Source organism: Argentina silus, assembly GCF_951799395.1.
Source record: "Argentina silus genome assembly, chromosome: 3".
NCBI lineage: Eukaryota > Metazoa > Chordata > Actinopteri > Argentiniformes > Argentinidae > Argentina > Argentina silus.
This window is the reverse complement of record NC_139657.1, coordinates 22,603,914-22,731,371: the sequence shown is the minus strand read 5'-3', so window position 1 is coordinate 22,731,371 and position 127,458 is coordinate 22,603,914. Positions and strand designations below refer to the sequence as shown.

At 41.5% G+C, this 127,458-nt stretch overlaps 6 protein-coding genes and 1 long non-coding RNA gene across 14 annotated transcripts in view; 5 read left to right on the top strand and 2 right to left on the bottom strand.

The window, feature by feature from the left end:
• The first annotated feature begins 1,167 nt into the window (after positions 1–1,167).
• On the top strand, positions 1,168–3,079 carry LOC310802007 (troponin I, fast skeletal muscle-like). Its single transcript, XM_083666233.1, has 6 exons — positions 1,168–1,202; positions 1,515–1,551; positions 1,703–1,831; positions 2,189–2,278; positions 2,360–2,536; positions 2,695–3,079. Exons 1-6 carry the CDS (start codon positions 1,195–1,197, stop codon positions 2,782–2,784), a joined length of 531 nt encoding a protein of 176 aa, XP_083522359.1. The 5' UTR covers positions 1,168–1,194; the 3' UTR covers positions 2,785–3,079.
• Positions 3,080–22,945: 19,866 nt separating this feature from the next.
• Positions 22,946–49,143, top strand: lsp1a (lymphocyte specific protein 1 a). 7 transcript variants are annotated; one of them, XM_083667190.1, is made up of 15 exons: positions 22,946–23,249; positions 30,974–31,120; positions 34,621–35,029; positions 36,096–36,238; positions 36,429–36,681; positions 36,898–37,035; positions 38,204–38,245; positions 38,760–38,803; positions 40,028–40,109; positions 40,685–40,822; positions 41,815–41,913; positions 42,177–42,266; positions 42,445–42,550; positions 43,401–43,474; positions 48,197–49,143. In XM_083667190.1, exons 1-14 carry the CDS (start codon positions 23,191–23,193, stop codon positions 43,472–43,474), a joined length of 1,824 nt encoding a protein of 607 aa, XP_083523316.1. In that variant the 5' UTR covers positions 22,946–23,190; the 3' UTR covers positions 48,197–49,143. The 7 variants fall into 7 exon arrangements, 5 of the variants coding, with proteins under 5 accessions (XP_083523316.1, XP_083523315.1, XP_083523319.1 ...); XM_083667189.1 differs by having other exon boundaries at positions 36,426–36,681; XR_014554157.1 differs by lacking the exon at positions 43,401–43,474 and having other exon boundaries at positions 36,426–36,681; positions 42,177–42,261.
• Positions 49,144–51,886: 2,743 nt separating this feature from the next.
• On the top strand, positions 51,887–54,027 carry LOC310801840. The gene is made up of 3 exons (XR_014554122.1): positions 51,887–51,935; positions 53,841–53,880; positions 54,016–54,027. It is a non-coding gene; the product is annotated as an uncharacterized lncRNA (long non-coding RNA).
• Positions 54,028–55,328: 1,301 nt separating this feature from the next.
• On the top strand, positions 55,329–61,947 carry tnnt3a (troponin T type 3a (skeletal, fast)). Of its 2 annotated transcripts, none has more exons than XM_083665829.1 (10): positions 55,329–55,689; positions 57,647–57,665; positions 57,820–57,865; positions 57,980–58,096; positions 58,207–58,284; positions 58,379–58,492; positions 58,618–58,730; positions 58,865–58,955; positions 59,419–59,459; positions 61,645–61,947. In XM_083665829.1, the coding sequence occupies exons 1-10, from the start codon at positions 55,413–55,415 to the stop codon at positions 61,679–61,681; spliced, it is 933 nt and encodes a 310-aa protein (XP_083521955.1). In that variant the 5' UTR covers positions 55,329–55,412; the 3' UTR covers positions 61,682–61,947. The 2 variants fall into 2 exon arrangements, with proteins under 2 accessions (XP_083521955.1, XP_083521954.1); XM_083665828.1 differs by lacking the exon at positions 59,419–59,459 and adding an exon at positions 60,257–60,297 and having other exon boundaries at positions 55,338–55,689.
• A 3,174-nt stretch (positions 61,948–65,121) lies between these two features.
• Positions 65,122–67,902, bottom strand: myod1 (myogenic differentiation 1). Its single transcript, XM_083667127.1, has 3 exons — positions 66,294–67,902; positions 65,988–66,066; positions 65,122–65,860 (listed from the first exon to the last, which is right to left on the bottom strand). The coding sequence occupies exons 1-3, from the start codon at positions 66,801–66,803 to the stop codon at positions 65,610–65,612; spliced, it is 840 nt and encodes a 279-aa protein (XP_083523253.1). The 5' UTR covers positions 66,804–67,902; the 3' UTR covers positions 65,122–65,609.
• A 167-nt stretch (positions 67,903–68,069) lies between these two features.
• LOC310802647 (ferritin, heavy subunit) lies at positions 68,070–71,667 on the bottom strand. The gene is made up of 3 exons (XM_083667128.1): positions 71,301–71,667; positions 70,748–70,894; positions 68,070–69,524 (listed from the first exon to the last, which is right to left on the bottom strand). Exons 1-3 carry the CDS (start codon positions 71,466–71,468, stop codon positions 69,231–69,233), a joined length of 609 nt encoding a protein of 202 aa, XP_083523254.1. The 5' UTR covers positions 71,469–71,667; the 3' UTR covers positions 68,070–69,230.
• Positions 71,668–117,599: 45,932 nt separating this feature from the next.
• The window catches only part of LOC310802234 (voltage-dependent calcium channel subunit alpha-2/delta-4-like), a gene marked incomplete at both ends in the record, with an annotated part of 42,015 nt that continues 32,156 nt past the window's right edge, over positions 117,600–127,458 (top strand). Inside the window, 6 exons of the mRNA XM_083666526.1 lie at positions 117,600–117,700; positions 124,070–124,151; positions 125,319–125,435; positions 125,667–125,726; positions 125,971–126,133; positions 126,853–126,984. Of these exons, the coding sequence (XP_083522652.1) occupies positions 117,600–117,700; positions 124,070–124,151; positions 125,319–125,435; positions 125,667–125,726; positions 125,971–126,133; positions 126,853–126,984 (655 nt within the window). The remainder of the gene's footprint in view (positions 117,701–124,069; positions 124,152–125,318; positions 125,436–125,666; positions 125,727–125,970; positions 126,134–126,852; positions 126,985–127,458) is intronic.

Below are 127,458 nucleotides of genomic sequence, written 5' to 3'. Positions count from 1 at the left end.
GGACAGTGACTTACATCCAGACTACAGAGTAACTGGATTTCAGATAGAGATCTCTCAGGCTCAGAATGTACACAAGTGTGATATTATGAAGTGTACTTGTATTATGATGTTGTGGTGTATATGTGTTCAATATACAACAGGAGTGACTGTTACTATTGTACAGCATGTGCTTGTTGACAGAGATGTATAACTGTGAGAGTTTCTAGTTTTCTGTTCTAGAATAGTGATAGCTGGTGTCTCTTATTCAAGGTGTCAAGGAGTAATTAACTTTGTGCAATGGAATAATCTGTGTTTGTTGCATTTACATTTAAGGCATTTAGCAGATGCCTTTATCCAAAGCGACTTACAACAAATACATTTGTTTAAGTAAGTGAATCATCTATCCATCAGTCATCATAAGATAAAGTCATCAATGCTCAGACCAGGGGCCATAGGCAGTCACAAAGCTAGAAGAAGGAATTATTTTTTTTAATTAACAGGAGAGAAACTTGTACAGGGGGGTAGTGGGGGTGAAGAGGTCTTTAGGACGGACCATTAAGATGTTGCCATGTTTTGCAATACATTTTTGCCAGCTGATTCTTTGCAAGCCAAGTCTAAAGTTTAAATGACTTGTAACAGATTGAATGGTAATATATGTACAATACAGTATTAGCTGAATGTACTTGGGTTTCTGAATGTGTTGCAATGTGTTGGAAAGAAATAGAAATAGTAAAACCGTATAATTCCATGATAGAGTGGGAATATGTTGATTAAACAACTGCATGCATTAGGGTGCTGAATATATTGTTTAGACAGCATAAGACAAGACTTTGCCATAATGCGATGGATAATTTCAATACTGTTCTTTGGGAAGGCAGTGCCATTGAGGTTAACAACCATCAAAAATGAACTCCCCATAAACACCAAAGATGACACCCTACACTTGGCATCCAAATTTAGCTTTATCAGATTCTTTCCATGCTGTAGCTCTGAAAATGGATCATATTTCTTGTAGAATCCCATGCTCTATTGACCAAGTATATTCACCGATCAATCTCCTGCTAAATATCAGGACATGTTGATCTTTAGACTGAACATGTCTCACTATTCCACCACTCACACTCAATGCTCTTTTAAATGGTTAAGCATTAATAACAAGTATTTCCCTCTCTTTGTATGTCTTTATACAGGGTGTAAAACGTGCAAACAGCCAAGATGTCAGAGTAAGTACTAAGATACCATCCTATTTTGCTCAGAATGTAATGAAGTTGACATTCCAGATGTTGTGTCTGATAAAGCATGTCACTAATTTACCCCTCAGTAAAGCAATTCTCCCAGTAATGCACATGCCTGTCATATTCAAAACAACAAGTCAATTCCACCTTTCATTAATAATAAATAAATCTACACACTGGTTCTGCTCCCAAAAAATGAACAATACACAATAAATTGTATTGTATTGTTATTTCAAATCCAGCACCCCGGCAAGCTGCCCATACAGTACCACTTTGCTAAAACTCCACATTTCATTACAGTAAAAAGATGTCATCCAGCCGTAGGCATCATCTGAAGGTATAGTACAGTAAACCAACCCATTTAATTGTGATCCATTGTCAGTAATGATAATTTCAGGTACACCGACGCTAAACGCCTGACTTCATTTTGTTGGGGTTGTACTGGACTAGAAAAGGTTTGATAATGTTTCAACCCCTTTGTCCTGCAGAGCTTGATGCTCCAGATTGCCGCCAGTATGATAGTACAGGAAACCAAGGACACAAAGGAAGCGAAGGCAGCGTACCTGGCTGAGAATTGTCCTGACCTGAGTCTCGGTGGATCTATGCAAGAGTTGGTGGTATGATCCTGACATGAACATTGCCTTAAGCCAAATATTTTAGCTCTACTTTATTAAGTTTGCCTTGTGCATTGGAACCAATAGAAAAGTCACAATGGTTCAATCCCCGCCCATCTGGCACTCGAGGCAGGCCAAAGTATTCAACATATTTGAAAAATACTATGATTCCAAGTCCAACTACCTTGTCTCATTCCTTGACACCTTTCCTGCAACCTAGCACAGCAGATGATGGTAGACTAGTCACCTGCTGCGCTCCATTCAATAAATACAAAGTCCGAGCATTGGTGAAGTCTCTGCGTCAAAGTGTGTTGATTGTGAAATCAATGTTATTTGAGTTCTGTGTTCATGTGTCAACAGGAACTGTGCAAAAAGCTTAACCACACCATTGAAAAGGTTGATGAGGAGAGATATGATGCAGAGGCTAAAGTGACAAAGGCTGAAAAAGAGGTAGATTACATTCCAACGTGTCTTCATTTTGTAACATGTATTAGGAGATCTGGTTTTGAATTTGACCCTGTCTCTTCACAGGTTGATGACCTGAAGATTAAAGTGCAAGACCTGGTGGGCAAGTTCAAGAAGCCAGCTCTGAAGAAAGTGCGGTTGTCTGCTGATGCTATGCTCCAGGCTCTGCTGGGCTCCAAGCACAAGGTGACCATGGATCTGAGATCCAATCTGAAACAAGTGAAGAAGGAGGTCAAAGAGGAGGTAGGTTTCTGTGTTGGAACTTTACAGGAGGGGTTGGCAGCAATTGCCTGAGCTGCAACTGATACACATTCTTCATTTAATTTAAATAAATGATTTTCATTAACCCTTTGCTTTCAAGGTTACTATGTTCTAATATCACAATTGTTCTTGTCATGCAGACAGGGGCAGAGGCAGCTGGGGACTGGCGTAAGAACATTGATGAAAAGGCTGGCATGGATGGCAGGAAGAAGATGTTCGAGTCCACCTAAACAGTTCAGCACAACCCCTCATCTTTTCTGTCTCCCTGTGTCTGAAAAATAAATCTCATCAGTTGTCAGCCATGGTCGTCTTTTGTGTTGGAATAATTAGGTTGTGTTGTTGTTAAGTATGAGATGGATAAGTCTGACTTTGTTGGTGGTCTCACTGAATGAAGAGGATATTTGTCTGGTTATGATATTGATGATATTCAACACCATGGTTTCCAAAGTGTCTCACTCTCTTTTTCTCTATATTTTCTCAGTGTTTTTTGCACATGTTGTTTGGCTATGGTATAGTGAGGAAGAAAGGGGCAAGTATCTATGGCCTCCAAGGCATCGCAGCTTCACTAACTGTAAACATTGGACAGCTTCAGAACAAAAATGAATAAAATGTGGAAAGAATACTTGTGAATGAGTCATGGTTTCCTGCAAGATTAATGCCTATGTTTTTACTTGAATCCAGTGATGACACTGAAGGGATGCCTGCTTCTCCAGAATAGTCTTTAGACCACAATATCAATATGTTGATTTATTTTCATAATAGACCCACCAGCTTTTAGGATGTTACGGATAGCTATTCTGAGATTTCATGCATCTATGATTGGAAATTAGACAACCTCTTTTTTTAACCTGACTTAAACTTAAAGGGACAGTTCACCCAAATTACAAAATCACATATTTGTTTCCTTGCTCTGAAAGCAGTCTATGGACAAGGACAGACTTCAATCCACTCTTTGGTTCACCTATTATCTAGCCACTGTTACCATTCGCTAATTCAGTCCGCAAGGAAATGTCTCAGCTTGTTACTTGCCGTTTTAGGAGACAGTCAGAGATTTGGAACCTAATGCAAAAAACTACACGTATGTATTTCCACAAAAATGATTATTTCTAGACTAAAATCATCATAGAACATCATGAGTAAACACAAGGATTAGTTTTGCAGCTCGAAAAGTTATCACTGGACTGGGCCTTTAACAGTAGCCAGCCTAAGACCCACCTTAGACTTGCTGTTTCAAGTGTCGATATCATATTTTCATCTCTATTTACTTCTCTCGCTGGCCTAGAGACACCTTACAATTCCTTCTATGGTCATTATGGCCTGTATTTAATGGCCTTCCTCGCCCCTTCGTACAGCAGTAGCATCTGGGCCTCTTGGGTTACCCTCAAGGAGCTCAAATATAGGCCAGAGACCAAAAGACTTGCTAAGTATATCCACTGACCCATGTGCAGAATGCAAGAGGATGCCACAGTGCTATATTTTAGTCAACTCACTTCACTAAGACGCATCGTCTATACACAATATTTAGGAGACTCCTTGATGGAGATTTACCGTCATTCATTTGTCTCCTGGACTTCTATTTTGTGAAGTGACAAAGTCTGGTTGGCATTAATATGGTTCTGGTTTAACTCTGGTTTGACCTTTTCTTACCATTTCATTAAAATACTTGCACTGACAATAATTTGTCAACCAAGCCTCCCCGTCATTCTCTAATTCTCTAAAAGATTTGGTTATTATTTGAGAAGGGCAGTGGGACATAGCGAAGCTGTGGAATTTAGACACTGCAGTTATGACCCTCTCAATGTTAATATTTTATTGTATATCAGATACTATCCAGAGACAAATTAATATCTGTAATAGATGAATAAATACATTTGTTAATCCTATCGCTCGTGCTAGGCTGCAGCCAAGAACATGTTGATGTTTTGTCAATGATGTCATGATTTATGGCAGTTTCTGGCTTATTTCAAGCACTGAAACAGCTGGCTGACAGTCTGGAGTATAAAACAGAGCCAGTATTCACAAGGTAGCATTTATGAGGTGCAATGACAGCCATTAGAAATAAACCCTGTTTCAACAAAACATTAAAATGCATGAGGGCCCCAATAGGCTTAAAATAGACCAACAATGCTTTCGTAAATACAGATGTTGACCAGTAACACACTGGATCTACATGTGGGAACAATGTAACGCAAGTCACAATTCCTCTATGTTTTCCTCATCAGCATTGTAGCTTTTTTGTAGCAATTGTATTGCTTTACTGACCTGAACACGTTTCTGAATGAGGTCCAATCAAAAACAGACGCAAAAACAGACACTGAAAAACAGAATTGGATGCTTGTTGAGTGATCATGCAACAGTACCATCGGCAGAGTTTCAGGGTTAACTACAGTATCTCTCCAGTCCCAGCTGCTATATGTAAGGAGAACTGAGATGGCCTTACTTATATAATTACATGGTTGAACAGAGCCAACAAGGCCTATTCTCTCATCCATGACTGTCCAGTGATAACCACTGACCTTTTCTGTCTGAAGCTGGTCAAAACATACAGTACGTAGACGGCCAATGGCTGTACCCCATCTCCAGTCATTATCACTGACCCTTAAAGGTCAGACATTATCTTGGACAACAATGACGTATGACTAAAATACTGTATCAGAGTTTTCAGGATGTGTGGAAATGGTCTCTACCCCCATCAAGGCTGTTCCTATTTGATCTGTTTCAATGTGCAGCCCTTCCTGGTCGGTGGAATGATTCGGGTCCTGAGAAGGTCAGGCTGGGACTTCGTGAGAGAGGATAGCTTTCAGAACCACAGGTCTCCTGGGCCAAAGGAGGCTGTTCTCATAGAAAAGCCTACTATGGCAGGAACAGCAGACTGAATGTGACACATACTGACTGTGATTTTATCATTGGATGACATGGCCCATATGTTTAATGTGAATATGTAGTTGATCAACATACATTTATGTTATTGGATGAAAAGTTGACATAGCAGTATAGCTTTACTGACATGCTATGTTCATTTCAGTTCAGAACAGGAGTTGTGATTGCAGATTAATTTGCTGTATCTAAAGTAATCCTTACTTTCAATCGCCTCTATTTTTCCTACTTAAAGGCCCATACTAGCCAGTTTTGCTTCCTGGCTTTTCTTTAAAAAAATACTAAAAGAACGGAAGCAACGAGTGGTAACGTTCGTCATTCAAGGACCTATTTGGGAAAGTAATGCCAGATGTTTGACTCAGTCACAAAAAAGCTGATGAAGGCGGAAGGAGAGCTATATTTGACTCTGGGCTCTAACTTTACAAACAGGCTAGCCACGTCACACTTCAAAGCTGTTTGAAATGTCATACGTCACATCGCGTGTGAAATCGTTTTAGGAGCTAAATAGAATATATCGCCCAAAATACACATACTTTGACCTAAATGGCAATTTTCGGACTTCAATCATTGTGCAATAATATTGTGCAGCACCAGAATATCATATATCATTATTCTTATCCTAAAAACATTGTTAGGATGGGATGCTAATTTCACCAATTATATGAGTGGACATGATATAAAATAGCCTACCATTGAAAGGAAGGGGGAGGTCAACAAGCTGTCCCTCTTTACCAAGTAGCCTAGGCTGCTCTCGCCATTGTATTGCCCCCTGGGGTAGACTTCAATATGGAGGACTTTTTGCACAAGAGACTATGAACACGAGAATGCACGCTGTTTCTTAGCATAGCTCCACCCATTTCACACAGTTTGAGGTACAGACAGAGACCAACATTATAGTCCAACTGGACCCGAAAAACCTACCGCTGTTGCTTAAGGCGAATGCAAGCATGTAGAGACTGGAGATTGTTGTCATTGTAATTGGACAACCCTTCTCGTTCTAACCAATAACCTATGTAAATAGAATGGACACATTAAAGAAAACCTGATTAATTTCAATAAGTAGTAGCTTGTGTCGCTAATCCACCAACTAAATGCGTACAATGCCATTTTGGTCTGTCCACTCACTGTACGTGCTCAGTATTTGCTCTCGTCTAGAACAACGCAAGAAGAACGGGTGATCAAAAGGCGACCCCTGGGCAGCCACGTGCTGGCCTCTGCTGATCAAGCATGCACACTGGGTTATCAAGACAGAATCACAAGGGAACTTGTAGGCCTCTGCTGATCGAGCATGCGCACTGGGTTACAAATACGAGAAGTACACATGAACACGTAGGCTCTGCCAGCCGTAACTGGGTTACCAATACGAGAAGCTCCCGAGAATGCGCCTCAGTCCACAACCATCAAGCAATGCTGGCAACAGGGTAATACAGATACAGCACATCATTCAGCTGATAAAACAATACATATAAGTTGCTTTTTAAGTTATGCCCTATTAGGATCAATGTCTGTAAAATAAGGATACCCGTAGTGTAATTTATTCTGATTCTGTGTAAATCCTTTTTTGTATTATACTTAATTACGTTTTCTCACTACTACTCCTCCTACAGCTTGTATGCAGAACATACAATTTCAACATTATAGTGTAGAGAGGAGCATTCTCATCTGAATTCTCATCTTCTCATTTGGTGCAAAACTAGCAAATCATCTAGATAACACAACTCAGGTAGTCTGGTCTCCTAAAATGCTAGTCATCATATGCATGACACTTCCGGGACTACTGCAGAGGCCCTGCGGTAGGCGGCTGTACTCGCAAAAGCCCATAGGTGTGTGAATGTGGAGTACTTTCTGTCATCTTCGTGCAGTGGCACGTTATAGAACCTGGATGTTAAATCCATCGTACTGAATAGAGAGTTGCCACCAAGCGCAGCCAAGCAGTCAGCCTGCTGTGTGTGTATTCTGATAGAATATATCTTCAGAGTTATCACGTCTTTGTGAGCCATGTACACTGCCTCAGGTTTGCTTTCACTCTGGGAGTTTTCATCTTGACTCATACTGCCTCCCTCTGAATACAGGTCTACTAGTCTCCCCCTATTTTGAGGTTTAGAGGTTGACCTGGTGAGGCAGTCCATCTTTGTGTGGCCTGGTACTAGGCAGGCAAAGCACAGCTTCGCTGACATGCAATATGTGATGGTGGTATGTTTGGTGTTCTTACAGACTCGACAGGCTCTCTCACTTTGACCATGCTGGAATCTCCCACCACGAGGAGCACTATTCCACTGCTGCACTTTTCCAATCATCTGCTCTAGCATGCCCATCATACCTGTGAGGATTCTGTCCTTAGACTCAGACTGCTGTGCGTTGTGAGCCACAACAGGCACAGAGGGGCAATGTGTGAGACACATTTGACTGTGAGCTGGAACGGGAGTAGGCACTGTATGTGATACACTTGACTGTGAAAACTTTTTCATTTGATTCATACACACCGGTGTAACCTCTTGGCAGCAAATGTTTTCCACCTCTGGACATTATCTGGCACTCTCCACATGTGCAACTGTGCATGGGATATAGAGAAATATAGCTGTGAATACTGTCCTAAGTATTGTGTTCAATAACTCACCATAGGGTGCCAGGTGTCCAGTTTGCTATTGGTGGTCATTGAATTGATATGATGATATACTGACAGGTGCATAACTATAAGCAGCTTAACCAAGTCATTGAATTAGCTCAGTATTTACACATTACAACAGTAGCTAAATAGTTGGTAATTAAAGGACAGAACTATAAGCACATCTAACAGATAAATGTCATGTATGATAACGTAGCAAGCTAGGTACATTCAAAACATTTTAGAATCAAACATCATACTACTGCACTAGCTAACATTATTTAGCTAATCATAGCATTGCATACAACCCCCTCTGCTACTAGGTTATGGTGGATCTTGTAAACAGGCTAAACTCACTATTCGGTAACAATTTGCGCAGAACGCAAGTTTCGTTGTGGTGGGTGAACCAAAACGTTCATGCATATATGGCTGAATGAGGACGATTCTCCCTGCTAGCGCCGTCTGTAGCTAGCCATGTGCGTTTGTTTGTTTGTGCCGCGTAGAGTTGCAGGCGTTGAAAGGGAGCCGTCAATCAAGCGTGCAAAGTCTGAACTGTCTGACCAGAACGTTGAGTTATACACTCACCGAGCACTTTATTAAGAACACATGTACACCATCTCATGGTGGAGGTGGTGTAATGGTGTGGGGAATGTTTTCTTGGCACAATTTGGGCCCTTTAATACCAATGAATCATCGCTTACCACAGCCTATTTGAGTACAAAGCAAAAGTCGTCTCAAACTGGTTTCATGAACATGACAATGAGTTCAGTCTTCTTCAGTGGCCTTCCCAGTCACCGGATCTGAATGCAATAGAACACCTTTGGGATGGGATGTGGTATTTGCTGAAAGCTACATATTTCTATCTTCTTCGGTGGTTCTCCAACTTCCTGTTCTATTGCCGCACGTTAACTTGCCGCAAAAGATCTCAAGAAATCCAAAGCATGTCGCAACGCAGAGACAGTCCGGTAGTGTTGACATAGAGGTGCAGATCACCCCATTGGAATGAATGACTTCCGCTGTAAAGCAGTCCGTTTTGCCGCTATGGTGTGCACATAGCGCAAGATATTTTGATTGGCTGTGACGCTATTTCCCCTCTCCTGCTCGAACGCTTTGAGACCAAGCTTTCAACGGGATGTGAAAGAGGACGGTCTCGTGCACATGCTGAGACCCTCCAAAATTGACCTATTTGGCCAATTTGTTTTGATTGGCCAAACAGAGAGGGAGGGAGGGACCTCCAAAGTCAGGGTCAAGTGGGCATATCTGAAGAACCTTTTCAGTGAGAGACAAACAGCTTGTTTCACCGTGTTTATAAGGACAGTACGATTCTGGCAATATGCAAATCATGTATGTGTGACATTCAGTCTGAAATACAACGAGTGGCCATAATTAGTAATGGGACAGTGAAGCGTTTTTTCTTCTTTTGGCTCTAAAGCTTTTACTATGAGGTTAAAGTACAGATTCTGAGGTTTTTTTGTACATAATGGTTTTTGTGTACATATTATCATCCTTACCCTAGTTAATCTAATTTCACGATTTCATACAATATGGCTCCCCGTTGGTCTCATAAATGTACTGTAACACAAGGAGACTGTAATAAGTGACCCAGGTTGTAAAGAAATTAGGGTCATTATGTGTCAGCCCTGCCAAGGTCTTCATAAAAGTTCAAGGAGTGCTGTTAGATTTACAGTAGTGCCTGCTCAAAATGTCATTAAGTTGTTCTCTATATTTGTGCCAAAACCCATATGTTTTCACTTTATGAGGATTGGAACCTACAGATTTGAATGCAAAATGTATTTTCTTTCTGCTTCCTCCTTGGCAGGATAATTGCTGAATATTATCGTAACTCTACAACTCTGGTAATAACTGGATTGATGATGAATTATTTATTTTTAAATGTAGTCTTCCATCTGACATATTGTAATCTGTGCTTCCATGGCTGGAAATGTAAGTTGGTTAATTTGGAAGGTTGCAGGATCTTGAATGTAGCCCAACTAGCATCACATCTGGTTACTGTATGTTTTCTATGTAACTCAGAGAGTAGCAATTTGAGTTATCTCTACTTCGTATTGTCCTTTTTGAGCAAGCAAAGGTAGGATTCTGAATGTCAAGTGTCAAAAAGTGCCAGGTGTCACAAAACAAATTTTGAAATCTATATATATGTTGCTAGGTTTATTCAGGGGGCACAAAAGGCAAATACATGTTGTAGGGAGTTTCTGAGGGTGGAGGGGCATCGAAGTGGAATGTGTTCCCTTGTCTCCAGGGGGGTTATGGAGCTGTGGGAGTTCAAGCAAAGATTAAGCATGTGTATGTTAGCCAGACTACTCCTGTTTTAGAGGAATAAGGATATATCTGTTGGGACAATAAGATCATGTTTACGGTATATTTTTAAAATGCACCCTGCTGATGCTGTCCCCACCACATACATGTTGCTTTTTTCAGAGAAGTCAGAAGACAGGGTCATAAATGTGAATAGGAGAGAGAAGGAACTACCTTGGGAACACTTTGGGAATATCAAGGGAATTCATCCATGAGGATGTGACCCTCGGGAAGGCTACTTTGTGAAAGACAATAGACAGGCACTGCGTGAGTGCCACCTAGTGGAAGGGCATGGGGATTCCATGATAATTGCTGAATGTTGTCCTATGAATAGTCCTGTTATCCCTGTGGTTGTGATGTGTTTCCATCTGGTGCAGGTCTGGGTGGATGAGAGCTGAGCAGTGACAGCGTCCGGATGAGGAATCTCTGTTCTCAGACTCCTAACACTTTCCACATGTGCAGTGTGCTGGCCTGGTTCAGTCTGTCTGCCACTTCAGCTGGTGGTATCATATCAGGACTTACAGTCTATGGGAAAGAAACATACATATATCCATCTATGCTATACCATAGGACTGCCATACAGTTACTCTCATTGCACCATTACTCTCATTTTTTCACATTTTCAATCTTCCCGATCAGGTCCGTTTCACAGGTGACTTTTGGGTGGATGGTTATTTTTGGTCTTTCATTATCAAGTGCAGTCTATGAATATGGAGTTATGCTAAACCCCATGTTACAGGTTATTAGTCATTAGGCTCAAAGAAGATCCTTTCATCCTAGTCTCTCCATCTGTTTTACGATGGTTTCAACATGATTTACTGTACAGGATTACAGTGTCTATATCAGTAGAGCTGAGATGAGTGATATGGTCTAAATATTGATTCCAGTACTTTCATCAGTGCTGTCTTCATACTCAGATTCTGGGTGTTTATAATACACAGGCTCCTCTAACAATAGAGATATTCATTGTATTTTTATTTCTGTTCTTCTGTCCATGTCTCAAATTTAATTTACACATTAGTGATCCCCTTCAAGCCAGATCCTTGGCGGGGGAGAGGGTCATGGAGTGGAAGGGAGAGAGACATTCAGAGTTGTCACTCCCAGAAAATCCTACTTACTATCTCTCCTTGACAGACAACTTTATTCTCTCTCAATCAGGCAGATTTTTTCCAATTCTCCACCAGCTTGTCAACCAACATGACGTAGTACTAGCATCAATGCATAAACAAAGCAAACCCTTATTATAAACTTCCTCCTGTGAAACAACATCTCTGTGCTTTACATCCTACATATCACCCAACCAATGTGGAGGCTTGAGATCACATGACAGGTAATTATCCTATCAACAATCAATGTCACCTCTCCCCTGTTATCTCACCCTATTGGAATGCACTTTTTTTTTCAAGTTTCTGATCCGAATTGCGGTGGGGTTAACGACCCTCCATGCAATGTGCATTCCTGCAACTGAGGTGGAATTACTGGAGCATTACCTTGTCAGTACACACCGCGTTGCCTACATGCTATAAACCTCTAGGTGGGGGCAGTAAAACCCTACACTGCCATAAAAACCCTCCCCACCAACTCATAAAAGCAGAGGGGGCTTAAGCTTTAAGCGCATGTGGGTAGAATTGAGTGAGGTACTCTTAGGTCTGCATACTGTTTATGTGTTTTTACAGTGCTTACAGTACTTTCTCCAGGTGATTTTCTACTGCCTATGGTACTGGACAGTAACATGGCTACTAATTTAGGGTTATGATGTGTACACGTGACTTTGAGATATGTCATTGTAGATGAGACTTATCTCAAAACACAGTTCCCCAATGAAGGAAACTGATGAACTACTAGGCCCTTATGAATGAGACTGGAGGGCTTTGGGGTTCTAGGTGTGCTGTATCACTTGGCTTGAACATTAAGGGCTGGTTTCCTAGACACAGAGTAAGCCTAGTCCTGGACTAAATACAATTTTCAATGGAAAATCCTAATTGAAGATGCATTTTAGTCTAGGACTAGGCTTAATCTATGTCCGGGAAACCGCCCCTTAGAGGTCAATGGAAAACAAATGGTTTTGAGTAAGCAGGCATAACGGGCAACTACGGTACCCTCTGTCAACTAACCTCACTGTCAAATATCCTTACGGTTAACTACCCTCACTGTCAACTACCCTCACTGTCAACCACCCTCACTGTCAACCACCTTCTGTCAACTGCCCTCACTGTCAACTACCCTCACTGTCATCTACCCTCACTGTTAACTACCCTCACTGTCAACTACCCTCACTGTCAACCACCTTCTGTCAACTGCCCTCACTGTCAACTACCCTCACTGTTAACCACCCTCACTGTTAACCACCCTCTGTCAACTACCCTCACTGTCATCTACCCTCACTGTCAACTACCCTCACTGTCAACTACCCTCACTGTTAACTACCCTCACTGTCAACTACCCTCACTGTCAACTACCCTCACTGTCAACTGCCCACACTGTTAACTACCCTCACTGTCTACTACCCTCTCTGTCAACTACCCTCACTGTCAACCACCTTCTGTCAACTGCCCTCACTGTTAACTGCCCACACTGTTAACTACCCTCACTGTCTACTACCCTCTCTGTCAACCACCCTCTGTCAACTACCCTCCCTGTCAACCACCCTCTGTTAACTACCCTCACTGTCAACTACCCTCTCTGTGAACTACCCTCTCTTTCAACCACCCTCAGTCAACTAGCCTCAATGTCTACTACCCTTCGTGTCAACTACCTTCACTGTCAACTGCAGGCACAGGATGCACAACAATACTGACATTCCCATGTGTTGATTGAGTTGACCCACCAATCCCTCATTAAGTGGAAAGTTGCCCATCACTAGTTTGCCTGCCAGTCCTGAGTCATGTTTGAATTCCACACACTGTGTGGGGTCCAGGCTGCCTGCTGTAATAAAATGATTGCTTCTCCTCAGGCAAAGAAGTACTTACTTTACTAACTGATTAGATAAGTGTATTTGTGGTTTGAACAGACCTTTGGCTATATTTTAACAGTGTAAAAAACAGTCTTGGCACAAATGAGGGTGCTAGGGTTGCGCTGGTGGTGCTGCTAGGGAGTGTGTCTGAAATATTAGTGCTATTTTCAAGGCCAGAATTGTTCAGTGCACCTGATCACACTTGACCTGCACATTGTCATGAACACGCCTCTATTCCCACTACACTACCCACCGGTGTGCAGGGGAGACAGCTCTTCAGTGCTGTGGTAATTTCACCAGTTAACTGCAGACACAAATTGCCAATACGCCTGCGTTTGCGAAAATAGAGCTCCATGGGTTTATTGATCTCAATGTAAAATAGCCTATTTTTGCCACCTACGATTTTCGCTGTGATTGCTTTTTTTGTGGTGGCAAGGACAAGCGTCTTTTAATGATTTTGCAGTTGTTGGACAACTGCAAAACAATGACCGATAAATATTTTATTAACAATGCCACAGACATACTAGACATTTTATTGATCACACAGAGTACGTATCTTACATTGAGATCAATGAGGGGACCGCTCTCTTGTCCCCTCAAGGGGGCGTGTCCGCTTTCTGAAATGTCATCTCGTGGATATCTATTATAAGTAACTGCCCAGCTGCAGAGCTAACTGACCAGTTTGAATGGTGACCGCTATCGGAAATGGACAGGTTTTTAAATCGTGCGGCAGCTGCACTTCCAAAAATGTGGACAGTGCATTACAAGTTCTGAAAAAGTAAATAGGCAAGGTAAGTGCTAGTAACAAATCTTAATAGTGAATTAATACAAATTGTATTTGCACACATTTTGAGTGATAGGCCTAATAGGCTACTGTTATAACTACCAGGTTAATTGATTAACATTTACACTGCTCAAATGATATTATAACTATTTCCAGATCTGTTATGAGATTGGGAATGTGTTCTTGTCCTCTTAAATTGATGACGTACATGTACTGCTCTAGATTGTAGGAAAAAGCAGTTTGAAACTGCTTTAACCCGGACTGTATTCAAATACATAAAGGATGTATACTAATTTCAGTTGACATAGTTAATTGAGGAAACTGAAACCATGCCTTCCCTGGTTTGTCTGGAGAACCCAGAGAAAATAAGGGGCTGTTTAAATGTTTGTGTTCAAGGTTGAAGACATGGCTGATTCTCTGTCCCTCTCCAGAGAGTCTGCCAAGGTGCCAGAAGTGTTCTGTGAAGAAATGGGCTTCAGTGGAAAGTATGTGTGGGCATGCCAGCTTGCAAACACGTGTGTGTGTGTGTGTGTGTGTGTGTGTGTGTGTGTGTGTGTGTGTGTGTGTGTGCATGCGTGTGTGTGGAATGTGGCAAAGAAGACGTCTGTACCTGGCCACACACACTGCACACAAAAAACATTATCATTTAGTGCAGATATTAGGTATGATAACACACAGTTGCCTATTGTATTTTTTGTGCTCACCAATGTGTTAGGTGTTAGGTTACCATACCAGGCATATCACAGCCAACCCCTTGTTAAGCATTGTACTCTACACACTAATGGAGCTTACTTGCAAAACTCTATTTCAAATTAATACTGTAATTACCTGAGGGCACCACTAAGAATTTTGAGCAGAGATTCTTAAATTAAACTCTGGATTTGTTCTTTTACAGAATAATTACTTCAACAGTCAGTCTCATATCCCTCCCCCATCAGTTCAACTCCTGGTGAGAGAGGCAGAGTCTGATATTTTTGGTGACGAATAGGACACTACTGAGAGGCTGTGTTGGTAAAAAATTACAACCATTATTGGCATGTCTTCCACCACAGAGGCGTGTCTTTTTTTCAGTATAGCCGACTGGAATGGACATTTTACGATAGCGGACATGTACAGTATTCCCCTTTCGCTCATTCCATATTGCCGCAAATACAAACAGACTTTTGGACTTGCAATGACTACTGAATACCTGAGGCTCTCAAAACGCAAATGAATACAAATGCGATTTACACAAATCATCAATTTATGCTACTGGGACTACAAACACAAGCTAACCAACCTTCTTGCGAACCTTCCTAAGTGTGTCTCAAACCAGATCCATGCTGACATGGCAGTGTGTCATTGTAGCTTGTTGTTTACCAAAACAGTTGAGGTAGAAATAGTGTCATTAAATTCAGACATGACTGCCGCAAGGATAGCAACATGAAACACAAAAAAATCTATGCACTCCAATAACTTAACTTGAAAAGTTGTTTACAATACACACTGCTCTGAGTCTACCCCAACCGTTAGTACGTTTGTTATCTTCTGTTTCATATCACATATCATCTTACCTCTTTCTAACCTGGATTGAGTTTATTGTCACCTGCTTCAGATCATTTGAACAGGAAATATTCTCATGCCCTCAGGCATCTATTTACGGCGGTATCTCCACAAACCTGTCAGAAGGTACACAAGATGAAGCTTTTAAAAGAACTAAAAACTACATGTTTAGTGCACATATATGCAAGAAAGAAATGCCAAAAATACATATTAAGTTTTAAAATAACTGGCCTTAAATCCATTATATATGGGTAGAGCAGAGAGGGGTTGTATGAGTGGGTGGGAGGTGATGAGTACAGCTTGGGTATCTGGGGGAGGAGAGATACACACATTCCAGGTCATAGGTCAGCACTCAGCTCCTAGAGACATCATGGTGACTTATCAACACAACTTCTGCTTTCTTTGAAACAACAGGAGTGGAAGTGTGAGAAAGGATAGAAAAGGACAGGCTGGAGAGGCTTGAATTCTGATGTTAACATTGTCCTACCACAAATATACACTCTTTGTTGCATTATATCATGTATTGTCATGTATAATGTAAATGTAGATATTAGACAGTCTGTATCGTATTGTCCTATATTGGAAAACATTTATTTTTTACTACATTAAACTTACATTAAACTTACACTAAAACCAACATTTATGTTAAAACCAAGGTAAATACAGTACCTATTTTGTCAATGAAACCATGACTACTCTCCACATAGTGTCCTATTGGGATATCAGTGGAAGCTTTTAATTTGTGCAGTCATAAGAGAGCTATCAATGTCTACTACTGATTCTAGGCTTTGGTTTGTCGTTGGAATCTGCTATTGTTGTCTGTTAACATGAGTACCAAAGAGATGTCAATGAATGTCAGGGAAGGCTGAAATATTATGAGGCTGAAATATCAGGAAAAAAAATATCTTGAAAGATCAAAATCTTAAACCTACCAAAATCAACAGTTTGGAACATCCTTAAAAGGAAAGAAAGCACTGGTGAGCTCAGAAATCACAAACAGCCTACTAAGCCAAGGAAGACTTCTACAGTGGATGACTGAAGAATTCTCACCATAATTAAGAAAAACCCCAAAACAACTGTCCCACAGATCAGGAACACTCTCATCTACAGACTACCATCCACAGGTGACTTCACCAGCAGAACTACAGAGGCTACACTGCAAGGTTCAAACCACTAGTTAGCCACAAAAACAGGATGGCCAGGTGATGGTTTGCTAAAAAAAATACATAAAAGAGCCTGCAGAGTTCTGGAAAAAGGTCTTGTGGACAGATGAGACCAAAGGTGAACATGTACCAGAGCGATGGCAAGAGTAAAGTGTGGAGAAAAAAAAGGAACTGCCCAATATCCACAGCATACCACCTCATCTGTGAAATATGGTGGAGGGGGTGTTATGGCTTGGGCATGTATGGCTTCCACTGGAACTGGCTCACTTGTCTTCATTGATGATGTAACTGCTGCCGGCAGCAGCAGGATAAATTCTGAAGTGTACAGAAAGATCTTGTCAGCCCAAGTACAAGCAAATTCCTCCAAACTCATTGGGAGTCGTTTCATCATATAGCAGGACAATGACCCAAAGCATACTGCCATAGCAACTAGGGAGTTTTTCAGGGCCAAAAAGTTGAAAATTGTGTCTGGTGGGGTGAATGTGTTTAGGCAGTTATTGCAGTTATTTGGTTGATCGTCGACCATGAGTGCTTAATTTCTGTCCCAATTTCTGTCCCATCACTTTTGGTGGTCAAAAATAGGGGCACCATGTCTAAAAAGTGTTATACTTTCTGAATGGTGAAACTAATGTGTACACAAATACCATCAAATAGCTGAGAATCTCAACTTTAACCTCATAGTAATATCTGACAATATAGAGAAGGTGATGAGGGGGTGCCCTACTCCTAGCCCTGTTAAGGTAACCCCAGTCTATTTCCCTCATGGACTGACAATAAAACCCATTTCAGTACAGGCTAGCAAATTGGAGTTACTACCCTAGAAACATCAGACGATTTTAAAATGAGAAATGAGCTAGGACTACTACATTTAAATGCCAACTACCAACACAGCCTAATTTGAAAAATCCAGATAAATCCACCCTGCTAGACATCATGCTAACAAATAGGCCTGTTATTAGAGATGAAAGGATAATCTGCTCCATGCTTCCTTACAAAAATATATTTTAAACATTTTAGCAAGCAATGTTTTTTACATGATGTGTATTGGTTGAATCTTTCCCTTATCAGCTGCATACCTGACCCCGATTTGGCACTAGAACATTTCTCATCATATCTCTGGCAGACAAACATGCCTTCTTTAAACGCCTTAGAATTAAGAACTAATCCTTGGTATTCCGCAGAACTGTTGAGAAACCAGGCCTGGGCCAAAGCTAGAAAAACAGACTCAGCAGGTTTTCAGACCACTGAGAAACAGATGTACCTCATCGATTAAGAAAGCTAAATCAAGCTACTTCCTAAATGCTATCTTGGATTTTGCTGGTGATCCTACAACATTTTAGAAAACAACACCCTGAAGCGTGGAAATTCCTCTTCCTACCCAATGATGTTTTGTCAGACCCTGGCCTCAGTACAGAGAAAATGTTGTAATGCCTTTAATTAGCACTTTATCTTGGCAGGCTTTTTATTTGAGAGAAATGGCTTGGTTGACCCTGGTCAGATGGTCGACTGCGCTTCCATTAATGCTGTAAAAATATATGTTATTTACCAAATCACAGAAAAATGTATCTGATTTATGCGTATGTATTTTGGGTAGTGCCCCTATTGAGCATGTCCCTGCTTATAAATACCTGGGCATCAGTTGGTTGTTGTAGTGCTGCTTGGGCAGCAGCACTACTGTTGATTGAGGACCTCTTTGTGAAGGATGTAATTGTTTCTCCTGATATATTGTGGTTTTATATGATGTATTGATTTCTGTATTTAACTGTCTTGTATTTTTTTTTGTGTTGTTTTGTGATTGTATAGATATTGTGGACAGGGTGCACCTGCAAAAGAGGCTTTGGTCTCAGTGTGTTTTCCTGTGTATAAATAAAGGTTAAATAAAATAAAATAAACCGTACACAGGGTGCTGTAACTGTGTTTTGCAGGAAAATGCCGAAGTTATGTATGGGTAGACATTTCCATTTCCATTTATGGCATTTAGCAGACGCCTTTTTCCAAAGCGACTTACAACAATACATTTGTTTAAGTAAGTGAATCATCTATCCAACAGTCATCATAAGACAAAGTGATCAATGCTCACACCAGGGGCCATCCGCAGTCGTAATGCCAGTAGGCTAATTTTTTTTAATTTAAATTTGTTTTAATTGTATTAGCAGGAGAGACCTTGTACAGGGGGGTAGCAGGGGAGAAGAGGTCTCAGGGTTGGGGTTAGGGTTAGTATAGGGGTGGTAGTGAGGGTGAAGCAGTCTTTAGGAGGGACTGTTAAGATGTAGCTTGAAGAGATGGGTTTTCAATCTACGGCGGAAGATCGGAAGTGACTCTGAGTCCTGACAGTAGTGGGAAGTGGTAGGCTACCTATAGTGGAATAAAGCTTAATATAAAACATGACTGCTGTCATGACCAAGAGGAAGAGCCTGCTTAGCTTACAATTATGCTGCTGCTGCCATATGACAAATATGTTCACTTTTCACTGACAAGCAAAACAGATTTCAAGGGGATAGTAGCACCATCAAACCCACATGCACGCACACTTGCACACACACACACACACTTTTTACTAAAACCTTAACCTTGTATTACTTGCTGTGTTATTGTAATCGAAACCCATTGGTTTCCTCTCTAGCTCTTTTGCCACAGCACAATTTCATGCCTCTAATACTGTCTCAGACTAACTAAGGTCAGTCTGGCTTATAGCAGCTGCTGACTGAGGCACACTACTCAGATTGCACTATGAAATTGATCATTTTTAATGGATGGGTTTTGGCTCTGATGCCTACTGTCCACCTACAATATTACACACTAAATAGAGTAGTATAATATAATAGAGATATAAGAGATATATAATGACTATTTGAGTGCATGCATGGGGAAGTTACAGATCACTCCGGCCACAAATTAGACTCTGTCATTTTCAATAAAGGGTTCTGTATATCGTTCACTTTGTGTCATTTCATTTTTCTCCTCACACAGTGTGGCTATCCACGATCTGCAGAGTTACAGCCAAAGAGTGTGGTCATGGGTATGATGAACTGGCTGTCCCATAGGCAGTTATGTGCCACACACACACACACACACACACACACACACACACACACACACACACACACACACACACACACACACAAAGTCGTCTCTGATGATCCACTAGCACCTCCTCCTCCTTCATTTCTTGATAATGGGCTGGGATGGCTGCCATGGCCTGGATTCAATGTCAGAGGAATGTACAATGACAGTGTTCTGTGTATCAGACCCTGCAGCTGTGGAGAAACCACCACCGGCATCACAGAGCTGACACAACATTCTCTCATACACTATCTACAGTACTATACTCTGGGTCAAGTGCTCTTTTCAACATACAAAGACTTGTGATTCTATCTTCTGCCATAATGATACATATTTGAAAATAAAAATATAGTAAATGGCCCAGTTTCAGGCAGTGCAGTGGGATTGTTTGTTCTGGGATTGGAATTGTTTGTTCTGTGTGTCTGGGATACGCCAGTGCTCAGGTCAGCGAGTGTTTGTGTGTGTGCCGCAAAGCTGGGCATTTTTTATTTGGCTTAGATTGTTCCTGCATGTACACCACTGCTCCCCGCTGTGTGAGCAGCTTCTCTTGAAGATGGGGGTGGGACCGCCACTCCACGCTGCACATTGAGAGCTGAGGGCTTCTCTTTGTCCGACATGTCATCAGCAGCACTCAAGGAGTGAATGGTGTGTCGCTTCGCTATGGCAACAGTGGTAACTATGTTGTTGGCCCAGTGGATGTGTGTGTGTCCGTGTGCGGTGGTGGTGAGGGTGGCTTAGCATGAGGGGCTGAACAAAAAGGAGAGTGTGTTTATCTGTGTTGAGTGGACGGTGATCCTTCTTTGGGGCTTTACAAAGTGCAAGTTCTAAGGAAACACTCCAAAAAGTGCATCAGAAAAACAATAATAAATCATGTATGTATGTCTGATTAATGTATGAACAGCACATTGTTGCCTTCACCATTTGTCAGGTCAAAAGCATGTTGTTCAACACATCAGCTGCACAGGGGTCCCCCAATGACCTCTCTCTTTCTGTAGGTTGAGCTGTGATGTGACATATGGGAGTAGCAGAGGGACACACTTTGTAGGTTGAGCTGTGATGTGACATGGGAGTAGCAGAGGGACAAGGTAATCACTCACTCTCCTGCCTCCATATGGCATGTGATAAACAAAATGGGTTCAGCTAGAGTGCTTTTGGTTAACATTAATGGGTTTTCTTAGTGGTAAAAAATTACACTTTGGCTTATTCAGTTGTTTGAGATCATGTAAAACCTACACAAGAAATGTATAACATACAGTGTCCTGTGTAAGTAATGGGACAGTGAAATATTTTCTTTCTTCTTTTGGCTCTATACTCCAAAAGTTTGGATTTGAAATCCAACAATTACTATGAGGTTACGGTATAGATTCTCAGCTTTTATTTGCTGGTATTTGTGTACATATTGGTTTCACCATTTAGAAATGACAACTTTTTATACACTACATATACTATTTCAGGGTACCAAAAATAATGGGACAGATTCATATAATGTCCAAATTAGGCACTAATGTTTAGCATTTGGTCAATCCCTTGCATGCAATAACTGCCTGAAGTCTGTGACCCATTGATCTCACCAGAGGCTGGGTATCTTCTCGGGTGATGCTTTTCCAGGGTACTGCAGCCATCTTCAGGTGTTGTTTGTTTTTTTGCCCAAAAATGTATCATCAGGAAATGAAATGCATGTTCAATTGGATTTAAATGTAAAGATTGACTTGAGCAGTCAAGAACTTTCCACTTTTCAACCCTGAAAAACTCCTTAGTTGCTATTGCAGTATGTTTGAGGTCATTGTCTTACTGCATGATGAAGCACCTTCCAATGAATTTGGAGGCATTTGCTTGTGCTTGAGCAGACAAGATGTACACTTCAGAATAAATTCTGCTGCTGCCGTCAGCAGTTACATAATCAATTAAGACGAGTTAGCCAGTTCTAGTGGTATACATGCCCAAACCATAATACCCCCTCCACCATGTTTCACAGACAAGGTCATACTGTATGCTGTAAATCGTAGGTAGATCCTTTTTCTCCAAACGTTCCTGTTGCAATCACTCTGGTGCATGATAATATTTGTCTTATCTGTCCACAAAATCTTTTTCCAGACCTCTGCGGACTTTTTAGCGAACTGTAACCTGACCATACTTTTTTAGGATAACCATTTGCGATTACTGAGCTCACCAGTGCTTTCTTTCTTTTAAATTATGTTCCAAACTGTGGTTTTTGGTAAGTATGTTTTTTCCCCTGATATTTCAGCCTCATAATGGATTCCTTGACTTTTGTTTTCTTTGGTCCTTGACTTTTCATTCTCTTCGGTCCTCATGTTGACAAACACCAATAGCAGACTCCAAAGGCAAATGCAAAGCCTAGAATCAATACTAGACATTTACAGCTGTCTTATGACTGCAGAAATGATATGACATAGGGGGAGTATATATCAAAAAGTATTGTCAATTTTAAATGATAAAACCAATATGTACACAAATACCATCAAATACTGTAAAAGCTGAGAATCTATACTTTAACCGAATAGTAATTGTTTGATTTCAAATCCAAAAGAAGAAAAAATGCTTCACTGTCTCATTACTTGTGCAGGGCACTGTATTTGGCACTTCTACAACCATACTGTATATGAATCTGACAATGTTCTGTGAATAATGCTCGACCTACTCCCCATGATTATTAGATATTTCAGAAAATGTAACCAAAATGTCTTTTTGATATCCATATAGGTCAGTTTGTCTAACCAAACAGACACAGTTTGTAGTTGTTTTTACTAATCCAATGCATTTGCTACAGTATCTGAGTGAGATTGAGATGTGGGGAGGGGACAGGGGGGGACAGGGAGATTGTAGGGGGATAGATTAGTGGACGTGGGGTAGGGGGGGTCGACTTACTCTCCCCCAGGGAAAGCCACATGACCCTGCAGAATGGGAAAAGGGAGGGAAAAGATGTTGGGCCACGGCTTGAGCACTCAATGAGAACCACATGTAGGGTTAGGGTGAGGAGGAGGAGGAGGAAGAGGGGAGGGGGGCAGTGACTAAACCCTGTCTCTGGGAGAGGAGAGAGAGAGTGCCGCTCTGAGCTCTCCTGACATTTTCAATAGGCAGCGTGGGGGACAGGATCTAAGAGGAAGCCCTCTGTGTGAGTGTGTCAGTGTGTGTGTGTGTGTGTGTGTGCACGCTCGTCACAGAGAGAAAAGAGGAGTAAAACAATCTGTCCTGGAAACCTCACACTGCCCTTTGGGCTTGGGACTGCGAGAAACAGAGGCTCTGTTTTTCTGTGGAGAAAGAGGAGCAACACTGTGATATTATTTTAATATTCATAGAGGAAAAGAAGAAGACATGTCAAGCGCTATTTTGAGGAGAAACTCCAGCAAGCAAGGTTTGCAGAACCTACTAAGGTGAGGAAAGTGTGAATACAGTAGAAATGATTTGAATAATGTTAGGTATGGTCTTTTTCAGGTACAGTATGCTAGTGAAGGTAAAGTTGGCTGCAACTCTAGCCTCTTTGTTCTGTGGACATAAGCCAGTGCTCAAGTCAATGGTAAATGTGTAAGGTACCAGCCACAGGTAGTGGAGACAGCACGGACACATCAAGCAGACATACAGAGAACATTTTGGACAAAATATGCACCTACAGTATGATTTGTCAGTTCAGAGATCCACATGTTGATGTGTAAAGAAGCATGTCCTCCTTTAACAACATTTCTAGATGAATAATTTTTGGTTCAGGTGGATAATCATGTCTCAGAAAAAAAACTGACAGCTCAAAGATCAGAGTATTTACATGGATCTGCTTTAAATAGTATGAATATCCCTATGCCAAACAAATGTGTCTGTGTGTCCCAACAGCTGACCTCCCATTTGTCAACATGTATGCCTGATTAGGGACCAGGGGGATTACAGTATGTATTCAGGCCCGAGGTCACAGACCATACAGCATGCTGGGGGTTTCTGGGGCTTTCTCTCCTTGCTCTGATTACAGACAGGGGGATTCAATGACCAATGCTCTGTGTTGATCACTGTTGACAAAACCTGGACAGGAAATGGAATGCTATGTCACTGGAGACAACCCCTTTTTTACCAGCCCTGGGTTGTTTGTTGTTTCTCTGTGGAGAGAAAGAGAGAGAGAGATAGGGTTGCTCCAGGCTCCCTTATTAAAGAAGAGGGAAATTGGGTCAGTGACCTGTGTCAGAGGTCACAGGGGTGACATGGGTAGTTCTTTTGTGAGGGGACTGCTTGTGGGTAGCAGCATGTAAGGGTTGTTTTCTTTTTGATCTCCAGCATTTCTCTGTGGGAGAAAACTGATAATATACAATGTAGATCAATGTACAGTAAGTAAACTGATACTCTCTATTTAAAGTAAGTCCAGAAATCAGTTAACACAAAGTGGGGGGAAATGACACAAGAAACACACAGGAGACATGAACATAACACTGATCTCAACAACCAATACCCATTACAGTCTAAAAACAGCTGATAAGTCGAACCCCTGCTTTTTCACATTTTATGAAATTACAGTCCGTGAAAGGGACCTGAGACACTTTTACCCTTTCGAAACAAAAGAATAACTGAAATAATTTTCTGCATTCACTCTTGGTTAAAAATGAGGTCCTGTTGTTTTGGCTGTGTATTCATAGTGTTTCATTATTCTCTGTTTGAGAAGCTTGAGGATTTCAGGTGGAGCCGGTTGTGGTTTTTCAGACAACATGCTGTAGCTGGGCTGTTCAGAGGGCATGTAAAACTGGATTCTTTCCTATCATTGCCAAATCTCCCCTTTATCACACTCAACAAGGTTCCTTTTCATTGCAATGAAACATGTTTTCTACTGTGCCAATGATAATAAACACTTTGAATCTTGAATCTTGAATCTTGAATACCATACATTGAGCTCTTTGAGAGGCTCTGCCAGTTGCATGGCACATACAGTGCTGTCGGTCTGTTATGTTTTGGCACACTGTTTTGAAGTGATAAACGTCCAAAGATAAAATGTTTCAGACTTGTCTTTTTGCTTCATCTGATGGCCTTGATTATGACGACAATGGTCGTATTAGTCATTCCAGTTGGATTTCAGTGTCAAAGTTTTGGTGTAGCCCTGTCAAAGTTACAGTATAACGTTTTTACAGATAATTCTTAACATTTTATCAGAGGATATGGCAAATTCTAAATCCCTGAGTGAGTGTTGGTGTATGTTGAGGAAGTATGTTTAGGAACTCTCATAAATACTATGAGGACGCATCGATTCGCTGCCAAGAAGCACTTATGGTAATCCTCTGAGCAGATGGTACCACTCTGGGAGAGTGGATAGAGGTGGATGACATCACCTTACAGACACTCCTACATCCCTTCTCACCATCACAAAGTCTCTCATCACCCTAAATCCGATGTCACATTGTTCCAGATGTATCATCAAGTGAGTCAGAGGTGCATTTGTTAGGGGACAAACAACATTTTTGTGGTGAAAATAACTTTTGAATAGAGAAAGGCTAGACTGGTTGCGATGAAGTCAAGCCAACTGTCGATACCAACAAAAACAAAAATAACAAAAAATAGTAACAAACTCTGAAATCTCTATGACATAATTGCAGCTAGCTGGAGCCCAAGACACACTTTATCTGATGTTCTGCCATTCATTTCAATGGGTCAAGGAAGGCATGCAGGGCTGATCTGTTTTAAATCACACAAGTGTGAGAGAGATGGCTTTCCTGTCGACGTCATCACTGATGCTGCATCACCCTGAGAGGTTGGTGGCGATGTCATTCTAACCACCTCAACCAATGACCTCCATGTAGTTAAGCAATGATGCAGACATTTTGTGTAATGAGCTTTGACTAGACCCCATAGCCAAATAAACCACCAGGGCCCTGAGGTTTTCCCAACCAGCGGGGCTGAAGGAAATGATCTGTGCTCCATTTGGGCGCTGCATGGGGAGGCCAGACACCCAGCCATAACATGGTGATTAGTGTCTGCTGACACACACAGGGAGACCCCAACCTCACCCACCAGGCTGTATGGAAATCACTTAAATGTCCACTCTCTATGGACATGTTGAAATGCACTTTAAAGTGTCCAGTACATTTGGAAATCATTGGGAAAGTCAATATTATGGTATTCATAGCACATTTTCATTATTTTCATACACAGTAGTAAGAACAGGTAAAGATAAATAAATAAATTCAGAAATCTGCACAGGCTGGTTTTAGACTGCAGTTCCTGTAAGGTCATGGCACTCTGAATTGTCAAAGGCTCTACTGAGCTTATTCAGTGAATTGTTCAACAGTTCATTGGAATGTCATCTCTTCACAGTAGTATTGTCAACATGGTCTGACTGACTCAATGGCCTCCATAACTGTTACAACTTGTTTCAACAATGACATCATCCCGGAAAAAGTTTCCCACCATCCCCTTCTCAGTGCCTCTGTCACAGATGTTGGCTGACTTTCAGCAGAGAAAGCAAACCATGTTATTATTTCATCATTCAACAGCTAAATGACAGCGCCTATTCTTTCAACCAGGGTTCCAAGTGAATAATACTTTACTTAACATTAAGCTGAAAATGTGGTTTCCTGTGAATTCAGATGTTTACTGGGCAACAAGTGGGTTCAGGACAAGCACAGACATAGGAGAAATACAATTAAACTTTGTTAACTAACAAATCTCAAGAGCTACTGTGGGCTGTATTTTCAGCAAGCACAAAACGGACGCAAGTCCTAACACAGGCATATTGGCAATTTGTGTCTACAGGTGAAAATACCCCTGTGCTGTAGTACTGTCTCAATTGCGCTCATGCAGGTTAAGTGCCATCATGTGCGCTGAAAAATCTGGCCTTGAAAATAGCACAAATATTTCAGACACACCCCCTAAGTGCCACAGCCAGCACCCATCAGCGTTTGCGCTAAGATTGATTTTTACATCGCTAACATGTTTGTGTGTGAGTGTGTGTGTGTGTGTGTGTGTGTGTGTGTGTGTGTGTGTGTGTGTGTGTGTGTGTGTGTGTGTGTGTGTGTGTGTGTGTGTGCGTGCGCACGTGCGTGTGGGTTTGGTGCTAAATGGTTGGCCATCAAACAGAAAGTATGACCCAACCTACTTTTTACAAAAAATGTTCCCTATGGCAGGAAACTGTTAGGTACTCTTCCTATGATGTATCAGAGGGAAAAGGTTTTGTCTTTCTGTGATGATCCCCTGGTGTTGAGTCTCTCTCCCTAGCAGCCAGGTGCCAAACTTTACATGGGAGTCATAGTTGAGGAACTTTACATGGGGTCCGTCAGAGCAGCTGTGAAGGGCAGACCTTTTGTTTTTTGTATTCTGTGCCTTGCGTAAGTAATGAGACAGTGAACCATTTATTCTTCTTTTGACTGTACACACAGGCTTGGATTTTAAATCAAACAATTACTATGATGTTAAGATTTTCAGCTTTTATTTGATGATATTTGTGTACATATTGGTTTCACCATTTAGAAATTAAGACCCTTTTTAGGCATAGTCCCCCGATTTCAGGGTACCCAAAAGTGATGGGACAATTGGCTTGACAAGTGTTTCTGGTTTGTCAGGTGCGTTCCGTCACATCATTTGTGCAGTCATAAGAGAGCTCTCAATGTCTAGTATTGATTCTAGGCTTTTCGTTTGCATTTGGAGTCTGCTATTGTTGTCTGTCAACATGCGGATCAAAGAGACGTCAATGGAAGTCAGGGAAGCCATTATGACGTTGAAATATCAGAAAGAAATCAATCAGAAACATATGCAAAACCATAATCCTACCAAAACCAACAGTTTGGAACATCATTAAAAGGAAAGAAAGCACTGGTGAGCTCAGAAATCAAATCAAAGCAAATTTGGTAGGCCAAGGAAGACTTCTACAGAGGATGAATGAAGAATGCTCACCATGATTAAGAAAACCCCCAAAACAACTGTCCCACAAATCTGGAACACTCTCCAGGAGGTAGACATGAATGTGTGAGACTACAATCCGCAGAAGACTTCACCAGCAGAACTACAGAGGCGACACTGCAAGGTGCAAACCACTAGTTATCCACAAAAACAAGATGCCCAGGTTGGGGTTTGCTAAAACATAAGCCTGCAGAGTTCTGGAAAAAGGTCTTGTGGACAGATTAAACAAATATGAACATGTATCAGAGTGATGGCAATAGTAAAGTGAAAAAAGCAACTGCCCAACATCCACAGCATACCATCTCATCTGTGAAATATGGTGGAAGGGGTGTTATGGTTTGGGCATGTATGGCCTCCGCTGGACCTGGCTCACTTGTCTTCACTAATGATGTAACTGCTGACAGCAGCACTAGGATGAATTTGGAAGTGTTATTGCATACAACGAATTGTCGACGAAATACTAAACATGAGTGCTTAATTTGGACATTTGATGAATCTGTCCCATCACTATTGGGTACCCTGATATATATAATACGGGGGCTATACATAAAACTGTTGTAATTTCTGAATGGTGAAGCACCAATGTGTACACAGATACCATCAAGAATAATGATGAGAATCTCTACTTTAACCTCATAGTAATTGTTTGACATAAAACCAAACTTTTGGAGTGTAGATCCAAAATAAATAAAATGCTTCACTGTCCCATTACATACACAGGGCACTGTATGTCATGTCAAAGTAATTGTATGTCAAAGTTTTGTTTTGTTTCTCTGTAAGGACAACTGAATCTCAGAATCAAATGTCTAACTGACATATTTTTTCCCATATGTCAGTATTTTTACATTCAAATTTGTATCCAAAGTAATTACATTTATCCACAGACATCTTATGCCTAGGCTTTAGCTTGGGGGGCTAAGGCTCTTGTCTTCGGGTCTGGAGATCCAGGCCAGAACCTCAGTTGGATGCATCTACTAGTTTAATTTCTCACCATCAAACATAAAAAAAAGACAAGCTTTTATTTGTAGTACATACATACTATATATGTAGTACATACATACTATATAGCAGAGGTGGTTTAGTGACCATGATTGTGGGTTGAGTAACCTTGTCTGAGACAGGTAGACATGGGTTAGCTCCCCAAATGAATGCCTAGGCTTTAGCTTGGTTGGCCAATGTTCTCCATGGGGGAGACCCGTGTTTGAACCCCAGTCGGTCACATTGGTGGTGTGACTCTGATGTGTCTTCCCGTGAGAGGGAGATCTAAGGGGGGTAAAGTATAGTGGAGGTGGTTCGGTGACCATGTTTTGATCACCGAACCTGATCTTAAGTCTAGGCTTTAGCTTAGCAGGCTAATGTCTTCCGATTGCAAGGGTCCGAACCCCATTCACAAAATGTCACATTTTGACGTATTCGAACATCTATATGTGAGACATTTGAACTTGATTTTGCCCCCCTTAGACATTTGAATGTGAGATTGGTTTGGTATGGCAAAGCCTATGGCATTTTCCATTCCTGCTAATCACACTCATCTGTGACACACAATACTGACACATCTGAGCCAGAAGTCTGTTTGTCTTCAGGTCCGTGTTGAGGTGGCAGCATGCTCAGGCTTGCTCTGGTGTGAATTTACAAAGGGCAAAAAAAACAGAAACAAAAACATTCCCTCAACTTTAAAACTGATTCTGGCTCTTCAGTCGACGTGACTGTTGCTTTTGAATGTTACTCAGAGGAAGACGACCATGCACATTATTGCAGTTGTCAGAAAAGGCAACATAAGCCCAATGTAAACCAGATTCTTTGGTGTATCTTTTGTCACTACTGTGAGGGTCAATGAAAAAAAAGGAATTGCCCCCCTACTGTGACAGAAGATGAGAAGTGAAGGATGGAAAATGGGTAGCTGAGATTTGGTTAAATGGGGAGAAATCTTAATGATTGATCGAGGAAGAGAAAGGAAGGCCATTTGTAATCCTGATGATTTTAAAGCAACCAGTGAAAGATTAATTACATTACAACTTCTCTAGCACAAATCCATCTGGGTCAGACATTTGCCTGGTGCCAAGGATGAGATAATACTATAAAGCTGATGAAAGGAAAAATAATAAGAGGGCAGGAAAGTTGAGGCGGACGGCCTTGGTGCCTAATGTGCATGATGTGCCTGCCTCCTTGCTAGGTTCTTTTTGTTGTGAAACTATGGAATACCTTCCTGGGTCATCACTCAAAGAGGTTCAGCACCTTAGTTTAAGGTTTATATCTTACACTCCTGGCTCACACAAACTCTTATAGCAGAAGCTAGATGAGAACACAGGAAGGAAAGTGACTGTAGGCGGTGTGGAGAGAGAGAGTGGGTCTGAGTGGGTGGGGGAGAGATGATTTTACAGCTAGTAACTGAAAATAACTATAGTAATGGGCCTGAAAATGTGCCAGGCTAAAAGACAACAGTGTCTGTGATGTTAGGGAGATAATTTACTGACCATCCAGATTCCCACCTACAAAGACCCTTTTTAGAGCCTGTTGTAAAAGGGAGTGTCACTGAAACAGATGGGGTCTCAGGTGGGACCCATTAGGGATCTATTAGTGACCCGAGCTGCCTTAATTGGTCCAGAAGCCAAATGGAAGTGAGTGTTGTAATCTGACACTCTGACACCCAGATGGAACCTATTGACCAGTTAGTCCTCCGAGGTTTAGCCTCTGGGTAATAGGCTGGCTGTCCCTCAAAAAACAACAGAAAGCTACACAGCTAAAGCAAAAAAAGGGTGTATTTGATAATAGATACTGAAATCAACACAACATTTTCAGGAAACATCTAAATCAGTGAAGATAGACATTGAACCCGTACTGTCTCACGGGGTTAGTTTGGTCTACAAAGTAGTTGTTTACAATAGTACTTTACAATGTTGTAATAAATGTGTTGTTACACAAATGCAAACACAGGACGAGGCACTTGCATGTGTATATTTAAGGGTGAGATACAGTACACAGGAGATGCTGTTGTGTTTCCGATGTTCCGTTGGGATATCATCACTCATCTGTGGTGAGCGCCGCAAAGTTCCTGAAGCATATGCTCTCAGCATCTTCAGGAATAAACAGCCCTCATTGTTTAGAAACATCTTCCAGGACGAGGAAGGACGATGAGTCAGGCAATCGATGTCAGCCAGAAAAGATGGAGTCTGTAAGGCTGTTTCTCATTTGGGTTAATATAACAATGGCCGTTCTTCCTCTGCTCTTGTCTCTGCAGAGTGACGGCCCAGCGGAGCATCGAGGATGCTGAGGAGGTGGAGAGGGAGTGCCGGCGGAGGGTGCGGGAGTCCTTCCGCAGCACGGGCAGCACTTCAGGTGCAGAAGGCCTCTCGCAGGACAACGGCTCCTTGGCTGATGATGGACTGTAAGTACAAAAACTCATCAAAGATGATAGAGTTATTGTTCCTAGTTCTGGCATTACTCATTCATATTTCACATATCCCAAATCCAGACTATAGTTTCTCAATTACATTTTGGCATCTGTTAATGCAGGGGATATAGAGAAAGGACTGTTTGTGTAGATTCAGTATTTCTTGTCATACCGTTGCGATATGGATAGTTTTACCTTGCTTGCCATACATGGTTTATAGGACTGCTCCATGAGCACAAGGTTGCATGGTTACAAAAAATAAATATTACCATCAGAGGACTAATCCTTCCATGGCTCCTCTCCCCCCCCCCCCTCCTCTCTCTCTCTCTCTCTAACATGATGTGAAGGAGACACAGCTGCCTTCTCATTACACAATCTCTGAAGAATGTTTACTACAGAGCCTTTTGGGAAACTACTACTATGTTATAGCCCTTAGCATAGCTGCCACTTTTAATCTCAGAGAGTTAATTATGGACTGTCTGTCCAACACCTTCTCCAAGTGGTGAGGGAAAAGGGAAAGTCAGCACTATATCATATCAATGGCTTCACCATTCTAAGCTGTAGTAACATGACATGAGGTAGTCTCAGTAGTCTGTAATTGTGGCTTGATCATAAAACAAGCTTGGGATAATTCCAAACTGCTCAAAATACTCACTGTTTCCACTCTGTGTCCCTGGGGGTTAAATATTATGGCTGAAGAATAGAAGACCAACAGTCAGTCAACTGTCATCACAGAGTCCAGGTTGCTGTTGTGTAATCTCAGTGTCGCTGACATCCATGCTCTCTCAACAACATGCCAGACAACAAGTTAGACCTCGCTCCTCTTTGTTCCGAAAGTCATTACTGCAACATGACATGTCACAACCATTACAGAAACATTCGATTCAAACAGAATGGATACTTTTTTAGTGGCAGAACAAGCATTCATAACATGTAAACAACATCTAGTTAACAAAACACCTGAACAATCCATTCTCTGAATCATTGCTCATTACTGCTAATTGGCAATTGTAGATTTTATGTAAACTGCCATCTGGAAACATCCGTTTACTTTAGTAGCCAACCTGCTTAATCATCTTTGGAATGCCTGTTGCATTCCTTTCAAGCAGCTCCTGGGAAGATGAAACAGACTTAAATTAAAGGGTTTTTTTAATGAATAGGGTCAGAGGTGCACTGTTAATCATATCAAATCGCATGCTTCACTCTGACAACTAATAGAACCCTCAAAAAAACATGGATTGGAGGTGCAGTGCAGGTGCAGATGTTTTCAGTAACCTGGGGAGACCGCTGTGATGTTTACACAGTGCACTATAGCATATGTTGTGCAGTTGCGTCGTAAGAAGAGAAAAACGTGTGGATAGTGTTAGAGGCAGATGTTATGGTGAGGACAGAAAGGTTCTGTAGCAATAAATGGTCAGTCAGCATGTCCTCTGTGTGGACCACAGCCGTGTCAATATTGACCAACCTGAGGGAATAGAATGGTGCTCTCTGGGGCACTTTCAATGAGGTGGTATCAAGACAAAGGATAAAAGGATTTTAGCTTTTTCACCATAAGAGATTTAAAGCCACAATCCGTAATTTGTGAAGTTGTTTTTTCATATATACATTTATGATATATACCCATTGATTCTTGAAGAATATTCTTGAAAAATATTATGTCTCATGAGCTTGATACAACTGTCATCATAATCCAAGATATAAGGTTGTTTTACTGCAATGTTTACAATCAACAAGAATGTAAACAAACTGTTTCATTTCAAAGTGGAGCTATTGCTCTGACAGCATAGTCATGCCGTCTAAACCCAACAGAGACAGGAATACTGTGTTCTTAGGTCTGTGGTTTAGAGCACACGTGAGTTAAATCTTGATCTCAATTGCAATGCACTGCAAAGGTCACCACACTTTCCACTAGGGGTCAGTGAAATTGAGTATCAGCTTAAATCGAATAAATCAATGGTTTAGGAAGAGATTATAAAATATAAGCCATTTTGATACACACATTTTTGTATTTTGATACACACAACACTATGATATCTGCAAACATTAATTGTATGGTAATTAATCAGCATTATGTACAACTGGCATGATTATTATGTAATTACACTGTTTCACCATATAAGGCAAAGCTTTTGTGTCTACATAGCCTATTTGAGGTCCATAATAATAATAATACCATTGACAGAATAGAATGGTCATTTGTAACTCCATCATAGTTAGTAATTGGAATCAGGTGTAATGTTGGACTATAATAATCTATATAATAAACCAGTGGAACAGAATTTTTCATGCATGCAAATCATTTTGAATTGCAATTAATAATGACGAGGCACTAATCATGTCTCCAGACAGATTTCCTTCTAATCAGTTAAACGACAGATGGATTTGACATAGCAATCATGGTTAACTACCTCAAAGTAGCATAGACTAGGCAAATCTCTGTTTTTGGGGAACATGCTCAAAAACCCAAAAATTCTAGGTGACAAGGCAATAACCTGAATGTTTAAAACTCCCATGTTCGTCCTTGCATCCAGAGTTCTGTATATTTATTTGAGAGTGGTAACATTTCTTAAACGCCATCCCTCAGCTTTATGTGGTGGGGCTTTAATAAATAGCATATAACAAAGTCCTGTTACATAGTCTTTTCTCGAATAATTTCCTACATGTAGTTATAATCCTTGCCCTGTAAAGTTCTTAACTAAAGAGTCCTCTGGTATGAGAGCATGATTTATGTAAAAGTTGAGTTGATGTCAGGTGGTAAATTGAAAAATAGACTGCATTGAAAAGTAAAGAAATTGTATTAACTGCTGTGAATAAGAAATTACTGGCCACAATCCCAGCATTGAATCAGACATTGTTTCCATAGGATTGTTTCCATACCATGCTTATCACACACATCCTGTATGTTTGCCTATTTGTCAACTTGCCCACATCGCTAATACTGTAGCATTCCTACTAGAAATAATAATGACAGAGGAGAGCTATTAGCCAGTTGTTTATTCAGCATAGGTTTTCCACTCTGTAATGTGAAGTGTTTGGGTCTCACAACATTCCTCTACACATCTCAGCTGTTGAATTGGAACAAGGAGAGGAGATGATGGTAAACTTCACTGCCTTATCCACATTTACCACACATCCATTGCCTGTCGTGGCCACACTGGGCTCCTCCCTGCAGTTAGCCCTAAGCCGTTGTTTACACTGGCGCTAAAACTCTTGTTACAGAAATCAGTTTATGCTGGTTGACAGAGACGGCCCTCCCAGGTGCCAGTTTCTCTGTCCAGCTGCGTTTTCTCTCCTCCATAGGGTCTGTTGTCCTCGTAAGCCCCCAGTCTTCCCCCTGGTCGCAAATAAAAGAACCCTCAGTGAGCTAACACAGTTAAATCAGTCAGCAGACAATCTTGATTTAATTGGTACTGAACCACAGTGTACTCTTTTGGGTCAGAGAAACCTGAGTAGTTTGTAACCTGTCCCATCTCTGGTTTGGTACTTTACTCCAGGTATGACAGTGACCTGAAGCCGGAGAGCTCTCTTTCTCTGGAGGAGGACGAGGGCTTTAGTGACTGGACCCAGCGCCTGGAGAGACGCAGGCAGCAGCGTATGGAGGAGCTCAGCCAGGGCACAGAGGAGGAGGAGAGGGCTGTGAATGGAGCCTCCATGCTCTCAGAAAAGCCAAGCACTGCCAAGGCCACCTCCTCCACTCGCCTGCAGAGACAGCCTAAGGCGGAAGAAGAGGATGAGGAGGAGAAGAACTGGACCCAAAAGGAGTGTGAGAGAAGGAGAGAGTGTGAGGAGGAGGTGCTTAGAGAAGAGAGGGTACAAAGGGAGAAAAAAGAGGCTGTGAAACAGAGGGAGGAGCAGATGAGGTTGCTCAAGAAGAGAGAGGAGGACCAAATTCCAGACGCTGGGGTAAGGGTTCTCTTGTGCATCACTGTCTGTGATATTCCTTTTAGTTATAGGCTAAATATGTGAGGAACTTACTTTTTCCTGCAATTTAGAACAGTAAATACTGTACATCATTATCAATTTATGATGACAATAACACATTCCCAATCTCATAACAGACATGGAAGTAATTATAATTTGCTGCAAAATCTCACGAGTTTCAGTAGTGTAATGTAAGATACTGTATCATTTGAGCAATGTAAATGTTGATCAATTATCCTTGTAGTTATAGCAGTAGCGTATTAGGCCTATCACTCAAGATCAGTGCAAATACAATTTGCATTAATTCACTATTAACAACACATGAGTTACACATAATTCTGGGTCACTTTTTAGTGACTGGTAATGCACTGTCCCACGCAGCTGCCGCACAATTTAAAAACCTGTCCATTTCAGCTAGCTGTCACAATTTGAAGCTGGTCTGCAGCTGGTCAGTTACTTATTATAGATATCAGCGTGGTGACATTTCAGACAGCAGACACGCCCTTTTGAGGGGACAAGATAGCGGTCACCTCATTGATCTCGATGTAAAATAGTTTATTTTTTACCTACCTCTGTGATTGCTTTTTTGTGTTTCAATGAAATTTCATTTTGAGCATTTTGAGGTTGCAGGCCAAGTGTCTTTGAATGATTTAGCAGTTGTTGGGCAACAATGACCAATAAATAATTTATTAACGACAAAGGGCGTGGTCGTTTCTAGACGTATCATCTCCATGGATATCTATTACAGTTCATGTGTTGTGCCATGTGTGACAGATTCAATTAAATCAATTTTTATTTGCTAGTCAAGTAGGCTATCTGTGAGGAGCTACAGTAGCAATAATCAATAGTTCACGGAAAATTAGGTGGCACATTTTAGGCGTTTAATTAATTTAACAAAGATTAATTAATTTAACATAGACAGAACGAATCTGGGGGGGCACATGGTTTTGTGTTCCTAATGGGTATGACACCACTGCTTTAAATCAGTGCTCAGTTGAAGCAGAATAACTCTTGAGATTTGTCATTTAGTCCTTCTTTTCACTTCCAGGTGAAAGAGAAGAAAAAAGAGGTAAAGGTCTCGTACACATCCAAAGTTTTCCTGCATCAGGAGGCAAAGCATAGCAACACCAATGGAGATGCAGTGAAGGAGGAAGTGACATCATACATAGTCAAAACAAAAAGGACTCCCAGGTAAGCCATGGTTTATAATGGAGATGGAAAGCAGTTCATTTACCTTGAATTGCGCATTTTTGTTTGATTCTCAGTCCTGTTTCATTAAATAATGTTTGGTAGTGAGGATGGGATATGTCTTTCATCAAAGAATCTGTCTCTCTTCCTCGTCCAGTCAACCCTCCATCTCTCTTTCCCTCCCTCCAAGCAGGGCAGTGATTCAGGTGGCAGAGGCTGAAGAAGAGGCGGAAGCTATCTTGGAGACGGAGCAGAGGTTGGAGAAGATCAGACGCAGCCACCAGGAGAAGGAGAGCCAGGAGCTGGAGCAGCTTAGGCAGAGGCAGGTGGAGGCCGAGCAGGAGCTAGAGGAACTCAACAGGAGGAAGGAGGAGAGGCGCAGGGTCAGGGAGGAAGAGGAGCACAGGAGGGAGGAGGAGGTGCAGCAACGTCTGGCCAAAGAGGAGGTGACCCGCCTAAACTCAGCATCTGACACATGACCATGCAAACATACGGACCACATAATCATGGAAAAGCAGCTATATGTTTTAAAGACAGCACTCATTAAAGAAGTCCTCCATTAATGCCTCTTAAGCTTTCTTAAGGGGTATATCGGTCGTAGTAGATGTTGGTACATGTGATAGACAGTTCTGTCAGAATCTCTGGGTGGCCATGATTCACAGGAGGGGAAGAGACGCATGAAGGAGGACATGGAGAGGAGAAGGCTGGAGGCGGCAGAGAGGATGAAGACACTTAGTACCTCCATTGTGGATGGGGATGCGATGTTCAGCCCACTCAGTCCAAAAGGACCCACCTACAAGGTAACACTCCTGCTTCCTCTATTCCCCTGGTTTGTCGTTGCCTATGCTCAGATTTCATATTTTACAATCTCCTAGTGAAGATGATACCATTGATTACAGTATTTCTCACTCTCTTCTGTATTTTTTAATGTTGTAAAAAAGGTAATGCAATATGATCCTATATCATCTTTACAGACCATGCATACAGTTTAAGTCCGTAAGTTGCATGTGTGTGTTTTAAATGTCAGCATTTACCACAGTGCATGAGTTGTTTACAGGTCACATCCATGTATGGGTTTGCATTGGTGTGTGTTTGAAGTGTGCAACATGTCAGAGGCCAGTGTTCACTTTCTTGTGCTAATACCACCCCACCTGTATAGTGTTAATTTGTATCAACAGCATGTCCATGTACCAATACAGTACCTCCATGAGAAGACATATTTCAGTTCAGGGGCAAATAAACAGTCCCCACCACGTTTGTTATGTTCGGAATATGCTTCTCCCCACTTGTACTGTGCAAAATGTGGATTTAGCAATGCAGTCATTCTCCACAATGAATCGTGGGTTGATTTGTCATGGATTGGCTTGTGCTCTGTGTTGCATGTTATGGATTATACTGTATGTGCCAGGCTGTTTTCTGTACAATGGAGCACAAACAGTAACTTGATGTGTCACTTGTCAGATACATTCAGAAGGATTCTAAATCCATTCAAATCTCATTTGCATAATTAATAATACAGTATTTATCGCAGTTGTGCTATCAGTCTGAAACTGTCAAGAGATTCTTCAATGATAATGACCCTAGATGCCCTTTTAGAGCTGCATGCCATTTCTAACACCATAATCCAACAAGCCTCCGTTACTTGCTTGGCTCAGCTCTGCAACCCGAAGATTATATGATAATTTAATGGATTCTAACTCAGCAAGTTATTGAAAATCTTAAGATGCATATCTATTATAATTTCTCTAAAGTGCACTGGATCTGCTTGTATTACTGTAATCTGTTACCTGACCCTTCACTTCACAAAAGGGTAACAAATTCAGCTACTGCATAACCTTTCTATCTCCTCCTTATCTTATTCTAAACTGCTGTCCTCTTCGGGTATGTGGTTGCTGCTGTGGTGGTGTTTTTGGGGCTGTGTCCTTGGTGCTGTCATGAGCATCCCTCTGCTTGTGTGTGTAATTTCAGAGAGAGAATGAAGAGGGTTTGACAGAAGAAAATACGTGCTTGGTGAGTGGGGGGCGAAAGGCTATGCTCTTTGATTCAGGTCCAGGGTTTTGAACAGTAACATAAGGGATCCTTTTGTGTGGGTGGGACCAAAGCCTGTGAGCATGCATGGTGGTGGCCCCAAGTACGACCCCTTTGGCAAGGGTAGAGAACATTTTGACCCTGCCCCAAATAACTCTTGTACACTGACTCATTAGTATTTTGATGACTGAGATTGCAGACGGAATGCAGCTGACTTGAGATTTCCTCACCCCTTGATTTCATTCTCATTATGCCTTCAGTTGGATTGAACAGAGGGTATGTTGAACCTCTCGTTATGATAAGAACTGAGATACAAACAGATGGTGAAGCTTGATATAGACCATTGCTCTGTTTGACTTGGGTGAAATATCTGCCGTCTCAGGCCAAATGCAGAACTGTAATTAACATCATCCTGATCATAAGCTTCCCCAGTCTGAACTCAATCAGTGACACGGACAACTTCCATTCTTCCTCAAGACATCACTATCTTTTTCAGATCACGGAGCGAACAGAGTCCTTAAATCGATCATTAAAGAAAAGGTGAGTATGCAAAGCAATTTACAATAATGCAAACAAACAAATTCCACAATCCTTTTTGAATTGTAGTGTATACCCCGCCCCCAATGTTGTGTGCTACTGGAGGTCCACTGACTGGGTCCCTTTTCAGACAGAGAGCTTTCTGAGGCAGAAAGGCAGTTGTGCTAAATGGCTGGTGTCGGAAAGTAAACATAGACAAGAGGGCCAGCGGTGACCTCTTCACGTTCTCAGTGCATCACCTTTGTCAGCCATGATTTATGGCTTGGTTAACTCTGACCAGATGTGAAGGCTGTGTTTTCTCTGGTGGCTGGTGAGCTATTGCTCTGGACTCTAGTGTGGCTCCGTGCAGTCTGCAGTAGTAAGTTATCAGCGTTAAAGTTTCATATGGAGGCCATGAGAATAAGAATAACAATTCATTGTCCAGGTGTGAGATCTGGGATAGTTTAGCGTGAGATCATTTTTAGGCCTTTTTTCAGGACCAAGGGAGGCTTCAGTCATGACATCACAAGGTGTGAAAAATCTTTGATGTGGGCATTGCAATTCAGTTGCGTGTACAGAAGTGTTAGACCGAATTACAAGTGATGGATGGAAGTTTCACCCCTTCACTTTTACTGTCTCCTCTCATGCATAAGGCATGATGTCATTCAACAAATCCAACATCTCGGTCTTTGTAGAACAGGATCCCCAAATAATTATTTGTGGGCCACGTTTATCATGTTTAATCAAGCCTGTAATGCCTGAAGAAGCTATTTAATCTCCACGCCGTATCACAATGACTCACACATGCCTTTCATGAGAGCTCTCTCCTACAAATATAAACAGATCGAGGTCCTGTTTGTTTTTGTGCCTATTGTACATGTCTGAGATTAGGCCTCTGTGTAGCACGTTTGGACAGCTGGTGGTCAGGGAGTCCTTGGCTCAGGGTCTCAGTGTGATCAGCGAACCTCATTTGGACCTGAAAGATGGCGTTGACAGAGGTCGCTGCAGCCATGCTAAGAATCCTGTCCACTCTCTCAATGGCAGCGCAAATTCAATTAATTTTACCAAGGGGGGATGTATCAATGGACACTGCATTTTTAAATAGAGTGGGAAAGGGATATTTCACTTGGGGGAAGGACGAACCTCAGTCACTTACAGGCCTGTGGCCAGAGGAGATCTTTTGAAGGTGTTTTTTTCTTCCCGAAACCAATTTTTGTATTTCACATGCAGCTTTGTTTTTGGATACAGTAACAGCTTCAAGAAGACACAGCCCCCTGTTTTCCTCTCCAAGATCGATGACAAGCTGGAGCAATACACCCATGCCATTGAGGTGAGCTCCCACCTGGTTTTCTCTCCCCCCTCTCTCCCTCCTGACAGAGGCCCCATTGTTGAGGGTGATGAATGCTTTCATCGTATGACTATTCTGCCAGACTTGTCCCCTTCTCTGCTTCTTAGGTGACGCACTGTGTTGGTCTCGTACATAGTTATACCTCAGTTTCAGTGTGGGTGTCAATGCTCTCACATTAAAGTCAGTCACCTGCTCTTAGTCAGGCCCTCTCTGTCAAACCATCTGTCTACTCTGTCATTTAGGAGATAATTGGTAGGCACCTCAGGGAAAAGATTAGCTTACTTTCTCATCGCTGTGGTGCCTGAGTCATACTTATCATACTCTGTGTACATGCGAGCAAGTGTGTGTGTGTGTGTGTGTGTGTGTGTGTGTGTGTGTGTGTGTGTGTGTGTGTGTGTGTGTGCGTGTGCGCGCATGTGGCGCCCAACTCTTCACCATTCCTATAAACATATTTTGAGAACGTCAAGCCGCTTGTAGAACTATTTCATAGAACAAGTTGATGAATGTTACTTTTTGATCCTGAGTTATGTTAGTAACACATGTTCTATGCTCTTTAGAACTCTCAGGAGGCCAAGGCAGCCAAGCAAAGTCTGATGGACATCTCCAGCCCTCCCGAGGCTGTGGCCTCTAAGAAGAACCTGTTTGAGGCTGGAGAGGTCTGGAACCAGAGCCCTACTAAGGGAACACCATCCAAGGCATGGAAAGACCAACATACATTCCTCAAAAAGGCCATCCACTGACTATCATACACTTATCATCATCATAGATAGACCATTATGGATACAAAGGCCGGGAACCAATCAATTGCAGATTTATGCAAGTGCAGAATTAAGTGCAGATTTATGCAGATTTAGTGCACAGTACCAAAATGTGTCCATTTCCATAGGGGTTATTGAGATATATATTTCTCTTACATGTTGTACATCTATGTGTGCAAATCACATTATATCTGCCATGATACTCCTCTCTATGCAGTGATCTCAAACCTCTGTTTATAGTCTTCCATTCCTGGCACAGCCTCCTGACTCTCTCCCCAATGTGTTTAATTACTTAATCAGTTTCATTGTGTGCAGGATTCTTTGAGGTAAACAGAAAGGTATGAGAGCCTGACTATGGCGAAAGTCATAATAATCAGCCCGTGAGCAACAACTGAGAGATCTGAGGTCCATTCTGTGCTGTGTTTATTTTTACACTCTCCCACAACCGTGTGGTTTTCTCCTCCTAGACTCAGATGTATCTCATAGCATGTTACGCTATGGTGTAGTGCTGCCCTGAGAAAGCTATAATATGCTTCAGTCTCCCCTCACTACCCAGTACCACAATGTTAATAGTGGTGCAGCCATTGTTATATAATATCCAAGGATGTAGCACAAAGAAGAACAAAGACAGATAGACCAAGTTAGCTTCATAGGAGATCAGTGAGAGAATACAAGGTCATAGTTTGACTGGGAGTCTAAAAATAATTGGATGAAGCTGTTATATGACCTGGTCTAAGCAAAGAGGTGCTCTCTAGGGAAGTGGGGAATGTTGTTGTTTTGAATGTAGCTATGTAGTTATGTACAGAGCTGATGTAAATGCATGTCGCTGAAATGTTTGAGTATGTCTGGTTTACACACTGTGCTTCTATCTGAGTACACTGTATCGTTACACCGTTGACTGAGTTGACATCTTGCTGTCTGTGTGACAGGATGCTGAGGGTCTGAAGGTGGCCGTGGCAGATCTGATCACACAGTGGGTGAAAGGGAACCCTGACGGCAGCAGCAGAAACTCCCCCTCCAGACCAGCTGTAAGTCCTTTAAACCACAGTCACTTCTTGTGTCAAACCAACACGTAACCACTGTCTGTTATGCTCTATGTTTTTGAGTACTTTCTCAAATAGAAATTGGCTGAAAACTCTTCTATTGAAAGTATTTGTTAAAAGTACAAAGGTGAAACCCTTTTGAGTATACTTTTCTTTTCTTGAGTATACTTTTCTATGTGTATCTATTTATTTTCCCTCCTTCCTCAGTCCTCTTATTTCAACTACCTTCATGCCTTCCCATTTTCCAGGACGTTAAACCTGGTGACGTGATGCAGAAAAAAAACATGTGGGAGATTATTGGAGACACATCCACTGGAAGATTAGGGCCAGGGGGTAAGGTAAGCACATACGCACACACGTAGGCACACACACACACACACACACACACACACACACACACACACACACACACACACACACACACACACACACACACACACACACACACACACACACACACACACACACACACACACAAACATACTGTATCTCTAAATTGGTCCCTATGTTTTTCAGGGCACACCCTCTGGTAAAAGGTACAAATTCATTGTGGCCGGGCATGGCAAATATGAGAAGATTCCTGTTGATGATGAGAATGACGATGAATACAACGAAAAGTCAGGTGAGTTGACTGGGAGTGTGCATTTGTTTGTCGACATATCGATATCAACATATTTTGATATCATATGCAAACAGCTATATTAGATAATTCTTATAATAAGTATTTTGATCTCACAGTTCACTTCACATCAGGCAAGAGTAATATGGTTCTACAATAAGTCTTACTTGACAATATTTTTGCAATTTATGTTGACCAGCTTTTATTGGGCAAACTTGAGGGTATGTCTGTAACTGTAAGTGGTCTGTCCATGCCACTATGAACTTAATAATTCTACTGTAAACACCACAGTAGTCCAATGACTTATCACTCATGTTATCTTGGGCTAATGCCAACTTTTTATTCTGCTGGTCCTGTGGATAAAAATGTGAACATTTATATCTGCCTTAAAAACAAAATGCCAGCCAAAATTCAAAATTATTAAGCGGAACCTAGGGTGTTAGTTTTGCTAACCTAGTGTCCATCAGCTTAACTATGCATTTTCACTTTTTTCTCTTGTTAATTTTTTTATTTTTTTTTAGCTCAATCATAAATGACAATAACCATTCTTCTATTCAAGCTACTTTATAAAAAATATATAGAAAATAACACTTTCTGTAAAAGTTATGCAGTGCACCTCAGATTGCAGTTGATTTTGAACATCGCTCTAGAATATCAAACAATTTTCATAGACATGCAAGAGAAAGGTAAAGGATCAATGAGAGGCAGATCAACCTAAATAACTTTTCTCAACTTATTTTCTGTTGTTTCCATGTTCCTTTGAATATTTCACTGTCAGCTCTTGACCCATTTGAGTCCCTCATTTGAAAGCTGCCTTTTTATAAACTTTCAATTTCATGTCATTGTGCTAAAGCTACAGGACTTCCATGTGCAACTCAGCTGTCTGTTCAGACATCACCTAATCGTTTTACCTCCTTCACATATTAGGTTAGTAAAACTGCTCTGCATTAATTGCTTAGCATACTTTACCTACATGTTTCTTTATGTCTATCATCACTGGTCTTCACATATCACAGCCTCTCCCCTGTTCCTGTCTTCTTACTTATGCCAACCATTCAACACTTACATTCTGTACATACAGTAGAGCTGCCTCCTCCCTCACAGTGGAATCAGTCCTGTTTTTCAAACATGCTCTAAACTAAAAGAGCAGAAATAAATAAGGCAAGTCTGGCATAAACATCTGCAGTCTACATAAACAACAGAAACTTTAAGAAAAGATAGCACCTGAATATCCCTTTTCTATATTAAAGTATCAGGTAAATAGCACCATTTTGCATATGTTTGGGAAATGTAGAGTTAAATGATTTACAAGTGATAGGACTAGAATTTTCAGTAATATGAGTATACTTTTCAGCTCATCTTTTGGTAACATTATTGCAAATTCCCATTATTGGCAATTTATTACTGGATACCCAAACACATTAAATGAATAGCAATAACTGTACTGTATATAACCCTCTCACATTTCAAGACACAGGATTGTATGTGTGAAGTTATGTGAGAGGACAGTACAATAAGGTTAATTTAATTTCTCAGGGCCTCTTCATAAACATTTAAAAATAAATATGATAAAGTAAAAACTTAACTTAAGAGTCCACAAGCATTGAGTCATTGACAAGAGGTCTGAAAAAGGCTCTGAAATTACTTAAAACATTGTACACTTTAATCTCAAGAGATTAATTCTGAATTCCTTTAAGACAAATATATTTCTCTTAGCCCTTTGTCAAGGTTATGGTTTTAAATATCAGAGAAAGGGACATTCAGACACATATACGTAATGTGGTCAGACAATCTATCATACAATCTGTTCTCCAAATGCAACATTTGTCAAGTATAAAGGTCAGACCACATTCTCTATGAGATTGCAGAAAATACTTAATCCTCTTTCAAGCAGAGACTATTACACGGGACCTGTACATAATTGCTAACGTTTCTACACCTGTACACAAAACACATTTAAAAACTGAATTTGAAACATTTTCATCTCAATCTACTAATCTAATCAGACGTAGTTTAAGAAGCAGCAAACCCCCTGGCTGTTCTATTATAGTCTTTTTGTTCCTCATCTTTACCTTTACGCCCTATAAGACCCATTTCAAACACTGTTGACATTTTTGTAAGTGGCCTTGATGCTGCCTCTCTAAGCTTTTTGGCATCAAACCTTGGGCTGAAAAGAAGTACAGGTAGCCGATGGGCGAATGCCGGGACTTCTTGTGGTGTGTCCATTTTCTCTTCCTCCTTCTTTTCCTCCTCGCTTTTGTTGGCTTCAATCTGCTGCATAATGCTCTCTTTAGTGGCAAACATTTGGAAGAGGACACAATCCCACATCTTCAATGCTTTGGGGGGGGCTGTGTCCGTTTTCTCATCCTGACCCTCAGACTTCTCACTGGCCTTCAATGTTGTCTTGTCATCCTTTTCCGCTTCACTTTGCTCCTGCCCAGTTCCCATGGGGGCTTCTGTCTTAGAGTCTGACACTGGAAACGTTGGTTCTTCAGGCTCCACCACCATGTGCTTCTTGAGCCGTGACCAACCACTGAGTTTAGACTTCATTCCCTTTGGCTTTTGAATCACTTTAAGAAGAGGTTCAGCTGCTGGGAAAGAATCATCCTTCTGCTCCTTCTTCTCTGAGGCAGATGGTGTAGACAGAGCTGGTATCACTGTTACCTTGTCTTCTTCATCCTTTGGCTTAGCTGGAGTCTGAACTTCAGCAACAGGCTTCTTGGGAACTGAGTCCTTTGCAATTGGAGTTGGAGTGGTTGGCTTTGTTCCTGCTGCTTTAGCTTCAGATGCTAAATTAGTGGGTGTTTTAGGCTGTTTTTGTTGTATAGCACTGGCTTTAGTCCCTGTTTCTTTTACTTGTTCTGCAGCTTTCATTGGAGGTATTGTGTTGCTGTAATCTTTTTTTGCAGGAGCAGACACAGGATGTTGAGCTTCAGGAGTGGTTGTTTTGGGTTTCAGGACTTCATAAATTGGCGTTTTAACCCCCTCTTTCTCTGGGGTTTTAATCTCTGGTTGAGATTTTGAAGTTTTAACCTTTGATTTTTCTTGCGAAACAGCTTCAATCTTTGGTGTTTCTGCAATGTGAGTTGGTTTTATGCTGGTCTCATCTGAAGATACTATTGGTTCTGAGATATCTGAAGCTTGAGAAACAACAATGGTTGGAATCGTGGAGACTATTGCCTCACTCAGTGGTGTTTTTTTCACCTCTGTCTGGGATGCTTCAGGCTTAGACACCTCAGGCAAAGACTGTGTTTTCACAGGTAGTTCTTGGGATGGTGTTTTAGATCCTGCCAACTCTTGTACTGAGGTTGTGGATTCCTGTTGAGTTGGTGACTTGGGCCTCGAAATGCCAAATGAGGGCGAGAAGCTTTGGATTCCACCATGAGCAACATATGCAGCAGGAGTCAATCCATAATATGTTGACTTTGGTTTTGGGGCAACATGGGTTGGGGTCTTGGGCCTTCGAAATGCTAAGTGTGATACCCCAGATGGAGATGTTCCATATGTGGGAGTCTTTGGTCTTTGATACCCAGGTGAGGGGGCTAGAGACTTAGCAGGCTCAATGGACGTTTTTGGCCTATGATTCCCAATTGTCGGAGTCATAGCTTTTGGCCCTTCATATGAGGGAGTCTTGGGCCTTTGATACCCAGAGCCAGGTGTGGTAGGTTTTGGTGGTTCATATGTTGGAGTTCTGGGCCTCTGATACCCAACTGAGGGTATTATAGGTGTTGGTGTGCCATATGTGGGAGTCTTCGGTCTTTGATAGCCTAATGGAGCTGTAGGGGTCTTTGGTCTTGTGGACTCAACTACTGGTGCTTCTTGTCGAGGAGCCTCTGGTTTTGAAATGTTTTCATGAGGTGATTTAGCAACTGAAGTATCTGTTGATGCTACTTCCAAAGTAACCTCCCCATTTGGAGTTTTTGCACCTTGACTATTTGATAGTGCTTTTGAGGGCCCTGACTCAGGGGCTGACTGGTTTTGAGAACCAGAACTGGCTGCAGTAGAAACAGGTGTAGGTGATTTTGATCTCTGTGCCTCTGTAGTAATTGGTGAGACAGCAAATAAAAGAGGGTTGGGTTTTGATATTTCAAAAACAGGTGTTTTGGCACGGTTCACATGATATGAGGGTGTCTTCGGTCTACCTGATGAGGTTCTTGATGTTGAAAACTCATATGTTGGTGTTGGTGTCAAAGATCTTTTCACTTCAAATGCGGGTGTAGCATTCCTTTTGATTTCTGATGTGGGGGTTAAACCTCTTTTCACCTCAGATGTTGGTGTAGCACCTCTTTTGATTTCAGATGTTGGTGTCAAAGCTCTTTTCACCTCAGATGTTGGTGTAGCACCTCTTTTGATTTCAGATGTTGGTGTCAAAGCTCTTTTGATTTCAGATGTTGGTGTCAAAGCTCTTTTGATTTCAGATGTTGGTGTCAAAGCTCTTTTTACTTCAGATGTGGGTGTAGCACTCCTTTTGATTTCTGATGTGGGGGTTAAACCCCTTTTCACCTCAGATGTTGGTGTAGCACTTCTTTTGATTTCATATGTTGGTGTCAAACCTCTTTTCACCTCAAATGTTGGTGTCACACCTCTTTTGATTTCTGATATTGGCGTTTTTCTCCCCGGTATTGTGCCTCCAATAGATGATAATCCAGTGGAATCATACAGAGGGGGCATAGATATATCATAAAATGAAGTATTTGCAGTATATAGCTTAATCTGAGGAACATCAAACATGGGTTTGGGTGATTTCATGGCAGTATCAACAGCTTTAAAGTGTGGACGTGGACTTTTACATTTTATCACCTGAGTTATAGGTTTTATGATAACAGGAGTGACCATTTGAGCAAATGGAGCTGTAACTTGGATTGTCACGTCAGCAACTGGGGTTGTCACTTCAGGCATAGAGGAAGTTGGTACAGGCGTTTTGGGTGCCACTGCATGCACGGCTGTCTCTGTAATTGGTGAGACTCCAGCAGGTCGGGGTGGTGGTGTATATGAGTAGAGTGGGGCCACATGTTGGGGGAAAGTATGGGCTGGAGCAATATACGGCTGTGGGGAGAACCTTGCTGCTCTGCCATATGTGGCAGCACGTTGTGGGTAAGGGGATGGCACATGCTGATAAAGTGGCCTGACAGTGAATCTTGGGTGCTGTGAGACTCCGTAGATGGGTGTCTCGGGAGTTCTAGGAGGGGTTGAGTGATCACTGTGCTCTAGGTCAGGGCTTGCTTCATTTACAGGGGAGAGGCTTGAGCGGAACGGGACAGGTGTCTGTATGGTCTGTGGGGCAGCTTTTTTCTTTGCGTTTTTCTTGAGTAGTTTCTGAAGCCGGGCATTGTCCTTGCCAGGCTTCGGCAGCAAAGGTGGAGGATACTGCTGGGCAAGCAGGCCTGGTTGGGTGGCATTACTTAAACTGACAGCCATGAGCAGTTCAACCCCCTGAAACAAATGATAGATATTGTGATTTTTGGAACTAAGATTCACCACAATGATATCACTCAATTCTATGCTTGATGAATTCTCCCTAAAGCTGTCCACCCTCATCTTTGCCCATTGTATAGATCAGTGGTTGACCATCAAGTGGTCGACCATCAATACAAATCAACATTATCTGCACATATCATTTGTAAACAATACACATTTTGTTTTTTTCAGACCTATGCCCTGGTGACTATTGATATACAAATGGTTACAAATGATGGTGCCAAGGAGTCATCTTTCTACTCAAGATGGTATAGACCACAACAACTGGTCAGTTTGTCAGCCAACCCTCTGATGACATCTAGCAGTAGCATTTGTTATGAAAACAATATTATACACAAGCATTCAATAAAAAAAAGAAAACTTTTTCTACCCTTTTTCATCAAGAAACCTTTGAGAACTTTTTCAGTTGGTTAGTTGGTTATTTGCTGTGCTCTGCATTTGTGTTAACTCACTTCAAACATGTCAAAGCAATGAGAATTTCCAATAAAAAGTGTAATTTCATTGATAATGTCCAATTGAATCTTCCAACTTTTATATTTGCTTACATATTGAAAGGATCTGTCGCAATTGGTTATGTATATATACGAACATGATATTTTCTTTATTACTCACTGTGTTTATTATTTCTTTCATCATCTACTGATAAAAAAGATAAATGAATTTACGGTGTGAATGTTTGGTAAATTATATTGGGAGAAATGTAAAAACTCAACTCAACTCAAACAAAACTCAAACATAGAATTGGAAGGTTATCACACTGAGCCATTTATTTGTAATATTCATGGGTTGTTTCAGTAGTTACATTGGAAGCTTCTATGAGATGCATTGCAGATTATAGTGATACTGACTTGAAACGCTAATTGTTTTAAAATAACTAAATAACTGATAAAATAATGGATAAAGAGCATAATATCTGGTTTATCACCATAATCATACATTCTAACATGTACACTTTGTTCTGACATTTAACCATTATTCTGTTTTCAGTGCTGCACACTGGAGTATTTATAATACCAATGTACCGGTAAATTTTCACCTTAAATGCCTCATTATTGTATTTTCTTTTTTTTATGACTTCTCTTTTATCTTACATGAAATAAAAGCATTTTCTACAATGAATTCCATCAAAGTAGTGTGATGTCTTCTGTAAGCAGTGTATTATTTGTTTATGTCTGACAACCGCCATTTTTGTGGACAGGGTGCTTCTGCAAAAGAGGCCTTGGCCTCAGTGAGTTTCCCCTGTATAAATAAAGGTTAAATGAACATTAGCAGCAGACATAGTGACAAACTGAGAGGCGACATGGAAAACGAGGCGGGCAGTCAAGTTTAACACTCCCTGCAATTAAGGCCTCACAGCTGATACTGGAAGGTTCCTTGGCCTAATTTTAGGCTGAAAGCAGAGAGGACGGAAGCCAATCCCCTGCTCCCTTCTATAGGGCCCAGTCCTGTACAGGGTGCATCACTTTTCACTTTTTTTTTTACATGTTCACAATAATGATATAATTTAGGATAACTCTTACAGAATGAGTTGAAGATGGATACTACAGTTACATTATACAGTAACACTGAGGTCTGACTGGCCTCCAACCAGCAGGTCTGTGCAAGCCTTGATTAAGACTGAAAGTGAATGTACTGTACAGCATTTGACCCCATGACGTCACTGGTCATGGTCATTTGAGCAGGCCTAGTATTAATAGGTAAACACATTGTGTAATGGAAACTATTGAGTCATATCTACAGTATGTAAGCCTCAAGTCTATTCATGTTGAAAACCACCTCCATTTTCCTCACAGTGTGCTGTTTTCAACAACACAATGTCAGATTTTTTGATAATGCAAAAGGAACTATGGTATGTTAAAATTCCTTTACACTTGATTGTTTTTTGTAGGTCTTATATCAATACTATTACCAAAATTCTAATGTAGGCCACCCCTGACCATGTTTAAAGGGACCACACTCCTACAGTAACAGAGACTGAAACTGCTGCCTGATACATGAGAGGAGCTCATCCTTTTAAGGCTCTGGTAGGTTAGGCATTTGGAGCACCTCCAAGATGCAAGTTCAAAAGAGGAAAGGGTAATAATAGCCTAGCAATATAACCATGCATCGCACAATGGCCTCTTGGTGTCTACCTTAAGTGAAACTATTCCTCACCCAAACATATACACACACAGTTAGTTTATGAGTTTACAGTCATACACAGGATCAGTAAAGCTGAATTCACTTTCAACATCACTGAACTTACCAGGTAATGATTATTACCGGTGACCAACACACTCTGGACAGAGTCCCCTTAAAATAACAAAAGGGGAAAAAAAACATTAGAAATTGTGAGCAAGCATGTATTTTAGCAATAGCTAAAAAAAGGTAATATATATTGCAGGAGTATCAGGGCAATAAGCATAATAATATGTGTCTAAAATTATTCCATTCCAGTTATGACACCTGGAATGCAGCACCCTAAATGCGTTCAAATCACACATAACACACACTTGTACATGCCTTACACTAAGCCTACTTCCGATTTTGATGAGGGTTTTATGTTGCATTGAAAATCCCTTTGCTCTCCAAAGACATGTCAAATAGCTAGTCACAATGGGGCTACAGCCTGTTTCGGGGGCTGGCTCCAAACACCTGTTTCTGGGCTGCACTTGCCAATGGCATAAACACGTTACTATGAGCTGGCTAAAGCATAAAATCTTAATTGTGGTTTGTTTACCTGTGTGACTGCTGCTTGGGGGGCAGCCGGCTGCTGCCTGCTTGTCCCAGCCCGGAGTGTCAGAGCGGGAGGTTCATGTTGAGCTCAACTATACCCCCTTCCTACAAATGGAAGGGACAGTCTCCATGGCAGTCCAAAAATAAAATCTGAGCCCTTTGCTCAGAATGTACTCCGTCGTGACAGCGCGCTGCGACCATCAGCGAGGCAGGGGGTGGCCACAGCACCTTAGATATCACCACCCTGTGGTGACCAGATCCTCCACTCAAGACTCTTTCAGTGTGGTGCCCCCTGCAGGGAAGTATGAGCCTGCTAAAGATTCTTGAGACAGCCAATTCTGAGCGAATTGTTAGCCAATCACAGCTCTTGGGTATAGTATGAAAAGCAACCCCTGACCTGGAGCACAGTGGATGCCTAAATAAATCAGTCCATGCGTGTCAGGTGTCCATGAGACAGTAAATGAAGGGGTACAAAAATCAATTAAAAAAATATTTAAAAAATGATATTGCAAGTATTACTACGAGAAGCTAAAAATTAAAAAGGAAATAATCTCAGCACTGATAAACTACTCAGCAAAGTAGGTCTTTGGGCCCTGGTGAGAGTCTAATTCTCACTGGTACAGAATGGCTGACTACGACACACTCATCATCACATCAGTGCGTGTTTATGAACTTTGATGAGATGATCCTGGTCAAAGACTATTTTGAGACCGCTTTAGACCTGGTTGATTCAGCAAATAACGTACACAATTGAGATATACAGACTTTTCAGGTTCCTGTCCTCCATTGACCGGGATTATACACTATGTTTATGTATCTGAGCTCCCTCACCTATTGGAAAGACCCTGCCCTATGATTGCCTCATTGACATTCCTGTCTTGTCTTGCTCTCAGACCCTTGGTTAATTCTGCTTGCCTCATGTGATAACAAATATAGCAACAGGGCGTCTTGGCTGCCCCTCTCCAAACTTGAGCCTCCCTCATTACCACACAATCCATCCATCTCCTTATTGAGTGCCGGGGGGCTAAGACGTCGACATCACCTCTGCGGCCTCGCCTCCGACGCTGCCTTGGCCAATAGGAAGCCTCCGAGGATCAAGTGTCACTATAACAGAAGGACATAATCAGCGTGGTAAGTTTGCAGAACCTTACAGCCAGTCTCGGCCACCAGGGAGCTCACTTCTTTCAGCTTTGAGGTAAGAGAGAGAGAGAGAGAGAGAAAGAGAGTGGTTGAAAGACGGTGAGTGAGACAGAGAAGGATCAAGTGTAATGTTAAGAACCCAGGGCCCCCTTGCCCCCTTCCAAGAACAGCTGAATCCACACGTGCAAAACCACTGTCACTGTGTTGGAACACTCAAGCTTTAAAACAGAGGCTGCTCCATAGTGTTGTTGAAGTCACGGGTGAGATGGACCCATCAGGGTAATAGACAGAAATGATGGGAGGCTATTATGCTAGTATACAGGGAACACACAGACAAGCTCCAAAAGCTTCCCACTTAATCAATAGATGGTGTCTCTTTTGACTTTGTTTATGTTTTATTTTTTCTAGAATATGAGTATTGATATGCTTGTGTGGGCTTGTTTAGTGTCTGAAAAAGTATGTGGTTGTTGTTGCTTTTTTTTGTTAGAAGTTGATGGATTATGCGTTGAAAATTGCTTGGTCTTGGCACTGTAAGGTCAGTGAGTGTGGCCTGGCCTGGCCCCTGCTGTGTTACTGTCAGTCCCAGAGCACTCAGCAGTGTTTCATCAGCCTGGGATTTACAAATTGCTCTCTAAAGCTTGTAGCTATGTTGTGGAACTGACCCAATGGTTTCAATTGCAATGAAGACAACGATGATGGAATATGTATATGCTTGGAACTACCCTACAGTCGAGAACAATATAATAATAATTAGCACTGTATCTGTCTATAGTGATCTTGCGATCAGATAATGGATTCAATATGTTGCATTGGTTGGGTCTCATAGGGAGGAAGGTTTGACATTGGATAATTTCTGTTAAGTTAAGCAGACCTCTAACTACGAGAACATGGTAGCACTTCAAGCCTGCCATACCTATAGAATAGACAAATAAACACTAACTTAATACAAGAGCTACTGTACACCTACAGGAACCACAACTGTCGGCTGGATTCATATGAATCCCGATTGAATATTCTACAAATGAAAAGTGTTTATGATAAACACTCCAGTGATTTGTGAAATGCAGAAATCATACCATGATTTTGTATTGTTTTAGTTTTTCCACTTTTTCTTTATTATAACAAGTAATACATCAAAATGATATCAGGGAGAAGTGGCTGAAATGCCTCTGTGAGAAAGATGCCCAGATAAGGAAAGGAAATGGGAATTATGGATCCTATTCCAAGAGAAAGAATCTGATCTGTGTCTTGGAAACTGGATACTGGACCATTTCTGAAAGATATTTGCAGCTGTCTGTTTTGGAATAGTTATGATGTGCGAGGCCTCCTTGGTGGGCTACTAGTTATAGGGGTTATGGTTTACAAATGCTAAAGCTAATGACTACATTTGGCCTATATGTGAGAGAATGCATTTAAAATTTTTGTTAAAGATCTAGGGCACTATGTTTCTAAAAATAAATGTTTTTAGCACCTATGTTGGCAAGTGGAATTTTACTTTAAGCAATGGGTTAGGCTGTGGGCCATATAACTTGACTTTTACATTGACCTCAGGTCTCTGACACCGACATGAATCTCTCAGGCAGCGGGGAGAAAAAGGAGCATTGACATGGATCTATGTTTGGCTTGTCTTCTCACTTATCGTCTGAGATGCCGAATTAGGAGTGGTTCAAATTTCAAATTTCAAGTTTATTTTCTAATGCTAATTATAAAAACAATCCACTGTTTTGATCCTCACTATATTAAACACATCTCTATGCAATCATCCCTACCACAATTTGTTAAGACTGTTCAATATTGTCTACTCTTGAGTTTTTGTGAAGCATGTTGGCAGGGTGGGGGTTTGGTAATGGGAGGTGAAATTCTAGAAGTTAGCAACAGAATCTCATGCTATAAATACTACCAGCCAGTGTGGGATCTTTGCTGTCTTACTGAAAGTGTCTCTTTCCTCTCCTGTGATCAGGTGCAAAGTCCACTGTCACCATGTCTGACACAGAGGAAGTGTAAGTATTGGCAACATTATTTTTCATCCTCATTATTACCTCATTTAGACGCTTAACCACCCACCCCTCTCCTCATCATGTGGGTAAGCTGTTTTTACTTTGACCGAATATGCCATTTCTTTTTCTTCTTTTCAGCGAGGTTGGGGGTAAGTAATATCATGATTCCTATATCATATTTCTTTATTAGCATGTTTCTTATTATAATTCTGTCTCAAGCACAAACAAATTAAGTAAGTCATATGCTGAACCGAGTCATCAAGTATCTTGTGGGCCATGACCAAACTAATTTTCCATTCCTCAATGTATAATAGTTACATGTAATGGACAAATTACTTTACAGGTTTGGCTTGACTCCTTGGGGTTGCCCAATATTGCCCTCTACAGCACATCAGCATACATTGACTTCATATATTATACTTGTATCTGTCGAATGTGGAAAAGCCCTGATTTACTAATGCATGGTTGCAGGCATCAATGTTGACAACAGGACATAGGCCATATGTGTACAAGAGATCAAAACCAAAGATACAGATCTAAATTATACTCAAGACATAAATTGAATCAAATCCATACCATTCAATGATTTCTAAAATGTCCAATCATATACTGTACATTTATGTACTTGTCTGTTAGCAACAGATCCTGCAACTCTGTAGGAAAAACTTTGAAGTTATATTGTCCTCCTAAGCTGTGCATATTGTGTCTGGATGGAAAGACAGAAACACCTTTTTTGGAGGGGGATGAATTGAGCATATCATATCCATCCTTATAATGTTTTAGTAAAATGCCATGTCATCTGCTCAAAAGCCCACTTAACACAATGGTGACATTGGTGTCATTCGATCAGCTATGGAGGACTGTATTGTGTATGCATGGTTCCTAGCTGTACCTATATTTACAGCAAGCTGACAAATTGGGTACAGCTAGGATCTTTTGGTAATACTATTGTTTTACTCCTTTCTTTTCGGAAAAAAAATGAAGATGTCGATGGGGAAGGTAAAAAATTAAATAACTCTAGATGAAAACTTTCACGTCATCTATACTAATTTGTCATTCACTTTTCTCTTCATGATCTTCATTGTGTTTGTGAATGTGTTCAGAATCTTCATGTATACTGTACCTCACAGCCTGCTGGATAACTCTAACACTATCTCTTCATTTAAACCCTGCACTTCACTAATTTCTTGTATGTATAGTCCTAATGGAAAATATCTCTTATCTGCAAACAGAATAAGAAATGACAGGCTGTTTGTAGCATATCGTAATATGGTCAGCTGACATAAGAGTGTTTCCATCTCCAACAGACATATTACATTTATTTTTTACCATACCAAGCATTGGTCATTTTCAGGTGCCCGTGCATCGGAAGCCATTACACATTGTCCAGTACTGCTTCTGAATATCTACGCTGACCAGTGGTCTTTTCTTCCCATAACTGCTTGCTGTTTTCTCTGCTTCAGCACCACCATGTGGTCATTACCCTGAACTCATCTCATCTTTTAACCAAACATCTCTATCTCTCTCTTGTTCAAATGACTCACCCTCTTCTCATGCTTCCATTAACCTCTCATCACCCTTCCTCTCCCTGGTTACTCACTGCATGTTGTGTAGCCGTAGAAGAGGAGGTAGTAGAAGAAGTAGAAGTAGAAGTGGCCCCAGAGGCGGCCCCAGAGCCAGAGCCAGAGCCAGAACCAGAGGCAGAACCAGAGCCAGAGCCTGAGCCTGAGCCAGAGCCAGAGCCAGAACCAGTGGTAGAACCAGAACCTGAGCCAGAACCTGAGCCAGAACCAGTGGAAGTGCATGAGGAAGGTATGTGGCATGGGGTATTCTATCATCCTTTCAGATGCAGCAGTGCGCTCCACCTCTTACAGCCAGACAGACCCGACTAATATAGTTCACTCTCCTGTTCTAGATGTGCTAATGTAGTACCTTCCCTTCATATCTGGCCAAACTTATGAAGATGGGTGTATGTACATACGTTCCCATTAGATTGTAAATGTGCCCACTTTGTACTTTACCCTTCTCTCTGCTTTTAGCCCAAACTGCATCCATATTGCTTTTGCAATGACTTGAGCTCATATATTTCTAATTGCATTAGACTGCTAATGCCCCAGCTCTGATCCCTATTGAAACAAAAGCACTGATCATGTTCATAACTAAAGGCAAGCCAAAACGTTATGCATTTCTGTTAGGCATTCAACAAGGCAGCTCCACACCATTACTGATAATGAAATGGATGGCAATTGGTTGGATGAGCGTAATGTCACTGTTACTTTTGATTCCTGATGTAATTCTTAACATCAGTGTATCAAAACAACCATCTCGCACCTTAATGCCTGTTACTCTAAGATGGGAACAAAATATCACGATGCTCCCACTCTAAGCCTGATCTTAATATATTTGTTATCTTTTTACCCTGAAGGACATCATTGTCCCTTCTTAACTGAATGATACTTTGATGTGCTACTGTGAGATGGACAGTCTCCCAAGTAGACAAATCCTCCACTTTTCTTCCACAGACTTTGCCTCAAAAGTGATTTATAGTGCTTAGCTCAACAAGTATCATTCATGTTACAAATGTGAAAAGTAAAATAACGCAAAATGCTCAAGCTACAGTAAGACATGCTTAGTGCAAGCTAGTGAATATGCAGCTCTCATTGCCGATGCTAATGCTGTTTATTTTGCTTTTGTTTTCATTGCTTGCTGCATGCAGAGGCCATTGAAGAGGAAGGTATGTTGATTAAAGATGAATTCTACGTATGTGTCATTTTGGTTGGAGGGACTGCGTTGTCCATGTCCCAGGTCTGAGGGCTCGCTGTATTAGAGGAATGTCTGTGTGCTGGTTACACAATGTCACTCCCAGTCCTACTTGTCTGTCAAATCAAGGAGCACTGCGAAATTGGCTGACTCCAAAAAAAAAGAGAAGAAAATGTAAAACTCTCACGATTAAAAGAAATCCACGGTAAATTATCAAATAAATTCATAGATGGTACTGTAGTCCAAAGAAAAGTGGAGAAAAAGGGTGAAAGAATATGAAATGCTAACATTCTCTTAACTGCGCAGTGACCCAACTGTTCAACTCTGCTGTGACACTCATAATTTGCATGGCATGCAACCAAACTCATTACATTAGGAGGAACCAGACTTATAGCTTGTTCTTATAATAAAGAAACCCTCAAAAGACACTGCTTGTGAAAATGGTGTGGGGGTCAAAATACATTACACATTTTACTTTTTTCTTTTAAGTAAAGTAAAAAGAACTTTACCTGTCTTTCAGGAGTCGTATTTCCAATTCAAATATGTATTTGAAAATTGTAAAATGTCTCAGTTCATAGTGAAATCCCAAAAGTTGTCTCATAAACTTCTCTTATTCTAGGATTAGAAAATACTTTAGAATTCAATTCAATAGACTTATAACGTATTCATATGAATAAAACATAATAATTTAATTTGCAAATATGTTTATGTGTCTGAATATGTGAGGTTTTGATTTATGTTTGTTTGTTGTTTATCTGCTGGTTTTCAAAGCACTAACAAACATTCACAACTTCAAATTGGAAGCAAGGCTACAATTTGGTTTATTTAGTTGCTGACTCATTTTTTTATTACAAGTAAATAAAACATACATAGAAAACAATTAAATATTAATTCAAGTAAAGCCTGAAATTATTTTGCCTGAAAAATAATAATTGGCTTTAAATGCTCTTGTGTGCATTTCTAACCCAATAACATGTACTTGTCCCCCTCTTCATTTCTTAACATACAGACGAGAAGCCAAAGTTCAAGTAAGTCATCACCTTTTCATGTAACCCCTAATTTGAACAGATTTCTTTGTAAACATTTTTTTTTTATCGGAACCATCTAACATTTTCATTCATTGAAAACCAATATGCTTTTAGCTGTGGTGGTCAATATGTTTCGATGTTTGATTTTCCGTAGGCCTAGTGCACCAAAGATTCCTGATGGCGAGAAAGTGGACTTTGATGTGAGTAGACTGCATATAACCACTAACTGATTCCACAATGTCATGACTGGATACCAGGGCTAATGTTGGAGTTGGCGTAAAGTTGACATGTCATTCTACTCTCTAAACTAACAGGACATCCAGAAGAAACGTCAGAACAAGGATCTTGTCGAGCTGCAGGGCCTGATTGATCAGCACTTTGAATCCAGAAAGAAGGAGGAGGAGGAGATCATCGCCCTCAAGGAGAGAATTGTGAGTGATTAAGATTTCACTCTGTGAAGTGAGAAATGATGAGACGCTATTGGCGACTTAAAGTGGTCAAAGATATAACAACCATGTGCGTTTGTATGTGCTCTTTGCAGGAGAAGCGTAGGGCCGAGAGGGCAGAGCAGCAGAGGATTCGTTCTGAGAAGGAGAAAGAGCGCCAGGCGAAACGTGAGGTTTGTGTCTACAAGTACTGCTGTCCCGAACTATCTGTGCTCCGTCAACATCTCCGTGGCTCACAAAGAAATTGTGCTATGATCTCTCATACAGGAGGAGAGGCTGAAGAGGGAGGAGAATGATATGAAGAAGAAGGCTGACGAGGAGGCAAAGAAAAAATCTGCCCTGTCCAACATGGGCTCCAACTACAGCAGCTATCTGCAGAAGGTGACCACACATTCCCAAAAGGAATAAATATCACTTACTAGCTTCATGAATAATGTATATCAGACAAAACAATCGGTATATATCCGATTTGTGCATCTTTTTAAACACTTATTTTCATTTAACAGGCTGACTCGAAGAGAGGTGGAAAGAAGGAGACTGAGAGAGAGAAGAAGAAGAAGATCTTGGCATCCAGACGCAAGGCCCTGAACATTGACCATCTGAATGAGGACAAACTGAAGTATGAGAGTTGTCCTTTCTCAGTTCTTGTAACTTGGGTTGACAGGACATACAGTCCTGTACAGGATACAGTCACTACAGTAGAATGTCATCAGAGTATCTGATCTCACCTACGTCTGTGTTTCTCTGCTTTAGGGAGAAGGCAAAGGAGCTGCAAGAATGGATGCAGACTCTTGAGTCTGAGAAGTTTGATCACATGGAGAGGCTCAAGAGGCAGAAGTATGAGGTGAGTGTACTCCCAGCCCTGTATAAATGGAATAGACAATTAGGATTGATATACAGTATATTACAGTAATGCTACATACAGTATTGCAGGAATAAATTAATGTTTTATTTTATTTCATGGGACACCATTCTGTGTGCATTACACACATTGAAATACATGATATAACCTTTTACTTCCTCTACCCAAGACTTGAGCTGATGACATGACTGGAGATGTTCTTAGAGTATAACATTCTCCAGTTTAACATCTGGACATGACTGTGGCCTGTGGCAGTGTGGATGGTAGTGGTATTTGCCATGACCTAATACAGGGGTTAAGTTCAATCAACACATTACTGGTAAAACTGTAAAAAGTGTTCCTAGGAAATGAAAGGCTTCCCTTAGTCAGATCAGAGTCCCTCCATCCGTTTGGTGGCCTCACGCCCTCTCAGATATGAACGCAGCTCTGCTTTGATCTCCTCCAGGTCACAACCCTGCGTAAGAGAGTGGAGGAGCTGAGTAAATTGTAAGTAAAGCTGAGCAGATGTCACAGCGCAGGGGCTCCCTCTGCGGTGCATGGTCTGCTTCTGTTAGCATGGGAAACTTCACAAGAACAACGGAAACAGGGCAAAGGTTCACAGGTCGAGGAGACACACCATGAAAGACACAAATTATAGGATTAACTATCCATTTTGTAGAATTGGCAAAAAACTGTTTAGGCTGCAGCACATTTTGAAAAGAGAAGTATGGAATTCCAGAGACGGTGCTGTCCTGTCTATATCATACTGAACTGAGACTAAATCATAGAGCCTATTAAGCTGCGATCTTAAAAAACGAAGCATTATGATCAGGTCTAAAGAAATGGTGTGTTACACAGGTAAGTGATTCTGTCTGTATTTCGGTCCTACTGTAAACAGAACCTAACTGTGTCCCAAATGTCTCTAACTTGTCCTCGTCCCCATAGCTATCTATCATTGGCAAGTTGGGAAATCAATACCCACACAGACAACATACAAAAACCTACTCACAAATAGTTTCCTTTACTGCTTATCATTCCCTTTATTTGATAAAAACGAAATAATAAATTGACTAATAAACTACAAAAGGCCAACAGAAGATCAATGATCAAGAACAGCACAGGTCTGATTCTAGGAATCTTGCCCACCTCAGCAAGTGTCTGTTAGGTGTGTGTCCAGTCTTGGTTTCCCATCAGGCCCCACAGGCAACCTCTGGCCACAGAGCAGTCCACAGAGAGGAGAGATTCTGGCTCCTCCCAGGTAAAGCCTCAGTTCCCTGTTAAACGTACTGATGTGTCATTTCCAGGTCATCTCTCTCAGGAACCGCATTGATGAGTTGCAGAAGCAGTAAGTACTGTAGTTTGAGCAGTATAATTCCACTCCTCTACCTACTCAGACGTCAGCATGGTAATCTGGTGCATTCCTAGAAATGCGTTCATCCAATTATCATGCAGTTAAAGTTAAATAGAAACAAAACCTTTAACCTTTAACCATAGAATGGCCACATAATACTTTCATCAGCATGACATAACTGTCATAACTGTTCAGGACAGTTCATGTCAGTTTATGGCTGAAAATAATTAAGTTAAATTGAGATGAAATACTGTTGAGTTGTCCTCATTTAAAAGGTACTGAGAAGATATCCAATAGCCAGTTTGCTTAATGAGACTTAAATGTGGGCAAACTTAGTCATCCTCCTCTGAATTTGTCCTGACATGCTGAGCAGATGGGTAAAAACAACCTTGGACAAAAGGCCACAAACACTAGTGCTTCATCTTTGACCACACACTTACAACCTGAACTATAGAAGATTTAGGCCTACACCCATGCTCAAGATGACTGAGACTTATTGAGTGTCAACAAAGAGGTACTCAACTACTCTTTATCTTGTGCATCACGTTCCTGACCTGTGATGTAACAGAGATAGATCTCTCTAGTCCATGTGTTTTATGTTTGTGGGGATTTGTCACAATGTCATCCGTTTCGAGGGCAAAGAAAAGACATAAAAGCATCAAAACCTATGGTAACTGTAAGTTATTTCTAACAGCCACCTACTGGTTAACTAAATACCATTCCAATTTGGAATTACTATGTTTTCATGTTTCTTTGCTCTCCATGTTGCTCTCTAATGTCTCCATGCCTTCATGTGTGTCACCAAGGACAGATGTCTTTCCTTCATAATGACAACATATATTACATGAATCCTCATGACCATAAGGATAATGAATCCTGGGTCAGTGAGTGATTAATGTAATATTTTGTTTCTTAAATTCATTTCATCATAATCATCACTCCATGTTCATGTAGGTAAGTGCTGCATGTTGTGACATCAGGAAAAGCATGTTAATTCCATGATCTGCTTGAATGGTGTGTGATTTGATTGTATCACTATTGACAATTGGCAGTTAGGTCAATGTTTATTTGTTTTTCTTCAGCTACTATAGACCAATGCTAGAAAATACCTAAATTACTTACATTTGGCAATACTTTTGATCTAAATGCATTGATTGTTGACAAATGTACCACTAGGATAAATAGTTTTATCCAAGTACTCAATGGAATAGGCCCAAAGAGTCCTATGTCATTAACTTTTAAGATAGTTTGTGGGATAAACAACATTCTTCCAGGGCAACAAAACAGCAGTCTCTGTGTATGATTTATCTCACTCAAAATTCTCTTTTTAACCCATTACAGCTCCAAGAAGGGAGCCGCCGCCCGTCGCAGAAAGTAAAGGGGCCCATCCTGCTGCTTGGAGCCCAGACTGCCACCATACCGGACCCACACTTAATGCAGCAACAACACACACTAATGCTCAAGTCATGGCTCAGACATGGTTAAAGTCATGGCTAACATTAAGTCTTACTGTTTGTTTCACAAAAGCCGTGCTACATCCAGCAAGGTGCCATTAGCTGCTATTGTAGGAACATCTGCGATCACGCTTTCTCGCCCTGGTCTGTTTGGTTCTCAGTATTTTTGTAAATAAAGTGTGACTCTTCAGCCTTGTCTGTAGATCTGTTATTATTCAACCCTCAATAAAAATTCAATATTTTTAGTCATGTAATTTTAAGGTCATTTGTTCATAATACTTCCATCTACTCTTTGAGCTGATTTTGGTATGATTGAAAAAGTGGACCTAAATTAGATGGTGAGAGTGATACATGGTATGTTTGCAGATATATTGCCTATATGTTACATGCATCACAGCTACCTAAATTGCTAGATCAGCATAAAACCTTGCCTGATTTGTTGACTACTAACATTGTTAGTAACAATAATCTAACAAGTTAAAGCCCCCTGAATTGGGACAATATTCCTAGGCCTATATGACAGCAGATATAACATATGTTTTCAAACATAGGCCACTGCTATTATTCTGCTAAGTGTCAATGTAGGCCTACAGTAGGCTGCTGTAACTTCCAATACAGAGTGACAATATAAAGTGACAAAGGAGAGGAGGTACAAATGCTTCCACAGACCTGCCATACAGGTGTGACACTGGTCTCTTTTCTTTTCCAATCCATCGCATGGCAAAAGTTGTGAACATGTGACATCCATCTTGCATTGTCATGTGGAGGAACACGTGTAGGCCTACTAGGTACAGTAGGCTGCTGGAAGGAAACAAACATAATATAAGAAGGGAGAAGAGGCTGTAAAGAAAACGTAAGTAGGCCTATGCATGGAAAGGGATAGGCCTACGTGGGGAAATTATGTCAAATTGGAAGTCTAGCTTTAGCCTGAAGTTAGGTTGAACTAGGTTTAGCAAAAACATAAACATATCTAGCACGGATCTATAGATGGGCACATGTTGTATTATAACTATATATGGTTCATACTACACTAGCTCAATAATATTCGTCCAAATTGTAGGCTAAATCATAATAATGAAGTATTTAGGCTCACCTCAGTATTAAACTCACCTCAGGAGGCAGTAAAAGGCCCTACTACGTGCTTTGCTAGCACCTCTGTAGCGCCTGCATTGTAGTAAAGTCCTTGCACCACACCCAATGCCTTGCACCCATGTGGAATCAGCATTGTATCCGTGACAGCATTTTCCACAGTACAGACAGAACAACCCCCCAGGAATTTTCCAAAGACTTTATTCAGATAAACCTGGTCAAAAAAAGCCAAGGCTGCAACCATATTTTTGCAAAACTTAGAATTGTCTCTTGTCTTCACTGCAGTACACATTTCTCAAGATTCAAGATTAAAGATTCTTTATTTGTCACGTGCATACAAGTATACAGTGAAATGCATTTCTAATAGTGGGGCGGCTAGAGGCCACATTTTGAATTATGCCTATGCCACATTGTGCCTTATGTGATAAAAGCACCAAATTTGACACAGAGCCAGGAAGGTCTTAAGGAACATTTTTAGCTATCATAGATTTTTAGCCATCACAGATTTGGTTTTATACCCATGTTCAAAATGGCCACTAACCATCACTTGTGGTCTAGACGACACTCATTTTGAATGGCCATACCTGAATAAACTATTGGTACGGTAAGACCAATGATGGTTTATAATGTTTGTATGAGTGTAGAGAACACAAACATATGACAAAGGTGTGTGTGTCCTTTCAATTTTTGGCAGAAAAGTGATAGAAAAGTCTCCTCTAAATAGTCAAAACCACAATTATTTGCTGTTATTTTATCCATAGTTTCAATATTTTAAATGTAAACAAGTAGAAAATGCTATATTTAAGTTTGAATTTGAAATCAGTGACCAAAAACATACTGCCATAGCAACTAGGGAGTTATTCAGGGCCAAAAAGTGGAAAGTTGTTTACTGGCCAAGACAATCTCTAGATTTAAATCCTATTGAACATGCATTGCATTTGCTAAAAATAAGACTTAAGGCAAACGTCCTCAAAACAAACAACAATTTAAGATGACAGGAACAGGCTTGGCAGAGCATCACCAGAGAAGATACCCAGGTTGGTGGTTTCAATGGGAACCTTAAATACTCTTCAGAAATCAGAAAATGATAAATGATAAAATGATTTTTAAAAATGTCAATAGTATTCATCTTTCTTTCAACATATTTAATTTTTAACAATCACATGTGTAAGTATACTGTGTTTGTAGTTAGTTAACGCTCATTATGAATTGCAAACCAAATCTCATTGGTTGAAGAGTTATTCCCATTTCAAAATCAGTGTTATAACACCAACGGGGAGCTACGACCAAACTAAAATACCACAAGATGATACCAGAGTTGTGACGTATCCACAGTAACCTTACAGTACATTCTCTTCAGAAAACAGATTTCGACAGTAAATGGTAAAAATGTCTACAGTATTCATCTTTCTGTACAATTTCAACATATTTAATTGTGAACAATCACACGTGTATGTAGAATGTATGTTTGTAGTTTGTTAACGTTCATTATGAATTGCAAACGAAATCTCATTGGTTGAAGAGTTGTACCATTACTTCTGACAGGCTGCAGGGAGCAGCAAACGCCTTCATTGTGGCAGGCACTTTTCGTGAACAATCATTAATGTTTTCTTGACACGTGTACTTGAATAAGGAAAAACCCTATATGCGCGATATGTATAATTTAGTTAGGGTTAGTTATCAATAAATATATTGATTGCACATACATGTTCAGTTGATGGCTGTGTTGTGTGGTAATTATTCATAGGACGTTTTATTGTGGATACATGTTTTCAAGCCTTGCAGTCAGATTTGCACTTCATTGTTAAACTTGAGACTGCACAGATACACTGCCCCAGCCTGTCCTCGCATCGCCTGAATTCTAGTCGAATTCAATTTTGAAGTCAAACAAGCCCAACATGTCTCACTCGTTCCTCCTATAAATTGAGATATGCGGTTAGTTATTCATGGTTAGGATACGAACAACTCACGCGTGCGTAAAATTGTCTTACTTTGAATTAGGATTGAATTAAGCCGGCGGCCCAGATAGGATTCCGGTTTAAGAGTCCAAACCTACCTAATTAACAGTAACACAATATGACCAGTATTAAATTCCACTAGGCCTATGCCCTATTTGTTTCTAATTTCAATATTTAGGCCTTGACCTTGAACATATAAGCAAATTGATATCGAATTATTTTCACAAATTTCATGGCAAAACAGAGTCGAAGCATGTTTCTTTTTTTTCTTTTTTTTTATAAATAGACAATATTCATTTATTTAATTATAACGTCGACTTTCACTCATTTTTAAATGTATAAATATAAAGTTAAACATTTCTCACAACAAACAAACCCAAGTGCCTCTACAGACAGGCAACATTAAATAGGCCTACATTAAAAACGTCGTTTCTTTGTTTCTGTTAGAAATCAGCTCTTATTTACACATATAGAAAAATGGTCCTCTATTGTAATGAACATTAAAAATAGAAAGGAAAAAATACAAGATAACGACGACACACAAATTTAAGGAAGGAAGTGGTCAAATATTTCATTGGTTACACTTGCATAAATAATGGGTAATATAGGCCTATCTCATAAAACGTGACCTCTGGGGAGCCAGTGGTTGAACTTCAAGGAATTGAACATCATTATCAGAGGAAAATAATGACAACATTGTCATCCTCCTTTTCTTCATTAACCCATAACCGTAGTCCGTTCTTTGTTGACTTCATTGACAGGAATTGTTTCGTCCCCATGAATCCACTGTGGCATAATAGTATTTTCATAACACTTGATAGATGGGGTTTGGATCATGGGACACTGGGGGCAGTTGGGGGCAGTTGGTCGGTGACGGCACGGGTGGCCCCGTCTCGCTCAGGATAGACCCCTCCTGGGGAGAGCAGGGACTACCCTCGGAACCCTCCTGAACTGACAACACAGTGCAGGCAGTGGTATCGGTCGAAATTCTCTCCACGATGCTGGATAGACAATCCAAACTGGAAATGACTGCATTCTTGTTACTTCTGGCATTAGCTGTAATCAAGTTTAAAGACAGTCAGAAACATTGTACAATTGTCCAGGCGAAATATAGGCGAATATTAAGGAGATAATAGGCCTACGCTTTTCACTGTGGAGAATTTAGCCAATTGGCCCAACTTACCATTTGGCGTCTCGGCAAAATAAGAGTCATCATAGCTGCTTCGTTTCTCAGACGTACATGTCGGGCTATTGTAGTCCATCTGGAGAAAAATACGCAGATGTACAATATAATAATTCTATCAATACATGAGATTAGTATTGCAATGGCATGCAATAGATTCAGTAGGCCCAAAATATAAAGCCCAATTAAAACCTAATATCCAATACATGAATGTAATATTAATGTCTCAAGAAAAATTATAAAATAAATACAATTAGTATTTTCAAACGAATATGTATTTTGTATCCAAAACAGATTTAAACTCACCATTCCGTCAGAGCAGTTGGATCGTGGGCTGGACGCGTCAGAGTCCCCGCTGTAGTGCTCCAGCACTGGGTAGTAGTTCTCGTCTTGACCCCTTAGTAGGGATTGTAGGGATTCGATGTAACTGATGGCATTTCTCAGAATCTCTACCTTGGGAAGTCTTTGATTGGGGTTCGTAGACGTGCATCTCTTCAGGTTCTCAAAAGCGTCGTTGACCCTTCCGAGCCTTCTCCTCTCCCGCATGGTCGCAGCCTTCCTGCGGTCAGCGCCGGTGGTTTTCCGCTTGCAGGCTTTGCATGCCCATAGGAGGCACCTGCCAGCTTGGTGGTGCCCACTAGGAGCCCGAATGTGTTCGTCCTCGTTGTGATGGTGATCATCTGGCTTTAGGAGTCCCACGTGGACCAACCGGGGGTCCAAGTCTTCGAAGAAATGCATGTCACTGGTGTTGAAGCAGGGGTCGTCATAAAAGTCATCAGCAGAGGTAACAGGGAAAGAAATATCCGACAACTCCATTTTTCACTTTAAAAATGTTACACCAACTTTGTAAAAATGTAAATGTCTCCCCTATGTTTGCCAAATGTGTCAGAAGTTACCAGACACTTTGGACAAAACGTTAAGATCCTTTGAAGAATCCTTGAAGCAACTAAAACTAAAAAAAAAATAAAACCTCACGATGATGACCAATTTTCAGTGGGGGAATGTAGTTGTCTTTCACAACTTTTGTCCTAGTGCACCACTCAGGTACTTGTTGCTGATGCTGGGAATAGAGCATGCTTTTATGCTTGGTGTGAGAGTAAGGGGTGTGTCCTGCGTTTCTGACAGCTCTGTGGATTGGCCAATGGTCGCGCGGAGTGGGTGTGTAGGGAGGGGTTTACAACTTCACGCTAATTAAGCCTAGTGTACAATTTCTCCTAACTGTCAGTAGGAAAACACATAACTACTTGATATACAGTAGGCTCATACATATAATGAAATAACAATACGATAATGGTAAGAATATAAATAAGAATGTGAATATGTATGTGAATAGTAATTGTTAAAGATAATTACTATTATTTTAAGGACAGGCTCAGTGTGAAAGAATGTAGGCCTACAAGCTTTTTATTAACTCGATTGTCCCATGCCATTCCAAAAAAAAAAAAAAAAGATGACTTCAGGGGCCTGTTTTTTCAGTGTTGTCTTAATGTTTCCCTTCATTAGATTCTGTTCATTCTTCACTTTAAAAATAAACTGAATGACAATAATGCAACCAAATGTCAAGGGATCATATAAGCATGATGGTTGAAGCATATGTGGTAGTCTAGAAAAATGAATTCGATTTGTCTTAAATGGGGGGGAAAAAAATACTAGACGATGAAAAATAATTATGGGCTGACCTACTTCATTGTATTCGAAAGAATGAATTAGGCCTACACATTACAATTATTATGTATCTATTGTCTCCTAGAAATTATCCTCCAAATGTTCAGGGATGTACTGTATTTTTAAGCTAAATGAATCTGACTCAAAGTATCTGAATTCTTGCATGGCTGTCTATAAGACTATAAACAGGTAGCAGCGGGCCTCTTGAGTAAAGAACCTGACGATCTGAAGCAGTTATGTATGGATAAAGAGCACTAGATGGCGGTAGAGAGTTGATTAACCAAGTGTAGGCATCCCGTTTAACGTTGAGATGGATCAATATGTAAACACATAAAATTATCATGAGAAACATCATGACAAGTAACCTGGCAAAGTATATGGCCAGAATAAAGATAACCAAATGTGGCTTCTTTAAAAATGTGAAAATTTATCAATCAAATGAAGTCACTACATGTTAGGATTTATCAAAACAAACAACTGGTGCCATATTTTTTCAAATAAAAATAAATGGCTTTGATTTTCTTAAAAACGTATTCATTTTTTACTTATTCATTCAATTTATAACATTTTGCTGTAAAGGACAGACAATATCTCCATAACAAAAACTGCTGTGAGCTTTGTGGAAACAAAAACTAAACAAAACACTTCACTTTATGTACATGAATCAGCCCAACCTTCAACCAACTCATATGAATATTCCTTTCATCCATCCAATCCTGGTTTCGCTCACTCATAATAAAGTTCAGGTTAGAAGACACAATAGCAATATCCTGTCTTGTTACATGTCTCTCAAGCAGGGTGAAACTTCCATGAGCCTCCAATACGGCTCTGTAACATGTCTGTACAAAGGAATAACTCTGTGAACACTCTGAGCTGTAATAATTCAGGAGTCATATCTTCATATCATATCCTATTCAAAAGACTGGCATATATGCTCTTCCTATTTGCCTTCAACTTTGACTGTCAAAATACCATCTCTTAATTGATCAAATACACTTCAACTTTATGATTGAGGGTGAGGAAAAGCAGACATCATAGGAGACATAAGGCTGTGCCCTTTTTATGGACTCTAGCCCTAGTGCATACTATTTTGGTACTCTAGAAGTTACAATAATGGATTGAAGACCCCTCCAACAGCTAGAAACCCAACACCCCAAGTCCTTTTGTCCCATCAAACCCCTCAAAAACTGGATTTAATGCCACGTCCAAGAGCTACAAAAACCCCAATAACCCCAACTCCTTTCATACCATATTACATCTAAGAAAACAGTGCTGAAAACTTCAGAATTCTCTCACTCAGTAATACAAGTTATAGCTTTGTTCCATTTACATACTAGAATAAAGCAAACTGTAACTTGGCCATTTCCCCTTTTGTTCCTTGTTCATTTAGTTAATTTAGAGATGACTTTGAGGAGGATGATATAAAGGCAAGGAGTGCCCTCTACATACATAACATTTGTCTTGCTGCTAGCAAGACCACAATATAGGTGCCCAGGAAACATAGACAGGAGAGGCTTGTCTAACTTATAAGTAGTTATGTTTATATATGAGCACATGAGTGATTCATTCTTTGGAGACTCAAACGTTGGTCAGCTCCTCTTGCAGCTGGTTGATGAGGTACTCCCCAAAGCCCCCCAAGCGGTCGTTGGTGCAGCCCACCCTACGGGCATTGGTCAGAAGGTCACCAAGCAGTTTGATGCGGGACACCAGCGGGCCCAGGAAGCGGCTCTTGACCACGCTGGCTGAGTGCGGATCGGCATGCTCACGGGCCAGCTGGCTCAGCTCCACCATGATAGCCATCTCCTCCTTCCACTGGCCTAGCATGAGCTCCAGGGCTGGGACCACAGCACACACTACCTCACAGCCAGGCCTCTGTCTCACACACAGGACACACAACAGGCGCAACAGCTTAGTCAGTTTTCACTGCAGCTTTAATATAGAATATATGTCATTTAGCAAACACTTTTATCCAAAGCCACTTACAGTACAGTAAGTGTATAATTTATTTTGTATATATGGTCCGAGCGGGAATTGAACTCACAACGTGTTAGTGCCATGCTGTACCAACTGAGCCACACAGGACCATTTTATCTAGAGCTTTTTTCCTGGCCTCGTGACCTGACAAGGATACACTGCCAGTGGAGGGCCTATCTGATCAGGTCACATGGTCTGGCAAAGCTCCCTGTATCAGTTATGCAGTGAGTGGAGGTCAAAAGCCTTCTTAAAGAAAAAGTACAGCTATCTAAACTTTCCCACCAGCATTCTTCCTTTTGTAGAACCAAATAAAACACTTCTTTAGTTGATGACAAATAGAGTTATTCAGGATGTGTCGTTTGCCCACACAGATCAATGGATAACAAGGTGTCCCAAATTGCTGATGATGGAACCCTTAGCGGTCCCACTCAAGATCGATTTTACATGACTCGTAAAGCTGGAGGAGGCAGAAAGAGGACACGCACTAAAGTGTAAGCACTACCCCGTACATCTGGAAACACAATTAATGCACTGTCCTTCCGCCTTCGCATTAATCTCCCAAATTTTCCGGAACTCAGGGGAAATGTATACCCCGACAGGCATTAGAACTGATCCCCGGGTAAAGCCCCAGGGTTTACTCCCCCCACCCCCTCTTCACGTGTAAGGCTTCCCTGTCTCTGTCCTGTCCACTCACAGCCCCTTATCATAGCTCCCCAACAAAACGGTATCTCACAGGTATGCCGAATCTGTAGGTAATTCCATTATTTCCAATGATAGCACTACAGGAATCATTTAGGCTGTTTAAAGAACAGAATACATCTTTATATAATTACACAGCTAGTCAGGGTAAGTCATTCTCCCATCACAATATGCATGTTCCTACATGAATAATAATCATGCTTTATTGACTGTGACTTCAATTGAATTTGAGTGGGAAGTGATCATCTCAACTGACAGAAAACTATATCTGATAGTGGGTGGAGCTTGGGAGAGATCATATTTTGAGCAGACAGTTAGGGTTAGAGTAGTAGCCAATTAATCTAGAGTAGTACAGAAGCATGAACTGTGGCTTACTGTGCTGTTAGGAATCTATAGCTCCTAGCAGTCAGCAGCAGCTTTACCTGGATGTCTTTGTTGCAGTACTGTCCCCCACGATCAGTCAGGTAGTCCAGCATGGCCTCTGCCTCTGCCTGCTGCTTCTCTGATTCCTGGTGGAAAAAGGATGCCACCCTTGGCAGGGCAATGTCATCCTGCTCAAATATCTTGGCCTGTAAGGGACAATAAAGAATACATCTCAAGAGAGCTCCACAAACAATAATATATTGACAGATACAGATATAGATTTAATGGATACATATTTATTTACGCTCTAATAAATATCACCTGCAATGCAAAGGATACTTGTACATACTGTCATGTCTGAAAATGTGGGTTCAAGCCTTGTCATGGAATTAACCACAGTATAAATTATTCTGTCAAATCCATGACATGAGGTGTGAATCTCAAATATCACTCAGGCAAATAGATTTCTGGGACCAACATTTATACATCATTTCTTATAACATTCGGCTACACCTGAATATGTTACTGTGATTTCAGATTTGTTAGGCCACTATTTGGGATGCTATCCCAGATGTAGACTACATTTCATTGACACTGGTTGGCCGTCCTTACCAGCGCTTCAAGTCTGTAGGCGACCTCCATAAGCAAAGTCGATACTCCGCACAAACACTCTTCTACAACTGCCGGTAGATTCTGTTTTACACGACTGCCGAGAAATGGTCTGTGAGTTTTACAGATAGGCAGGTTGGTTTTTAATCTTTTGACACTAGGCTCAGACATGTTCCAAAAGTCGCGACGCGGATTACGTCTGATAAAGTGCAAAAAAAGTAGCGCAACTGCATAGATTGTCCGCTCTATCTCATCACAAGCCTTGACATCAGATTTATGGCAGGCTATAAAAAAGCTAGATTAATATAAATAACAACACACAATGAGCGTTGTTTATAGTCTTCGGTAGCAGGAGTGTGTAGGACAAATATAGATACGAAGGGAGGGAGGAAAACTGTTTCGTTTCCCGTTCATCTTCTCATGTTCATCCGGTGCGTCTGAATGACATATCGCACTACCGTAGATGTGAGTGAGGGGAGTGATAACCAGAAACAATATGGACTCAGTAATAGAGAAACATATGCCAAACCTCTTTCATGAATAAATAAGAAAAACAGACAAAACACGTTGGATGCTAAATTAGCTGTAAATAAATTGTATTGTGTTCATGCGAGAAGAGATTAATTGCTGTGCATGAGTCAAAATTGAATATACCTATTTAAAAGGTAGTTAAACATCTCCACTGCAAACTGCCATACTCCCTAACACGAAAAGGCTATACTACCTGAATCAACAACAAAATGTTTATTGGGATGCCATGCTTCATTAAAATAAAAAGGTATCCCGATGAAGGTATCATCTGTTCACTAACGGAGGAGAGATGTTAGAAGATAACACTTGCTGCATCTGTATTCTGTACAGCAGTCTGTTTTGCTGGCTGTGTCTCAAAAGTGAGCCCTGGTGTTTTGGTTATATTTCATCAAGTTTTGTTTTATCATGGCATGTTCAAAATAAAAACGTTAAGCTTTTTTTTCTGGTGGTATTTAGTGGCTCCCTTCATATCCATTTTTTTCTTTTTTACTACCCTTCCTCCTGTAGTCATATTCCCCTCAGCTTTTTGAAGTATTCATAGATATAGAATTGTAAGTCACTTTACTATGCGGTATCCAAAAACTCATAGATATGCTATGAATCATTCATGAGTATCACTTTACTATTGGGGCGATACATGCTTCATATGTTTGTTATGAACAATAATGAATGAGTCGGTATAAGCCATTTTGCCCTTATGATGACTGATCCTTATAGAAGTGTATTGTAATGGCCCTTAGCCTGCTATCATACTTATAACAATGAACATGAAGGCTACTTCCTGGGTTTTCACAAATGTTGAAAATGCTGGCCCTCAGTGTACTGTATGTCACCTTTCAATCTGAGAGCTCCATCCAACACACATTTCATTCAAGTAAGTACTTATATCAATTCAGTTAATTACACAATTGTGATAGAGGGGCAAAGGTCAGTTATTGGTTGTATGCAGAAAAGGCAAATTCTGACAGAAAAATGCATAGTTTGAGGGGACTTCCATTCCTGATTTAATCTCACATACTGTTCCACATATACAGTATGTCATATAGGACATAAATGTTACATAAATACTTCATAAAAGGCTGACACAATATTTGTTATGAAGTGTTTATGTCAGATGTTAAATGATAAATGTGTTATGTGTACTCCTAAATTTCATATAAAGTGTTACCGAATACCCAATACTATTTACATTATATCATGTATGTTAATCCAAAAGGTGTGTAGTTGGCCGTATTCATATCCATCAATGTTACGGAGATGATGTTCCCTATGGGACTCTTATGTCCCCCTTGCCCCTCTCCTCTCCCCCCTGAGGGGCTCCTCTCATATTTCACCAGCGCCCCGTGCCACTGCAGCCCCTTGGTGCAGTTGAGTGACGCGTGGGGCTGGGGGCTCAGGGGCCTGCTCGGCCAGTGGGGAAGAAAGGGGAACACCCAGCGCAGGGCTGGCTAGGGGTCAACAGTATCTGCACCCTTGACATGACCCCTGTGGCCCTCAGGCACATAGATAATCACACTGGCTGGACTTAAGTGTAACAAATTATAGCCACACTCCAGGAAAGGCAGAAGGTTCAGAGGAAAGATCTGATCCTGAGAAGATAGAACGACATGATATTATACTGTACATTACCGTATCCGCCAATGTACTAACTCAGAATTAGAAAAAGTAATTGTTAACACCTTTAGTGATGTTCTATTTTTACAGACCCCCGTGGGGAATCTCTCGGACCTCCATCCAAGATAGTCCCCCACCCCTCGCTTATGTCACTGTTTGTTTGGGCTACACAGTGTCTTGGAACACAGCTGTTGACAGAGACTCAAAGATACTACTTGGACACTATTGTCGTTCATGTACCAGCTGTACTGCTTACTTACACAGTGTCAGACTCAAACAGATTGAGACTTCCCATACCTGACCGATTTAGTATTTGTATTTTGCGCCAGTGAAAGTGGGAAAGTTATCTTGTATAACTTGTTATCTTGCCCCTGGCATACCCATAGTATATCATAATCTTCCTAGTATTTGTAATCTCTCTGTTGTTTATCATTGACTGACTTCATATTCATATCAGAGGGGAAGTCTTTGCTTTATGCACACAAAAAAAAACAGCTGCTGGGTAAAATGAATAATCACAGACAGAATCACAGACACAGACACAGGTACAGGCACATACAAACACACACACACACACACACACACGCACGCACGCACGCACGCACGCACGCACGCACGCACACACACACACACACACACACACACACACACACACACACACACACACACACACACAGAGTGCTGACGCTGTGTTTGGCTAGATTGACAAGCAAGGTGTCTGTCTTCACACCTGCTCCCTGCTGTAAAGACTGTGTGCAGCTTGGCGCCGACAGCCCACCACTACAACGTCAGTATTGTGCTTGGACAGCCCTGGCCACAGAATACATTACACACAGATTACCGTTTAGGCTGCACCCCTCATCTTGGACAGCGGTGGAGTGGGAGAGGCACAACAGTGGACATGAGAGCCCGAGCATGTTGCAGCGGCACAGGGATTACAGCTGAAACCCCAGATTTATGGATGTACCATCCAGGAGCCACTCAGATGTACTGTTTGTCTTACCTAACCTCTGATCTGTAGTCTGGTACCGGAGAGGGGCCAGTGCCATAGTGCCCAGCTTTCCCTCGCATTGACAGGATTGCATTAATACTCATTGATTGTCTGGGATGGCTCAGAGTGGCTAGACAACCCCCCTCATTAAGTTATCTAAACAGCCCAGACTTGGTCTGGCTGGACTGACTGGACACTTTGGCCTGGGGGGATGGTAGTCTGTCCTGCCTTAGTAGAACGAGAGGCCTAATGTTGTATTGCTGAACAGGGATTGGTGACTTTTTCTTATTCATCACTAGTATTTAAAGGGGTTAGGGTTAGGAAAAACACAAATGCAATTATGTTGATTCCTTCTTAGTGACAAACATAACAGCTAAGTACTTCAATGCTGATATGAATACTGATATTTTGCCACGATTTTGGATAGATAATGAGTCTGCATTGTTTAGCTCTAGCAAATAGAGGACTTTATATTATTCAATAGGTAAGCTTCAAATATGAATGAGGATTTGATCAAATAATGAATCTCAAGTCAAAGTTTTTTCCACAAATGTAGAGGGGTCACAGTTTCTGATGACAGAATTTAAGCCTACTGTACGTCAATGTCTCATCATCTGAAACTGTTTTGATATTTTCAGCTCTCCCATTATTGGTTAATTATTTCGGTCAAGCAGTTATTTTTGATGTTGTTGATCCAAAGCGACATGGAGAATTCAAGTCTAATAGCCCATGCTAATTCTATGTGCACCAGTGCTGGAATGTAGCCTTTCAATTTGAATTCCTGTCTCTCATCACAAGACTCAAAATATAAAGATGTCCAAGCCTCTGCTTCATGCCAGAGACTTACTCATGCTTTAAACAAATTCACCATGTGGCAGTTGATTTGACATATATCAGAAATAATAGGGCTAAGGCTAAATACTGTAAAGCTAAATTGTAACCAACATATATTTTACTGTGTAATTACCCCTTACTGTATAGTGTAACACATATAGTGTATAGTGTACAGTAATTACTTATTGCTATACTGAACTTACAGTAATTACCCTAGTCCTTACACTGACCCAAATCCTATAACTCCAACCCCTTAGTACAATGTAACAAAACCATATCTTACTGTACATAGCACTTACACAAATTATTGCACAGTAATACAAACAGTGTAATGTGAAGTGTGACCAAGAAAGCCATCCATAAAATGACTGTGGATTCTTTAGATGGGCTTTGTTGTAGTGTTATAGGGGGGCCTGTTTAATCAAACCCGGTAATAGGGTTCCAGAGAAAACTTGAAAACAACCTTTCACATGATACTTCCAGTTTTCAGAATGAGTACTAAGGCTGAGTACTATGGAAGGTTTGATTGTCCCCAGCTCCAAATCTTTTGTCATGAGTATTGTTGATTTTCTCCTGTAACGGAAGAGGTACTATAGTAGGCCTGGGCAGGTTTTAGTCAATAGTATGCCAGAGAGAGGGCCTCTAACTATGATGGGCACAAGCACAGCTGTGAAACAGATCATTGGGGCTTCTCTTTTACCGAGGCCAACAGATGTCTAATAAGAATATTCTGGTTCCTCATCCACCGCCCTCTCCTCAGCTCACCACACTGCTAATTATGCCTAAATTGAGGGGAGACAGAGACAAGGTAAATACAATTAATGATCATAACACAGGAAATCTGAGCCCTATTTGTGGACCCCCCATTTCATTGCCGGTACCTGATACCAGTACCTGCCTTGAAAAGGTTCTTGTTATGAGCACTTAAACTGTGTTTGAGGGTGCTCTTCAGACTTTCATGAGGCTTTTGTAGTTTTTGCAGTGCTGTAGTTAAACCAATGTCAGCTCGATGCACTTGGTCTTTTGAAAAATGTTGTTGCCCAATGTGGGGTAAGGAGATATGACAAGGGGTGGGGGGCAAAGAGTCAGCGTGTCCCCCGGATGCCTTTGTGCCAGACACTGCGATTACCCAGAAAGCCGCTGGAATGCCCTCTACTCATTAAAGAGACAAATATAGCCTGGTGTGGTGCAGTGTGGGTAATGTAAGTCTCTGTGTTATGCAGCAGAAATTAAACAATGATGAATGATGACGCTGAGATACATTTAGGATGGATTAGTGACACAGTTATTTGCAGGGGAAGTAGTAACTATCACATTTTTACACACATGTAATTCTCCTTTATGACCTACAATCAGGTGATATAGATGGTAGTTAGCATTTGATTGTGATTCAATTTATCTGCTCATATGAAGATCATAATGGTTATGAGTACAGAATGACTGATTTAAGTGATCAACCTGATGCCTGTAGTATTAAACTGTGCCAGTCCATGGCAGACCTGGCCTGTAGATAAGGTTTCATCCCTCTCCCACATTCTGTGAGTACTGATGATGACCGAGGTGTCATGTGTGAAGATGTTCAGAGAGCCCACGTTGATCAGTGATTTAGGCTATTTGGCATCTCCCTCCACACCCATTACGACTGGTGCATCGGAGTAGTATTACACTCATATCTCCCATTGCATGATGATGAGGGCTTTGATAATGACTCAACCATGCAGTCTGGACTTAAGACACATAGGATGATAGGATGATATAAAACATTATAATGCAATTTCATACATACTTTTAGCATGTCTTATAATGTGCTAGGAATGCATTCTAACTGTATGCTCTAAGTCAAGTTTTACCAAAATGACTTCTATTATTGTTTTGATTAGTTGTAATCTATGCTGTTCAGGATTTCTGTGTTTTTTCAAACCCAGGCAAATTACAGCAAGGACATGACGATGTCCTCAGAGACAAGGGAAACACAGTGACAATATGGGGTGTTCTAAGCCATCCCAATAGGGATAAGAGGGGATAAGAGGGGTGTCAATGGTGTCAGGGGGTGGGCATCTATCAATTTAAATGGCAATGTAATTCTATAAGATACCAGGGTGAAACCAAACCCTGCTTAAAGAGCCTCTCAGCAGTGGGCGGCTGTCTCACTGGACCATGGGCACTGGATCCCCAACATGAGTGTGTGTGTGTGTGTGTGTGTGTGTGTGTGTGTGTGTGTGTGTGTGTGTGTGTGTGTGTGTGTGTGTTCTAGAGGCCCTGGGGTGTCTCGTGCAGCACCCCCTGTAAACACCTTCTTTGAAGAGGAGCCCTCTAAAAACAAAACGTTACGAGAGCACACCTTCTGTACGAGCCCACCCAGACATGCTACTGTCTTGCTGTGTGTTTGTGTGTGTGTGTGTGTGTGTGTGTGTGTGTGTGTGTGTGTGTGTGTGTGTGTGTGTGTGTGTGTGTGTGTGTGTGTGTGTGTGTGTGTGTGTGTGTGTGTGTCTGCAGCATATATACCAGACTTGATATGTATGTGTTCATGCTTGACATTGTATGGCAGTTAATGACATTCTGCACATTCACACATAAATGTCTACTGCATTGTACTGCCACTTTGAGTGTGGTCTATTATCACTGTCACACACACACATGCACACACACACACACACACACATGCACACACACACACACACACACACACACACACACACACACACACACACACACGCATGCAGATACACACCCATTTCCCATTAGCCATAAAGTTTGCATGTAGACAATAATGAGAGTCATATTACATGGTAGTTTAGGAACACGGCCACGTTAATCTGTATGTGTGTGTATGAGTGTATAGGCATGTCAGTGACTCGGCTCCCTGTGTGGTCCTTAACCCCATACCCCAAAGTCAGGGGAGCCCTTACACCCATCACTACAATCCTCAGTCACCACCAAGCTCTGATGGAACAGGGTAAAACTTGCACAATATATATATTTCTTTTTAATATATATATAGTAGTTTAATGCAATATATGCAAATAGATAAAAGGCCATGTTTCAGAAAAACACAAACATGCTAAGAATACCAAAAAACACCAAAATATTAACATTGCATCCAACTGACAGTCATACTACTGTCACAGCTTAAACACCCCTCTGCCAATCAGTAAACATGATCAGCAAACGTAATGTTTTTTTGTCATAATGCTATACTTCTTTACTGATACAGGCCTATTTCTTGCCTACAGCCATACACAGATCCAACATGCCCAACGACCCACCATGTTGAGGGTCCCATTCAGTCCAGTCCTCCCTCCCTCCCTCCCTCCAGACTGGCAGGTCCAGGCCCAGGCCCAGGCCCAGTCCAGGCCCAGTCCAGGCGAAGCCCCCCAGCAGTAGTGGCCCTCGTCAGCCCATGGGTGAGCACACACAGACCTGCAGCAAAGGTCACAGCAGCATAATATTTACCTACTAGCTTGTCTTTGATCCCCCTGTGTCGCGTCCTGGGGAGCCCACACACACACACAGAGAGAGATGCGCTGGGGTGACTAGGGAGGGACATTAAAATGTCCCCAGTGGCATTCAGCGTCTCACTGGGGCTGATACGGCCAGCAGGTGAGAACAGCACTGAGAGGACAAACTCTTTAGATTTAGAGCCAAATTTAGCTTCTGGTACACAAAGGTTGGGTTTGGTGGCTACAAACGTCTCTCTCTCTCTCTCTCTCACGTCTCTGAGGTGGCAGTTTACTGTTGCAGTCCCCTGTCTCTCCTTGCTTTCTTTGTCTGTCCTGGTGGTCCACTGTGCTACATTTTTGCAACATGCAAATGGTCAAGCGTAGTGAATTGTTATTTTGGGTCCTGACAAATCAACACCTGGGTCCCATTTGATGCGAATGACAGAATTGTTGCTCTTTTTTGTCATTATTGTGGAAGCACATGAGAAAACATTCCATAGACGTTTGTGACAGACAGTCATTCTGTCTGATTCCAGATTATGCCAGCAGGCCTTGGAAATGTGTGACAATGCATTTGCTCAAATGATCAAATGGATTGGTGTAGAATAGCAATTGACTCAGAATAGCAAAGATTGCACCTAATTTGCCTCAACTGACCAGCAACATGAGTGTGTTAATGTTACAAAGAATTGGGGGAGATTGGTTGGGGGGAAGCGTGAGGTGCGAATTGTTCTTAATTGTTGCAATTAGAGTGTGTTGCCTCTAGTGGTTTCCTCATGTTTGTGTGGGTAGTTAAGGAATGTAAAGCCTGAAAATGTACAGTTCATGGCTTCAATTAAACATTATATCGCAGGATAATTCCAAAGACACTTTGAAGGCAACAAGCCTGAGAGACATGGTCTGAGAAGGGAGTAGGGATGTAGTTGATGTGTGGATGTCTGCCAAGTCTACTGTAGGCCTGGCCTCCATGTTAAGATGCACATTTATGTCAATTACATCCTGTATAAATGTAAGAGAGAAGCACAGATATGTTTATTTTCTTGTACAAAAAAAAAATAATGCCCATGTCTATTTTACCATTCCAACAGTTCCTTTAGCCATTGCTCCTTTCCCCGTTGTTCTCAATTACTCCCCAATGTTCCAAATGGCAATATTAAGCGTGGCTGTGACAAAAGCAGAGGAATGCACTTGCTGACGACAGTAAAGAGCCTACCTTGGTGTAACAGTGTAATTGTAGCACACTCGCTGTAAACACCTAGGACCAGGGGCCTCTTTGGCTCCAGAGGATTGGGTTACCTGGACGAATTCTACATCCTGTCAGCCAGTGAGGACAGAGGCATCTCATAATAAACACTGAGTGGATGTGCAACCAAAGAGAATGAGGTGATGTTATGAAAACAGAACTGTTATGATCCATAATTCAACACAAAATGTTATGAATCGAAGATTGTTTACATGATTTTACATGATGCATTAAATATACAGTGCCCTGTGTAAATAATGGGACAGCGAAGCACTTATTGTTCTTTTGGCTCTACACTCCAAACATTTGGATTTGAACTCAAACAATTACTATGAGGTTAAAGTAGAGATTCTCAGCTTTTATTTGATGGCATTTGTGTGCATATTGGTTTCACCATTCAGACACTTTCAGTATAGTGGTCCTCTGTGGCTCAGTTGGTAGAGCATGATGCTAACAATGCCAAGGTTGTGGGTTTGATTCCAGCTGGGATCACATATACTGAAAAATGTGTGCACTTACTGCAACGTAAGTCACTTTGGATAAAAGTGTCTGCTAAATGGCATATATATTATTTGGTTGGCAATACTTTGCATGCAATAACTGTCTGAAGTCTGCGACCCATTGACCCCACCAGGCACTGGGTGTCTTCTCAGGTGATGCTCTACCAGGCCTGTACTGCAGCACATCTTCAATGTTGTTTGTTTAGAGGATGTTTTGCCTTAAGTATCCTCTTCAGCCAATCAAATGCATGTTCAATAGGATTTCAATCTGTTGGCCAGTCAACAATTTTCCACCACCCTGAAAAACTACCTAGTTGTTATGCTAGTATGTTTTGGGTCATTGTCCTGTTCAATGATTTTGGAGGCATTTGCTTGTACTTGGGATGACAAGATGTTTCTGTACAGAATTCATCCTGCTGCTGCCATCAGTAGTTACATCAACAATGAAAACAAGTGAGCAAGTGGAAGCCATACATGCCCAAACCATAACACCCCCTCCACCATATTTCACAGATGATGTTGTATGCTGTGGATATTGGGCAGTTATTTTTTTGGGGCAGGTTATTTTTTGGAGTGGGGCAGTCCCACTCATGGACATATGTGTGCACTGTAGGCTGTGGTGCTAGACCACCCCAGGCCACCACTCTGGTACATTTTAATCTTTGTCTCATCTGTCCGCAAGACCTTTTTCCAGAACTCTGCAGGCAATTTTTTTTAGCAAACCGTAACCTGGCCATCCTGTTTTTGTGGCTAACCAGTGGTTTGCATTTTGCATTGTAGCCTCTGTAATTCCACTGAATACTGTGAAGACTTCTGCGGGTGGTAGTCTCTGACACATTCACGCCTACCTCCTGGAGAGTGTTCCTGATCTGTGGGACAGTTGTTTTTGGGAGTTTTCTTAATTATGGTGAGCATTCTTCGGTCATCCACTGTAGAAGTCTTCTCTGGCCTACCAGGCCGTTTGCGATTTCCGAGCTCACCAGTGCTTTCTTTTCTTTTAATGATGTTCCAAACTGTTGCTGTTGGCAGGCTTAAGGTTTTGGCTATGTTTCAGATTGCTTTTTTTCTGATATTTCAGCCTCATAGTGTCTTCCCTGACTTTAATTGATGTCTCTTTGGTCCTCATGTTGACAGACACCAACAGCAGACTCAAAAGGCAAACACAAAGCCTAGTATCAGTACTAGACATTGATAGATCTCTAATGACTGCACAAATGATGTGACAGACACGATCCAGAAACACCTGTCAAGCCAATTGTCCCATCACTTTTGGGTATCCTGAAAAAGGGGGACTATGCATAAAAAGTGTTTTATTTTCTGAATGGTGAAAACAATGTGTAAAAAATACCACCGTATATACTATCAGTTGTTCAGTATACTTTCGTAGTGAGAGAGAAAACTGATGGAAACATGAGAAGAGCTGAGATCATGAGATCATTCTCCTCTAAAAAAATCACATCCTTTTTCCCTGGCAAACTCACCAGAACTGAAGCACTCGCTTCTTTTTTTCAGGCTGCCATTAGTGCGAGCTTTGGCGTGCGTGTTCAACATTATGGAGTATGTCCCTATCAGCACCTGACCAGGCTGCCAAATCTCCCTCAGCTAGCAGTAGTCAAACAAAGGTCTTTAAGTAGCAGTAGCCTGAAACGCTCCTTGTACATAAAAGTGGATACGGAACTTTAAAAGCACTGGTAGTACTCAGAGAGGGGAAATACGAACCGTTGTTTTTTCAAAACAAAATTATGGAAGAGAAAAGAGAATGGAACTGATGTGATTAGGTCTCAGCGTTCTCTAGCAGGGGTACATACAAGTAACAAGTAAACGTGCATGTGTGTGCGCATGCATGTCTGTGTGTGTCTATGTCTGTCTATATGTGTGTGTGCGTGCATGCACTGGGGTCTGTTTTGTTCATAGTGGATGTCAGAGCCCTTGTCTGAACCACTGCTCCACATGACAGCCCCATTTGACCCATGTCACGCTCTCTCCATTTCTCATTGAGGGCCATACGGAAGACCTCATCATGGACTTCACAGAATGCCACTGTGGTTCCCCAATACCTGGGCTTCATCTCCTCTTTTACTGTCCATCCTCCAAAGCCCACTATTTACCCCCCCCTTCATTGACTGGTATCAGATGTCCCATGTTACAGCGAGGTGTTGGCTCTCTTTCTTTTGCAGTGGTAATTTCATGCCAGTGTCAGGTGTGGCTGTGGAGCTGCGTAGCGGGGTATCATATATTCCCCCGTGTTTCACCCGATAATCAGCCATGCCAGCGAGCTGCTTCGGAAAACCACAGACGGAGCTTTTTTCCCTGGGCCAGCGGATTTAGAGAACCCCAATGAATAATCCCAGCTCCCACAGTGGTAGGGATGTGAAACATTGAAATGTTGCCCTAAGTACCAGAGGCGCCGTCCTGCCCACTCCACACTTAACGCAGGCACGCTGCCAGGCCAGGGTGGGGGGTCTCTCTCGGTTGGTACCAACCTTGGAACAAAAGGAATATGCCCATTGAGAGAGAGAAAGGGGGGGGGGGTATGGAGCGGGTAGGGGGGGGGTCCTAACGATGAAAGAGAGAGAAACCTCCCCCCACCACCACCTCTCCCACGGTCTTACACCCTCCTCTCTCCCAGGGGATACACAAGGAAGGTGGGTCACCTCAGTAAGTGAGGTTCCATCCCCATCTCAATTGTCATCACTGTCACTGTTAGTACCACCGTATCACCATAATCATTATTGTGATCCTCATATTATTCATCTTCATTAGCCTATTGTAGCTGCCACTCTGCGTAGAAACACTAGGCGTATATGGCTGTGCATCTTTGCGATGTATCTCCCCGTGCAGGATGGAGAGGAGCTGGGAGGTGTTGACAGTGGACGTCCTCAGAGGGCCCTGTCCATGCCCAATTCCATCGGCCACGCTGTTTTCACACGCCCCATTAACATGTGTAATCACCACCACTCCAGTGTGGACTCACCCGCCTCTGATCTCTTTCTGGGTACTGCTGGCACAAGACCTATACTGTAGCTGCCTACCCACAGGAGATGCGTTATGAACAACGTTTTCACACTTGAATGTCCCTAGAGTTATTCAGATGTTTGCTACACAGGTATGACCCATATAAAATGTGTTAGGCTGTCTTTAGAAGTGCTGTCATGCAATTATCATATATAAACAATGGGAAAATGCTTGTCTGGAGCTGTAGGATAGATAGGGATAAATTACGCAATAGCATTACTGCAGTACAAACACACACTTGTGTAAGCAGGTGGATGTTGGACAACAATGGGTTGTGTTTAAACTCACAATAGATTTTACAGCTCTGGATCGCCTTGTCATGCTGTGTAAACACTGTTACGACATCCAGCGGGTATCAGATTTAATATTGACCTGCAGAAGTGCACGTTCATTGCACCTAGGGGGCTTAGTAAGGCAGGCTCCAGCCCAAGCCAGAGGAAACCTGAGTGAGTGTGGAGAATCGCTCCACACCCAGGTGTGTTTAGTCTGGGTGGTGGGCTAGGCCATAAATTGGCTGGTTGAAGAGGTTTGGCGTTTCCATTCTATCTGCCTGTAACGCCACCAGCAATAGCTACCACAGTTAGAATAATTATTATGCCACTAAGCATGCAACTAAAATGAAACATTCTGACCGTTCTCCTCTGATTTATTTTTCTTTATCTGTACGATTTTTTTCACTGTCAATTGTCCTGCATTTTCAACCCCTGAATTATTTTGTTTTGAGTAAATGATATTTCTTTGCTCTGTTTGTCCACTCAAATGCAGTCAGTACAGTGTTCACAGCATTAGTTGCCAATTGTTCTTATGCTTCTAGTTTTTCTTTGTTTATTTTTTACAGTGAATCTCAGTCAAACCTGCTTCATTGATCTCTCTCCTTAATGTGCTGAACCAACATTTTAGTAGCTACTCTCATAGTCTCTCATTTTCCAAGGAAACCTCTCAGGAGTAGTCTACCACATTGAGTTGGACAACAACCAGGTCATGTCCAGTACGATAACATGGCAGGCTCGTTTGACCCGTGGGAGATTGGTCAGTGGCCTCTTCCCAATGATAGTGAGTATATTCTGAAAGGGACTGAGGAGCGGGCATGCTCCGACATGCTGTTCTCACGTTGGTGTTAATCATGCTAACTGTCCCCACCCTGGCCACTCACAGTAGGGGGTAGGGGAGAGGAGGAAAGGGGGGCAGTAGGGGGTGGTAGTGGATGTGGTTTCCAGATGAGCTTGGGGCTTTCCCCCTCTCTGTTGTGTGTGTTGTTATTCTTGTGATGCAGTGCTGACACAGCATCACTTCAATGTGTGTGTGTGTGTGTGTGTGTGTGTGTGTGTGTGTGTGTGTGTGTGTGTGTGTGTGTGTGTACACTTGTGTTATTTCAAGTTTGTCTTCATTTGGATTTGCTCAAATTTGTCTTTTTATTGTCTTGACACACCACCAAGTTAAATTACACTTAAATTACACAACAGCTTTTCAAAAATGCTTTTATTACTAATCCCCTCACCCTTGACCTGATGACTGTAGTCCATTGTCCTAAGCAGCCCTGGTCAGCCCAGTGACCTTCCTGGACAGCCTCTGCAGGGCCGGGAGAAACACAACAGGTGTAAACTCTGCTGATGGCCCATCTGTGAAGCTCATAGGAGCAGTATAATGCACCGTAGTGGCACAGAAAGGGCAGAACACAGGAAAAGAACATGAGGATAAGCCCAGTATTGTGGCCACTGATGCAAACATTTTAGTTTCTGACATGATGTACATATAACTATATTGAATGCAGGAGCCCTTGTAAGCATGTAGACCTCTGGTCTCACAACATTATGTGCATTAGACCTACAGTATGTGGAGGTTTGATATGGATATGATTTGTCTAATAAGTTATTGTAATCTCATTCCTTGTAACTCACATTTAAAGTGAGTTAAGACATCCCCTGCGCACATTAATCTCAATTGGAGGCTAGAGCGACCCAGCACTCCAAGAGAGACAAATTGATCATTATAAATCATTTATTGATTATGTTTTGTCTGTGCTCTTGCAGGGGTCTCACTAACAGGTGGAGGGGAACCGAGAGGGGGGCTTGAAATTGGCACTCGCCACCCCTAAATTACACATTTGCTTCCTGTGCCCCCCCGACCCCCAGGTCTCCGACCCACAACTGCAGTGTATTTTGTGTGACTAACAGCTGTAATTCCCCAATTATCACGCTGCGTCGTCCAACTACGCCAGGTTCAGTTACCAGGAGACCCTGTAGCCAAACGCTGGGCCTCAGGCCTAGGTCTCTCTCAAGCTATATAGTGTATACACCACTTTGGTTATTAAGTGGTTATTAAGCTTATTGTCTCTGTATAATAATTCAGGTCTCTCTTGAAAAATAGATTTTACCTCAATGAGAATAACCTGGATAAATAAAGGTTAAATAAAACAACACTCTATTGGACTCTGACTGTGTTTAGTCATAGGCAGGGTAGATAAGTGAAGACAAATTGTTAATGGTAAGTGACTAGTGATATATCTACATGCTTTATCAACAAAATGAACCTGTAGTAAAAGGAGGCCTGGTATCAGCTTTGGTTTCATGTGCTGATGAATTAAAACACACATTAGACAAGCTCTCATCTAGATACTAACAGAAGAGTCCTTTCAACAACGTCTCTCTTTACCAGCACCCCTATTCTATGTAGGAATTTAGACTATGTATCTTTTATGATGTGTTCATAGCAGAGCAACGGTGTCTGTGGCATTGAAGTCTTCAGTGGTTATTTTGGATCCCATTGATTCTAGTTCACTCTAGTCACTGTTTGTGTCCTGTAGCTTACATTCTAATTAAATTGAACAATTAAACCACGATTTGGGCAAATTAAAATGTGATATGTCATGTTAATATCCTGTAATATATAATGTTACCCTTATTACATCTGTAACTATAATTAAGATGTTGCTCTAGTTTATTTCATTCATTATATGTAGCTATATCTGGTGTACAGGTACTGTAGGTGGATAGACAGAGGTAAAACAGAAGACAGACAGATGTTTTTCTCTCTCTCTGTATTGCCAATTACATGTGCTGATGAGACATAATAATATATACCATTTAGCTGACACTTTTATCCAAAGCGACTTACATTGCAGTGAGTGCATACATTTTTCAGTATATATGGTCCCAGCAGGAATCAAAACCACAACCTAAGCGTTGTTAGCACCATGCTCTACCAACTGAGCCACAGAGGAGTACTTGGATAGGATTATGTGAATTATTATGAATTATCACAGAGGACATGATCAGTATACAAATAGGATATTATTTGCATTAATATTACATAATCAAAAGAACTTCAACTACGAATGAAGCTCTGAAGAAGCATCTGTGAGCTCCAATGTATGTCACGTCTAACTCAGTGAACCATTTTACCTATAGTGTCTCCTCTTTAAGTGGTCCAAGGGCTGTGACATTACCCAGCCTTCGCTCTAATTAAGCAGAGACTCTCCCCAGAACATTAATTTCAGTCATTTCACCCCACAACAAAAAAGCCCTGAAGATGGTTGACCTGTCAACAGTTGGCTCTGAGTGCTTAGCCTGTAAGTGGAGAGAACGCACTGGCATCTGATGAAAAGCCCGTTTAAAAACACCATCCCCACTACATATACTATACATATACTAAATACTACATTTTTAAGACGTACTCTTTTAACACTAGACCGGGAGATGCCAAAGAAAAGTTACCTTCTGAGGTAGAGGACATGCTATAAATAGGTCCCAAGGGCACACTCCGGAGTGATGAAGTCCAAACTCTTAACTACCAAGGGAGTTAGGATCCTTGTGCTGGAGACACAGGGGGGGGCAGAGGTGTGAGCCACAGGATACAGGTTTTCTAGCAGTGGAGAAGGGGGACTGAAACCCAATCATCATTGAATATTTCATCAACCGCACAGCGGGTCCACTATTGTTTAGGAAATAGAATAGCTAAGCATCCAACTGCTAACTAGCTTTAGTGAGGTCAGTATCAGTGGCCTAGCTTCTCACCACTAAATCTGGAGTGTCTTTAGCCACAGTCTCACTGTCAAGGCCACACAGTTTGAGATGAAATCCACATATACAGTACATGGATTTAAAAATAAAGTATTTTTGAACGGATATAAACAAAGCCAACTAAGATGTAGAAGTGGTTGTGACCTGTCCAGCCATCTCCTCCACTGTTTTGCATTGGTAAATTGATCCTTTGGAGGAACCGAGTGGGGAGTCTAGAAGAAAAAACATTCCAGCTCTTAATCAGTATAGACCACAGCTACCAGTTCATGGTTATTTACATGCTATGTTTCCAGTTGGTCTTGGGTGGTGGTGTAAGTTAACCTGGCTTCAGGTTACCTCGCCTGCCTGCCTTAGGTCAGCCCTCACATCCAGAGGCTTGATTGATAGTAATGCGCTAAAATAACAATAGTCATGGCCGTCTTCACATAACACAGATATCAGTGGAGGTGGGAGGGGGTAGAAGCCGGTGAGGGGGGAGATCAGGGATGCATTGAGGGGTCAGCAGTGTCCGTCAGGCCGCAGACAATCCCCCATAATCTGTCAGTAAATAGCTCCATATCAACAGGCCCCCAAGTCCAAGGTCGGCCAGGGAATACCTTCACAGAGAGAAGACATAGGATAGCATCATAAAAGAAGTGTGAAGAGCCATAGAACCAAGCAGGCATGCCATCTGTGCATTTAGCTTCCCTGCTTTTCAAATGCTATTTTCTCACAAGCACAATTACAATCATGTGTACTGCTCTTATGATGGTGTAGATTTCATGAGCATGTTCCAGAAGAGAACCTAGGTGGAACAAGAATTGTTCAATTTAAGGAGGGGCTAGTCTGCTACCTGAGTGTCTGTCTGTGGACACTCCGAATGTTTACCTTGAGGTAAGGGTAGTAGCCCAGTGACTTAAGCGTGAAACCTATACCCCATGAGGATCAGGTCCACTATTTACTCAACTGCTGTGTCCTAACCTTAGTACCTATTGGTGGCTCCCTACATGATCCGAGTTAATACTGACAAATGACTTTCTGACCAGGAAAAGGAAGAAACAGTGGGGGGCCAGGGGATGTGTGTAATTGTACCATGACAGAGAAAAAAAGATGGCTGGGTGAAGGAAAGATAAAGACATAAAGACATACAGTGGGGCAGGCTATGTATGATTGACTTTGGGCAAGTTTTTGCAGCATTTAATTTAGATACATAATACTTGTGGTTGTTTGGTAAACCTCACTGCATTGGGAACGTCCTCCAATGTGTACAATGTTTGATTTTAAATTGAACTCACAGCTAGTTAAAATTCCACTACTAGAAGAAAATGTCTTGATGGTAATCAGATCTGCCTCAAGAGGTGTTATGACAAGTGCTTTCTAAACATTTTATTCACATGCTAGTTTTACGCTCTTTTAGCATTCTCCACTTTTGTAAAAATCCAAAGCTAAAAGGTTTTGTTTTAGAAGTTTTGGGGTTAATATCCTCAGCCAAGAGCATCAATCAGTAACTTCAATTTGGTTTAGAAAAGGCCAAAAGAATATATGGCTTCATGCAGGCAAGTCCACAACTTCTTGCTGATATACACAAAACAACTTGTTTCAAATGAACAATGGATTAGCATAACAGTACATCATTTGGAAATTGTGAAATCGGCCAATAGAGTGCAGCCTCAACATTAAAGCCGAAACAGGTCTCAATACTTAGGCTATACTCTGTGGTGGTAATGATGATGTGATGATGATGATGATGATGATGATGATGATGATGATGATGACGACGATGATGCTGGTTGTGGTGACGATTACGGTGAAGGTGAAGGTGATGGTGGTGGCGGTAACTTCTAGAGGCATGCCAATGTTAGCTGTCTGCACTAGCTATATAGAGATTTCTTTAGATGTATAGAGAGCGCAATGACAACACAATGGAAGCTTCCTGTGTAATAGTATCCCAGATTGCACCGACCCCTTGGCAGTACTTGTTGTTCTGTCTTGGCATAGGTCAGGTAGAGTTGTGAATTTATGGGACAACAGTTGAAGGTGACCAGGGAACGGAAACATTCCGTGTTGGAGGCCAAAGTTGTTCAGCTGCTATTGTATAATACCTCAAACCTGATTTAAGGAGCTTGTCAAACAGGGGCAAAATATCTCTCAAGTATCCCAAAGCTACTATGTTGAGGAAAACTGTCATATTTAGTTTCTTTGTGTTTCAGGTGTTCCAACTCTCAGTATTGTGACAACCACCCAGACTCAGAATAATGTGTTATGTACTGTATGTATGTATGTATGTCTGTATTAGCGAGTTCTCACTACCTCTCTCTCACAGCAGTGTCCTTTTGTACCAATGACACTCCATAACCGTGAAAAAAAAAAATCTTATAGGAGGAAATAATGTTTTTTTCCTCATACATCTTGACCCTCAGTCTCAGACCCATTGCTTTAGTCATTACTGTTTTTTTCATACCATTTCTAGGTTCACGCACTTATCCTGCAACACCTCCACATCATTGATCATTCATTGTTTCTGATATTTGGATGGTGGCCTTGACCTTCCCCGAGACTTCTCTTCCTGGGTCATTAGTGTTGGGTTTCTATGTTTAGCTCCCGTAATGGCGGCCTGATCACACAGAGGATGCTGGGATGGCGGAGGAGAACCAGATGGGGCAGTTTTAAAGGACAGCCAGGGTTTTTTTTCTGTTCCTTTCTCCCTCCACACCCCACTTACTATGACAGACTCTTTCATAGACGTGTCAGATCTGGGTTCAGGTCAGCCTAGCTGTGCTGAAAGTGGTCTAATTGCACATATCATCAGACACAGGCCTACATACAGAAGCAAAGAGAGAGGCGCCACCAGTCCCCCTGCCCCCCCCCCTCAAGTATTACATTTTTTTCAATGTGGCTTAACACACCCATGTTTTGTATAGGCTACATAGAGTTAGTATAAGGTTAAACACCCAAGTGTCTTCTTGTCAAATGTCATTGTCATAACCGTAGGGGCTATTGCTCTGTCACCTAGCATTTTTGAGTTTAGCCGCTTTGAGGACGGTCCACAAAAACTGATATTTGCCTAATTTATGCTACACCTGTCAGGTAGTTAACCATTGCTCTGTCAAATCAATCAGGCGTTTACCTGATTCATTGCCCTCAAGAAATTATTTGCATGCATGAAATACATACTTTTTTTATTAACTATTATTTGAATACTTGAATACTTCTTTTTTCTTCTACAGGTAAAATCAATGAAACTACCCTTCTTCCACAGTATTTCTTACTAGGCTATGTGACAAAATCAGTGTAAAACATGTGGACGTAAAATTATTGTATTTATTGCACAAGAATAAAGAACATTATAGTGACACAAGCAAACACAAACAAAGCAAGTGAGAACCTTACTCCGAGACAAGACACAAATTAACAAAACATTAAAACAACAGCATTAGACATCCCTTAAATTGGTTCTTAAAATACATAGATCATTGACTTATTATGGGTAAAGACTCATAGTCCTCAAGTTGGCCAACCTCACCATAATTCACCTACTGTAATTCACTTCTTGACCAAGTTCTTTTTATAGACTTCACAGGTGACCCACACGCTTGTTTCCAATTGAGTAATTATCCTATCATATTTCCATCTAACTTCATAGACAACACAGTATAATGGTTATTGTCTCGCAGCATAAAATCTGCTCGATGTCATTAAACTGTCAAAATAATTTGTATAGAAAATTGATCAGTCAGGTAAATTAAAACATTGTTCCATTAATTGTCCTAGAGATGGACCTGTGAGGGATCTTTTAATGGCTCCCCTCCCCACACTAAAGCACAGGTCAGCGTCTTCCCAGTCCAAGGTTACAAGGGTTAAGTTGAGGAGAACTGGCCTAACAAAGGAGCTTGTTCTCGCTCATGTAAGAAGGTGTCAGGTCACTTCCTGAAAAGGTGGCCAGGGGACAAATGTCATGCTCTTTCTCACTGATGTCACATGGTCAGTCACTTTGCCACCCTGCGTAGATGACCTGCCAGCTCCACCTATGGAAGTAGTTACTGTTGTCATTAGTCCCAGGTTTTCATATGATTACTTCATTAGGAAGTGTTCCCACACTTCCCCTACCGACCACATGTATCGAAATGACACCAAGCAGCCATTTTGGTAACGCTTTATAATAACGTCCAGTAAATAGTAAATAGTTCACTCACGATTTATTAATCATTATTCCGTAATTTGTAAATGTAAGTATATAAATCTATATGTTTCTTTTTCTTTCTTACAAGGGAGAGTAGAATCCAACTCTCCATTCATATTTGTTAACGTTTATTGAGACAAGAGGATATAGAGAAGGGACAGATGAGAGGGATCACAATACAGAAGTGTCAGGTCCAGGAATCCAACCTGGAGCTTTGTGGGGATAGTATATGTATACTAATATCAGGAGGAATGACACCACCACAGCCATTTCTGATGTTTTGACAATAAGGTTACATTTTACATTATTACATTTTACATTTATACACATTTATGGCATTTATTGCAATTGCCTTTGTTGTGAAAAGTATGACAGAAAGTATGATTTGGCTTTGACAAATAATTTTTCCATTGAAATCACTAACTTATTTATCTGGCTGATTCATGTAGAATTCTTTCCATATCATTAGGTAATTTTTAAATCTTACTGACAAATGTATAGGATCTCTTCCTCTTTCATTAATGTAGGTAGCAAACAGTTGGATATTGTTGCACTAAGTACAACAGTGGATGGTTTTGGACCTTCCTCCTGGTGGTGATAAGATTTATGGGGGTTTTAGTGGCAGCAGGCCTGCTCCAGCTGCCTCTGGAGTCACGGGAATCAGGGTGAGGCCAGTGCTCTCCTCAGCCCTGAACAATGTGGCAGTGAGAGCCAGGGAGAGGAGCACCACCATGGGGGAGCAGTAGGGGTGGGGTGGTGTTGGTGTTGGTGTTGGTGTTGGGGGGGGGGGGGGGGGGGGGTGATCGTGGTGGTAGGGGGTGGTGTGATCTCGTTGTGGAGCTCTAGGAGTCTGCAGACTGCATCAGGTGGCCTTCTTACTCCACAGTGGGGCTGTGGGGGCAGAAACTAATGCTGTCATGCCATGCAGGTCGGAACCTTTTCTCTGCGCACGTACAGACCCTCAAAATCACTGGTTGTTTGCTTGTTTTCTAATGCAGGATATCAGAAATATGTCCTTCTAAAGTAACAACAACAACAAAAGTCAGATAATTTTGTAAACTGGAATTTAAACTGTGGCCGTCCAAATTGTTTAGACTATATTCTCCTCACACCTCTAGGCAAAAGGTTGCTGCCTCTGTAACAATGTACATTCCCTCCTCACCATCTCTCTCATAAATATCACCTGTATCTCCGCCAACATCGAAGGAAGAATTCATCAAACTAAACGTCTTGCCACTAACACCACCTGTCCTCAGGACTGTTACATAGGAGCCAAAATATAATATTGTCCTCTTCTTCTCAGTTCACACTTGATTTACTTCATAAACTTTTGTTGTGCTGTCTCAGCTTTGATGCAATGGAACCTTGAATGGATGGTTCAGCCTATTTTTATGTTTAGGTGAGAGATTTCTATGAGATTTTGGCATGTCATTTCAATTATGCTAAACTAGATACCATCTGAATCCTGTCTATTGCAGACGGCATTGCTAACTGTTATCCTGTGCTGCGGTAGCAAAGTAGATAACAGATAACCGGAGAATCTTTCACTACTGGCCTATGAGGACAACTCAGGGTAAGAATATATTTCACCTAAACATGGAAAAAAGCTAAACCATCCCCTTAAATAATTTTCTGCATGTCAATGGCATATGCTATCTATTCACATGTAGTCAAAGCCATTTGTGAAACATGTATGTTCCTGGTAGGTGGAAGTGTCACAATGCACAGTTCTGTATATGGACCAGGCTTCCTTTCTCTTTTCCCTTCCCCAGCGGGGCTATAGGAATGGTGTTTACTGTCCAAAGCCAACTGGCCCCAGTAACACTGCGCCACTCGATCGTGCCCGGCCTCACAGCCTCCCCCAACTGCTGGTCCCTGCTCCTCATTGGCCGCTTGTGTCGTCACAGAGACAACAGCTGTCTCTAGGATGAAGAAGCTACTTTCGGGGTGCCAGCCAGTCTGCCGGCCTGCAACTGGAGAATCCCAGAGTCCCTCATGGCCTTCAAAACACACCGATGCATGATGAGCTATTACACAGTAGGGACAGTGCCCTCTTGAGGCTGTTAGGAGCCACTTTCCTCTTTCCTCATGCTGCAATGTTAACTGGTCCTAAAGATGTCCTTTACATTGTCCTTGAATTTGAAAGTCTATAAACGTTTGTCTTTTTCTGTTTCACAGCACCAGAAATTGTGTTGTTGTCGTGTAGAAGAAATAGGATCATTGTGCCTAACAAATATTCATGACGCATGCAAAACAATTTCATAACTTTATTCTTTGTCAGTGGTCCTAGTTAGCGGTATATTTGTCCTATCGATAAACGGTAAAGAGACTGGTCAGTTCAACAGAGACATTCTTTTCAGTTTAGTAGTAAGATGATAATTAGCACACCCTGAACTGAAACACTTCAGAAGCTCTTACTCAACACAGGCTGAATAATCATCCTGCTTGAGATTGCTGACTCACTGAGGTATGTATTCACAGCAAGTGTGTGTCTGTGTGTCTGTGTGTGTGTGTATTGTGGCAGGGTCTGTCTAATCAGCACCTGCTGCTTACATGGCACACACACACTGTCACATATAGAAACACACACAGCCGACCGATGTGAGAGGCTACATAAGAGTGCTGGTGCCGCAGTGATCGCCACATTGACGACAGGACTCCCAAGAGCTAATATATGGAGATTCAGCAGCACGCAGTGAGTTTTACTGTGGACAGTCCACTGACAGACGGACAGACAGATGGAAGGATGCCTCAGGGATAGTATTTTACCAAGGAAAAGGCAAGGTTCGGGCTGAGTAGTGGTTCTGTTCTCTGTGGTCTTGGTGTGATCATTTTGCCATTTTCTCTGGTCAAGCCTCCCCAGCAGCCGCTATGAGTGTGAGGTGACTCAGCGATCCATCCTACTTAGGTTTAAGTAGATCCTGTATAGATGTCCTGATCCTGTATAGATGTCTTGTAATGCCCCCCCCCCCCCACAAACACACACACACAGGCGGTTTCCAGAAGCCCTGTGTGTCCCAGCCCACCTGTTCGCTCAGCACTCCCCTCGGCCCTTGACCCCATGACCAACTTCCTATTCCCCTGAGCATGGCAAAGACCCTTGTCGTCCCAGGCAACCGCGACCCAGGGAGCGGCTGCCATTCATAAATAACCGCTCGTCCAAACACAACCTATACCTGACTTCTCTTGAGTCTGGGCCTCCCCCTCAGCCCACCACTGGTGTTTACAGCCTCCCAGTCCCTGTGACCTCTGACACCTACCTAAAGTCCTGGCCAGGAGGCTCTGAGTCAGATATAGGCACTCAGTGGATGACTGCCATGGTGTTTTAGCAATGGTGATCATCATAGAAAAATGTTGCCCCTCTCAGACTCAGTCCATCACAGTGAATCATGTCTTCTGATGTGTTATGATAACTGGTGCGCCAGGAATCAGGATTACCGCTGTGTGGGGGTCAGTACTCAGCATATTGTTTCCCATCCATGGTGTGACTCAGTCTAACGACCATATTACTATCAAACATTACATTTGATAATACAGTTGAGTACTCAGTGTCTTTACTCTTTAAGATATTGAGTCCCTACCACATTTCTTGTCTCTCTATGCCAACCAGGAAAAGCAATGATTTCATAGGGTGAGTGCAGTCTTACCTTTCAGCTGAAATGCTTGTGAGTTAACAAGCAAACAAGTTAAATGGTTCCATTTGGAGGTAAAGGAAATGTCCATAGCACCACTAAGGAGTTTTGTGATGTGTGTGCAGTATCACTCCTGGGGATAGGGATAAGAGAGAATGAGACTAAATGAGTGAGTAAAGGAAGTGTGAGGAAAGCGTTCCCATTTGGAGCTTGACTGTTTGCTTCTGAAGTGTTTCAGTTCAGGGTGGGCTAATTATCATCTCACTACTAAACTGGAAAGAATGTCTCTGTTGAATGGACCAGTTTCTTTACCGTGCAAAATGGGGGTGAGGTAATCCACGCTTTAACAAGCTATGACTCTACCCCCAAAGTATGAGGATATGTCATGGTGATGATTACTGATAAAAGGCAAGAACTGTAGAAATAGAATCCCCCTGTACGCCTAACCCCTCCAAAGGTTGCCAACATGTTCTATGTGCTACACAAATGTCTTGCATCCATATCTATTCCTAATATCTGGACAACAATGTACATATAAAACCATATTGTGAAACCCTATTTGTTGAGAAACAAAATAGATATTACATTTTAAAACTCTAAAAGGTTTTGAGGGTAATGGGTATGGATATAAGATCCATGTAGTTTGACAAAAATATTTCTTCCCCCCAAAGTACCAAGTCTACTTATTTTCCTTCGACTTTCAGTTCCACCAACAGTAAGGCACCACCTAGACTTGTTATTTGCCTTATTGTGAGTGTCACTCAACCTTCATGTTTGTTTTCTAAGAGGCCCTCCTAAAAGTCAGATGAAGTCATACTGCAACCCAAGAGAGCCAACATGCTGACTGTTCCTCACCTCGCCTCTCTGTTGGGACTGTGACTGGGCCGACCCGGCAGTCCACATGATTGCCAGCCCACAAACACTCAACCACAAGGATCAGACGACCACGCCGGAAAAGATGTGTGAAATTGTGACGGGCACGAAAATAAAATGACAAACTTTGCGAGGGTGTGCGTGGAGGAGCGTGTTAGCTGTTGGCACGCATGTCAGTCTGTAAGCTGATACGTATGCGTGTGTGTATGTGGATGTTGGTGTCTTATGGGCTCGTGTTGAAACCAGTCAGTCCAGAATTGTCCAACTGTGGGCCATTGTGAGTCAGTGGTGCTTTCAGAGGACGTTCAGAGCAGTGGCAGGTGCTCTAAATGAGAAATGCGATCACTCCCACACACAAGTGCTGCATGCTTTAATTGATTAGACTATGTTTTATTACAGTGAGGGCTCAGCCACATGGTACACTATGAATGATCAGAGGCATGCGTGTGCCCTCTGAATACATTATCTACTGTGTTTCATCCTCTTCTTCTTTCTCTTTCTCTCCATTTCTCCTTCTTTGTTGTTTGATATTGTCTTTGAGTTGGATCATACAGGACCTTTCCCACAGATACAAAGAAAGAACAGTTGTGTGATACAGTAGATGTTGTTCACCAGTATTTTCTTCCTTCTTCCAGCCACCTCTCTCAGGGTTAACATTTTACACCTTAAGGTATCACAGTAATCATGTGACTTGGGAAGACACTCTAGAGGGGATTTATCTGAAGCAATCTTATGTTTTCTTTATTTTTTTGACTAAACCTCAATTCCTGTATTAACTGTAAAATCAAGACTTGAGACGATTGAGCCATGAGGGACTGGAAGACATGTTTGAACTTCATTGCAAACCTTGTTAATCCAAATGTCAAATTGCCCTTGTGACTGTGAGCTCCTCTTTACCACCTCCTTATCACTGTCTGTTTACTGTCACATCAGTATCCTGAGAGGTGTATTCTCATTGGCCTTCATCTGACCTCTCCCAACTCTTCCTTGACATGTTTGAAGTGGCTGCTTTGACACTACGGCTCCTCTGAAGTGAAAGGTAATCACACAAAGTGAGAAAGGGATAGCACTCCCAACCATGTTCATGTTGCCGGAGCTGGCTCTCTCATGTTAGCCGTGCTATGCAGGATATCACCAAGGTGTCACAATAGCATTTTGATGCTAATAACTTGATTAGAGAACAGTCACCTTGTAATTGTTAGCACAAATGGACCCAATGCATTTAGTCAAAGACCATGAAATCGAAGTGGATAAATTAAATGTTGAATGAGATACAATTGTATTTCATGTCCCACGTAGGAGTGCATGTCCTGCTTTGTCGTGGCGAGGGTAAGTAGTTTGTAGTCACTGGTGTTGACAGGTGACATCACATTTTGCAGGTGTCTCACTTGACCCTACAACACACAACATCTCTGACCCCTGATCAGCCATCTTGACATCCCTGTGTAATGAAGCCATGCTTGTCAGGGTCAGCCAAATGAATAACAAAGGTAAAAAGTAAAGACATCTCACATGTGGGCTAGCCTAGTTTGGTTCCATTCAAGATATACTTTCAACATCCCTTCACCATTCATATCAGTACGCCATTTAAGGGACACCTTGAGGTTAAACATGGAAATACTTGAATATGGATTCGGATTTTGCAAACTTGTCAACAGGGCTGTTTTGATCAGGGGATGAGACTGTCTTGGCTGCTGAGATTAAAGGATAGGTCAACAATGTAAATTCTGCCCAGCAGCACCAGTGTGGGGTGAGTGAGGACAGTGGGGGCAGGGAGAGGGAAGGTTCTTGCGTTACTGAGGAAGAAAAAGGCCCAAATCAAAGTCAATTGTTAAACTGATACATACAGTATACCTAATTAGTAAGTAGTGAAATAGATTGTTACATTTCAGTTTCAGTGTTGTAAAAATGGATCTGGGGAAATCTGAGGCTAATTTGGAGACAACAAGTTAAACACAAGTACTATTACACACTCCAACACACAATCAGAGGAGCTTACAAGCTGTCTCTCTTCAAAACCTGTCAACAGCCGTGCTGAATCCAGTAGAACATCTGTTGCTTATTAAACATGGTAGTTTCTCTGTCTTTCTTCCACCCGCTCTCTCTTATACCCAACATCGCTCAGTGCTGGCCAGGGCCTGTGGCAGCTTTCATTTCTAAAGCCCATAGCATTAGATTGTGAAAAATGTGCCATGGTCTACAGCTGGTGCTGAAGACTTGACTTTGAAATGTGAGCCGGCTACAGAGTTGTTTGCATACCGTTTGCGAGCGGCGATTGGGTCCGAGGGACAACCTTAATTAATGGACAGGATTGCACAGGCTCACCAGGCCCCAAGAGACCAGACTTCCCATTTCATCTCGCCTCGGCACTCTTCAAAACATTTTAAGACAACTTTTTAAAGTGACTAGTAATTGGCCAGACTTTTTTTGTCCACCACACATGTACAAAAAAACTATGTTTTGAACTATGTGCTGAAAAATCTCCTCCACACGTTTTCTTTTCATTGTTCTTATCATCTCTGTGGGTTGAAAATAACTTTAATCCCGTAGAGTTTACACTGGTTATTATTTATGTGTTTTCCAAGCCACATTTGTAGAGACCATCATCATCTCCAACTGGATTTAACTGTCTGAAGGCTACTACTGTTGATGTTTTGGCCTGTCATGGGTGAAGCAGTTGCTGCTATATAGTGACAGAGTGAATGTTAATGACACACAGCCAACCCAGCTGCTGTTGCTGGGGCCGTGGTGGCTCGCCTTACCACCCCACAGAGAGGACCTTACCCTGACACAGACACAAGGGTCTGGGTAACACTTTACATTAAGCTATATTTTGTAAAGGGGATATAAATGGTTTATAATGACTAAATAAATAATGTATAACCAGTTTATTATTCAATTATAAACCATTTACAAATAGTTCTTGGTTAGTTTATATTGCTCGATATTCATGTGGGATCAATAAACTAAGTATAGTGACCTGTTGCAGGTAGATCAACAAACTATTTCACGTTGTACTTCACACTGGATTAATATCCCAGTCAACATGTTGTTGTTAGCCACAGCAGAACTCCATTGGCCTTCAGGTGAGTGGAAATCCCCTAAATGGCTGTGTGAACAGTGTGATATTACGCTAGCTAGCACCGATTGCACGCAAATGAGCCAGTAGCAACATGTGTAACGTGTTGACGCACTATCTGACACACAAACTCATGTTGAACCTGAATGGAACTAGGAGAGAAAGTAGCCAGGTAATAGTTTATAGTAATTTCCTAGTGTGGGTTTATTACTTGTAACCACCCTGTCGTTAGCCAGCTAGCGTTGCCTCACGTAGTGTGGTGAATGCTAGCGAGCCAGGCTAATAACAGTGAAAAGAATTAAATGAGCGTGCAGTAGCCTTTATAGGCTGGGATGGGGCGGGGCCAGCCATGACAAGTGTTCCTAGTCTGTTCCAGGCGTGAATGAATAGGGTTTCAGTGAATAAGGTACACAGGGGTGCATATCCTATCGTGAATGTCAAACCGAGTCTACTGAAAAAGAATCATTTATAAACTATTTACAAAGGGTACCTTAATGTAAAGTGTTACCAGGGTCAATCAGCACACAGCAACTAGCTGCTTTAGCCAATTACTCTAACTATCGGATATCAAGTTGATGGAAAGCCCGTACAAATGTCTGTCTGTCTGTCTGTCTGTCTGTCTGTCTGTCTGTCTATCTTGACAATGATAATTAGAGGAAATAGCTAAAGTACATACTGCATCTGTGTTCGTAAGTAAAGTAAACTAAAAAATACATCTAGCTATCTCTCACTCTGAATTCAGTCGCATTTGGGTAACCCTGATCTGTGTTGTGGTGTGTTCACCTGAGGTGTTGGGTACATTCAGGTTGCAGCTCCGTTTATAATCCCACTCACACTGTGTTGTGCTAGTTCCCCTCCCAATAGGCTGGGTAACATGGAGAGACCTTTGACTGATGGGCCTGTAGCCTTCTCACCATCTTATTAGCATCCAGCTGGGGGACATTTACCTCTGGGGTGTCAACGCAACACTGGGGACACATGGATGTGTAGCGGCCATCTTTACTATGTTCTCATTGCTTTTTATTGTGTCTGCTTGCTTTTATTCATTTCATCATGTTTGCATGCTTTGGATCATGCCTATCAGAACTGCATGGATTTATTAGAATGGAGAGATGCTGCTAGGCAGTTGCTATCTGGGTATTTGAAGCAACAGGGCACTCTAATCAGGGTGGGGGTAAAGTTTGGGGTTTTGGAAGGGAAGGGGGAGGGGGGGGGTACAAGGTGGCACCCAGAGCAGGCCCCCTCTCATTATCCAGTGCAGATGTTCACCACAGCCCCCTCGGTTTCAGGTTACCTCAAATCTAATCGATATCAAAACTCCAGCGGGGAAACACTAAGCCCCTCTAAGGTCTCGGGTTACGCCCTGTTATAAGACCAGCAGAGTTCTGACAAGCATTTCAGGTCGAAACACACACTGTCCCTACATCAAAGGAGGTGGGCATCAGAGAGTGTCTCTACCACCAAGGAAGATCCCTGTTCCGCCTGTTTTCTCTGTATTAGACCCTCCAGTTACAACTGATTTGTGACTTAACCAGCTAAATCAGATTAATCACGCACTGGCTTTTATCTCCTCGCAGGGGCATTTGTTTTGGCACCCTGAAACAAAAGCATTAATAGCCCCATCAGCAAACAGTGAGTTTAATATGGAAAAGTGATCCCCGGCTAGGGTATTCCAATGGGGATCTGAGTGGGAATTGAAAGCTTAAGGAGAGGATGTGATGGTAATGAGTCTAATGCAGATAATCATCTCCATCTGGGGCCGGCAATTGTTTGATATTTATGGTTGATCATCACCACTAATAGGTTTGTTATTCCTATATAAAGGGAATATGAATGGGAACACAGGGAGGGGGGGGCATTTGTTTTGTTTTCATTTTGGTGCTTTGTTCAAGTGCCTAAGATCAGTTACAGACAGGGGCCTTTTTTTTCTGTCCTTTGTGGTTGAGGGAAATGTCGAGGTGCCACTGAGGGACCAAGAGAAGAGGCCTTTAAGCTGATAAAAAAGCACCAGGCCTATTCTCCATGTCTGAGACTAAAATAGGATTAGAGACATTGAAGTTGTGGGTGTTTCTCACACCAGTACTGAGTGAAAGCAGATGGAGCCGCGTTCTTTTCCATAGTGCCTAGTCTTTTCAATTCACTTATGTCTATCAAGCTTGCATAACAGTAGTTTGTTGTCATGATTCTGACATGTCCTCACATACAGTACATACATTACATAATGAAGCATTCATGAACATGTCAAATGACATGACGTTATTATGTCATGTAAGCCTCAATGTCAAGAACATATCAGAGAGGACAAACATTTTACCTGTCAGTGTTGTCAACATTTATATCATATTTCAGCCTCTCAATTTGTGTTCTCCATACCTTTGCTTTGTTTTCCCACACATTATATTTCCATTTGTTTTGAAGGGTTGTTCTCAACCTAACTATAGGGTGTTTTAGTGGTTCAGTATTAGTCTGGAGCGTTCCACCATGGCTGTCCCTGGGTGCCAGTGCTTGCTTTTGCCTGACCCTTGGCCTACTTGTTTGATGGATGACTTTATGACACTATTTCTGTCCTGAGCGTCACAGAGGGCCTAACCATTGAGAGAGGGCTATGTGACCTTTCTCTGGCTGCGTCTTGCCTGGATAAGATGGCAGAGGACGAGCACTTAATGAATCCACAGATCGTGTCGAGCATGCACGGTAGCGCAGAAGGCTCCGGAAAGTTCCACTCCACTATTGCTGCCAATCAAGGGTGAAACAGGAGTATAACTTGGCAGAGAGATAGCAACTCATGTTAAAATTGATCGCTGTTTGTCAAGATATTGCTCTCATGAAACACCATTGTGAAGGCACACTTTTTTTATGTCAGAAAATATATATATCAAAATATATTTTAAACGATTTTCACAGGTATATAAGAAGGAGTTAGGAGTTACACAAACTTAGACAAAATGTACACTGCCATATAACTATTACAAAGGCTTCTGTTATTTTGTTTCATAACTGTAATGAGAGACACTGAATCGACCTACTTGAAGTGTAGGAAGGGAGCCTGGATCAAAAACACTTATTGTTAAACCACTAGAGGGAGCACCTCATTGCTAACAGACCTAGGCTTCCTCAATCCCTGCTCCGCTAAACTCTGTATAATTATTGAATTAAGATATTAACATGAAAAACAATGTCCCATGTCATTTCTCTACATATGACCATTTTAGCTAGTCTGTCACTGTTGAGTGAATCTTGCCTATATTGAATTGAATTCACATAATATACAGTAGATGCTGACTGACATCGAGTTGGTGATGAAGTCCACATTAAGCATGTGAAGGGGTGTCACAGAGTGACCGAGCCTTCAATAGACATGTGTTTCCCCCATGAGGTTGGTGATGGGCACTGCAGTGTGTTTGTCTGGCCTCTGGCATGCCTGTAAATGTGTCCACTAATGCCTCCAGAGACCAGGGCCATGTCAAGAATGTATGGAGACATGCCACCTCACAAACAGCTCTCCCCTCGATCCACTCTCTGATGTGGCTGCCCCTGACAACAAAGAGGTCCAAAGTTGAGTGAGCAGACGTCAACAAAGACAATAGGCTTTGGTATTTTGATGACAGTCAAGACAAAACAGGCATATGCAGCATCCACTAAGACTTACTAAGATACAATACACCTCTACAATACATCTCTTAGACTCACTAAGACTAGTGACTAAGTAATTACATGTCAGAGTCACTTTCTACTGAGTCATACAATATTTTATTTATTTGTAAATTTCACTTGCAGTCAGTTGAATGCACAGTAGATGCTGCATTTTATTCTGTATTTCTCTATAAGGGCGTATGGAGGCTCGATGGAGGTGGATCCTGTCACATTTAGGCTCTGCCACATGTCTGTGGAAGCTCTTGTACTAATGGATTTGGCCCGTGGGGCATGCAGTTCTGCTCAAACGTGGCCCCTGCTGAGTTCTACCATACCCGTTCCATGCCTGTTCCTGCCATAGCGTTTCACAGAACAGATCTTCATGGTGAGGAATCTTGTGTCTTCCCTCCTGTCTTGCCAAGTGGCTGAGTGTAGCGATTAGCTTTGCACTCGTAGTAAAGAATCATTCTGGCTTTAGATAGAAAACGTGTTTGAGACACAGCTGCCCCATAGTCGCCTTGGTTGTGGAGAGAGCAACTGCTACTCTTATATTCTATCATCAAGCAGATGCTGGGAGCAGTTATATTAACAAACTTCAAATAGTTGGTTGAAATAGCTACTGTAACAAAATATACAATAGAAAGGTCATATGCACCACAGGAACAGTGAGCATGGCTCAAGCCACAAAAACAAATCACATATCCACTGTAGGTTACAATTTGGTAACACTTTACTTAAACCCAACTTGTAATGCACTATAATGCATCATACAACTTGTCACAGATATGACTGCCTTATACATTATTATCATGTCATGGGTTATTGTTAGCCATTTTTGGACATTTTAAAAACTGCCACATAGAAGGACATAGAACACAATGTTCTATGGATGTGTATAATTAGACATAATAAAGGCTTCTACAGTACATACTCTCAAGTAATAATACAGTATATTATATATTTTGGCTTTAAGGAAGTGTTTTCCTAAAATATAACTTGGAAAAACCTTAACAGTTTTAGTCTCCAACTGAGATAGATTAGTCCTAAAATACACATTAACTCAATCTTAAGATGTAGAATCAATGTAGCCCCATGCATGACCTCAACACGTAAATGCCATCACCCAGAGTAGCTACTGCAGCTAGGGGAATTTGCATTCCTATTAACACATGCCATGACTTTACTTGTGCTCCTTACAGTATCAAAAACATTACTGTTGCATGTGACGCATATAGGCTTTGCGTCCTCTTTAGTATTTTTTCCATTTCTGCAGAAGACCAGATTTTAGCCAGTATTCTTGTGGTCCTCTAAGCAACATGAGGATGTTGAGGAGGTACAGTATGACGCTATCGAAGAAAAATCCAAGGTTTATACAATGCAGTGAAGATGTATCTTCTACTTTTACACTCTGTAGAACTAATCCAATATGCTAAGAACTATGCCATGGTCAACTTGTTACAGATTGCCCACATAAGATGATACAAAGGTTTATACTAAGTAATTTCATGCTGTGCTGCTATGATTATCATGTGAATATATATTCCTTTTATCTTAATTTGCTTTTAATGCAGATGCATTCTTTGAACCCTTACAGTTCCAAAAATATGATCATGTGTGACCTGGTGGTAAGCGTGCCAACTGTGCGTGTCGTTTTGGATTCTGTCCGCTTTCAGCACCTGCAGCGATACCCCTGGGTCGGGTGGGGAGGCTAAAGACAGTTTAACCGGCCTATCTCCTGTATAGCCCCTAACACACTGAACATCTATCAGAGGGGAACACCCTCCTCAAACCACTAACCCATCAAGCCCATGCCTCCTGCCTTCACTTGGCGAGTCACTCGATTTAGACAACGCACGCAACCCCTCTGACATGCCCCCTCATCCTGTGCTTCACCCCCCACCCACCTCCGAAACCTCTGGCACCCCCTGCCTCCCTCCCTCTCTCCACATCACCCTATCAGCGGCACAGGCCTTGTGTTTTTTTTGGTGGGCCATCTTGTTTTTTCATTTGTTCTGCTCCATGACATTTGTTCTTGCAGCTGAACATGTGCAAGACAATTTCCAGATTCTTCCAGGGACGGACAGCTGCGGTCCAAATTACACTAAAGCCGTTGCTTTGGGGGGATTAGGCTGGTGCAGAGTGTGTATGTGTAAGCAGGGGTCTAGGCACCCCCAGGGGGCACGTTAACCCTGTGCAGCCAAAGGTCTTCATGTACTGTACACTACACATTGCTTTACACTAATGGTGTTTCAGTTGAGTTTGTAATGGAGAATATTTTTTTAAGTTCCAAACTTTCTGAATCTAGATTTAAACTAGATGCTGATATTGGCCTCTTGGAGCACAGTTGGGGTAAATTTATCTGAATTCTATCAATTTAGGGGAGAAACTAAAATAGTGAATTGAAAACTGCCTACTAAGGTGATTTTTGATTGAATTGACCCCAACCCTGTCATGAGCAATGATTCATGGTTGTTCCTTTGACGTAATGAATGCCTAATAACAAGTTGAATTAATGACAAATATGAGTGTCATACTGTAGAAAACAAAGAATAACTCAAACTTAACTTGTAACCCATCTGAGAGAGACAAGTGTCTGCCCTCTCCATTAAGAACACTGGCCCTGTTGCTTGTGCTTGTGCTCAGTGAGCAGTGCAGGGGTTAATCAGAGTGTCAGTGGATGAGCACTTTGAAGTATGGCCTTTCAGCAGCGGCAGCATGCAGGCCACGGAGCTCAGGATTTGCTTTGGTCAAACCTTCAACGTGAATCATTTTACCACAGAGAATATATTGATTTCCACAGGAAGAAGTTAAAACCCCTGAAAATTGTCAGGGTAACTGGACACCGCGTAGCAGAAAGAGGGATTTCTGTAGCTCTGAGAGCCTCTTGTGTATGTAATAGCCCAGCTCAATCTGTAGAATCTGTAAATCTTGCCAAGTTGGGAGAGAGGTTGATGCTGTGCCAATGGCTTAAAGCGTGAGTTTGTCTGATGCTGTGTTCACTGCGCTCCATCTGACCCCTGACTATCAGATGGAGAGGAGTCAAGCATTGGCTCTCTAGTTTTGGGTTTCTCATCACTGTTGCTATGTTATCACCAGTTGAATATGGCCAGCTTATGGTTGGTGATGAACGAATTAGATGAGGACGATAAAGACATGTGGTGAATACATTATGGTGAGATATGCACTTGTCAGTGGGGGTCAGACGTTTTTATGAAACTTAGTGAAAGACCATTAGACCTTCATAACAACATAGGGATTATCATGTCCATTAGACAGAATATGAAACAATTGTCAAATGCCCCGTGTACATTTACAGAGATTAGTATGGCCCTTACCAACATTTCATACATTTCATTTCAATTTCAATTTGATTTCTTTATTTGATTTACTGCTAGCATCTTGCATCTTGCCATCTAGTAAACACATTCTGTAAATCTGCTTTTAACATCCAGTCTAGAAGTATGTTAACAGTGAAACTATCATTCCTCCTGTATGGTCATTAATATGTCTGTCTCTGAGTATCACCATGTAGTCATAGTTGTACCTGTGTGGGCTCTAAGGGAGAGTTAGACAAATATGTAGTTATATTTCGGAGATGTTGGATGATGTTTTTAGTAGCTGTTCACCCAAAATCTGTTGTATCTTGACATGTTGAAAATGCTTTGGTTGGATCTACTGGGTGGGGTGGGAGAGGAGAGTGGAGGGCTACAATTATGATTTTGAATCCCTCTATGTTGCCTTTCTGTGAAAATGTGTTACGCCTTATGAAATTGCACTCTGTGATATTATGAAAAAGAAACACACACACACACACACACGCACACACACACACACACACGCACACACACACACACACACACACACACACACCATTGCATGTTTTGTGTAATGGAGGCGGCTGTTCTCCCCCTCCCTCCTCTTAAACCCCTGTGCATGGTTGGCTACCATTAAACACCAGAGAACAACAGTTTTCTACAAGCCTGGATGAAAATGCATGACCTCAACCCGAGCAGCCGGAAACCTTACACTGCCCCTCTTTACATTTAAAGGTGAAATGAAACCTGTTAAGAACTCCACATCTGTGCTAGGACTATCATACAGGCCTTTTTTGGGGCGCTCGCAGTGCACCTCAGGAATGAAAAACCATCTGTGGGGACGGGTAATTGTCTCTGATGGTGGACCGAGGGCGAAGGTAACTGGCTCTTTTACTTGGCGCTTTACGCGCTCCCAAGCAACAAAAAAAACAACAACCTTACCCCATGGGCATTTTAGAAAAAAACAATGTTGTATTAACATTGTTTTTTGGTTGTATCATTTTATATCGGTCATGACGAAAAATGATATGGTGCAGCAATGTCTTAATCCAAATGTATAAATGTATGTGAACGGATGGAGAGAGAGACGATGGAAAATAACTGTAATAATAAACCAAACGTTGCACAGTAGAATTTGGTAACACCATCATGCCATGTTGGTTTATGATTGTCATTTCATGGTCATCATCCAACGTTGTTGCATTGTTTAACATGGGTTGAAAATACAAGTTTTCTGAGAATTAGCAATTGATGGTAATCACACAACATTGTGACAAAGTTGCCTGTGGACTGTAAAGGAAAGTTTTTGTACATGTCATTATTTGACAGTCATGATCCAACATTGTAACAAAATGTCATTAATAGAACATGAATGCTCTACTTAACATTGACATAAGGTATATGAGTTCTTTCTCCATGGTCTACGATTTAATAAACACTGTTCTTTATGACCCTGTTTGGGATTTGAACACACAACCTTTTGGTTTGTAGTACATTATTCTGTCAAGAATGCCTCTAGTCCACTGCTGCAACACAAGATTAATAATGGGGTTCAGATTGTGCATCAGAGAAATTACAAACTTGGGGAAATATTTTCCCTGAGGTTGTAAAGATATTCCTTAACACAGAGACATGGACATGGACATAAGGAGAAAATATTTTCTTGTTGTAATAGCTTTTTAGCATGGTCTGATCTCTTTACCTATCCTCTTTTGCTACTTTTACTACTATCTCTTTTGAAATAAATATTAATTGTTTTTTATGTTTTCTAGTTCTGTTTTTTAACCTCATGTGCATGGAGTGTCTAGCATCGTTACATTATCCCATTATTCATATAGGCTATCATGCTAACCCTAACCCTAACCCATTTTTTTAACTTCTTAATGTGAGCCTAATGGAGGTGTATAATCAGAAAAAGGGACTTATTGTACAGTAATATGTCTTTATTATAAAACTTCAAATATCAAACATAAACAATTACAAAAATATGTGTAAGTATACCGAAATACATATTTAAAGACATGACAATAAAAGTATAGTTTTTGTAAGTATACTAAAGTAGATTCAAATACATGACAATAAAGTATACTTTACTAAAAACAAAAGTGGACACGCGCACATGTTTACGAGTGGCCACACAGGCAGGCCTCTGAGATGTTTACAGACCCAGGCTTGTGGTTTATTGGAGAGCCTCTCGTTTACTCTCACACTGTTTGGGGCTTTTATTGCTGGTGATCACGAGGTGTGCGGGAGATATGGGGATCAGGTATGCCACAGGGTGCGTGACTTAGGTTAGGCCAGGTTTCAAGGTCCCTGACAATGATGTTGTCTTTACAGACAAACAACTGTTCAAGTTATAAGCTGGTACACTGTGTGTAATACACTTTGTAATGATCAAAGTCTGTGAGAACGAGTCAATGGTTGATAGGAAGGAAGATCATACAAATGAGTCAGTCATTTTAATGCAGCTGTGTGCCTTTACAGTATATAAGAACTCACAAGACCACCCACAAGACCACCTTTTCATAGGCTACACATCATCTATACCTTCAAATACCTATCATAATGTGAGGAGACAGGCTAACTAGAGTTAGTTATTTACTGTGTTTCCGGGGCCTAGCAATCTGAGAGAGAATGGCCTGGGATGGAGCCATGACTGACACAAGTCCCAGCAGATATATTGTAGAAGACCATTAATCAGGTCCTATTGAGCTACAATAGATTTACATAAAGTACAGTACTTCCCAGTACAGTACATTCACATACATTGAAACAGTGAAGGAGTTCAGATCATTACTTACTGATCATCCTACCCACTCCTGGGCACTTATATGGCAGTCAGAGAAGACATGTGCATTAATATAACTGTGACAGTATCCTACACCCTCACAAGTAAGCACATTATCATGTCAAGTTCAACCCTCAGACTGGTATGAACAGATAGTGATGCCTATCTCTGTTCCTCAGACCAAGGTATGACTGGATGAAGTGCAGGAGTCTTCACAGAGGGAGCGGGCACAGAGGGGGCGGAGTGTGCCGCAGTAGCCGTGGCGACTGGCAAAAGTGACAGCTGCAGGTGCCGACACAGGGCTGGAGGGAGCAACAGGCAGAACGGCAACTGTTGGCCTAATGCCTGGGGATACATAATAAACCAACTGTGAGATAAGCACTGTTCTTCAGGAGAGAAAAAAGAGAAAAGGCTGAAGAGAGGGGGGAGAAATGCATGACTTGTGGCAGAATTTTAAACCCCGGCACCCGTGGTTTGGCACAGAACGATTAGGGTCTGGAGTTTAATTAAACAGATGTCGCCATGAATATTTCAACTTCTGAGCAACCTGATATTTGGCTCTGGTGATGTAATATGCACAGGGATCAGTAAATAAGCCAGTGAGCACGTGCAAAGGGTGCTCTGGCTAGATCCATGTCATGCTCATCTGGAACCCCTGTGTGTGTGTGGAGAGCAACCCAAAGGACAGCAGGGTGGACTTAGTGCTCTGGAGACGGTGGCCTCTCGGAGATGAGTAAAAGATATAGTAGGATCATTGTGTCATGCCACAGTATCTAGATAGATAGAATAGTATCTAGATAGATAGAACACAGTATACAGTATATCTCTATGCATGCCATATTCTGTATCACCTCACTGAGTACACCCGCGTGTTCCTAAACCAAGGCCACAACACTGGAACCATATTTATAGATTTCCGTAAGGCATTTGATACAGGATGTTTGTAAAGAGAATGGTTTGCCTTATCAGCTTGCCTTATCAGATAGATTGGCAAAATTAAGTTTATTATAACAGCTCATGAATTACAGAGATGAAGACTGGAAATGGTTTAAATATCAGGTTATTTTAATGAGGGCCAAGCAATGGGACCAACTCCTATCTACTCTCACACTGTCATCACGCATTCTCTCAGTGCAGAGAAGCGAAGGAAATGTTTTAGCTCAATCTGAGTCAGCTTTAATAATGCAACGTATTGATTACAGAATTAAGTTGGGGATTTTCATGCAAGACAGGAGTAAGGATTTTGGTTTTTCAGTGGGATTGAGACTGGATAGAAAGGTAGCCTACACAATTTAACCAGTAGCCTAGATGATGCACACCATCACTGCATAAACTTCCAGCTGATATAGCCTCATTTGTCATTGATTAAATATTGTAATGTCATTGTAGATAGTCGGTATTCTGCTTTCCAATAAAGTGTGCATGGATTTGGCAGAGCCTATTGTGACGCTTAATGATAACAACCTATATAGGACAGCAGAAGATGACTGTGACATCAGCCCATATTTGCTGACAAATTCGCTCACCTTCCCCCACTCCACACCTTCCCCCACTCTATTGTAATGCACTGCTCATCAAGGACATTTAAAAAGAGGGTTTGTTCTGTCTTCAGTATATAAGTTACTGAACCCTCATCATTCTGATTGCCCGACTTATCGCAGCAGAGATGTTTGTCATGGTTCATCATATGTTGCCATGTTACGATGCAGTTGTCATAGAGAAAGTATTTACAAGTCTCTCTGTCTTAGCTTACTCCTTAATATACTGATATCAACTTGTGCTCTGGTATTGTAGATATCACCCTGGTTAGGCTACTCCTAAAGCCCACAGTTGCTAAGTAGCCTAAAAATAATTTGAGATGCATAAATGAACACAATCATTTTTTATTTTTGTGATGTAAAATGGAATTGATCTCTAAAATATGCAACATTCTGGCTACAGTAAAATCAATGTTTGCAAGTCAATCTTCTATGAACTAACAGAATTCATGAAATGAAGAACTTTACTGTTCTAAGGGAGGAGTGGGACTGGATTGTACATTCGAATTGCATCTCTAAAAGACTGTCTAGTGGTCAGATAAATGGCCATGCTTTTGTTTGTTAATGGGAAACGATTTGAGCTTGTTGTAGGCGGAGCTCAAGCAAGCACACTGGAGCTGAATCAAAATGTGTAGCCTACAGATCATGAATATCACACATATCAAGAACTGTCCAAGGCTACAGCAATGATATGACACCTATATGAGAGATATTCATTTGTAGCCAACTATGAGACATGATATGGCAGACAGGGGCAAAAAAGAGCAGTCAAATACAGACAGTAGGCAACTACAAATGGCTCATTGGATACAGGCAGTAAAACTATATCATTTGTTTTATTCTCGTCATTGCACATGGCATGTAAACATTTTTGATTGATTAATGAAAGCTCTCATTTCAATCATGTGAAATATGTTCAATGTGAACTTGCGGTGCCAGAGCAGAAAATCAATGACACGAACTGTGCTCTTTGCTTTGTGAGCGTGTTGTGTCCAAAAACCCTACTGCTGAAATTTGTGGAATCAACTGAGGAATATCACTATGAGTTAATTAATATGCAATTTTGCAGACACACTGCTACATATATTCCATGTCTGACATAATTTTATGAAGTGTCCGTGGAGACATGATTTGTTCTAAATTAAGGTTTATATCATTTTGAATTTCTCCGACCAGACAATAATTTGTCCTTTTCCTGGACTGTTATTGTTGCTCTATAAATAAATGTACCCTCTGGCTGTGCCTCATCAAACATAATCTTATACGCCAACACTGTTATTTCAGCCCTGTATCATAACCTGCAATGTGCAAATATTGACGTTGAAGCATTTTCCCTATTTTTCATATTATAAGATTTAATTTTCATAGCTATTGATACAAAATGAAGAATGCTATTCTATTATAAGATGTAATTATCATAGCGATGATACCAAAAAAAAGAATGCTTTGGTAGGTGGCAGGTTGGGGGTGGCAGAGGACGTATAACCAAGACTTCCAATCCAAACTTTGCGGATTCTAATTAGCTTTTTTGACAAAAGTGCTTTTAATGGTTTTGTTTGCTCATTCTTGTTGCTAATGTTTGCCAATATCCCTGATAACTTACAATTACCTTGACCACTTCAAAGCTATTCCTAAACCTAACCCTAATCCTTACCTTCGAGGTCCAGCATGTAGTTTGCGTGTTGCTGCCCACGCTGACATGACTGAAATAGGACAACGTCTAGATGTAGTATAAGGACGTTTTGCAATGGTACCGTGATGGCTATTTTCACCTCCTGGCCTGACATAAACCATAACTTATAAACGATGTGTATAGAACGTTGTAGCATCACTGCACCATTTCTGCAGTGTCGCCGGAATATTTGCAGGCCCCCTCCCCATGTTGCCAAGGCGGAGGCTAAAGGCCTGTCACCCTAGCCCTCTGGGCCCTTCCTTGGCCCTCCCTGGGGCCTTCTCCTGCTCTGTCATGCCTGGCATCTAGCGCTGTCAGCAGGGAAACCCTATCTGCTCTTTGCCTGAGAGCTCTGCGGTGGGTATACTGTAGCGTGCCCATTAACTCAAACAAATGCTGCCGTATTTTTAGCGTCTGTAATTACCCTGTCTCAGCATCTTGGCCCTGGGAAGAGTGGATCCCCCCTTCCTCAGTAACACCCCCGATTCTCCCTAACACCCCTCCCTCCGTAACCCGAACCTGGGATCTGACCGTTAACGTGACAGTCTGATCCACAGTATGCCTCGGTGTCCAGGTTTGTAATGTGCAGGTGTGGTTTTCCACTCTGGTTAGTTGGAGATGTGTCCAATGCTCTGTCTCTATCTCTCTATTAAAAGTCAGAGTTACGTATTGCACAGTGAGAAGACGGTCTTCTCTTTCAACTGGTATATTAGTTTCTTTTGATGAGGCACCTCTCCGGAGCATGAGCCTCTCAGCTTTTGACTACTGTGGAGGTCAGCATTGGCCCTAAACTACGCTCCTCACTATACTACAAAGAATCTATGCTTACTAGCAGAGCGATCTACCCTGACATAGGCCTAGTCTCTGCTTCTGTAGAATGCCCACAGGGGATATGTCTACACTCTACTCCATTATGCCTACTGAACAGCTGGGGCAGACTGGAGGACAGGGGTGAAGGGGTTGATACGGGATAAGGGTGGGGGAGGTTTGTGGTGTGCAGCGCAGCAGTGGCCATGGTCATCCTCCCTGGTCTCCCCCATATCTCCACATGCCCGCACGATGAAAGACCCCCACCAGTGCACACAGCAGGCCACTTGGCATTGACATGAGCTGTCATTTCTCCCTGAGGCAGGAGTGTGCCAGGCGACAGCTGCAGGGCTTATGCCTGGACAGAAACACTGCCGCCCGCCTATTAGCCCCCAGACCAAGAGCCCGACTGTTTGGCCACCACTAGTCTCTGAGGGGCTCGGCCACGCGGGGGCTACTTCGCATCAATAAGCCCATTGTTCTACAGCAGGCTGACTAAGCCCCCCTTATCAGAGGGCTGGGGTACTCAGCTAGTGAGGGTACATGGTGTGTTAACACTAACAGTCAGAGGACAGAGTGGGCAGTCGATCAGATATGCTTGATGTACTCTGCTAGGTAGATGGTGTGTTGATAGTTAAATAAAGTAATACGAAGTTGAGCTTGTAATGATGGTTCTATTGCATCCCTGTGAACAAAATGGATTCTGCTCTCTCGCAAGCATGTTCATGTGTCTTTAGCTGACCTAAGGTGTTAAACAAAAACAATTATTTGAATTTTGGCACAACAACAGCTAAATAAAACCTAGCTGTCGTTATGCAGAAGCTCTGAAAGTGATTGTATAGACTGAAAATGAGAGGTCCTGCATGTGTTAGGGCTGTTATGTGTGTGCTATATGGCCATAAGTCCCCTTTCACCTTTGACCCGTGGTCATGTTTTGCATACTACACCATCTCAAGGTCGTGTCAGCATGCTGGCCTGTCTGTGGGAGAAGGGCCTAGAGGACACTGTCAGTGCCATTCTACATGCTAATGTCATGCTTACAACATGTAGCAAACACTAGCAATATGTGTGCCATTGGACGTAGTGGGACATAAGCTCACGTTTGTTTGTTATCCTGATGTCCAGGGTGAAGTTGGATGAATACCTTGTCGTCCTCTCATGTGTTCAGCATTAGAACCCTGTCCCAAAGACAGACTTCTGTTGAACTAGAGGATTGCGATAGACTTCTGATGATCTGATGACAATGATCCGAAATGATGATTGCCTGCAAATAATTTCTCGATCTTTGTAAAGAGCATTCTGTTTTATACTATACTATGTTTCCATTTTCATGTATTTCAGACTATACTGTATCTACAACTCTGTCCAACAAGACATTTGAAAATGATAGAAAAAAAAACTGCAGCAGTATTTGTGGTAAGCTGTTTCTTACATGTGTGTACCATGTACTTTTACTGTGGCGTTTTCCTCTGTGGGAGAAGGCTGTATCTGTGGATGATTTACTCTGTCATGCTGCTTGTTGGCCAAAGAGCAAGGCTCTGGTTGCTATATTGAGGAACCTGACTCCTAGGCCACCGTGAGTTACTATTGGGGTGTCACCAAATCTGTGTTTTCACAGGGACCTGGAAATGATGATCTTCCCAAATGTGAGTTTAGGAAAAGACAGACACCTTCTGAGAATGTCAACTGGACAAAGTCTTATGGATGCTCTTTTCACTTTATTGTCAAAACCAGATTAACACCAGGTTACTGTATTTGAGGCAAAATTGTTTTGTCTTTTTGAATATCAACAGACATGCAGTTGACACGTTACTGATCTGTTGATAGTTTCTATGGCATCTATAGGTGGACTACTGTATGCAAATAAAGTCTTACCAAAGTTGGTTTCTGGGTGAATTCTCCATTGAATTTTGGGACGAACATCGAAAAGGACTTCCTGAATAGTGTGCAGTGAATTCATAGTACATGGAAAGGTAAATCTAGTATGACATCCTGGCATTTTATACATACTTAAATTCGGTAAATTTTGTGTACTGCAAAACTTTCTAATCTTGCATAGTGAAAACGCTTACTAAATAGGTCACAGTATGTTATATCATTCATACAATTAGGATTTGGGAAAGCTCATCCCAGACCATGTCTCTAACCCAGAGCAGATCATTGCATGTTTACTCTCATGCCTGCAGAGGGAGCTCTTGACTTACTGTAATTCTCCACCACTGGTAAGACTGTTAGCTGTATTATGGGTTTATTAACACATGAAAAGACAGATGGGATAGTATAATGATACAAAAAAACACTTGTCAGACTATCAAAGCAATTTCCTACAACGAGAAAAAGAAGTTCCAGAAGAAACTTTGTGGGCTTACAAAGTCTTATTGTGGTAGTATAAAGAGGTGTGGATGGTAGATAGATAGATAGATAGATAGATAGATAGATAGATAGATAGATAGATAGATAGATAGATACATACATACATACATAAATACATACATATAAAGATAGATAATAGATAGATAGATAGATAGATAGATAGATAGATAGATAGATAGATAGATAGATAGATAGATAGATAGACGATAGAAGGTTAGATAGATTATAGATACAGTAAGTAATGGGACAGTGAAGCATTTTTTCTTCTTTTGGCTCTACACTCAAAACATTGGGAATCAGACAATTACTATGAGGTTAAAGTAAAGATTCTCAGAGGATGTTTTGTCTTCAGCAAATTAAATGCATGTTCAATACAATTTAAAACTGGAGACTGACTTGGCCAGTCAACAACATTCCACTTTTTGGTACTGAAACTCTTCCTAGTTGCTATGGCAGTATGTTTTGGGTCATTGTCCTCCTGTATGACAAAGTGCCATCCAATGAGTTTGGAGGCATTTGCTTGTACTTGGGATGTTTCTGTACAATTCAGAATTCATCCTGCTGCTGCCGTCAGCAATTACATCACCAATGAAGAAGTGAGCCAGTTCCAGTGGAAGCCCTACATGCCCAAGCCATAACACCCCCTCCACCATATTTCACAAATGAGGTGGTATGCTGTGGCAGTTCCTTTTTTTCTCCACACTTGCCATCACTCTGGTTAATGTTAATCTTTGTCTCATCTGTCCACAATACTTTTTTCCAGAACTGTGCAGGCTGTTTTAGCCAAATGCTCCATTTGTGCACTTCTCCAAAAATAGTTTGGGAATCATAACCCTTTTCTATACTAAAGGTCATAGCTAAGAAAAGCTCGGAATATGACATACTATAGGTCAGGAGAGCATCAGCTTAGTCCACTAATAGGGTTTTTAAGGAGATTAGACTTAAAGTCCCACCCAGTTTATGTCCCACTGATACATTGCTTATCGCTTGTCTGAAAAGTTAGAATACCACAACTTGTTTCACCACAAAAGTAGAATATGCTGGTTGAGGAAGCCATGTAACTAAAAGTACAGAAATGCACAGATCCTGTATGTCTGTTTCTTATATATAGTACTTAGAAAACAATACATTTACATATATCTCTAAAGCCCTTTTAATGTAGCTTTAAATGTTAGCAAATGTCTAATTGGGGCTTTTTTGTTGTTGTTACAAACATTTCTGTGTACTGTATCTCTCTTTCTGTTTGTTTGTGTGTGTGTGTGTGTGTGTGTGTGTGTGTGTGTGTGTGTGTGTGTGTGTGTGTGTGTGTGTGTAATGCTGAGTGAAGACACACAACTAGATGTTCCAGTGTCTTTGCAAAAAACAAATCATTGGGGCTTTTATTTCACTACCACTGATTGGATGGACAGAAGCCTGTCTCCAGAAATCACAATAATCCTCTTAGATAAAACAACCCCCCCTCATCCAATCCTCTGCTTCAATTCCTCACTCTCTACTCCTCTCCCTCCCTCCAATCCTCCCTTCCCTCTCTTTCCTGTCCCCATCTCGGGTGGGTGGGGAGTTTAATCCAAGTAGATTACACTGCAAATTGGGCAGGCAGAGGAGGCAGCACTGGAACTGGGCAAATCTGCGGCTGCAACGTCCCGCCTTTTTTCCAGGATATTTTTTCTAATGCTCGTCACGGCACGTCTGCCTGGTCTCTACGTGACTTGGTCATTTGCTTTGAGCTAGCAGGGACCAAGAGAAATTCTTACCAGCAAGACAGAGATGGACTAATGCTGTGTGACAGACATCACAACTTATTGAAGAGTCTTTTTCTGTGGTGCTTGGATGATAGACAGGACCTAATGATTTAGTGCCTTTTCTTCTTTCTGTGGAGAGATTTCTGGCATCTCAACTTTAACCAGGACACCCAGGCAGCAAGAGGTTTGGGACCTGTAAGATTGAAGAGTGGTACAGTATCTGACCAGTCTAAAGTTTCGAGATGATGACAAGATAACAAGCAAGCGAGGAGGATGACAGGGGACAGACGGGTATTAAGGGTCATAGCAGAGCGTATTAAGGGTCACTCATTCAACATAGTCAAAAGGGGAGATATTGGGGCCTTGCTTTAGCCAAGATGAGTAAACCTTTCCTGACAAATGCAATGGGATACTCCTCAACACTTCCCTGAGGTTTATAAGGCTGGAGGTGTGTTGCTTTGGGTGCTGAGAAACAGTAAAGATGCCCACGACAGTTGTCGGCAGGATGGGACACAGGGGTGGGGGTCTGAGGCTGGGCCTGTGGATCCTGTTCTTCTGCTGGCTCTGCCTCACTGCACATGCTCAGATGAAGATACCACCAGAGACGTGAGTACTGTACTGCTCACCCCAAACAGACTTTCCTTTAAAAGGGCAATCTGTAATTGGTACATACATTTTTGGACTTTTAAATTGATGATATACAGTCATTGATTCTTGAAGAATATAATTTATACAGTGCCTTCGGAAAGTATTCAGACCCCTTCACTTTTCCACATTTTGTTGTGTTATAGACTCAATTTAAAATTGATTAAATTAAAAGAATTTGCCATCAATCCACACGCAATACCCCAGAATGACAAAGCGAAAACACATTTTAGAAATTTCAGTATTTATTAAAATTGAAAGACAGAAATACCTCATGTACATAAGTATTCAGACCCTTTGCTATGACACTCTTAAAATTTGCTGAAATGCAAAAATGTTATCAACAAATCACTCAGTAAGTTGAATTGAGTCCATCTTAATGCAAGGATAATAGTTCATGTAATTTTGGAATCAATATCTTTGTTTTTATAGGGTCTCTGATTTGCATAGGAATCAATTACACACTGTGTAGATTAGGTTGTCACTACCAACTCAGCAAATTTCATAATTTTCTCTTGATCCTGACAAACTCCCCAATTCCCTGCCAGTGACAAATATACCCATAATTTGATGCAGCTACCACTATTCTTCACACGAGAGATTGTGCGGAAACTGCATTGCATGTGCTGGATTTGCACCAAACTTAATGCTTTGTAGTAAAACCAAATAAACACATTTCCAGCCACTTTATTTGCTGTATCACTTCAATTCATTGTTGCAAACACGATTATGGGTATGCGATTTTCCATTAAGGGATTATTTTTGGCCACTTGATTATAGACCAATTTTGTAGAGTGACTGAGATGATGTTGTCCCATCGACTGTGCTTTTTCCTCTCCACCATTCAACTTTGTAGATTTTTGTAAGTCTCCCCAGGCATCAGGGTCGCATTCCTGAGCAGTTTTGTTCCTCTCCATTTGCTCAGTTTGTAATGACAACCTGATCCACACAGTGTGTAATTGATTCCTATGCAAATCAGAGACCCTATAAAAACAAAGATATTGATTCCAAAATTACATGAACTATTATACATGCATTAAGATGGACTCAAGTTCAACTTACTGAGTGATTTGTTGATGATATTTTTGCATTTTAGCTCATTTTAAGAATGTCATAGCAAAGGGACTGAATACTTATGTACATGAGGTATTTCTGTATTTTAATTTTAATAAATTTACTGAAATTTCCAAAAACCTGTTTTCTCTTTGTCATTCTGGGGTATTGTGTGTGGCTTGATGGCAAATTCTTCAATTTTAAATTGAGTCTATAACACAACAAAATGTGGAAAAAGTGAAGGGGTCTGAATATTTCCCGAAGGCACCGTATATGCCTCATGAGCTTAGATCAACTGTCTTACCCCATCAGAACCCAACATATAAGCTTGTTTTACTCCAATGTTTGTAAACTTTAAATGTAAACAAACACTATATAGCGTCCAAACTTGGTTAAAACTATAGGGGCTAATGCTCTGACAGTTAGCTCAGCATAGTCATGCCGTCTAAACCCAACAGAGACACGAGCACAGAATTTAAACCCAGCTGCTTAAATATGAGGTCTGTGGTTTAGAGCACACGCAAGTTTAATATTGAGTCTCAATTGCAATGTACTGCAAAAGTCACTTCACTTTCCACTAGGGGTCAGTGAAGCGCATCAGATTAAATCAGATAATTCAATGGTTTAGGGAGAGATTATAGAATATAAATCACTTTATTTTGATCCACACATATATCAATACTATTATATATTATTGTATAAAAATATGATTGTATAATAATTCAGATAAATAATCACCATCATGCATTAACAGCCAATATCCCCACACTTCCAGGCAGTGTGATAGCACACAAGACTGCAGGTAGAGTGTGCAGATATCGGCTGCTAATGCACACCCTAGAGTGCAATAATGTTCCAAGGATAATGCTACATTCATGACAAATCGGAAACCCGGATATTTGTGCGGAGCTTCCTATTGGTTGGTTCTGATACTCTCCAAGTGGAAAACTCTGGTATCATCTTTCTACAACGAGTTTCCAGGTTTCAAATATCAGAGTTTCCTAGTTCCGACATGTCATGAATGCAGCATAAGTTTCTCCAGGCCCAAAGACTACTTTCCAAATAAGGATCCATCTGATTAAATATTAAATATCGCAAACCTATCATTTCACGGAAGGCAAACAGTTTGAGCACTGAGTGGGATGTGTGGGTTTTCAACGGTTATCACCAAAATGTAACTGCTGTAGGCCATGACACTCAACTACGTAGTACATGGTGAACAAATGTACCAGCACCGTTTTACCTATAAGAAATTGAATGACGGCACAGGATGGGGTTATCAACAATAAAACAGCAAAATCGTTGGAAATCTGCTATCTTCTTTGCACACCGCTAGCCACCACCTGCATCATGCTTTATCCTGCAACAGTCTAACTATAAATCTGTGGTCACTATAAGATCAATTCACACAGCACTAACCAGAGCAAGAGACCTAGATATTAGGCAGTAATTGGGCACTGTGCACTTCTTGCAGAGTAAAGTGAGGTAGTGTGGGGCTGTACTGTAGCTTGCCGCTAGGTTTATGCAAATGTGTCTTGCAAAGCAATTTAATAGCAAGAAAAGGGAGTTAACAAGCCAACTTTGACAAAATCCAGAGTTGGAGCTAAAGTTAGGTCCCTTAGCTCGCTTCTGTAGTATACCCCTTGAATAGTTAAAGGTGTGTTTATTTATTTTTTGGAAGGCACATTGGGCAAGCTTTATGCCCACCAAAGGAGACAACCACCAGAGGAAAAATCAGAGTGAGTGAACAGAGGACTTTATTACAAACTGTGGTTTGGTCAGGTTATTTTTATTTGATACATGAGTCCAGACTCCATCTGTCCATAGGACAGTATTGAGGAGGATGCTATCCGGCTACCAAACTACTAGCAGATCAGCTAGGTAGCTAGTTTCAGGGGACACAATACACACTGTTTTTTCATAAACAGATGGTGTCATCTAAACATGGCACCTACTTAAACAGCATGTTGAGGAGGGCGTGGCTTATTCAGTAAAATTGCCTCACTATTACTGTCCTGATCAGAAAAATACAATATTTTGACAATTATTTTTTTTAATCGTCACCCACAGCACAACACCATTCTATTTTTACAACAACAACAAAAAAAAAGCTTCCTAATGGTTGTAATGACTGTGTTTAATCGGTAGCGATCAGGAAATGAGATGAAATATTTCATTTACGAACTCTGTTTAAAAGAGATTGTTAATCTCAATGAGACTAACTTGGTCAAATAAAGAGAAAATAAATAAACAAAATCACATCAAGGTAAAAAAGCTCAGAGTCTTATTGTATCACCTCCTGCGTCTACAGTTGACCTTTCCTAATAAATGAGTCTCTCTGTGTGTGTTGAGGGGCTGCAGTTCAACAGTCATTGGTTACCCTGCATGCACAAAAGTTGCATAAAAGCTGAAGGGTCTATGTCGGTATGTTTTAGTTTATATGGTAGGCGTTGTTGGATGGGCTGAGGGAATGCTGGGATGTATAGCCATGTGTGGGTTTAATTGGGATTCAGCCGAGTGAGAAATGGAACATGCTATGTCCATTCGTAGTTGAAAACATTCAAAGTCTTGTTCACATGCAGTAAACAAATGTGAGTGTTGCACTTGGAACAATAGTTTGAGGAAGCATATTTTCAACCAACAGGTCAATCATACAGTAGCTCCTGTACGTAGATGTGATGTGAGTCTCTCTGTTGCACACTCTACAGTCTGATAGAAGACTGGTGCTTTCTGTTGATCTACAGCTGCCGTTTGAGGGCTTGATTACACATTGACCCTGATTTGTCTCTTCTCTCCCACTATAATTGAACCATATCCAACTGTCACCAAAATCACAGCCCCCACAAAAGTCCCATGTGCCAAGGAGATTAATCGCGCTTGAGTCAGCACTCTGCCCGCTGCTCTATGTCCACACATACAGGCACGCACGCACACACACGCACACACACACACACCCACACACACACACACACACACACACACACACACATATACTTATCCTAGTACATTAGAGGATGTGCCAGGCAAGGCAGACAACATGATTTGATGTGATTTGCCGGCGACAAAGCTAGGATTTGATCCCATCAAATCCCCTTGTGGAATTCATCCATGTTTTTGCTCGGCTAGAAAATAATAGACATCCATTAGACCACTTGACAGTGTGCTGATGGAGTGTTATACAATTGACATATTTCACTACATTTCCCTGCATCCCTTGGGGGACTATCTCGGCCTTTATAGTGATGTGCAACAATACCCCATGGCCCAATGGGAAAATCTGTCTGTTCTATCCTGTGCTTTGCTGTGTTTCACAGATTTGATTTGTCCTATAGTACCACCCGACAAACTGGATATTCTCTGGAGCTTACATGTAAAGCTTTGAGTCAGGTTGAATATTATACTGACCCAAAGCCGTCTCGCTCTTCGAAGTTGCCAACAGCTTTCAGCCAACAACCCCATTGCTTTTTTAAGCCTGTTTATCAAGGACAAAAATACTTGGCCCTGTTGCTTTTTAACCATTTATGACATACTATTTTTACATAGACAAATGGTACTGCAGCTTTCCTCATCTCCGCCTCATACTGTTAAAGCATACTCAGAGTGGCCAACTTTCGTCACATTTCTCACACATAGACTGCTCACTCAGCAGGGTCGTGTTCAGCAGGAAATGGTCCAGAGGGGAAAGTGGCGGTCATATGAAGACTGTAGTCATGCTGGACCCGGCCCTCACCCATTTGGTTAGGGACAGTGGCCAGGGAGCCAAGCTGGCACACAGATGGCCACGCAGGTTGGACGCTGTATTTTCCGAGGAAGCTCATGTGATCAGACCTGCCCCCCATAGTGTCCATTTTTACCTGCCTCAGAAGGGCTGGTCAAAGTATGATTAGAATGTGTATTTGTGTGTTTTGTATAGGCATGTTTGATATATAGACTAGGGTAGCTAAGTATAGTCGTGAATCAGGGGGAAACAATGTGAGTCTTTGTGAGGGGTTGTCGTATACAGTATACTGTATGTCTCTGATCCATTATGATTCATCCTAACCCTTTTTTATCTTTGGATGGGCTGAACAATTAGTTTTAGACAGACAGACAGACAGACAGACAGACAGACAGACACACACACACACACACACACACACACACACACACACACACACACACACACACACACACACACACACACAGCTGCATAACGGCAGGTAGTTTGTGAATGTGTGTCATGCTGGGAATCCTCAGATGATCTGGACATGCGCGATAGTATCATAATCCTTTTTCTGCTCTTGCCCTTCCACACCTGTAGCACTCCCTGCTCCTCTCCCAGGCTGTCTGCTGTCCTGAACCCCACTGATTGCTTAACCCTGAGGGGGGGGGCTAGCTCATCCACTTCCCCTCTAAAGCCTCTGACTGACTGATCTCTATGGTGCTAAGCTTCTTGCAATAGGCCTTTATCCCAATTCCAGCAGTCAACAACCCACCATTATTGCACACAATGTGAATCCTTTAGCTTTGTTGTTTATCTATTATTTATTGTTGTGCCTCCAATATTGGTTACCACTGCAGCAATAGTGGTACAATTCATAGGCAATATTCATGGGTTCATGTTCACTTGCCCCTCTTTCATAAAGAGACATACATGAGTACAGTATGTTGGGTATTAGCTCATACAGTATCTCATTTGATACATAGAGTGCCCTGCATAAGTAATGAGACAGTGGACCATTTTTTCACTCCAAAATGTTGGATTTTAAATCATCAGGTTAAAGTAGGTATTTGTGTACATATTGGTTTCACCATTTAGAAATTACAACACTTTTTATGCATAGTCCCCCTATTTCAGGGTACCCAAAAGTGTACAATTGGCTTGACAGGTGTTTCTGGTTCTGTTCATTCCTTTGATGAAAGCTTCCCCCCACCCCACCCCCCCATCAATAGCTCAGTCAGCAGCCTGTCAGAAGAAAGCAAGGCCAAGGCTCATTCACATACTTCTGCCGTCAGTTATGGGCTATGAAAAATCGGTGAAAAATCGGTCAATGGGTCAAAAGGAAATATGCTCACCACTTGGACACATGGAAGAGCCAGCTTCAAAATATCTGCAGTATTACTCCCCTGGTCCAGGGAGTGGTGGCACTGCATGATGGACATTTTTCACCTGATATTTTATTCACATCTGCAAGCTACATTCATCCTCTGTGTTTATGGACTGGACTAGATGATAGATTATACATTCCCATGTAGTCCCCTGATCATTCATCACCGATCTCTCTCTGTCTATTTCAGGGTGCAAGGGTGGGCCAGTCTCATGTCAGTGCAACTGCGTGAAATTTCCACAAGATACTCTGGATCTCTCCTTCTGCAAAAGGTAAAGCATGTTTTGTTAAAATGGGCTCAAATACACTTGGATGACTCTTTTTCCCACAAGTGCCTTTGTTTGTGTGTGTGTGTGTGTGTGTGTGTGTGTGTGTGTGTGTGTGTGTGTGCGTGCACATGGGTGCGTGTTGACAAATCCCTCTTCAATATCATATGATGTTGTGAGATATGATGTTGTCCAAAACATCCCACAGCTCACCAGGATGCACCATGTTACCTTGCACATCAGGTGTCCTAGTTTCCTGTGTTACCACATTCTCCTCCTTAACTGTCACCTGTAGTGTCATTCCATTCCCAACACCAGTGAGTGTGTTGTTGTTTGCCAGTTGATCACACTACGCAGGTAGGGCTTCCCCCATGTGACAGTGAGGGAGAGTCATGGCATACTTTCCCACACCAACAGACACACATACTAACAAGATCACACTAATGCCCCAGGTTAGGAACCAGCCCTCTTTATAGTAATGCTCATCAGGATTTTGTTCCCTCTACTTATCAGTCCAAGTTCTTTTGTTTGTTTGTCTCGATACCGTCTCAGTCAGACTGTATCTCCCTGATTGAAAGTATGCTAAATAGCTTAGTTTTGGGATTTTACGTATGTCTCAACATTTGATATTCTAATATACTATTGTGTGATGTTGTGATCAATCTATCTGTGAATTGCTTAGGTAGAATTAGACCTGAATTAGGACGATCCTAATCCATCATGGTTGAATTCATTTCCCACCAGAGCAGCGTAATTTTTCTGAAAGCTTTTGCTCAACTCATGCCCTCAGTATGTGGGTTGCTTGGATTAATTGGGATTAGTGAATGACTTAATCGAGTAATACAAATTAATTAAAAAGCCAGTAACCTCACCTGGTTCATAAGCTGGTTAGGTCTTCCTCTATCTAGTAAATATCGTCCTGTAAACAATTACCTCAAACAACTATTTACTCAACACACCTCATCCACATCAAGAAACTGTTGTCCAAGGGGAAAATGAGGTTATTTGACAACAATAGAGCTATCGGAACTGAACACACAGACAAGAAAAGGGGCCAAGTTGATTACATTGTATTATTATTATTGTTGAGTACAATCCATATTAAACGGTTGTCTTGAAACTTTATTATCAAATTGAATACACTTTGAATACTGTCCCCTTTGATTTTTTCAGAAACTCAAAGATGTGGAGCCTATAATCAAGATAGTGGAGATAGATGGGAAGGGCCAGGTCCAGGACTTTGCAGAGGAAATAGAGAGCATGCTTGGACGGAAGATGCAGTCAGTGAAGGTGAGAATGGAGACACCAGTGATCTGTACATCCCAGTTATCCACCTTCTTCCTAAAGTGTGCACTTGTGCACTTCCCCACATGGATTTCCACCACATCTCTTACACCAGTCCATTCCTTTTAAAAAATATATGTGGGGGAGTGCACAAGTGTACACTCCAGAGAAAAGGGTAGAGAATTGTGCTTGTGGGACAGGAACCCTGAATGTCTTTGTTTTTGTTTTTTTCCACAGAAGTTGCAAGAGAGTGCGGAGGATGCCGATTTGTACCATGAGTTCAACTCCACTTTACGGGTTTGTCATTCTACCTGTCTGTGTGAATACTCAACCTCATAATCATACTACCATTATGATTATCATAAAGATATTCTACAGTACCACAATAGAGAAGACCAGTTAATAGTCGAACCACATAAAAAAGGCCTTATTTTCAGATACTGAACATAGAGCGATGTTTTTTTCCATTTTGCTCTAATACTTTATGCATGTCCTTTATGAATATTGCTTATATACCTTGCACCTGTTGTGTCTTCCACAGTTTGACTATTATAATTCCATGCTTGTCAACACGATGGATGAGGAGGGGAACTTTATTGAGCTGGGTGGAGAGTTTCCTCTGGAGGAGAACGAGCATTTCAACAACCTGGCAGTCAACACTCTACAAAGTGACGTCCAGGTTCCCACCAATGTCTACAACAGAGGTGTGTGTATGGAACTACGCTGAGGCCCTTATAGAACTGAATCCTGCTTTGTGCTGCATGTACACTCACCAAACACTTTATTAGGAACACTATACTAATACTGGGTAGGGCCTCCCTTTGCTCTCAAAACAGCCTCAATTCTTTGTGCCATTGATTCCACAAGATGTAATTGCAATTCCTGCAGATTTTTCAGGTGCACATTCAAGCTGTGAATCTCCCGTTCTACCACATCCCAAAGGTGTTCTATTGGATTCAGATCCGGTGACTGGGAAGAACACTGAAGAACACTGAACTCATTGTCATGTTCATGAAACCAGTTTAAGATTAATTTTGCTTTGTGACATGGTGCATTGTCATACTGGAAATAGCTATTAGAAGATGGGTAAATTATGGCCATGAAGGGATGCACATGGTCAGCACCAATACTCAAATAGGCTATGGCATTCAAGCGATGATTGATTGGTATTAACGGGCCCAAAGTGTGCCAAGAAAACATTCCCCACACCATTACACCACCTCCTCCATGAGAAAGTGTACAGGTGTTCCTAATTGTTTGGTGAGTGTACATTAAACCATTAATTGATGTCAGTGAGGGATTTTTGTGAAAATGTGAGTTACAGTATACATGTGGAGTATTAGGATTTGGTCTTGGTGGAAATGATGACAGGTGCACTTTCTATTACTCATTACACTGCTATTTTGGGGTATTCTTTCTCAAGATCCCAATCTTTTGAATGGAATCTACAATTCAGAGGCTCTGAATGATATCTTCATCAACAACTTCCAGAAGGATCCGACACTCACCTGGCAGTATTTTGGCAGCTCATCAGGATTCTTCCGAATTTATCCTGGTAAATTACAGCACTGAACACTCAACACCGTACAGTACATTAGAAATACAGTATGATAGAGCTAAGTAATGTTAAAGGTTACCTGCAGGGAAATGTGAACTTTTGAAACTAAAGCAAAAAGTGATAGGGTAGTTCTTAAGAGAAACATACCTCATGGTTCATTCAAATAAAAAAAAGATACAAGATAAAAGATAAATTGTACACTTCGGAATTTGATTGCAAAAACGGAAATGGGAGCTTTTCACCACCTGTCAAAACTTTGCAGCACAGGGAGTGATAAAGAGTGAAGCAATCCTCAATCTGTAATGCGCTCCACATTTAACTGTGGGTTGGTCCATCAACATGTTATATTCAATATGTAGCTCTTTAAAAATACAAAATGTGGTACACTAATGATTCCTTAAGTCCTGACTAAACACAACCAGTGCATTATTTTTTGAATGGTATTGATATAATTCAATGATTACACTGTCA

What these genes read in the sequence shown, in the direction of transcription:
- LOC310802007 (XM_083666233.1), top strand. An exon ending in GATCTATGCAAGAGTTGGTG is followed by an intron (nt 1,832 to 2,188) that starts GTATGATCCTGA and finishes ATGTGTCAACAG; the next exon opens with GAACTGTGCAAAAAGCTTAA. An exon ending in TGACAAAGGCTGAAAAAGAG is followed by an intron (nt 2,279 to 2,359) that starts GTAGATTACATT and finishes GTCTCTTCACAG; the next exon opens with GTTGATGACCTGAAGATTAA.
- lsp1a (XM_083667189.1), top strand. Translation starts at nt 23,191, where the DNA reads ATGTCAAGCGCTATTTTGAGGAGAAACTCCAGCAAGCAAGGTTTGCAG. An exon ending in CAGAAGAAAATACGTGCTTG is followed by an intron (nt 38,246 to 38,759) that starts GTGAGTGGGGGG and finishes TATCTTTTTCAG; the next exon opens with ATCACGGAGCGAACAGAGTC. An exon ending in AATACACCCATGCCATTGAG is followed by an intron (nt 40,110 to 40,684) that starts GTGAGCTCCCAC and finishes TATGCTCTTTAG; the next exon opens with AACTCTCAGGAGGCCAAGGC.
- tnnt3a (XM_083665829.1), top strand. Translation starts at nt 55,413, where the DNA reads ATGACTCACCCTCTTCTCATGCTTCCATTAACCTCTCATCACCCTTCC. An exon ending in ACAGCAGCTATCTGCAGAAG is followed by an intron (nt 58,493 to 58,617) that starts GTGACCACACAT and finishes TTCATTTAACAG; the next exon opens with GCTGACTCGAAGAGAGGTGG. An exon ending in TCAAGAGGCAGAAGTATGAG is followed by an intron (nt 58,956 to 59,418) that starts GTGAGTGTACTC and finishes GATCTCCTCCAG; the next exon opens with GTCACAACCCTGCGTAAGAG.
- myod1 (XM_083667127.1), bottom strand. Translation starts at nt 66,803, where the DNA reads ATGGAGTTGTCGGATATTTCTTTCCCTGTTACCTCTGCTGATGACTTT. An exon ending in CCAACTGCTCTGACGGAATG is followed by an intron (nt 66,067 to 66,293) that starts GTGAGTTTAAAT and finishes ATTTTTCTCCAG; the next exon opens with ATGGACTACAATAGCCCGAC. An exon ending in TTTTGCCGAGACGCCAAATG is followed by an intron (nt 65,861 to 65,987) that starts GTAAGTTGGGCC and finishes ACTTGATTACAG; the next exon opens with CTAATGCCAGAAGTAACAAG.
- LOC310802647 (XM_083667128.1), bottom strand. Translation starts at nt 71,468, where the DNA reads ATGTCTGAGCCTAGTGTCAAAAGATTAAAAACCAACCTGCCTATCTGT. An exon ending in CCTACAGACTTGAAGCGCTG is followed by an intron (nt 70,895 to 71,300) that starts GTAAGGACGGCC and finishes TGTCCCTTACAG; the next exon opens with GCCAAGATATTTGAGCAGGA. An exon ending in ACTGCAACAAAGACATCCAG is followed by an intron (nt 69,525 to 70,747) that starts GTAAAGCTGCTG and finishes TGTGTGAGACAG; the next exon opens with AGGCCTGGCTGTGAGGTAGT.